The sequence below is a fragment of the Monodon monoceros genome, unplaced genomic scaffold (genome assembly GCF_005190385.1).
Source record: "Monodon monoceros isolate NGI ecotype Baffin Bay Population unplaced genomic scaffold, NGI_Narwhal_1 Super_Scaffold_21, whole genome shotgun sequence".
Classification (NCBI taxonomy): Eukaryota; Metazoa; Chordata; class Mammalia; order Artiodactyla; family Monodontidae; genus Monodon; species Monodon monoceros.
This window is the reverse complement of record NW_021703778.1, coordinates 166,067,270-166,211,448: the sequence shown is the minus strand read 5'-3', so window position 1 is coordinate 166,211,448 and position 144,179 is coordinate 166,067,270. Positions and strand designations below refer to the sequence as shown.

At 43.1% G+C, this 144,179-nt stretch overlaps 2 protein-coding genes across 20 annotated transcripts in view; both read right to left on the bottom strand.

Moving 5' to 3' along the window:
* Window positions 1-74,361: 74,361 nt before the first annotated feature.
* On the bottom strand, window positions 74,362-131,758 carry PAPOLA (poly(A) polymerase alpha). 16 transcript variants are annotated; one of them, XM_029236786.1, is made up of 23 exons: window positions 131,533-131,733; window positions 124,760-124,887; window positions 116,902-117,075; window positions 116,321-116,387; window positions 111,855-111,936; window positions 110,099-110,208; window positions 109,589-109,642; window positions 105,863-105,974; window positions 105,069-105,158; window positions 104,840-104,978; window positions 103,263-103,335; window positions 101,818-101,938; window positions 100,776-100,860; window positions 96,156-96,209; window positions 95,499-95,618; window positions 94,101-94,210; window positions 90,706-90,827; window positions 87,155-87,297; window positions 84,956-85,056; window positions 84,521-84,741; window positions 80,523-80,585; window positions 78,594-78,668; window positions 74,364-76,490 (listed from the first exon to the last, which is right to left on the bottom strand). In XM_029236786.1, the coding sequence occupies exons 10-23, from the start codon at window positions 104,923-104,925 to the stop codon at window positions 76,395-76,397; spliced, it is 1,470 nt and encodes a 489-aa protein (XP_029092619.1). In that variant the 5' UTR covers window positions 104,926-104,978; window positions 105,069-105,158; window positions 105,863-105,974; window positions 109,589-109,642; window positions 110,099-110,208; window positions 111,855-111,936; window positions 116,321-116,387; window positions 116,902-117,075; window positions 124,760-124,887; window positions 131,533-131,733; the 3' UTR covers window positions 74,364-76,394. The 16 variants fall into 16 exon arrangements, with proteins under 16 accessions (XP_029092608.1, XP_029092609.1, XP_029092622.1 ...); XM_029236787.1 differs by lacking the exon at window positions 124,760-124,887 and adding an exon at window positions 121,035-121,090; XM_029236775.1 differs by lacking the exon at window positions 124,760-124,887 and having other exon boundaries at window positions 74,362-76,490; window positions 131,533-131,758.
* Window positions 131,759-142,647: 10,889 nt separating this feature from the next.
* The window catches only part of AK7 (adenylate kinase 7), a 55,133-nt gene continuing 53,601 nt past the window's right edge, over window positions 142,648-144,179 (bottom strand). For 3 of the 4 annotated variants that reach the window (XM_029238704.1, XM_029238706.1, XM_029238705.1), the window contains 2 exons: window positions 143,183-143,341; window positions 142,722-142,879 (listed from right to left, as the gene is read on the bottom strand). In XM_029238704.1, the coding sequence (XP_029094537.1) occupies window positions 142,841-142,879; window positions 143,183-143,341 (198 nt within the window). In that variant the 3' untranslated portion in view covers window positions 142,722-142,840. Of the gene's footprint in view, window positions 142,880-143,182; window positions 143,342-144,179 lie in introns of all 4 variants that reach the window. The other variant, XM_029238703.1, reaches the window with a different exon arrangement.

The following is a 144,179-nucleotide window of genomic DNA, read 5'->3' as shown; positions in this document are numbered from 1 at the left end:
TACACATTTTTATTCACTGAATTAAAAAACACAGGGTGCTCTGGGAAATGAAGTGTACTTCACTGCAGGGGCATGAAATTCCACGCTGCCCCTTTAAGGACTGTTATTCTCTATTTGTGGTTACCAAGCAACATAAATGCTGGGCAATTAGATCATGGGTTGTCCCTGAAGACTGATGGGGTAATAAGCAGTAGTTAAGTATTAAGCTGACCCAGTGAAGGTCCCATATGAATAAACCTGGGTAGGACCACAGCTGGTGTCTTTTAAATGAAACTTTTACATTAACACCGTACAAAAGGTGATTCTGTTCTAGGAGCGCGCGTCGGCAAAACTTGCTCATCTGCAAACCCTCACAGGTTCGATATGTCATGCCTCTGACATCGTTGCACTTGCCGAGCTGTACAGGGAGTGCGCTGTCCGCTCCCAAACCGCAGCGGCTTACCTCCGTCAGGATTCAGCCTCAGCCTCCCAAAGAAGGAAAATGAACCAGTTGGGGAACTTCCAAGTAGGAAAGCTGAGTCTCTACTAGACTGAAGTTGGAGCAAAGGCCACCCTGGCAGGAAGGCCCAGTGATGGAGAGTGAAAACTCCTCCTTTGCTCATGGCCACTCACTCCTTCCTGGATTCCAGCCCCAGGTGGACCTTCCTGCCCTTGACTCCAAGGGCCAAGTCCTGATTAGTCCAGGGCTGGGCTCTGCATCTATGCACTGTCTCTCTCCTGGATGTCGCATCCCTCAGGGATCAAATTCAGGTCCTGGCCATGTCTGTTTCTTCAGAGGCTCTTACAAATGATTATTAAATAAATATTAAGGGTTTGGGACACCTTCTTTATTAGTCATGCCGTTTGGTTGTAAGGTAAACTTGGACTAATGGATCAAAGTTAGTTGTCAGTTTATAAATCTACTGACACTCTTCTTCAATGCCCCTGGGTTCTGCCAGCAGGGATGCCATATACAGTTGTATAAGATGTGCACTGCACAAAGGGCACATAGCCAAAGGGGTAAGTGGAGACTGAAACCTGGCCTGTGGTCCAATTGCTAAGTCATACACCTGTCCAGAATTTTTCTAATTCTCACAAAGGCACTGAATGGGCTGACAGCAGCCCTGGCTGCAGTCAGAATGTGGTTAGCAGGAGGGGAGAGCTGGCTGTGAGGAAGTAGAGCCAGTGGTCCTTAGAAGGAAGAAGCAGCAACCAATCTGGGCAGGCAGAGGCTGGAGCCCAGAAGGTAACAGGTATCACCAGTGAGGTTCAAGAGAGAAAGCCCTCGGGCAGAGCTTGCTTTCTGTCCTTGCACAGCCCCCGTGTATGGCTTTAGACATAAGCAGAGGCCCACAGGTTATCTTCACTGTTGACTCAGGGACAGGGAAAGGAAGTATGGGGTGTGAGCAGTGAGAACTGGCAAGATAGAAACCAGGACGTTTTTATTTGTGTGCATCTCAAAGCAACTTTACGGGGTGTGTATTTATCCCCATTTGCAGATGGGAAGACTGAGGTTTAAAGAGTTTAACAACCTGCCACTGTCACAGAACCAGAAAAGAAAGAGGGTCTTGACCCAAACAGGCCAACTCTAGAGCCTGTGCTCCTAACCAGGGCTGATATGCAAACTAGCTAACAACCAGTAGGATATCAGAACAGATACCAACCAGCCTTACGGATAGAGCTGGGTCCTAGGGGCCCCTGCCAGCCACAGCCTCTCAGCTGCTGGATTACTGGGTGCACAGGGCAGTGGAGCGGGGACGAGGGGGGAGGTGGGAGGGATGGCAACAGAGATCAAGCAGCAGCTGTGTACCACTGGAATGCAAACTTTCAGTGTTCTAACAACTGGTGCAGCCATGCAGATGCCTACCTGCCAAGTGTCAGTCTGCTTTGAACAATTTCATTTTACTGCCTCAAAGCTTCCCATGAGTCTAAAGAGAGGCATAAGGGGTTAGCCTGAAGCTGAGTCCTGAGCAGGGATCAGAGTCTGTGCTCAGGAAGTAAAGATGAGGCACCAGGGCTTCCCTGGTGGCGCAGTGGTTGGGAGTCCGCCTGCCGATGCAGGGGACGCGGGTTCGTGCCCCGGTCCGGGAGGATCCCGCGTGCCGCGGAGCGGCTGGGCCCGTGAGCCATGGCCGCTGAGCCTGCGCGTCCGGAGCCTGTGCTCCGCAACGGGAGAGGCCACAATAGTGAGAGGCCCGCGTACCACCAAAAAAAAAAAAAAATGAGGCACCAGGAGACACAGGGCAGAGCACTTCCAGCAGCCAGCTTTTCAAGCCCTGGGCTGGGGCCTTCCTGCTCAGACAGAGAACTGAGAAACTCACTGCTAAAGAATAGAAAACAAGGCTGACAGTGGAGATTCTAAGTCCTGGATCTGGCGGAGCCACTGACCAAGCATCCCTGAACACATGTCCCATCTCCCCGCTGGTAAAATAAAGGCTTTGGGCTAGAAGCTCTTTCAGGAGAATTCCAACAATAGCGTTTTATGATTCCATGTTTCTAACAAACATACACACTATTGAAGGAAAAGGAAAAATAAACTCATCTGCACTTTTTGCCATTGAGGTTTTGTGTTGTTATTTTTTTCCAAGCTCAGAATGTCCTATGGTCCCCACTGGTGACAGGAGATGACGGTTTTATTGTAGTTGTAGATCATTAATTTTGTAGACAAAAATGTGAAAACACAGCTTATCTCTGTCTGCAGACACTTTGCTATGCCAGAGCGTGAAACAGTTCTCAGCTGAAGATAAAGAACAGCTGTCTAGAGTTTTGTGATATGAAGCAGAGAAGACAGTTCCCCCCAAAGCTAAGTGGGCTCCATGTTAGACATGAGAGATAGGCTGCAGCAGTCTTTGGGTAAGGACTGAAGTTTATCAGGGAAGGAACAGAGGGTGGGGCCTGGAGAAGCTGGGAAAGGCCAGAAGAGCAACCCATTCAGCTACGCTTTCACCACAACCCACCCCTCCTGCCCTGCTTCTGTGTAGACTCAGAGCCACTGTTGGGTCACTAATTATCACCAAGACTTTCTTCCTTCCTATGTGCTTTCCTGGAGAGCAAGAACTTTATCTTAGTTGTTTTTGTTCTCTGAGAAATTAACACAGTGCCCCGGACAGAATGAACACTTAATAAATGTTTGATAAATAAAAGGATGGATGGATGGATGGATGGGTGGATGGATGGATGGATGGGTGAGTAACCCAGGGATTCTCAGTGTCTTCTCTCTCCATTCTCAAAGGGGCAGAATTTGTAAATTTAAGAACTTATTAGGTTTGTTCTTGCAAATGTCCTCCAGGTCTTCCCATGACTGCATCTTTAACTCTGAGCCCTTAAAAGTCAGTGCTAGCAGGACATTCTGGTATAGCAGAGCAAGGAGCAATGATATAACTGAACAAAATTGCCAGGAAAAACAAACATTTTAGAGATCTAGAAATCAATCAAAGCTACACGCCAAACTGAGAAGTGGTTATTCATGAAAAACTACAGTAAGTCCCCTACATACGAACCTTCAAGTTGCAAACTTTCCAAGATGCAAACGTGATCTTCAGCAACTTAGTGACCCTCAGAGAGAAGCTGGAGCTAGATCTGCAAGAGGACGACTTCATTGAACTCCTTGCTGTGCAACACGAGGAGCTTACTAATGAAGACCTGATGGAATTGGAGAAAGGACGAAGAGAGACAAGAGGAAGAAGAAGTAACTGAAGAACCAACGAGATTCACAATGCAGGAAATGGCAACGGGATTATCTTTATTTGAGGAGACACTGTTAGTTTTTGAGGCACAGGACCCAAACATAGAACAGTACACGAAGGTTGCAGCAGCCGTTCAGAATGCAATCCAGTGCTATCACATCATCTATGACAAAAAAAAAAGAACTACTACCCAGACATCACTGGATCATTTTTTCAAGGGAGTAGATAGAATTGAATCCAGCAAGGAACCAGAACCTGTGCCATCAACGTCAGGCGTGAGTGAAATCGCAGCTTGCCCTCCGTCTCCTATTGCTGAAGATCCTTCAGCTCTACCATCTCCCACCTCCTCTCCCTCCACCAGTCAGTAACTCTTCTTTCCCGTTCACTCGATGCCAGCCCCTGTGTGCCAGCTGTTGCACTGGACTAGTGTACTTTTCAAGGTACTGTGCTGGAAGATTAAAAATGTTTAGTTTTTTTGTATGCTTTTTTTATGTATTATTTGTGTGAAAAGTGTTATAAATTTACTACAGTACAGCACTGTATAGCCGATTGTGTTAGTTGGGTGCCTTTGTTGGACTAACTTTGTAGGACTTGTGAACAAATTGGACTTACGAACGCACTCTTGGAATGGAACTCGTTCATATGTAGGGGACTTACTGTCCTGCGCTTCAGAGAAGAGCAATGGAAATATCTAGCATCCTTGCCTGGGGCTGCTCCTTTCCCTCATTCCAGATCCTTCTCCCAAAGCGAGGTAAGCCACAAAAGCCAGTAGCTTTGATGGCAGAAGGGGTAGCTTGATTTGGAGTAGAGCACTGGAAACCCCAGCCCAGGGGCACAGTCAGTAAGAGTAGCGATACTCTTTGCGGTACAACAGGCCCGTGTACCGCAAAAAAAAAAAAAAAAAAAAAAATAAAAAAATATATATATATATATATATATATATATATATATATATATCGAAGCAGATGTTATAAACATGTTCAGAAAACTAAAGAGAACCATCTTTTAAAAATTAAAGAGAAAAACAAATATTGTACATTAATGCATATATGTGGAATCTAGAAAAATGGTACAGATGAACTGGTTTGCAAGGCAGAAAGAGAGACACAGATGTAGAGAACAAACGTATGGACACCAAGGGGGAAAAGGGGTGTGTGTGTGGGATGAATAGGGAGATTGGGATTGACATATATGCACTAATATGTATAAAATAGATAACTAATGAGAGCTTGCTGTATAGCTACAGGGGACTCCACTTTGCTGTATAGTAGAAACTAACACAACATTGTACAACAACTATACTCCAATAAAAAAGAATTAAATTAAAAGAAAGTATAAAAAATTAAAGAAAATATAACAATGACCCAACAATTAGAGAATATCAACAAAGATAGAAATTATTTTTTAAAAAAACAAATGAAAACTTTGGAGCTGAAATCTCCAACTAACCAAAATGAAAAATTCATAAGAAGGACTCAGCACCAGATTTGATATGGGGCTAAGAAAGAATCAACAAATTTGAAGATAGACCAATAGAAATTATCTAATCTGAAGAAAAAGGGGGAAAAAAAGAATGAATAATAATGGTATTACCTTGGACACATGTGGAACAACATAAAAAAAAACCAATATATGTATAATGGGAATCTCAGAAGGAGAAGAAAGAGTGATTGGGGCTGGGGATGGTAATAAAAAAATAATGCCCAAAATGTTTCAGTTTTGATGAAAAATGACATATTCTAGAAGCTCAATGAACCACAAGTAGAATAAACACAAAGAGATCCACCCTAAACACATCATAGTCAAATTGTTGAGTAAGAAAGAGAAAATCTTGAAAGTAGCAAGAGAAAAATGACTCATCACAAGTAGAGAAACAGCAATATAATGGTAGACTTTTCATCAGAAACAATGGAAACCAGAAGGCAGTGGAGTGACATATTCAAAATCCTGAAGGAAAAAAATATCAACGAAGAATTCTATATCCACTAAAACTATACCTCAAAACCCAAAAGTAATATGGAGACATTTTCAAACAAACAATGACTCAGATAATTTGTTGCTAGCAGACCTGCCTTAAAAGAAACACAAAAGGGACTTATTTATGCTGAAAGGAAATAACATCAGACAGTTACTTGAATCAAAGAAATGAAAAGCACCAGAAAAGGTAAATATAAGGATAATACAACATGTTGCATTTTTTTAATCTTTTCCTAAATTCTTTAAAAGACATAAGATTGCAGAAAACAGTAATTATAACTTACTGTGATGTTGGGCTTATAACATGCAAACACACACACACACACATAAGTTCTAGACATCTGTTACACAACAATGTGAATCTACTTAACACCACTGAACTATACACTTAAAAATGATTAAGATGATAAATTTTCTATTATTTTTTACCACAATTAAATATTTTAAACATTTATTGAAAGGATAGGTAATTCAATAATAGTTGTAGACTTTAATACCCCACTCTCAATAGCATAACTAGACAAATCACCAAGAATACAGAAAATAACACTGTCAACCAATATGACCTAACCAGTATCTATAGAATACTCACCCAGTGACAGCAGAATATGCGTTCATCTCAAGAACACATGGAATATTTTCAAGAATAGATCATGTTCTATGTTATAAAACAAGTCTCAATAAATTTAAGAGAATTGAAATCATACAAAGTATGCTCTGCAATCACAATGGAATTAAATGAAAATCAAAAACAGAAAGAAATTTAGGAAATCCCTGAGTATTTGGAAATTAAGCAGCATACTTCTAATTAACCCACAGGTCAAAGGAAAAAAATCAGAGGACAAATTTGGAAATATTTTAACTGGAGGAAAACAAAACATCAAAATTTATAGGATGCAACTAAAGCAGTGGTTAGAGGGAAGATATAGCTTTAACCATTTATCTTAAAAAAGAAGAAAAGTCTCAAATTAATAACTTAAGCTGGGACTTCCCTGGTGGCGCAGTGGTTAAGAATCCACCTGCTAATGCAGGGGACAGGGTTTTGAGCCCTGGTCCAGGAAGATCCCACGTGCTGCGGAGCAACTAAGCCCGTGCACCACAACTACTGAGCCTGTACTCTAGAGCCCACAAGCCACAACTACTGAGCCTGCATGCCACAACTAGTGAAGCTCACATGCCTAGAGTCCGTGCTCCGCAACAAGAGAAGCCACTGCAATGAGAGGCCCGCACACCTTGACCAAGAGCAGCCCCTGCTCGCCACAACTAGGAAAAGCCCGTGCACAGCAACAAAGACCCAACGCAGCCAAAAATAAATAAATACATAAATTTATTTTTTAAAAATTATAAAATAAATAACTTAAGTTTCCTCTTTATGAAACTAAAAAACAAAGAGAAAACCAAACCCAAAGCAAACGAAAGGAAGTAAATAATAAAGATGGAATGGGAGCCAATGAAATATAAAACATAAAAATAATAGAAAAAAAATCAATGAAACCAAAAGCTCATTCTTTCAGAAGATCAAGAAGAAAAAAGACACAAATTATCAAGAACAAGAATAAAAAAAGGGAAAATCACTGCCAACCAGAAGTTAAAAAGGGATACTATGAACAATTTTGTGTCAATAAAATAGACAACTTAAGTGAAACAAATAAATTCCTAGAAAGGCACAAATTACCCGAACTGACTCAAGAAGACAGAAAATTTGAATAAACCTATAATTCGTTTTAAATTTTTAATTAGTAGTTTTTAAATCTTCCCACAAAGAAAAACCCACTCTTCAGTGATGAATTCTATCAAATATTTAAAGAAGAAATAATATCATCCCTTTACAAACTTCCAGAAAACTAATTCAATTAAACAGTATTACCTTGATACCAAAGTCAGACAAGACATCATAAGAAAAGAAAAGTAGATCAACATACTTCATGAACATAGATGTTAACATTTTAACAAAATATTAGCAAACAAAATTCAACAATATATTGGGTTGGCCAAAAAGTTCCTTCCATTGTTAAGTAAAAATAAAAGACGCATTTTTCATTTTCACCAAGAACTTTATTGAACAACGTATTCACCCTTTTGTTCCACTACCTTGTGCCATTTTCCAGGCAACTTCATAATTCCATGTTCCCAAAACTCTTTATCTTTTTGAGCAAAGAACCATTCCAGGTGTCATTTACAGTCTTCCAGGGAACTGAAATTTTTTCCATTAAGAGAATTTTGTAAAGATCTAAATAAATGGAAATCCAAAGGTACAATGTCTGGTGAATATGGCAGATGAATCAGAACTTTCTAGCCAAGCTGTAACAGTTTTTGCCTGGTCATCAAAGAAACGTGTAGTCTTGCATTATCCTAATGGAAGGTTATGCGTTTCCTGTCGACTAATTCTGGACGCTTTTTGTTGAGTGCTGCTTTCAGCTGGTCTAATTCGGAGCAGTACTTGGAATTAAGGATTTGGTTTTCTGGAAGGAGCTCATAATAGAGGACTCCCTTCCAATACCACCATATACACAACATCACCTTCTTTGGATGAAGACTGGCCTTTGGTGTGGTTGGTGGTCGTTCACTTCACTTGCCCCACGATCCCTTCCATTCCACATTATTGTACAGTATCCACTTTTCATCACCCATCACAATTTGTTTTAAAAATGGAATGTTTTCGTTATACTTAAGTAAGGAATCTCATGCCAAAGTACAATCAAGAAGGTTTTTTTCACTTAACTTATGTGGAACCCAAACACCAAAGTAATTAACATAACCAAGCTGGTGCAAATGATTTTCAGTGCTTGATTTGGATATCTTGAGTATGTTGGCTATCTCCCGCATGGTATAACGTTGATTGTTCTCAATTAATGTCTCAATTTGATTGCTATCAACTTCAAATGGTCTACTCAACTGTGGAGCATCGTCCAGCATGAAACTTCGCAAACCACTTTTGACACACTCTCTCAGTCACAGCACCTTCTCCACACACTGCACAAATCTCTTTTTTGCATTTCAGTTGCATTTTCACCTTTCTTGAAACAATAAAGCATAATATGCTGAAAATGTTCCTTTTTTCTTCCATCTTCAATATTAAAATGGCTACACAAAAATTCACCAATTTTGATGTTTTTTTTAAATGCACGCTGATATGACAGCTGTCACAATACAATCTAACAAAATTGTTTCAAATGAAGTTAAAAACAACTAAGCGTTACTAGAGCCAGCTTACAGAAAAGACCTAATGAACTTCTTGGCCAACCCAATATAAAAACGGATTATTCATCATGACCAAGTAGGACTTGTCCCAGAAGTGCAAGGTTGGTTTAACCTCTGAAAAAAATCAATCACTGTAATACACTATATTAATAGAACAAAGGACAGAAACCATCTGAAGATACAGAAAACAATATATGACAAAATATAGCAAACATGATAAAAACTCTCTACATAGTAGGAATAGAAGGGAAATTCCTCAACCTGATAAAGAGCATCTACAGAAAACCTATTTCTAATATCCTATATAATGGTGAAAGAATGCACACTTTCCCCCTAAAATTGGGAACAAGGCAGGATGTCCCTTTTCACCTCTTCTATTCAATATTCTACTGGCAGTTCTAGCCAGTACAGTCATGCAAGGAAAATAAATAAAAGGCATCCACATTGGAAGGGAAATAAAACTGTCTTTATTCACTAATAACATAATTCTGTGTAGAAAAGCTTAAGGAACACACACACACGCAAACACACACACACACATGCAAACACACACACACACACACACAGCTAGCTGCTAGAACTAATAAATGGGTCCAGCAAGGTCACAAGATATAAGATTAATATAAAAAAACAAATTGTACTTCTATATTCTAACCACATACAAAATGAAAAGAAAATCCCATTCACAATAATATCTGAAAGAATAAAATATTTAGGACTAAATTTAACAGAAGAAATTCAAGTTTGGGACACTGAAACTATAAAACGCTTGTTAGACAATTTGAAGAAAATTTAAATCAGTGGAGAGACAGTTCATGCCCATAGATTGGAGACTCAATATCATTAGGATAATAATTCTGCCCAAATTGATCTATACATTTAACATAATCCCTACCAAAAGCACAGTAGGCTTTTTTTGTCAAAATTGATTGGCTGATTCTAAAATTCATATGGAGATGCAAATGACCCAGAATAGCCAAAACAATTTTTAAAAGGAAAAAAGTGGAAGAACTTACACTACTTGACTTTAAAACTTACTACAAAGCTATTCTAATCAAGATAATGTGGTCCTGCAGTGTTCATTGTAGCACTATTTACAATAGCCAGGACATGGATGCAACTTAAGTGTCCATCGACAGACACAGAAGATGTGGTACATATATACAATGGAATATTACTCAGCCATAAAAAGAAACGAAATTGAGTTATTTGTAGTGAGGTGGGTGGACCTAGAGTCTGTCATACAGCGTGAAGTAAGTCAGAAAGAGAAAAACAGATACCGTATGCTAACACATATATATGGAATCTAAAAAAAAAAAAAGTTCTGAAGAACCTAGGGGCAGGACAGGAATAAAGATGCAGACGTAGAGAATGAACTTGAGGACACGGGGAGGGGGAAGGGTAAGCTGGGATGAAGTGAGAGAGTGGCATGGACATATACACACTACCAAATGTAAAATAGATAGCTAGTGGGAAGCAGCCGCATAGCACAGGGAGACCAGCTTGGTGCTTTGTGACCACCTAGAGGGGTGGGATAGGGAGGGTGGGAGGGAGACGCAAGAGGGAGGGGATATGGGGATACATGTGTACATATATCAGCTGATTCACTTCGTTATACAGCAGAAACTAACACAACAATGTAAAGCAATTATACTCCAATAAAGATGTTAAAAAAAAAAAAGATAAAGTGGTCCTGGCGTAAGGATAGGATCAGTAGAACAGAACTGAGAGTTCAGATTATAAAACTATTACATTTATAATCAATTGATTTTCAACAAAGGTGCCAAAGCAGTTTAATGGGGAAAGAATCATGTTTTCAACAAGTAGTAATGTGACAATCAAATACCCATATGCAAAAGGCTGAATTTAGACCCTTATCTCACACCATACACAAAAAATCAAAGTTAACTAAAACTGTAAAACTTTTACCAGAAAACTTAGCAAAACACTTTGAATCTTGGGTTAGGCAAAGAGTTCTTAGATAATGACACCAAAAGCACACACCATATAAGAAAAAAGTGATAAATTGAGCTGCATCAAAATGAAAAGCTTTTGTGTTTCAAAAGACACCCTTAAGAAGATGAAAAGAGAAGACATGTACTGGGAGAAAATATTTGCCAATCATATATTTGATAAGGGATCTGTATCCAGAGTACGTAAAGAACTCTTACAACTCAATAATTAGAAGACAAAAACCCCAGTTTAAAAACAGACAAAATTGACTAGACATCACCAAAGAAAATATACAAATGGCTAATAAGCGCAGGAAAAATGTCAACATCATTAGTCATTAGGGAAATGCAAATCAAAACCACAATGAGATAGCATTATACACCCACTAGAATGGCTATAATCAAAAAGACAATGACAAGTTTGGCAAGAATGTGACACACTGGAACCCTCATACATTGCTGGTGGGCATGTAAAATGGGGCAGCCATCTTGAAAAACAGTGTGGCATGTGAATGCTCGTAGCAGCATCATTCGTAAGAGCCCCCAAACTCAAAACAATCCAAATGTCCATCAATTGGTGAATGGATGAACCAAGTGTATATCCTTACGATGGAATTGTATTCAGCAATGGAAAGGAAGGAACTACTCAAACACCTTGGATGAACCTCAAAAACACCGCACAAAGTGACAGAAGCCGGAAGCAAAAGACTACATATTTTACAATTTCATTTACATGAAATGTCCCCAAAAGGCAAATTTATAGAAACAGAAAGCAGATTGGTGGTTATCATGGGCTGGGGGTGGGAACAGGGACTGGCCAAAGATGGTGGAATTACCAGGGTGATTGAAATGGTTCTAAAACTGGATTAAGGTGATGATTGTACAACTCTCTATATTTAGTAAACATCTTTGAATTGTAGACTTAAATAAGCAAGTTTTATGGTATTTAAAGCTGTAAAAAAAAAAAAAAAAAGTCAATGTCCTGGCAGAGGGTTGGATTGGATACAACTCACCTTCAACCCAACCCCTTGTCAACTTGATTCCTCAGCTTCTACAAGGCCAACATACTAGACTGTGCAGGCAAATGCCCAATTTCTTTACTGAAAAGTTAGGGTAACGGCAGTTTCAGAAGGAGAATTACAAGGCTCAAGGAGAAAGGTTAAGGTTTAAAGATTTTGAAACTTCCTTCAATCTCGCAAGAGATCACAGCCACGTCTTCTGAGCACCCCCTGCTCCCAAGCGCTGTTCCTCCCTGAGCCCTCCCTGCATCCTTAAACAGCTGCCAGGCCTCACCCTCAGGGGTTTATTCCAGCTCTGGGTGGGACCAGGTCTCTGGGCTCATAGGTGAGGCTCATGCACCTTCCAACTCTCGTGCCTTTAACCTCTCATGAGAGCTGGGGCTTGCAACTTTCTTTACCAGTTGACCATTTTAGGAACCCCCGTTCCCAGAGGGGATTTCTCTTGGAGACAGGCAGAGATTCCACATGTATCCAGTCCTTCTGTCTGAGGCACCAACTGGCTTCCAGAGTCTTTGGACCACCCCCCAACCCTCACGCAAACTGAGAAGATGTTTATTTCTTTCCCACTCTTCCTGGGGACCTGCGGGTCTCACCACCTTGATTACAACTAGCATTACACCAGCAGGAGGCTGCCAGAAGAGCATGCTTCCGGGGCTGGAGTCCAAGGGTGCTGGATCGAGGAGGCCAGAGAATAAGGCTGGAAAGGGGAGATTGTCATGTTGGGTGCATTTCCCCAGAATACAGGATTTAACCTCCTTACCAGAACACCACATGATGGTACAAACTTGCTACTTCGGATGGCTCCAGAAATGTGGGAAAAAAACCAATGCCCACACTGAAGTTGAAGTGCCAGGATTGCCACAGCAGGCAGTACACAAAGGGATTGAAAGGCTCAGAGACGTCTGTTGGATTGGATGCGCTCTGTACGGTCAGAAGACACACAGGTGATTAGGTTACATAGGAAGCCCTGGAAGATAAGTCATTTATCAAGGCCATGAGCTAGTGACAGGAGCGGCAGCAATCATTATGAAGTTCCTTGGGCATCCCCCCTCTGCAGGCCAGGGCTGATGCTAGAAGATGCATTTACAGCACTTGTTTCACTGATAGCAATGGCGACGCGAGCCATCACAAGCCAGGGTGATGCAGCTGTGATAAACAACAGGGTGAGAGTGGCAGCCAAGGGGCTCAGAAGGGGTGGGCGTGCAAGCTGAAACAGATGCATCGTCATGACGGCCCCACTCAGCGGCGGCCTCAAATATCAGTGATGAGGGAAAACCCTCCCAACGGGCAGGGCTCGAGTGGTGCCTCTGGTCATTCACTTCTGCGACCTAAAGTTAGGATATATAGTCTCAGGTCAATGGCAAAGACCTTGGCAGGCTGTTGAGGGACTTGTAAAGAGGAAAATTGGAAGATCTGGGACAAGGAAGTCTGCGAAAGAAAGATGTAGGTGAGTAGACGGGAGTGGACACAAGAGGTGAAGCTCTTTTTATCACATGGCGCACCACCAAAGAAGCACTAAACAACCCAACGGCTTGGCCAGCTGACATCAGCAAGACCCCTCATCAGCTCCCTCAGTGCCGACATGAGGGACACGTGAGCCGAGGGGACGTGGGGGCCATGCACGGTCCCAAAAGCATGGGTTTCCACTCACCAAGACTGATCTAGCTACTGCCACCACTGCCCAGGCCTGGGAAGGGCAAGGTGACTAGGAGTCTAACCCCTCAGGGATGAGGGTCCTACAGCCAGATAAGTCCTTGAGACCAACAAAGGGGCTGGCTGGAGGGGCAGGGAATCTAAAGTAGACAGTAGAGGAAGGAGATGCGATTATGCGTATGAGTTAGTGGCCCTGAGACCAGCTGTAGGATCAGGTTCAGTAGCTCCACTAACCTTTCTCTTCCAAGTTTCCAGCAGGAAGAGAGTGGCCCCTGGATCCTAGAGGAGCAGCTCCCAGAACATCTATGAAGACGTAGATCCAGAGGTGCCAGGGGTGGACAGAGGTGAACACTGTGATGAGGAACTGAGGAACCCATATTCCTCAACAAGGGGGCTTTTGTCCCGACTGCTGGGAGCCCTGTTGGCAGTCAAGCTGCAGCTCTCGCTGTGGGGAGTCTCCTAAGCCAAGGTCACATGCTTTCCCGCGTGCCCCACATGCTGTGACTGCTCCCTGCGGGAGTCCAAAAGGCTAGCTGTCTCAGCCCAGCTCAGGTCGACAACAAAGGCCACTCTAGTTCCAAAGCTCACCGTGGAGCCCACCCAGGCCATCCTCGCACCCACACCTTGGCTCCTCCCTCTGCCCAGTCCTGCTTCCATCCCCTTCCATAGGTTTCTATTCCTTTATATATAAAGGTATTTCAGTGCAGTCGTTAATCACATGCCCAAACATTGTTTTATAACTACATATAATAATATAATTCTCCTTCCACTTCAAAACCCACATTTCTGTCCAAAGGTCACAGCTTTACCCATCTCCATGCCCACACCAACCAGTTCCCCTGGCAAAACTTTCTAGGTCGGGACTTCCCTGGTGGCGCAGTGGTTAAGAATCCACCTGCCAGTTCAAGGAAAACGGGTTCAAGCCCTGGTCCGGGAAGATCCCACATGCTGAGGAGCAATGAAGTGCTTGCGCCACAACTACTGAGCCTGCGTGCCACAATTACTGAAGACTACGCCCCTTCTCTGCAGCAAGAGAAGCCACTACAATGAGAAGCCCACGCACCGCAACAAAGAGTAGCCCCTGCTCGCCGCAGCTAGAGAAAGCCTGCGCACAGCAACAAAGACCCAATGCAGCCAAAAATAAATTTTAAAAATAAAAATAAATAAATTTATTTTTTAAAAAAACCTTTCTACGTCTTGGCAATTTACAACAAGATGGCTGCCATTTTTGTGAGCAATGCTTTGTACCAGGCATTTCTCACGCAACCTCTCATTTGATCCTTAGCACAGCTATGAGGTCATTCCTATGTCTTTTCCATTTCTGATGAGGGAACCGGAGCTCAGAAGGTTCAGTTGCTCACTCAAAGTCACATCTCTAGTGAGCAGTGGGACCAGTCTGATTCCCGAGCCACTGCATGCCCACACCACTTTTCCAGTTACCACACAAAAGGAGAAGACTTGCTCGGTGCTCCCAGAGGACAGGAGGAGGACCAATGGGTGGACATTTTGCAGGGAGGCATATCACAGGTAAGGAAAATGAGGAACGCTAGCAAGGGAATATTCAAAAGACAGATGGGATTTTTTGAGAAGTAGTGAGAGCCCTATCTCTGGGGATATCCAGGCTTCTACCAGGACTAAGAGAAATGTTCATTTGGGCAATAAGAAAGGCCCCAGCCAACTCTCAGAAGAATGGATTCTCTGATTCCATAAATGACACGAATCTCCTAGCACGGAGCTGACTTGAAGTTACCAACTGACGGCGATTTGAGGATCAGCAGGGTCTTGACCAGCACAGAAGTCCTTCAACTGGAGTGAGGCCTACCCTGGCTTGTGGAACACTGCCAACTGCTGGGGGTGACTCTCACTGCCCCAAAAGCAGGACGCTCAACTGAATGACAGCTGGAGGTCCCTCCACGATCCTGGTGCCCTTGACTGCATCCCGCCAGGTGTTTAATGGATGATCTAGATGTGTGTGGTGATGAATGCCAATCAGCCTCAGAGGGCAAACCTTATGGACATGCAGATGGAGATACACCAACTACAGCTCCTACTGTCTTGTGATCTCTTCCCATTCCTAAAATGTGTGTCTTGAAGCCTTGTGTGTGCGTTACCTGCACGTGCAACAGCCTCAGATTCTGAGCATGACTGCTTCCTCTGATATCCTCCTTGGTAACCCCTTGGCTTTGGGATTCCCAGACTGGAGAGTAGCATTCTTCCTCTGATGCAGTGACCTCTCTATCAGCACCCACCCCAGCCAGCAAACCTGGACATTGGAGAAATTCAGAGCAGTTCCTCATCGAGAAAAGTGCAATCCTCAACTCAGTTCACCTATCCTTCAGTCACTGCTTTAGATCCAAGTGAAGCTGAAGGAATATCAGCTATCCAACAACAAATGGGATTCTTTGAGGTTTAATATTCTTACTTAGAACTCATTCATTCATTTAACAGATATGTATTGAGCCAGGACCTATAATAGGCTTGTGTTAGTCCTTTCAGGCTGCTATAACAAAATACCAGAGACTGGGGGGCTTAGAAACAACAAAGAATTATTTCTCCCAGTTCTGGATGCAGGAAGTCCAGGATCATGGCACCAGCATGGTCAGGTTTTGCTGAAGAGACCCACTTCCTGGTTCATAGCCAGTACCTTCTCCCTGTGTTCTCACATAGGGGAAGGGACTAGTGATCTCTCTGGGGCTTCTTTTATAAGGGCACTAATCCCATGATGGGGCTCCACCCTCATGAACTAAGCACCTTCCAAAAGCCCCACCTCCCAATACCATACCATCCAGGGTTAGAATTTCAACAAGTGAATTTGGGAGGGACAAAAACATTCAGATCAGAGCAAGACTCTAAGACAGGCAAGTGTTTTCTGTTAAAGACCAGACAGTAAATATTTTAGGCTCTGCAGGCTAGCCGGTCTCTGTCACAACTACTTGACTCTGGTGGTGTAGTGCAAAAGCGGCCACAGACAATGTGGAAACAGACTGGCATGGCTACAGCCCAATAAAACTTTATTTACAAAAACACACAGCAGCCCAGCTTGGCCCACAGGCCTTAGTTTGCCAACCCCTGCTCTAAGAGTACAAAGAAGAATAGATGTTTCTACATATATGTAGGAGGAGGTGGGGTTTCTTCAAGTCTTCTGAAATTTTGTGAAACTAGAAAAACAAACCTTGATCTCAACTCACTTTGACATGCCACAGCAAACCAAGGCAAGCAGTGAAGGACTTCTGACCTCCAGCTCTTGACAGCACCAAAGAGCCCTGGGACAGGAGACCTGGGTTTGCGTCTCACCAGTGCATACATCACTTCCAGGATCCTTGGTTTCCTCTTCAATAAATTGAGAATATTGATGCTTATATGAATCAAGCAATTATGATGAGGATCAAATGAGATAATAAATGGGAAAGTGCTCCAAAAATTATAAAAAGCTACGGAAATAGAAGGTATTTTCAATATTATTTCCCAACCTGATGCAAAGGTTGAGATTTGGTCTCAGTCCTGCCACTGATTAGCTGTGACTCTCTGGGAAGGTCACCTCTCCTCTCTCCACCTTGGTTTCCTCATCACTGAGATGCTCAAAGGGTATGACTGAAGTGCTTTGTTGAAAATGTGCATTTTTATCTTGTCTTAATGTCATTATTAAATAATAATAATTATTATCATCATTTTATACCATTATCATCATCTTTGTTTTTATCTGGGAGCTCGCTGGATATTTTTGTTGCCATGGCGTATACTTGGCTGCCAAAGCCACTTTCCCCCTTTCACTTTGAAATAGGCCCTCGTTATTGCTCCAGCCCAGAACGAGGACCCTCCCCTAGGCTCCCAATAGGTCATTTGCTCACCTCTGTCACAGCTCTCAAAACTATGTGCAGTAATTGTCTGTCTGTCTCTCTGTCTGTCTATCTCTTCGCTAGACTATGAGCAACTTGCTAAGAGGCAGGGAACCATGTCTAATTCATCTCGTATCCCGGCACCTGCCACAGTGTCTTGTGCATGGTAAGCTCTGCTGGGTTCATCTTACAAGAATCTTTGGATCTGCCCGGCCACGATTTTTGGCTCAATGTTGCTGCTGACCCTCCAGGAAGATGGCCTGGCACCAACTGCATGCGTGAGGGCCACAGAGAGGAAATGCCCACCTTCCTTGCCAGTTTCATGGCAGGACCATGTTGCCAAGGTGTGCCTCCTGCTTGCCTACCTAGCCCCTGTGTGGCCTAACCCAGTTCTCCTGATCGCCCTCAAGAGCAGGCCAACATTGCCTCACCTCCCCCCTCCTGCAGCATCCCCTCCCCTCCTGCTCTTGAGCATCTCTGTTCCTGCAGATGCACCTGGAGGCACCCTCAGGGCCCACAGGTCTGCAGGCTTCAGGCTCATGCTGTGATGGCTGCTGCTGCCCTCATGACATGGATCTTCCCCAGCGACTGCTGGAGGAGCCGGGCAGTGCTTCCTGTAAGAGCAGAAGGTGGATCATCCAGGAGGCAAAATATCACCATGGGGGAAGCAGAGTCAGCGATCAGGTCTTCTCCTTCCCCAGGACAAACATGCAAGGTTGCCGTAGTTCACAGGCCTCGAGAAGTCATCCTGCAAAGACAAGCCGTCAGCTGTACGTGGTTGAAGCTCAGTGCCTCCGTCCACTCGGGTGGCTATAATAGGGCACCACAGGCCGGTGGCTTATAAACAACAGAAATGTCTTTCTTATAGCACTTGACTCTGTTGACCACCCCCTCCACCCCTACTTCCTTGTCTCCAGGACGTGCTCCCTCCCAATTCCCCTGGCCAGCCCCCCTCTACCTCTTCTCTAGATCCACTTCCTCTGCCCCAGCTCAGAACAGGTGTTCTCCAGAGCCCCACCTTCAGCCCACTGCCCCTCTTACTCTTCCCAGTCACCTGAAGGGGTGTGCTGTCTCGTTCCCATGGTGACAATCCCCATCCTTTGCTGATGACTCTCCAATCTATGCCTGTCCTCCAAGTGTCAATCTGTATCCAGCTGTCTGCCGAGTGTCCCAAAAGTCCCTCAGCATCACCACGTCTAGAAAACATGATGCTGCATGCTGCCCTTTTCCCCTCTCTATCCCAGTTGATGGCACTTCCACTGCTCAGCCCAAACCCAAGACCTGGGAGTCACCTGGAAGTCCCTCTCCCACTTCCAAACACTCAGCGGTCCTACCGACTCTTCTCCCCGCAAAATTCTTAAACCTGCCCCCTTTGTTCTACACGATGACTCACTGCCCTGGGGTGGAACCTGTCATCTCTGACCTGAATCCTTGCTGCAGGCTCCTCACTGGTATCTCCTAGATCTGTACCTCTAAGGGGCAGAGACAAACGGCTCCACACTGCAGCCACAGGGAACTTCCCGGAACTTGAATCATTTTGTCCCTTCCCTAAAACTCTTGAGGGACACCTCTTCACCCTCTGTGACCTGTCCCTTGTCAACCCAATCATCTTCCGCTCCTATCAGCCCAGATTCAGACTAGCTAGCACCAAGCATCTTCTATTTTCCCGCACACACACCCCACACAGTTTGACCTCCAGCCCTTTGCCTGTGTTGGTCCTCCTTCCTCTTATGGTTTTTCTACCGTCCTTCACCTAACTCTGCCATCTTCCAAAACTCAGACATCATCTCCTCTAGAAAGTCTTCCCCAAGCACCTGTTGGCTATGCCCTACACCGCCTTGACCTTGAGACCCTGGGCAAGTGGGGGAGACACCCATCTCACAGGACCGATGAGTAACACCAGGGTACTTGTCACAGGGCTGGCCTGAAGTCACCCTCCACAGCCGGAATCCTCCCCTGCCCTGTCCCAGCCCTCATGGCCCTGGGCTGCTTCCTTGTCAAACCAGGAGCCCCCATTGTCCGGTGCCTGAGCCTGTGCAGTGCCTGACACAGAGGACGGGCTGAGAAAACGTCTGCTGAACTGAGGGAAGAGTTGAGGAATGAAAGAAAAGGCAGGAAGCACCCGTCGGCTGACGGGGGGCTGTGGGGTAACCGTCCACGCGCTGGGCCCCGCCTGCTCTGTCACCAGTTACCTGGTGGCCTTGGTCAGATGATTCCAACTCTCTTAAGGTTCTCTTGTCTTTAAAACGGGGGTATTAATAAAAGTGCCACCTCCATGGGTAGGCTGTGCCCAGTGGGGCGCCAGGGCCCAGGGTCAGTCAGCATGAACCTGGGGCAGGTGGGCCACGGACCACCCTGTCCGGCCCCTGGCCCACTTCCTCCCGATGCTACGGGAGCCCGGGGGCACACACGTGCTGCACACTTGTTTCCTTAGAAAGCAAGCATCATTTTGTCCAGGCTGTTGCCCATGGGTCCTTGTGGACAACCTGCCACGCTGGGGGAGGCAAGTTGGAGGGAGCTGGTGTGGGGTTCCTCGCCACCCACCTGCCTGCACCAGGGGTGTATGGCCCACACCCACCCAGCTGTCTCCCCTCTCTGCTCCCTTCCATTCCTCTTTCCTTTCCTCTTTCCCCTTCTGTCTCCTCTCCCTCCTCTTGTTCCTCACCTCCTCTTCCCTCCACCCCTTTCTGCTTCCTCTCCTCTCTGACATGTCTCTTGGTCTCTCCTCTGTCTCGTTTCTGTTTTTCTTCTCTCTCTCTTTCTCTCTTGTTTCTTTTCTCTTCTTTCTCTCTCCTCTGTGGCCGTCTCTTATTCATCAGACACCCGCCTTTCTTTTTTTTTTTTTTAATTTATTTACTTATTTATTTATTTTTTGCTGTGTTTCTGTGCAAGGGCTTTCTCTAGTTGCAGCAAGCGGGGGCCACTCTTCATTGCGATGCGCGGGCCTCTCACTATCACGGCCTCTCTTGCTGCGGAGCACAGGCTCCGGACGCGCAGGCTCAGTGGCCATGGCTCACGGGCTTGGTTGCTCCGCGGCGTGTGGGATCTTCCCAGACCAGGGCCCGAACCCGTGACCCCTGCATTGGCAGGCGGACTCTCAACCACTGTGCCACCATGGAAGCCCCACCCACCTTTCTTGACTCTCTGTCCTGTGCAAAGAATTTTTCCCCTGCTGCCTCCAGGCAAAGTTGATGGAGAAGAATGAATTTTTCATTTGTTTTCCCATTATTCTGCTCCTTTACCTAAGAAAGTGGAACTCAGGTCCCTCTGTTTGTGACTAGAGATATGAGACACCTTGATCGCTGAGTTTTGTTTTGTCATTTCCCATAAAAGCAGACCCCACTCAGAAAGTCAGGTGCCAGGCCCAAGGCATCAGAGTGGCAAGCCTGTCAGCACGCCAGGAGGACTCTGCCCTGTTGGTGGTCAGGGATATTGGGGCCCCTTTGGCTTCAGTCCCTAGCAGGAGGGTAGGAACCTGTTAGAAAGCTTTCTCCGAGTTTCCAAGGATGTAGGTGCTGGAGGTTATGTTTCTAGCCAAGGGCACCAGCTGTGCACATGCGTGCTCGTGCGTGTGCGCACACACACACACACACACACACACACACACACACACACACACTGAAGGGAGATCTGTGCAGGATTCACCTGCCTCCCTGAAAAATTTATTAAATATTTACTTGATCAGGGTCTTGAGTCATTGGAACCAGGGAAAACAGACTTCGCCCAATGAGTTTTCCTTCCTCGTTCTAGTTTCAAAAGAGAAACTGAGTCAGGATCGGCTCACTTGGATTTCTTTTCTGTTTACCGTGAAGATGTCATGTCCCTCCCTGCTTCTCACTTCCCATAATGCGACCGGGTTCAGTGAGACTGGATCAACCATCCAAGGGTCAGATGGGAGCACCACAGGGATACTCAGTGCCACCCTGAAAAAAAACAAGGATTGTCCTTATCACACCCCAACTCCATTTCATCCTCCAGGTCTCAGCTGCAGTGGCCTTTCCAGTAAGAAGCTGTGCTTACCACTCTATGCAAACAATGCAGTTTTCCGTATTAGTCTCTAGCACAGTCTCTGATTTGTTTCTTTCTTACACCTCCATCGACTGGACTTGTTTTGCTTGTGTATTATTTGTTGATGGCCAGTCTTCCCCCATACAACACAAGCTCCATTAGGACATAGAACTTGCTGCTGGCTCAGCGCCTGGCACATGGTAGGTGGCCGGTTAGTATCTGTTGAATGAATGAATGGACGGATGGATGAATGAATGAATGGGATCATCTTATCCATGCTCCTGATGTCATCAGTGATGACACTGAGGCCCCAGGGGAAAAAACCGTTTGCCCAAGACTGCCCAGCCAGTGGGGCTCCAATCACTCCCAGCGCCCTCCCCCGACCCCAGGTCTCCCTTTCTAGGTTGGTCTCCCCTTAACCAAGGTCCTTCCACAGGAACTTCATACCCACCCACCTGCCATCCGCTTAAGCCAGGCCCATATTTCCTTTGGAGTAATAATTAAAATAACATATTCACCAGCTGGTTTTTTTTCCCCTAGATTTAATCTGCTCAGGCTCTGATTTGCATATTAAAAGCACTAATTAGCCCCTCCGAGTGCTTGAGCACGGAGAGTGCGGGAACTGGTCACATCGTCCCTGAAGACTCATCCCCGGTGCTCTGGGCTGGGATTCGGATGGCAGCCGAGCCCTGGGCAGGGAGGAGCCTTTGTGTCCCCGCATTTGGGGACTGGAGTGCTGCCCGGCTTCATCCTGTGGCTCTTCTTCCCTTTGAAGTGTCGTGTTTGATCTTTGATCTAGTCTGTGAGTCTCTGCTGTAGCACCTTTGGAATGTGCATTTGAGCCGCTCCTGGCCGCACCAGGTGAGGCTCAGGGCCCCCGGAAGGTGGGCGGCCTTGGAGCAGTGGTCCCCCAAGGTGAGCCCCAAGTCCATCACGGCGGGCTGTCCTCCTTCCTAGTGAGGATAAGAAGGGGCAATTCCAGCGCGCCGGGCCCTTTAAATTATTCCTTTATTGGAACGATACAAAGGAATAGCTCACTGCTGTTGTTATTATTTCCTTAAAAATAAAATCGGGGCGATGTATGTGAGGGGAGCATGAGGTGGGGCCGTCCATAAAAGCTGTCAGCCCATGAAGTGGGATTCTGAGTGTACCTCCAGCAAACTGCAGGCCCAGAGGTAGCATTCAGTGGCCCCCCAAAGACGGCTCCGAGTTTGCCCCGCTCCCCCTGGGCTGAGATGTTAGATGAGGACCCGCCTGCTCCACGCATGGCTCAGGGAAGGAAACCGAGGCCTCAGGAGCCGACAGAGGCCAGCCAGGAACCTGGCTGGGGAGCCGGTCCCTGAATTTCAGAAATTCCACCTGGCACACCACATGCTGCACCCCCAGACCCTGGGTTTTCACAGCAAACAGCCCCTCCCAGGAAGGCCCGGGAGCCTGCACGGGCTGGGCCGCAGCAGAGAGAGCCAGATGGCGGCTGTGTGAGCACCAGGGGGCAGGCCAAAAACCGTAAAAGGGAAGAACTCGTTGGCAAGAGAGTTTCTTTCATTCCCTCCCCCAGCTCGGCTCGGGGTGGGCTCCAGCTCCGAGGGATTCAGGGGAGAGTGGGCGGCCGGGCCCAGCCCTGATCAGAGCACACGGCCGGCCAGCAGGAGGCAGGCCCAGAGCCAGGCCGACCTCCCAGGCTGCCTCAAGGCCTCTGTCTGCGGGTCTTCCCCTCCCCTCCCCTCCCAGAGCCAGAACACCGGCACCTCTTCCGGGCCATCTTGAGACACAGAGCCCTCCCCGGTCCATTCCTGTACTTGCTGCAGATTTGCTGGTTGGGCATCTCGCCTGCACCAGACAGCAGGATGGATGGAAGATTGAGAAGGCGTCTGGGAGGGTGAGACATGTGGCCTTGACTCTCTCTGCAGCCAGATCTGTTGCCCGGAGGAAGCAGCCTCACTAGAGACACTGGCTTGGCTTTGAAAGGAAAGCGTCAGAAGCTCGGGGAGGAAGCTTCAAAGTCAAGTGTGTATCTTACAGTCAACAAAGACCCTGGGGAAGGGAAAGGGAGGAGACAGCGTTCGCAATGCTCTGTGGACAGAAGACTATCCCTTAAGAATCTCTCTTGACTTTGGTGGGAGGAATCACCAGAAACTTAAGGAAACGTGGAGTCAACTGAAAAGTTTTCTATCTTTCAGTCCAGACAAGAATCATGCGGACGAGAAAGGGCCAGCAAACCACGGCAGCCTGAGGTTTATGGGGCAGAAAAACGGGGGAGCTGGAGTGCTCCGAGCCAGCCGGGCCTGCATGGAAGCCACAGATGGCTGGACCTGGGGGAGACGGGCCAGGGTCGGATGGCCTGAAAGAGAGGTGACCATGCTGGGCCACTGGGGCCACCAAGGTGGTGGAGAAGTTCCCCGAGGTCTCAGGATGGAAGGCTGCAGGGAGGAGTAGGGAGTGTAAAGGGAAGGGGAAAGGATGCCCAGCAGGTGAAAGAATTTGGGGTTCTCTTTGGGCCTCGTAGAGCACAGGCTTGGCTCGGGAAAGTTGTCAGATATTTCCAGCCTTCAATAACGAGGTCCACGGGGCAGTGGGAGGAACTGTCACCCCTGCAGGCGGGAGCACAGGTCCATCTAGAATGTCAAGTAGAAGGCAGAGTGGAGGAGGGGCTTCGCAGGACCCCTGCAGGGGCTGGAGAGCTGGTCCCGCAGACTACACATCCCACTGGGACAACAGGCAGGGGGTGGTGATGGAGGGGCCGGCGGCTTGATTTAGCTCGGCCACGTGGTCCACGGGCATCCTGTTCCCAAGGAGAAGTGGCAACCCCTCCCTCCATCCAGGATCCGTGTGTCAGGAAAACAGAAGGCACAGGAGAAAGTGCCCATCAGAAAAGGTGATGGAGTGAGTGAAGACTAACATTGAATGAAGAGGACATTCAATGTCAGTCCAAGTCTGGAAACTCCGGGACCACAACTTAGAAAGTCCTAAATTCCACCACGTGTTCTGGGGGCTATTTTCCAGGAATGGTGGGTTTTCCCTCAGGGAATAGAATCTTTCCAATGGGGGAGCAGGGAACCCAAGTCAACTGGTTGCTGAGAAATTGCCCCCACTTGCATTTCAGGCCCACAGACGGGCAATCCCGGCGACTGGCATAGAAGCTGATGGCAGGGCGCTTGCTCACGTCTGTGTTCTCTGAATGTGGTTATCTCCTCCCAGGTACACCAGCTGGATAAAGCTGCTCTCTGTGACCAAAGACCTAGACTGCCACCCAAAGGGGGGTCACTATGGGGCTCTGAGGGCACTGTTTTGACTTGAGGAACATGGTCAGCAGGGGCCATCAGAGGTGGTCAGCTGCTTCTGCTGTGGGCTCCTCTGGGCTCTCGAATCTGGTTGTTAATTAATCAGTGCACAGCTGGAGGGTGTCCTGAAGAGGCCTGAAGGCCCAGGAACTGTACAGAGGTGGAGTGTCAGGTATTGCCTTCCCCTTGGACTTGCAGTTGGAGAAAGCTGAGTTGAGGAAGGAGATTCACCCCTCATTTGACCCTGAGGATGTAGATGGGGTGATGGCGGGGTTTCATCAGTTGGGATAGAAACAAGGGGACGCAGGCTCAAACAGATGCCCAGACGAGCACATTTTAGCAAGAACTGGTTAAACATGAAGACAGTGTGGACAGGAGAGAGACCTTGTATGTGTATCATGATTTTAATTTCTCCAAAATGATCTTAAAAAACAAGAGACTGGTAAACTTGTCTAACTTTTAAACAGAAGAGAGTTTTTTTGTTTTGTTTTGTTTTTGCGGTACACGGGCCCCTCACTGTTGTGGCCTCTCCCGTTGCGGAGCACAGGCTCCGGACACGCAGGCTCAGCGGCCATGGATCACAGGCCCAGCCGCTCCGCGGCATGTGGGATCTTCCCGGACCGGGGCACGAACCCGTGTCCCCTGCATCGGCAGGCGGACTCTCAACCACTGCGCCACCAGGGAAACCCACAGAAGAGAGTTTTAAATACACACTGCTATGTGTAAAATAGATAACCAACAAGGTCCTCCTGTATAGCACAGGGAACTATATTCAATATTATGTAATAACCTATAAGGGAAAAGAATCTGAAAAAGAATATATATATATATATGTATAATTGAATCGCTGTGCTGCACACTTGAAACTTATATGATAATGTAAATCAACTATATTTCAATTAAACATTTTTTAATAAATAAATTAAAATTAAAAAATTTTTAAAGAGGGTTTTAAGTGCCATATTTGTGCGTTGGGCTGCTATTTTGGTGTTCCGTGCTGTGAATTGTGTTTTGTTTGGACCCTCCTATTGGAGCAGTGACGACATCATTGCCTGCTGTAGGTAATGTGACCATGTCTGGTGGGGTTGTCTGGAGATGACACTGGACAGAGCTGAGGTGGGAAGCAGACATGGGGGGTGGTCTGAGCTGGTGTCTCGCGTGGCCATGGATCAATGTGTGATGGACACAGCCGGGTGTGTTCCAGGAGCTTCTGGGGCAGTTCATGAAAGTCCCTGAGAGGCTGAATTTCACATCTAACTTGGATCCAGGAGGGTTTTAAGGGGCTACAGGAAAGTTAGAAATTGACCTTCCAAGATGCATCTTCTCTGAGATTCCCCTAACTTCTCCCCCGCGAGGTGCCTAGTCACACTCCTGGCTGACCATGTGCCCAGCACATGCAGGCAGCATTGGTCCTTCCGAGGGAGTGCTACCAGGCATCATTAGCTCATTCTCAGAAGGGCTAAAAACTCTCTGGAGAAGAAAGGCTTAGAAATGCGTGGAACAGAGCCACACTCACGAAAACCCTCGCTCATCAGGCCTCTCCTCGCCTCGGTGGGTTGGAAGGGATGAGGGGCTATAAAAACTGCTCTGCCTTTTTCATTCTCTTCCCTGTTGGATGGTTGGTCCGTGGAGAGGCTGTCAGGCTGACAGCTGTTCTCACTAAGAAGGGACCTTGGCCCTAAGGGGAAGCTGGGATAGTAAAGAGCAGAGGAATCAAGTTGCTGGTGGCTTGTGGGGGGGCAAGCAGGTGACTTGCTCAAGGTCACAAGAGTTGATGCAGCCCCCTTCCATCAAGAGGTAGTTTGTTGGTCAAAGCAAGTCACAAGGCCAACCAAGATACAAGAAGCGAGGGGACTGCAAACTAGCTCGGCTGTGTTTTCGCACCCACCACATACACACTCCACAGCACAGCAATTCCATTTCTCAGTGTACACCCTCAAGAGACTCTTATGCAAACTGATAGATACGAGAATGTTCATTACCGCATCGTTTGTTATGGCTAAATTGAAAATGAAAACGCTAATCGTTGGGAGAATCTAGAGAAGAGAAAATAGCATGTTCATGCATTGGAAAACTATACAGCAATTTATAAGATGAACTAAGTCTCTACAACCTGGATGAATCAAAGAGTATGTGGATTCGGAAAAAAACAACTTGTAGAATTGAATGTATAGTATCATAGGATTTTAAGGAAATATTTTAAATACAAAAGTGATACCATATAATATTTATATACAGTGCATACATTTATGTAGATATAGCATGAAATTGAAGGGATATGCATTAATTAGATGAGATTTGGTGGCTATGAGGAGTAGAATGGGTGTGGAGGTGGGACTGTGACTGGACCAGTGATGATGCTGCATCTCTAACTGAGGAGAAGAATGAGTGAGTAGATAGGTCCAATTTATACACTTGGCATCCAACCCTGAGCAATTTCAGACTAAAACTATACTCTTGGCAAGAGGGAGCCATGAAGGAGGAAGATAAAGGGGGAAGTGGGCTAAGGGGGATTTGTAGAAAGTTGAAGAAATGTTAGCATCATGCATTGAGGTAGGACCGCCTTGCATGGGAACACGCCTGCACACAGAATATGAACAGTCAGCTCTTTGCTTTATCTTTCAATTGTTATCCTTTTCTGTTCATTCTTGCAATGTACACTCTTTGTCAGAAAGGCCACAGGCCATTGCTATGGTCTAGATAAAGTTGGTACTGGTCATCCATTATGGGCAAAGCAGCTAATACTGTTACCCACATGGGTGGCTATAGTTCAGTGGATCAACATTTGTTCATTGACTCCTCCAGTGAACATTTATTGAGTACCTTTTATGAGTCTGGTGCTATACAAGGCACTAGGGACACGCCAGTGACCCAACAACCATGGCTCCTGCCACCGCAGATCTTACAATGGAAGTCTCACTCAGTGAGAAGTTGCTCTTGACGTTCCGATCCTCCCCTGAATTATCCACTCTGCTGTGGTCTTATGGCTTCTTCCACCTTCCCCTCCTGAACAGAATAAATACCCCCAGGCCCTGGGCTCCCCACTGCCAGCCGTCCTCACCTCCCCCAAGGCGGGCTCTGGAGCGCTCAGTGCTTCGGTCCTGGCTCCAGACACAGCTGTGATCGGTGGTCCTAACCAGGGGCATTGGTAACCAGGGGTGCCCTGCAGCCCCACCCACAGTGCACACAGCCAGGTCTCCAGGGACCACTTACACCACACCCAAGGCTGCTGTTCAGGCCTCCCCAATCCCCGCTCCCCATCTGAACACTGCTCATTTGTCCTGAGGCACCGTCACTCACACCTGCCCTTCTCGCAGCTCTCTGGCTACACCTCCTCAGATCCTGTGCAGACTCCTCTTCCCAGGTCTCAACTGCTTACTTCCCTCATCACTGACTTCCCATCTCAGTTCTCAGCCACTCCCTGGGTGTCCTTGCCCACGCTCCTCCACGGTCACGGGTGATGGCCCATGTAATTCCAATCCAGGTACCTCCTGGAGGTCCAGACCCATAGAGCCGATGGGAATTTTCCACCTGGATGTCCCACAGGCACCCCTGCAACCTCTGCATGCCCACAGGTGAACTCCTCTCTCCCAAACGCCTGCTCCTCCCTTGCCTGTGTGCCCACCATCCACCACCCAAAACGGAAAAGGGGAGTCATCCTGGACTCCCTTCTTCTGGCGCCTCACGTGGAAAGAGTGGCCAGATCTTGTTCACTCGACTTCTTAAACACCTGCTCATACGTCACCTCCTCTCCACCTCTTCTTCTCAAGCTCAAGCCTTCTCATCTCTTATCTGGACCACTGAGGTTTTATCCATGTGGTTTCCTGGGCCCAGGTGCCCACACTGTAGCTGAGGACCTGGTTGTATTTCTCCCATCAAGCGTGGACCATTCCACCGACATCGACTCAGGGTCTAACGCATCTGCCCTGTGCTGGGTGCTGGGGAACTGTTATGAACAAACACGATTCTTCTTTCAAGAAGCTCAATACCTCATGGTAACAGCAGGGAAAGAGTGAATTACCATACACATTACAAACTATGGGAGATAGCAAATGACACAGTGGGAGAAGCCAGGGCCCCTTGACGGGGTCTTGGGGACCTTGTGAGACTTTTTGGAGGGACTGACGGCTGAGATGAGTGAGGTCCTTCTCATTGTCACAGGCTGAAGTCCAAACTCTCCAGTAGGTCTGTAAGACCCTTTGTGAGCTGGTCCCTGGCTCCCACAGCCTCATTCTCACCTCCTCCCACACGCACACACACATGCGCACACAGACACACACGTCAAGCATGCCCAACCACCACGCGGCAGTGGGTGGGGTCCGTCTCCCTGTCATCTGGCCCCGGTACAACATCTCGCATCAAGGATCGTGTCAATCTGTGAGCTTGCAAATCGGCACTTAGCTCGCGTGCCAAAGTCCACAGCCCTAAGTTTCGGTGGCAGAAAGACATTGCTGAAAATAATTGTGCCTGGCAGCACTGGGCCGTTTCCAGAAGGCGGCTGGTGCACCAGCGCACTCAGAATCTTTGGTTGCTCGACACAACAGCCAGCTGCCTCCATACCCTGCCCAATTAATCTGGAATGAGCTGGACTGTGAAGACGTGCCCTCACAGCAAACTGCTCCTGAAAGAAGGACCCCAAGGCCGTCTCCCGGCCCCGCCCCTCTCCCCGCCTCTCCCCCTGCCATCGCTCACCCGAGGGCCCTGCTGCTGCCAGCCCCCCACAGGTAGATGGGACCAGGTTGTGGCAGGAAGCGACAGCCGCACTGGCGAGCTGGCAGCAGAGACCCCTGCACTGCCAGCCATTAGCCACTGACTCCATTCCCGCTGGCTCCAGCAGGCAATGATTACAAATTCCTGCTCGCTGCCCCTCCCGGGAAGGAGTCCGTGCACCGAGCCCTTTCCTGGAAGTGGCTCTGGCCCGTTTCATGTGGTTGAAACTCCGAAGGCATTTCTGAGGCCTGGCTTCTGCCAGCAGGGACCTGTTTCCGCATCTTGGCGCTCCCCGAAGAACCAGAAAGATGGGGCCAAAAAGGGGAAAAAAACACACCTGAGTACCTGTCGGGTGCTGCCCCTATAGTTCCCTCCAGGCAACCTTCTGAGAAGGGCTCTGTCCCTCTTCACTCCTATTAACATGCAAAACGGAAGCTCAGAGAGGGTGAGGACAGTGTGGGAGGCAGCCCAGCTGGTGGGTGAGCTCAGGCGAGGGCTCCTGACTCCATCATCGCTCTGCCCACCCCCTTTTCCCATGGGCGGGGCAGGGCCATGAAGACCAGACATCCCTGTCCAACTAGGTCTACAGCGATGGCAGTGTTCAGAGGCCCATTCCTCCTTCCTCTTCTTCCCCCTTTTCTTGGCCCCATTCCTCCCGAGATCTCAAGGGTCCCCTTCCACGTCATCCCAGTTCCTGCCTCCCTCTCCCCCTCCATTTCTGGCTATTCGTGGAGCTCAGAGAACTCCTGACTCCAGAAAGGACACCCAGGCCTGGGTGGTGGCGGGAAACATCCCAGAGCTTGCAACGGAGTCATCCTTAAGAAATAAATGACCCACGAGACCGTTAACGTTGTGCTCCTCCCGGGAACTCGGAAACTTCCGTGAGCTCTCAGCCCGGCGAGCTGCCTTGAGGTGGGCTTTGGGGGGCAGGTTGCTCTTTTTCTTCTTTCTTTTTCCTTTTCCCTCCACCCTCTCCACGCAGAGTAAGCCGCCAAGGGCCTGCACCCGGTGTCGCCTCCTCTACGCCCACCGGATGCTTTAAGTTGCAACCTCGGTCCCCAGTTCTTCCTTCCAGCACCTTCTCCCCTCACTGCACCTCCCTACCCTGCGCCCAGCCCATGTACCCACCCCCGCCTCCATCACTTCCGAGAGACAGAACCTGTCTTCTGGGTCCCACCTTGACCAAGAGAGATACCCAATTTTCTCCTCCCACCAGCACCCAAAGTTCTGTTATTTTCCGGACTGTGCATGGAGCCAGGAACAGGAAATGTGCAGGAAAGGAGGCAGAGGAAGAAGGGAATGGGATACTGGCTCGTCCAGCATCAAGACATGCTGCAAGACAACCAGCATCAAAGTCAAGCACGGCTTCAAGTAGGCTTCTGGCGGCCTCGTCAGCCATCCAAGACCTTCAGGGGCTGGCCCATTTCAGGCCGCTCTGGCACGAGGTCTCTCCACTCACGCAGAAAGTCACTCCAACAATTAAGCTCGGGTCCCTTTGTTCCCTCCCCTTCCTCTCTCTCTCTCTCCCTCCCTCTCTCTCCTTCCCGCGAATGCCACGTCCCACTGTGCGGGGTACCGCAGGCACCCTCCCCATCAGGCCGTTTCGCAGTGGTACTGCGGAGCCGTGGAGAGGAGCTAATTGGATTTGTTGTCACCTCCCGAAGCTGCCAGGAGCTCACGTCTGCTCTGGTTACAGATGAAGACATCACGGTGACAGGCTCAGAGACAGCTCAGCTGGTATCCCAAGGCCACTAATAGAGCCATGTTGATTTAATGTCCGAGTGGAGAGGTGCAGACAAGCTGTTCAAGTTTTCCCTTCCAAACAAAGCAGGGATATACCATCCGTCATCTGTGGATCAGTAAATAAGCATCCATGTGCCTCCAGGAGCTCTTAACCATCGCCACAAAAGAATGACAAACTATTTTAAACGGGGAGACGGGACTTTGAAACCAAGCATCCCTCTGGTTTATGCTGCCCTCAGGGAGCCCGGCTGATTCCACCAAACATAAATTTTACTTAACTGTGTGATTATGAATGAATCCTATTAGCCTTAAAATCGCCCGCTCGGTAAAGACATGCCCCGGTGTGTGTGGTCTCTGGTGTGTGTGGGGGCAGGTGGAGAGGCACTGGTGAAGATGAGACCTACTTGTTTTCAGTGAAGTCATCTGTCTGTTCAACAGAGTGAGCACCTACTATGTGCTGGGCACTGGGTTGGGTGGGGGAATGGGATACAGTACCCGCACTGGGAGGGGTAGATGGACACATCGACAGGCACCCGCAGCCCAGAGCAATAGGTGTGTGGAGACAATAAAAGCAGGGCGGCAAGGAGAGGACTGAAGGGGAAATGTCGCTCCCTTTGAGTGTCTGGAATGAGCTCCCAGGAGAAGAGGCATTGAAGCCCAAGGTCCACTTTCAGAGGAGGTGGGGGACAGGGAGATTCACCACAGCTCTCTTCATTCTGGGCAGCTGGGGTCTAGAACAGGGTTACCTGGGGTGACCATTCCCCTCTGTCGTCAGGCTGGTCCGGTGGACCGGGGATGCGCAGTCATTTTCTCCAGCCCTCTGGTCACCCATGGTCCCCTTGGGCCTGCAGATGGATGGGGCCCACAGAGTGAGGAATGAGGGGTGATGTGACACCTGAGGTCTGAGAACTGTGGGAGGGGGGTTCTGTGAGGGGTCAGTTCTTGGAGCTCAGACAGTCCACCCAGCACATCAGCCCCGATCATGGGCTGGGGCCGGTCCCCTGCCTTCCCATAGCTTCTGAGCATCCACATGACACCCCTCAAAGGAGTTCTCCCAGACAGGGCACATGCCAGGCTACTGACCACCCATGGACCATTCTCAGTTATGCGGCCCAAGCAGGAGGGTCTTGAAAATGTAAGTCAGAGTGAATGATGGCCAGTTGGACATCACCCTCGGGCCCAGACATCCGAATGTCCAGCCCCTAGCCACTCTCCCTGTCCCTGCCCCATGCTCTCTAGGCCTTCACTCCAGGGGCCCACCTGCCACTCCCTTCTTCAGCCCTGATCCCTAATGGCCCAGCAGAGACAGGGTTAGAAGGGGGTCCCACAACTCAACAGAAGGGAGCCCTCAGGGCCACTCCAAACTGGAGAACCATCTAAAGCCCCTCATGGGAAGGGATCTACCCCAAACCAAGGAAGAAAACCCTGGCAGAGGACCTTTACATAATCGTAGACCATGGAGTACAGCGCCCCCGTCTTGACAAAGACCTCCCACTCCCTCAGCTGAATCGTCCCCCACTCCCAACCTTCCTGAAGTTATAGAAAAGTGGACAGAAATCCACACACCCCCAGCCTGCAGCTTGAAAAGAAACTGATCTGAAATATTCTGGGAAAGGAGACAGGGCATCACCTACGCACCCCCAGGTATTTCCCCAAGTGCATTCGAATGCAGCACATGAGGCCTGGGCAGAGCTGCCCCGGTGGAGGAAATCTGACAATATTAACATGGCACCCATGCAGCAATCCTCAGGGGAAAGTGATCGAAAAGGAGAGAGAGACAGAAAAACAAAGATCCTGGCCTACAAGGAAACATAATTCTGGAAAGAGAAGGAGGTTCCTCATTATTGAACAACTAATGAGCATGATAACTCAATAAAACAAAAGCACAGGAGAAAGAAGTACGGTGGAAGCATCAGTGGCAGGGAGTGGATTCATTTAAATACAGAACTAAAATTCAACAGCTGTGGTTTTAGAAGAGACTTAGTATCATGAAATAGTAGAACTAGGGACTAGGGATGGAGGAGGTGTGGTGGTCAGTCTCAGAGCTGAGAGGCCAGTGGATGGTGGCGTCTCAGAGCTGAGAGGCCAGTGGATGGTGGCTGAAATGGAAGCATAGAGGGCCTTGCCATTAAGCAAAAGAAGTGAAAGATGTGCATTTATTCTGGTTTCAGGAACCTCACCTAAATGATGGTAAGAGAACAAAACAGCTAAAAACACATAAGAACAAAGAAACCAGGGATGACTACCCAGCCAATGAGAGAGGTCAACAAAATTTTGGAAGATGGACGGTTGATGGATCAGTGGTAATTGACTTAGCACACTAGAGAACTAAGATTTAATTGATTTCAAGGGGTGGGGAGGAGGGTGGGCAACAAGAAGTAAGCAAGGTCCCTCAAAGAAGCCCAGCCAGACCCAGGAGCCAGAAGGACCAAGGACGAACTGAAGACTGGAGGCTAAGATGGGTCTAAAGACAGAGGACGGGTGGAAAGTCAGAGTGCAGACAGCAAGTCCACCAGCTGTCCCAGTCACCTGGGTCTGAGGGGTTTGCCGGATGTAGGGCTTATGATGTTAAAACCAAGATGGTCCCAGGCAAACCAGCTATCCTTCCCCACCCCCATCCTGTGCACCTATGAAATTGCCCCTCCTACCACCAGGAGAAGACTGGAATAAAGTTTACTTTGTGGTAAAAATGAACAAGGTTGTGGTTCAACAACCTCAGGCACAGTGAACACCCTACTGAAAATAGGGGGTTAAGAGAAAGTTTGCCTGGAGAATATGATGGGACACTTGGCACCCTGTCCTCACTCGGTTCAGTCCCCTGGCAGCCTGGTTTATGTCCCAGCCTGTCCTCCACACACAGCCCCAGCCCCAGCAGGAGATTTGGAGATTCCCCTTTGAGGACAGCATCCAAGAGGGAAAATCTACAGATACTGACAGTTGGGAACCTGCCAAAAAAATGACCAGATCGTCATCCAGTCATCCTCTATGAGAAACGTCAGCGCACAGGCCCTGCTCCTGCACCCAGAGCTTCCACTCAGCTTTTTAGTGCCTCACTCTTAACTACGGATGGACAGCCAAGGATCACCATGCATGATCACCGGAACTGGAGAAAAGCCTTTAATACAAAAGTTAGAAAAAGAAAAAAAAATATAAGGAAACAGCAACAGAAATCATAAAAAATACCACATCTGATAAATAAGACTGGATGCTAACAAAACAACAAAAGGAACAACCAGAGGGGAAGAAAAGGACCTAAGAAATTAAAAACATGGCTGAAAAGCAGAAACTAACACACCATGGTAAAGCAATTATACTCCAATAAAGATGTTAAAAAAAAATTTTAATTAAAAAATAATAATAAATAAAAATTTAAAAAAAGAAAATCAACTATACTTTAAAATGAAATAAAAATTAAATTGACAAAATAAATAAATAAAATAAATCAAAACATGGCCGAAGAAATTTTAACTTCGGTAGACAGTTCAGAGGGCAAAGTTGAGGAAACCTCCTCGAAAACAGAAGCAAGACAGGGAATAATATTCAATATCCTGTGATAAAGGATAATGGAAAAGAATGTGGAAAAGAATATACATGTATAACTGAGTCACTTTGCTGTAGGCAGAAATTAACACAACATTGTGAATCAACTATCCTTCAATAAAATAAAATAAACATAAGCAAGAAAAGCAAAGAGATGCAGTCACAGCACAAATTCAACATGCCAAAATGGTAACTGTAGCTATATGTTACTCTCTTCTTTGTCATTTTGTGTGTTTTCCAAATTTCCCACAATAGATACTTATCAGTTTTATAGTCAGAAAATAACATATATATAAAAAGACAGTCAAAATCCTGTGACCATACAATAGGCAGCATGCCGGGGGCTTGGGGCAGGGGTGCTGGGCTGGGCTGGGGAGGGAGGCTCCCCTCATTCTTCACGGGCACCCAGATCCCTGGGCAGCAGGGGAGGGGTTCCAGAACCCTCCCAGCCGGGCGCCCAGTGGCTCAGGGCCTGGCAGGACTGGGCCTGCAGGAGGCTGGGGAGGGGGGCGGCCAGTTGGACAGGCACGGAAAGGGGAGAAAGAGCTTGGATTTAGATGAGATGGGTCATTTTGCTTCACGTCCACAAAGGACCAAACAAGAGGAGTGCCAGAGAAACACCTGGGAGCTGCCAAAGTGGGGAGAACTAGGTAGCGGTCCCTCCGTGTAAACGAGGAGGGTGGTGGCATCTCTCCCCTTCGCTCACCAAGACCTCAGCCCGTGCTTTCACCCAGCAAGGCTGAAGCAAACAGCTTCTCTGTGCCGGGCCCTTGCTAACACCAGACATACACTCATGGACAAGGCTGGGCCCCCAAAGCAGACACGTGGGCCAGAACTCGTTCTAAGGCCCCTGGTACCCTGACTCCACAGGGACAGTGGTGGGGGGGGCGGTCCACGGTGGAAGAGGAGGGGGCTCCAGGTCCTCGAATAATCCCTTTAGGTGAGAAAGTGTTTTGGAAAAGAGCACAAAGGTAGAGGACAGCAATGACGGTGGCGATTGTGAGTCATGGTGCCTGTGAGGAAGACAGCGCAGTGACCTTCCCCCGCACCCACACTGATCACACATCATTGCCTCCACGCTCCTCAGGGGGAAACTGAGGCTAAGAGAATCAGGCAAGTTGCCCAGGGCCACCCAGCCGCACAATGCAGACTCCGCTCCCCGCCCCACCCTGGGCGGCCTCATTCCACCTGCCAGGCTCCACGCCTCCCCGACATGCTGCCCGGAGAACCTTACAAGTTACCGACAGAGGCAACGTGGCGGGGACAGCAGAGGTCAGTCTAGAGACACGTGCCCCTCTTGGCCTCTGCTCTGCACATCTCCCTCCAAGAAAGGCTGTGGACACGACATTTCAGGCTGGCCCTGGAAGGGCATGAGGCAGTTGGGTCATTGCATCCAATGTGGCTTCTGAAGTAGGACTGAGCGAGGGGCAGGGGAGGAGAAAGAGGGATCTCATTTTTAGTTCAGAGGAGGCTTTGCCCAGCACAGGGACGGGTATGTGGGCCACCTTCTGGTGGTCCTCCCGGGATCATTGACACCTGTGGAGGCACTGACCCCACCATTGCTGGTTTCAAGGCCTCAGTAAGGGAATAGAAACATCCATCCATCCATCCACCCTGCACAGGGGTATCGACCACCTCTCAGAGTCACCTGTGCCAGGTGTGAGGACAGAGGTGGACACCACGGCACTGGCCCCCGCCCCACGGAGATGACCCACGAGGAGGACAGGGCCTGAAGTGAATCGTTGCTCTTGTGATATGGGCTTTAAAGGACAAACACAAAAGAATTCTGGTCTGCGGGCGTTAGGGAAGGATGCCCAGAGGAAGTGACGATGACAGTGCAACTCACAGAATAGGGAGTGTAAGAACAGCCAGCAGGGGTGGGCAAAGAGGGGAGACTGTTCCAGGTGGAGGGAAGGGGACATGCTAAGGTCCTGGGGTGGAGAGAGGAGCTGGGGAAGAAGGAAAGGAGCTGAGCAGACATGTGGATGCAGCCGAGAGGGAAGGAGCAGGAGACTGTCCGCATCCCCACGCACCAGCCCTGGCAGCTCTGCCCAGCTTTGGGCTTTTAACAGACCGGGGTTTGGAGTCAGGAGCTGGGCTCACCAAGGGATGCTGCTAAGTCCCTTTTCGTCTCTCTGGGTCTTGATGTCCTTGTGTGTTGAACGGACAAGAGCACAATAGCTCTTTGTACCCTGCAGATGAGTCTCTGAACCCAGGAGATGAGCTGTCATTCCTGGCAGAGGAAACCCAACCTCCCTCCTGCGGGGAGGAGATGGGCCTACAGCAGGGAGGGAACACCGGAAGGTGCCAGAGGACTGCAGAGGGGCCCAAGCACAGCTCGGGTCCTGGCTCTGCCTCTACTGGTTCATTTCTCTCAGCCTCAGGCCCCTCATCTGGAAAATGGGGGCAATGACACCTACCCGCAGGGTGTCATTAGAACTGGTTCTGAAGAAGAAGAAGTATTGGCCACAGTGTCTAGCACTGCTTCCGCCAGGCCTGCAGCGTGATGAAGGTGTGAGGAGCAGTGGGGAAGTGCACGCTTTAGATCCTCGGGGGGAGGAGTGGCCACAGATGCGAGCGCTGGGCAGCGCCGTCTCCACGGCGGCCCACGGGTCCCCAGCAGCCGGAGGACCACCGCTCCTCGTGTTTTCCACCAGGAAAATGGCTACAACGACAGCACATCCCAGAACCACATCCTAGTCTATCCCTGAAAAGACAATCTCTGAGTGAGAAAGTTTGTGGGACCGAGTGACCCTTGCTCTGACCCCTGAGTCTCAGCCCTGGCCCTTGGGGATCTCTGAGGCTGCCTCCCCCTGCCCACCACAGGGGACACGGGGAGACCTAGCTCCTTCCAGAGCTTCCCCGATTGCACCCGAATTTGGCCGTAACTTCCTCCAAAGCTTAGCTAACCACTGAGGGAGGACAGCAGGGAACAAACACAGAAGCCGAGAGGCAGGAATCGGGTCCACCTGACACAGTGCAGGGTCCTGACCCCGGAAGAGCCAGCTACCCTGCCCCCTGCCCCCCAGTAGCCTCGACTGGGTGGTATTCCAGAATCCTAACTGACCTCACGCCCAGGCTGCGAGGCTCCGTGTCCCCAGGGAGCTGACAGCCTGTGGGAGGTGGGAGCCACCACAGGGGGCCTCACTATCAGAGGGCAGTGCTGTGACAGCCAGGCACAGAGAGCTTCTGGGGAGCAGACAGCATTTGGCCCAGCCCGGAGCGTCAAGGCTCCCTGGAGGAGGGCATGCTGAGCAGAGTCTTTGGAAATGGGTGAGCATGAACAATAAAGAAGAAGGTTTGGAGCAGCCTTATGGAAACAGAGCAGCCTGGACCTCAGAGACTGCTTAAAGCAGAGCTATCCGTTCATCTGACAAATATTTGTCATGTTGCTACTACGTGCCAAACACCAATTTAAATGTTGGGGAATGCATGTCCATAGGCAGATGAATGGATAAAGAAGATGTGGTATATGTATATATACAATGGAATATTACTCAGCCATAAAAAGGAATGAAATAATGCCATTTGCAGCAACACGGAGGGACCTAGAGATTATCATACTCAGTGAAGTAAGTCAGGCAGAGAAAGACAAACACCATAGGATATCGCTTATATATGGAATCTGAAAAAATGGTACAAATGAACTTATTTACGAAAGAGAAATAGACTCACAGACATAGAAGACAAACTTACAGTTACCAAAGGGGAAGGGGGGGTGATAAATTAGGAGTTTGGGATTAACAGACACACACTACTATATATAAAATAGGTAACCAACAAGGACCTACTGTATAGCACAAGGAACTATACTCAATATTTTGTAATAACCTATAAGGGAAAAGAATCTGAAAAGGAATATATATATATATATTTATATAATATATACATAGCTGAATCACTTTACCGTACACTTGAAACTAAACAACATTGCAAAGCAACTATACTTCAATTTAAAAAAGTTGGGGAGACATGGTATGTTAGGGTTCTCCAGAGAAGCAGAAGCAATAGGAGTTAGAAAGATATAGCTATAGATACAGGTATAGATGTATAAGATATAAGGAATCGGCTCATGTGATTACGAAGGCTAACAAGCCCCATGACCTGTCATCGCAGCAGGAGACCCAGGAAAGCCAGTGATGTAATTCCTAGGGCCGGGGGCCAGATGGTATACGTCCCAGTTGAGGGCAGGAGAAGACAGATGTCCCAGCTTCTCAGGGAGAGAGAGTGAATTCCCCCTCCCCGCATGGTATCTGTGTAGTAGATACAAGCACTATGGAGAACAGTATGGAGTTCTTTAGTCAAAAGTCTAAAAATAGAACTACCATGTATGACCCAGCAATCCCACTCCTGGGCATATACCCAGAGAAAACCATAATTCAAAAAGATACATGCACCCCAATGTTCACTGCAGCACTATTTACAAGAGCCAGGACATGGATGCAACCTAAATGCCCATCAACAGAGGAATGGATAGAGAAGATGTGGTACATATATGCAATGGAATATTACTCAGCCATAAGAAGGAATGAAATTGTGCCATTTGCAGAGACATGGATGGACCTGGAGACTGTCATACAGAGTGAAGTAAGTCAGACAGAGAAAGACAAATATCGTGTAATATCACTTATATGTGGAATCTTGAAAAATGGTACAGATGAACTTATCTGCAAAGCAGAAACAGAGACACAGATGTAGAGAAAAAACATATGGATACCAAGGTGGGGAAGGGGGTTGGGATGAATTGGGAGATTGGGATTGACATATATACACTACTATGTATAAAATCGGTAACTAATGAGAACAGACTGTAGAGCACAGGGAGCTCTACTCAGTGCTCTGTGGTGACCTAAATGGGAAGGAAATCTAAAAAGGGGGATATATGTATACGTGTAACTGACTCACTTTGCCGTACAGCAGAAACTAACACAGCATTATAAAGCAACTATACTCCAATAACAATTAATTTAAAAAAACAAAAACAGCCATGGTCATTTCTTTTTCTCGTGAATATGCAATTTCATGAGAAAAAGGCTTGTCCTTGCCCCACGTGGTGTCAGCTGGGGCAGCTGGACAGGGGCGCTGAAGAGTTCCCTTCCAAGATGTCTCACTCATGTGTTGGCTACAGTTCTGTGCTACAGGTCTGAGTTCCTTTCCATATGGGCCTTTCCAGAGGCTGCTCAGGCTTTCTCCCAGCGTGGTGGCTGGGTTCCAAGGATGAGTGTCCCATGAAAACCAGGTTGCATCACCTGTGATACGATCTGCCCTCAGAAAGAGTGTCTTTTCCACCATAGTCCAAAGTTCTCCCAAATTTAAGAAGAGGGGAAAAAGACCCCACCTCTCAATGACAGGAGTGTCAGGGAAGCACCATAAGAAGAACATGGGGGGCTTCCCTGGTGGCGCAGTGGTTGAGAGTCCACCTGCCGATGCAGGGGACGCGGGTTCGTGCCCCGGTCTGGGAAGATCCCACATGCCGGGAGCGGCTGGGCCCGTGAGCCATGGCCGCTGAGCCCGTGCGTCCGGAGCCTGTGCTCCGCAATGGGAGAGGCCACAACAGTGAGAGGCCCGCGTACCGCAAAAGAAGAAGAACATGGGGGATGGGATTCGGGATCATGGTCAGCTTGGGAAAATCCTCACCATGGCAAGGAGTTTGGGTTTCACTGAACACGTGACAGCTCAGTGTGGGTGGGCGACATGACATGATTACATCTGGAGAGGATCACGTGAGCGGCTGAGTGGAGAGTGGGTTGGAGGGGCTGAGCGGAACCAGTTCAGGGGTTATAGCCATAGTCCAGCTGCGGCATGATGGCGGATTTGTCCCCATGCAAGCAAAGAAAGGGGGGTTGGTTTACAGGCATGCACAGTGACTAGGCTCTGTGACAGGTCAAGGTGGGCCATGTGTGGCCTGCTCCGGGGTCAGGACTGCGGCCATGGGGACCTGCTGAGGAATTTTAAGCAAGGAAGTAATACGACCGGGACTGTGAGCTTTTTTTTTTTCTTTTTTGCGGTACGCGGGCCTCTCACTGTTGTGGCCTCTCCCGCCGCGGAGCACAGGCTCCGGACGCGCAGGCTCAGCGGCCATGGCTCACGGGCCCAGCCGCTCCACAGCATGTGGGATCTTCCCGGACCGGGGCACGAACCCATGTCCCCTGCATCGTCAGGCGGACTCTCAACCACTGCGCCACCAGGGAAGCCCCATGGGCTTTTTTTTTCTTAAATAAATTTATTTATTTATTTATTTATTATTTATTCTGGCTGCATTGGGTCTTCATTGCTGTGCACGGGCTTTCTCTAGTTGCGGCGAGCGGGGGCTACTCTTCTTTGTGGTGCACGGGCTTCTCATTGCAGTGGCTTCTCTTGTTGCGGAACACAGACTCTAGGTGTGTGGGCTTCATTAGTTGTGGCACGCGGGCTCAGTAGTTGTGGCTCGCGGGCTCTAGAGCGCAGGCTCAGTAGTTGTGGTGCACGGGCTTAGTTGCTCCACAGCTTGAGGGATCTTCCCGGACCAGGGCTTGAACCCATGTCCCCTGCACTGGCAGGCAGACTCTTAACCACTGTGCCACCAGCGAAGTCCCCCGGACTGTGTTTTAAAGGGAGCCCTTGGAGAACACTGGATCTGGGACAACACTCAGTCTGGCCTGTGTAGAAATGACCTAGAGAACCAAGTTCTGAGCCGCCTCATTCAGCAGCCTCAGTAGACTCACCAAATGCCAATGGGCCACCTGTGTTTCAAGTCCTAAGTCCGTCCTGGGGACTATGAATTCACAGAGCTTTTAGATTTTATCACCTTCTTGCCTCTCTGGGACACGTCTGCTGCTTCTGCCTGCCCAGCATCCATTCCCTCTTTGTATCAGTCAGCCTTTACTGAGTGGTGCTGTAGTAACAAATGATCCCCAGACAGATCTCAGGGACTTACAACGGCAAACGTTTATTTCTCGCCTGCATTTCACGTAGGCTTCAGGTTAACGGGAACTCTGTTCTGGCGTCTTTTTTAGTTTTGGATACAGCCTCTGTGTGTGACAGCACCTCCTAGTGGCAGAGGGAGAAGATGAAGGGGGCTGTCGGAAACCTTAATGTTAAATCTCTTAAAGCTTCCACTCAGACACCGCACACATCACATCTGCTTGCATGCCATTGACCAGAGCAAGTCCCTCGCCAAGCTCAAGGTCAGTGGGGAGGGGAAGTACACTGCAAGCCAGGTGGCTTGGGAGGGAGTGGGTGTATAATCCTCTGATAGGAAAGGAGAATGAAGACAATCTACCACCCAGCCCATCTGGTAGCCCCTTTGCCATAGATGTTGGTTCAAAGATGGGCACATGGCCCAAGCCAGGCTGAGTCAACAAGATTCATTTCTAAGCCTTTCACTGGGGCTGAAGGGAAAGGGAAGCATTTATTCTCATTGACACTTCTGAGAAGGCGGATGTGAGCCTGGAGCTTCCCACAGCCAGCCTGGTGCTACGTGGGGACAGCCTGCCTGAGGATGGAGCCCTCCAGGAGACAGCAGGAGGAAGGCCAAGTCCCAGCAACATCACTTGGGCCCCTGAAGCCAGTTGCAGAGGAGGCTACCCTTGGCCCATTTGGTCACAAGAATCTGCCCAAGCCGTTTGAGCTGGGTTTCTGTCGCTTGCCACCACGAGTCCTGACAAATACGACAACCGAATCAGACCCTCTCTGACCATCACAGCTGAACTTCCTTGAAGGTGTGCTTTGCTTTTTAAACTAGACATAAAGTCCTTAAGGAGAGAAACGCATAGCACATATTTTCAATCACCCTGAGTATCTAATACACCTCTAAGTACACATCTGGGGGAGAAGCATTTATGGAGCATTTACTCTGTACCAGGCATTGTGCTATAGGTGCTTTTACATGTCATGTATCATCCGAACTTTTGAGGAACCCCATCAGGTAAATATTACTGTCAAGATTCAAAATGATTAAACTCTCTGTGCAAGTTGCACCCAAGTCAGTAACAGAGCCGGAGCTGGAGCCCACATTTGCCCCTGCTGTTGGCAGGTTTGTCTCCCAGAGCTTCCAGACCGCCTCCCAGGGCTCCAACTCAGGGTTCTGACTGTCATTAAAGTGGATGTGTCACTCCTTTCAAGCCAACCTGCTTGTGACCAGATGCAGTGAGACGGCCAGCCAGGGCCGGGTCTGGACTCTGTGGACAGCAGGGGAGGCTCTTTGCCTTGGCTCAAAACTCCAGGGCTCCCACGCTGACGTCCAGCCCAGCCTTGTCCCTGACCACAGCCCAATGGGCCTGTAAAGAGGCACCGAAGGCCGTACCCACTCCATTCCACCACCTCCAAAACCAGCGTATCTCTGGGCCAGCCTTTCGCATCTCTTCCCATAGGCCTTGCAGGCCAAACACCACCTGCCAAAATTCCAAGCATGTGCCATGACCCCAGCTGAGCCCAAGCTGCCCCAAGCCCTCTGCCTTCCTCGAATTCCTTGTCTCCAGCACCCAGGCCTCCTACCCTGAGATTATTAAATATAACCCCCATTTGCAGGAAATATGCAAAAACTGTTTATCTTTGGAAACTAAAATATATGAAACTGAGTCATCAGGCAGATTATATGTATCAGTAAGTGATAAATGTTCAGGGCCAGCAATCCTGAAATAGCGCGTGAAAGCCCTTTTCTGCTCCTCTTTCTGCCTACAGAGCACTTTCAAGCAAAGTTCATCCCTGGCAGTACAAAATCAAGCCCCATGGAGCCTCTCCCGTCGGTCCTGCCCACTCAGGGGGTGCTGGGGGCCCCAGGGCAGGGAAACACCACGGGCCACTGTCACGGCCCCTCTCTCCGCTCCAGGGCAAGACTGTTGCGACATCTCTTCACTCCAGATACCACCCCAAGACCCCCAAGGTTTGGCAGCTTGGAGCCAAAAGGAAGTCCGGTAAACGTTACCTTCCCGAACATTCTCTCAATACGACAGCCACCAATGGCAACTCCTCAGCCAGGACAGCCAGAGAAGGGCCCTGGCAAAGCGGGAGGTCAGAGCACCCCAGTGCCCTTCTTCACGAGGCCCTCAGAGGGACCACAGCTCCTGGCGGCTCCCCCCTCTCGTAGGAGGTCCCTGCTCATCCCCAACCCCTCCCCCACCGACATGCACACCCGCTGCCTCCTTCCCCTCCCCCACCGCTCCTGACCAAGTGGGGTCCCTGCAGATAAAACATGAAGCTCTGGGCCACAATGGACTGGACGGCAGGAGATCCAAATTCTAGTCCTGCTTTCCCCCAACTCACCATGTGATCTTAGACCTCCTCTGAGCCTCTTTCTACATCTGTAATCCAAGAGTCTCTGGTCTAAAGTCCCTGTTGGCCCATCATTGATTTTCTCATTCTAAGCAGCTGTTTTGGGATAATCCAGCCACTACAGACACTCATGCATTCACTCAACAAACACCAGTGGAGCACCTCCTGTTTGCCAGGCACTGTGCTAGGCCTTGGGGTGCTGGAGCAATGGAGACAAGGTCCCTCCCAGGAGCTGCTGGCAGTCTGGGTCCTGAAGCGCTCCCTGGGTAAGATGCCTGCTGAACCCGGAATCAACACGCTGCCCTTTATCCCGCACTGGGTCTCAGCTCCATCCCATAACCTTTATGTGAGGGCCTTCTGTGTGGAGAGGTAGTAATTTCAGTTGAGCACCATGGTTAAAAGCTCCAGCAGGGAGTTCCCTGTTAGTCTAGTGGCTAGGATTCTGGGCTTTCAGTGCAGTGGCCCGGATTCAATCCCTGGTCTGGGAACTGAGATCCCAAAAGCTGCGCAGCCAAGAAAAAAAAAAGAAAGCTCCAGCAGAAATGAGTTCCACTTCAGATGCCCCCACTTACATTTTTTCACTTCAGTTTTTTAGCCTAAAATGTAAATGATATGGAACAATCTTACGGGGCACCTCGGGGATTCCAGGAGATCTAGAGTAGTAGTTGGCACAGAGTAAGCAGCTGTCATTACTAAAGGGAGTGCCCCTGCCCACACCAGCACCGGCCACGCTGAACTCCTGAAGCCGCACGATGCATGGCTTCCTCCAGCTCAGGTGCGGCTTCAATCTCACTCTCGCTGTCAGGGCCCAGGGTGATCTCTGCTGTCCCCTGCTGTCCTCCACCCCTCTCTCCTGGTTTGGGTTCTGGCCGTACCACCATGGAGCGGTCTGTCCTTGGCTTGTCATCCTCATCTGGAACATGGAGCTGATGCCACACCTCCCCTGCTCAGGGCTGCTGTGGGGACCAAATGTGACAGCGTCCATGGAACCTGTCGTTCCTGTGAAGGTTTCGTGCCTCAGAGTTAGTCTCCCATAAAAGCAGAAAGTCACTCTTCCTGTGCAGGATCCACTGGGAGGCTTTGGGCTGCAAGTAACGGAAACACGGACTCAAAGAATTTAAACAATAAAGAGGTTCATTGCGCCACATACGAAGGACCCTGAGGGGGCACCAACTTCAGATGTGCAAAGTCAGCTGCCCAGCTTCATTGTCAAGGGGAGTGGGAACCTCGTACCAATCACAACTCACAAAGCTGAGGCCAGGTGGAGGAGGATGGACCCTGAAGAAATCAGACCCCAGCCACAGGGGAGGAGGAATGGATTCACAGCAAGCTCAGGAGTGTCTGCCACACCTGCTCACACAGGAGCTTTGAGCATGAACGCTTTCATCTACGTGCAAAGCCTTCTCAGCATTTCCTAAGGAAATTGAGGAAATGAGTAACAAGAATTGGTAAAGCCTTGACTGGGAAATACACACAATCCTGTCCTTGGTGATTTCCTCCCGAGAGCCACGGGCTCACACAGCTCAGGATGAAGCAGCCTCGGGCAATTTACTGGCCGCTACGCCAAGTCTCCAGTAGAACTCTTGGTCTGGCCAGTTGTTGTTCTGGCAAATGCCTAAGCTTTATGAATCTCCCTCCTCCAGCCCGGGGATTACAAGTCACCGGGGAAGGGTAGGGAGGGCGCCGGGGAAGGCAAGTCCTGTCCCGCCAGGCCGTTCAGGACCCTCCCCACCCTCCACACTCCTGACCTGCTTCCGCTCTGATCTATCCCCAGCAACCCCCTCCTGGCCCCTTGCCCTGACTGTGGTCCACGCTCCGGCCCCTCTAAGAATGACACTTGCACAGGCCTCACTGGAATTACAGCCTCCGCTAGAGGGACTGGTTCCCCGTGGCTGGGCTCCCAGGGCCGCACTGCCTAGGCAGGTACAGGCCCTGCCTTGGCCTCAGGAAACCCAACCAGCCCCCGCCCCTGCCTCGCCCCCATTAACCAGGGCAGTCCTGGTGCCACTGCCATGGGCCCCAGCAACCTCCAGCGAAGACCCCAGTTCTGCAACCAGCACCCACCTAACACTCTGGGAGGCTCTAGGGCTAGCACCCAGCAAGGGCCTGGTGCGTGTTGGTTGTCATGGTGACAGAAGCAGCAGTATCCCCCGAGAGCAAATGGGGACCACAGTCGAGGTGTGCTCCTAAAAGGACCAGCTCAGGCATCAGTCCCGGAGGTGAACGAGAGGCTGGAAGTGAGGCCGAGTCAGGAGCGAGGAGGGAGGCTGGTGCGGGGAGGTCAGGTCCCCGGGCTGTCTTGGCTTCAGACCATCAGATGACATAAGCGCTCTATACGTGGCTGCACATTCCAGCGTCGCAGCTGTGGCCGGCTGGCACTCTGTGGTCCCCTCTCCTCCAGAAGTAGCCCCCGAAGCAGGGGCTAACCCTGCGTGGCCACATCTCTGGTGCCCACCCCACTCCCAAGCGGCTGGGCCAGAGTCTGCCCCCCAGAATTTGGAAACTGAACCATGACTGTGTGAAGACTTGGGGCGGGGGCACTGTAGTGAGTCAAGTAAGGGCCAGCTCAGGTGATGGCCACCACCTCCTGCTGGCCAGGTCCCCGGGCCGCCCTGCTTCCTGTCCTTCCTGAGCCAGCACCTCCTCCGATTCCGCAGAACTCCCCCTTCCCGCAGTAAATTCTCTTATGTTGGATAAGACAGTCAGAGCACGTGTCTGTTGGTTGTGCCCCCAAAGAATCCGAACGAATACAGTGGCGTCAGCCACATCCTCCCTCTACAGGCGTGGAAACTGAGGCCCCAGAGGTCATGTGACTTGCCGAGGTGGCCCGGGGAGTGAATGGTGGGTCTGGGAGAAGCCAGGCTGCTTGGCATCACCCCTCACTCCAGAACAGTCTGTAACACATGGGACTTGGCGCCTTACGTCAGCCCCCTTGGCCCTGGCTCCAGATGGGTCCTCACTCCAGGCCCACTGACGCTGCTGAAGGAAGGAAGGTCCTGGTCTGGCTCAGAGCCAAGCCGTGAGAGGAGATGGAAGGAGAAACTTCCCATCACCCCCCCGCCCCTCCCCACAAGCCTGCCCAAGAGCCCTGGCTCTCAGAGCTATTGCAGAAAGGCCCTCCACCTGCCAACACACCTCCAGCTCTGACAACTTCCTGAGAATGAGGAAAGTTGCAACACTCCCCAGATAAAGAATCTGCGCAGAAGCAAAGGGGAAAAAATGGCTGTGGTGTGTTTACTACTCCCGTAGCTGGAAGGAGTGATTCTGCTCTCGGTAGTACATAAACACTTGGCAAAGTTGGGTTTTCCATGGTTTGCTGAACTCCTGAACACAGATGTCCCATTTGTGTTTCATTAGTACATCCGCCGCTCTGCGGCTTTCGACCTCTGCACCAGGCAATAATTACCTGGCTCGGGCCCATCCCTTCACCAGCTGGCTGGGGACTTGCTCTGCCCGACCAGGGCTGTGTCTGCTGTCAGCCCTTTCCAGGCAACTGGACAGCTCCGTCAAGGGGATGTCTCAGCTGAGCCCGCGTTAGCATGGGGTGGGGGAGGTGCGTAGACTTGAGCAGACACTTCCAGAGGGAAAAGAGCCTTCCAGAGCCCAGCCACCCTTGGGGAGGCTGGAGGAGGGAGGGAGGGAGGGCGAGAAGCGGGAGGAGGGAAGGGTGGAGGGGAGGAAGTGGGGGGGAGAAGGCTAGATGGGGAGGAGAAAGGAGAGGGAGGGGAGGTGGGTGGGGACCGGCCCCTGGTGGGGGAAGTCTCATCCCTGAGCTGGGCGCACTCGGGAGGATCTGGCAGGGCCCAGCCTGGATCCCAGCTTCACATCGTCTGGCTCCAGCCAATGGGCTCGTGTGGCCTCTCAGTCCCAGGGCAGCGCACATGCAGGGGAGCTCCTGGCAGGGTGTCGGCTGGATTTCAAGAGCAGCCCTGGCAAAATGCAGGGCTTTCACCCACAGCTGACAAACCGGAGTGTGGGTGAAGGGGATCAGGGCAGCCCACGCCTCCCCACACGTGTCCCTACCCAGGCTGCACTCCTGGGGCTTCAGACAGCCAGTGGGGACGACTCCCAGAAGGAAGGAATCGGGTCTGGACCCTGAGGCACAAGCATGCAGTGGTCCCCAGGCCCCAGCTTGCTGCCCGTGAGATTCTGAAATTCAGCCCCCCTCCCTTGTCTAGAACCCTTCCATGGCCCTGAGCCCAAACTGGAGTTTCCAGCTTTGTGAGAAGCCCCCCAAAACCTCCATCTGCCCCTGGTATAAATTTTCAACTTCACCTTTTCATTTATCTGCACCGAGGTTTGGGGATCTGGACATTCAAATCAAGAGTAAGTCTAACATAGAGAACAGACTTGTGGTTGCCAACGCGGGGGGTGGGGGGGGAGGGGGGAGGGGAGGGATGGACTGGGAGGTTGGGATTAGCAGATGCAAACTATTATACAGAGAATGGATAAACAACAAGGTCCTACTGTATAGAACAGGGAACTATATTCAGTATCCTGTGATAAAACCATGATGGAAAAGAAATGAAATGAAAAAAAGTGTATATATGTATAACTGAATCATTTTGCTGTATAGCAGAAATGAACACAACAACGTAAATTAACTATACTTCAATAAAATAACTTTTTTTAAAAAAAGAGTAAGTCTAAGATGGGACCGGGAGGGACTCAGTCAGAAAGCTATCACCTTTTGGATGGAGGACCCTACAGGGAAGGGAGGGAAGTGAAACCAGAAGGGAGGGCCAGCATTCATTAGGTGCCTACTGCACGCACCGTGCCAAGCACTATGAATCACGAACGTATTTAATCTTCCCAACAGCCTGAGAGAAAGCTGTTCTCTCACCTGGCTGATGAGAAGACCGTGCCTCAAAGAAGTAAGTTGTCCCCAGAGTGGAGCTGGAATTCAAACTCAGGTACGGGGCAGAGTGGGCTCAAAGTTGCACAGGACCTGGGGGAAGGCAGAGTGAATGGTTACAATTTTGTGAAACTGCTGTTGTCAGTGATCCTGAAACACTTCTCAGGTGACTAGCACTTGCAGAAGTCAACTGCACAGTGCCTTTCATTACAAACTTACAACCTATAAAACGGGTCCTTAGTTAGACTGCTGGGGTTGGTTTGGGGTTGTTTTAGTGAATGTATAGAAGTGTATTTATATCCACAAATTCATGGTTGCACTTGTCATCTTGCTGGCCTTAATACAAATTTCCCCATAAGTTCTTATCCACAAACCTTCCCTCCAGGAGACTTTCAAGCACAAAAGCGTCATCGCCAAGGAGAGGGGAGAAAAGCAGTGACACAGCTAAAGATGACGAAGTTCATCTTTTGGTGCCAGTTCCCGTGTAAGTTAGCCTGGACGCCCTGAGTTAGGAGGGGGTGAGGGGGGCCTCTGGGCTTGGCGGCTGGGGTCCGTTAGCGATGCCTACCCGGGACATGCGAAGAGAGAGAGGCAGCTTTCTTGGCAGGTATTAATCCCTGGAAAAGCAGAGACGAACCGAAATGATGGCCCTCCAGCTGCAAGACTGAGCACTAGTTTGGGGGCTACGACAGACTCAAACGCCCTCAGCTGCAAAGAGCCTGCCGCCCCAAAGAGCCCTTTGGATCGGAGGTGCCCTGTTAGCTGGGGAGGCCCTTGGCCATAGACGAGCAATGACCAGGGCAGGTTAAGGCAAAGGGGTCCGCCTTGGACAGCCAGGGAGCTGGCATCACCTCTGTGACTGGAAGTCAGCCAGCCCAGCTGCCCTAGGCAAGTGAGCTCAGCCCCAAGCCCTGGCTGAGGAAGATCCACATCCACCTCTGGCCCCATCTGCCCAGTCTGAGGGTCACCTCACACGGGCTGCCTTTGCTCGTCTGGTGTCCATCAGTGCTTCCCCTGAATCTCCACGAGAAAACACTCACGAGAGGCCCCTGTGTGTGTGAGAGATTCACCTGGAGTCAGGGGGCTGCAGGGCGTCCCATGGCAGCGGTGAAACGGCTAGAGGTCCTATGGCGGCCTCACTGTGTGCTCCCTGCCCCACCGTCCTCCCAGGGCTGGATCAGCGTGAGGCAAGCCAGTCACTCACCTTGGGTGCAGAATTTAAGAGCGCACCAGAAATCAAGATAAATAATGTTTTAATGCAAAGAGTAATGGGAAAGAGTCCGTGATGAATAAAACATCAACATTTTAAAGAGACAGGATCATTCTTAATGATTTTTCCTTTTGCCTCTGTCTCTAATACGGCTCTTCTCAGTTGAAGCTGTATTTAAAATGTTGATATTTTGTTCATTGTGGGGGTTTTTTTCAGTAATTTTGAGTTTTTTAATGTGGCATTAAGACACTATTTTTCTCGATTACAGAGATTTGGGGCGCCCCCTTCCTTCTGCCCCCTGGGGCCGGGGCCTCTCCTGCCCTGGTCCCCCGGCTCCCTGCAAGTTTCTCCCTCCCAACTTAATTCGCCCCTCTGCCTCTGCTCCCCGCCTCGAAGGAACACTGACAATTTCTTCCTTTCATTTTGTTAGGGCCACTCAACTCTTTCCATCTCTAGCCCCAGACTCAGCCCTCCATCTCCCAAGACCTGAAACTTTGAAATTACTCTTAGCAAAGGACCGCCGATTCAGACAGAGGGGCAGAGAGCAATACGCAAGGATGGGGATAAATACAAGAGAGGATTTTCTGCAGACATGAGGTCCCCTCACTCACACAGAGGGCTGTTCCCCCTAGTTATTCTAATGGCAGGAGAGCCCCGCGGAAGCCAGGAGGCTGCAAAGGTAAGCTGTCCGAAGAATTGTGAGGATAAAAATCAGTGGCCACACAACATGTTAACCAACTATACTCCAATACAAAATAAAAATTAAAAAAGAAAAAATCAGTGGCCACTAGGGTAGAAAAGACGTGGAGTCCGGTTTGCATGACTATCGTGTGCGCTGGGAAGGGGAGGGCTTTTTTTTTTTTTTTTAAACACCTTTATTGGAGCATAATTGCTTTACAATGTTGGGTTAGTTTCTGCTGTACAACAAAGCGCATCAGCCACATGCACACACATGCCCCCATATCTCCTCCCTCTTGAGCCTCCCCCCCACCCTCCCCATCCCACCCCTCTAGGTGGTCACAAAGCATCGAGCTCATCGGGGAAGCCTGCCCTCTCTCAAGGACCCGACATTCAGCAGCTCTCCTTGGCATCTGAGGGGGTGCACATACCCTCTGGGCAGGACACCGCAGGGTCCAAGGCTGGTCTGGAGGAGAAGGGGGATGATTGACCCATTCTTGCCTCTCCCTCTGATGCTCGGAGAGTCCCCCATGGCTCCCACAGCCCCTCTGCCTTTCCTGCTCCATCCTCAGTGTCTGGGGCAGCCAAGAACACTAAGGAAGGGTCCCCGTGCCCATACTTCTGCAACTTGGGCTACAGAGACCAAGAGAAATCAGGAGGCCCCGCCTGGAACGGGGAGGATGCAAGCTGGGCCAGGAATGGTACGAAGGCCTGCTTGGGCCTGAAGAAGAACCAGTGGGATCAAAGCCTCAACAGAGTCAGGCCGGTGTCCTGGGAGGCATTGCCCACCAGTGCACCTGGCAAGCAAAAGTAGAGACGGTGAACACACTGCGTGTACTAGGCACACGGACGTCTCAGCCTGGGGCATCACCAGTCCTAGTTTGTAGCGGAGGGAGCTGAATGCAACGCAGCCAGAGGAACCCAGGCTCAAGAACCTTCCTGGCCAGCTACCCAGGGAGCAGGACAAGAAGCTGGGGCGGGTGGGGGGGGTCCAAGTGTGCTGTGCATGCACAGACCATACTCCAGCGAGGTGGGCAAGCAGGAGGTCAGAAGAGCCCCGAGGAGATAGGGAGGAGGGAAGAGGGAGGAGGGAGGCCACGCTCTGGGAAGGAAGGAGGGGGCCTTCTCTAGCGCTTGGGAAAGGGCTTTACAGACTGCAGGGCTGGGGTGGTGTCTTGTCCCTGCTACTTACTAGCTGTGTGACCTTGGCCAAGTCACTCTACCTGCTTGCCCCTGTTTCCTCACCTGCAAAATGAAGACTGTGGTGCTGCTCACCTCAGGTTGTGGTGACCATTCATGGTTCAAACTGTAAAGTGCTTAGGACAGTGGCCGGCACACAGTGAGGGCTCTATGTGCTGACCGTATTTAGTAGCATTATGGACACATACCAAAGGCTATTTTTATTATATTTAATTCATATTACGCATTGTTGTTTAAGCCACCCAGCCTGTGGCACTTTGTTATAGCAGCTCAAAGTAACTAAGACACACGTCTTCCAAGTCCGTGCCTGATTTTTATATCCCAGTAGTCAAAGAACCACTCCTGAGGAAGAGCTAATGGAGAGACAGAAGAGCAAGTGCCAAGTAACATTTTCTAGGAACATGTGAGTTCTGCTTCTGATCCAAATTAGTTACTATGCCTCAACAAAGGGGCTTCCCCAGCGGTCCAGTGGTTAACGCTCCACTTTCCAATACAGGGGCCACGGGTTCGATTCCTGGTCAGGGAGCTAAGGTCCCATATGCCGCAGGGTATGGCCAAAAATTTAAAAAAAAAATTCTCTTCATTATTCAGAACGGGATTAATGCAGCCCATCTTCTAGGGCTGTTGGAAGGGTTAAGGAAATGTACATGAACTGTTAGGAATTTTCAGAAACCAAATAATGTGCCCCAGGTTACACAGTGTAACCTGGGGTAGGACCAAAACCCCGGCTTCCCTGTTCCCAGCCCCGTGTCTGTCCACTAGGCCATGCTGCTCTTTGTGGTCTGACAGCCTGTCACTTCTTTAATCCACTAGGACAGAAGTCACAGACTGGTGGTCCAAGAGACAGTTCGTCTTTATAGCAGTTAAATTCTTTTTATTTTGTTGCTGGCTTATTTTTAAGATTTTTTTTTTTTTTTTTTTTTGTCTGTACGCGGGCCTCTCACTGTTGTGGCCTCTCCCATTGCGGGAGAGGCTCTGGATGCGCAGGCTCAGCGGCCATGGCTCACGGGCCCAGCCGCTCCGCGGCATGTGGGATCTTCCCAGACCGGGGCACGAACCCACGTCCCCTGCATCGGCAGGCGGACTCTCAACCACTGCGCCACCAGGGAAGCCCCCAAGATTTATTTTTATTAATTTATTTTTTTGGTCGTACCGCATGGCATGTGGCATATTAGTTCCCTGACCAGGGATCGAACCCACGTCCCCTGCAGTGGAAGCGCGGAATCTTGACCACTGCACCGCCATGGAAGTCCCCGTTTTTTTAAAAAATAGGAAATTTCACATAAAAACATGGATTTCCACCTTCCCTTGAGAAATCATTAGCTGTACAAATGCTGGGCCTGGTTCCTGCATGGTGACAATGGACCAGCCTGAGAGGTAGCTGTCCCCCCAGGGCAGGTTATGGGGCCTGTTTTGCCACGCCCCACCCCCCAACAAATACCAGACTGTTTCTTCCATTTCCTTTCCCTTCTGGTCCCTTGAGCATCAGGGCACAGGAACAGGTAGCCTTTTGGAGGGAAAGCCCCTTGCTGCCTAGAGGAAGACCTCGCAACACCACAGCCAATGAAAATTGAAAAGCATCCCTTAAAACATGTCCGCAGTGATTAGCAGGCTGGAGACATGATTTATGAAGAAGGATGAACACAGGAAATGTGCCGAGCTTGGCTAAACAGTGACGTGGGCAGAGATGCTCCGATCACGGGCCTCGGGAAGGAGCTGAGTCATTAGCGGAGACTGAGGGGGCAACTCGGGGAAGCAGAAATTGAGTCATGGAAATTTTCAGTTGAATTATCAGGAAACTACCCCGAGAATCGTGAAAGCCTGGGCAGAGGGAGGAGTCGATGTGGAGAGGGAAGGGAAATGCCTTTCCTGTTTCTGGCTTCAAAGGAAGACACCAGATAATTCAACGGACACAGAGGAAGCAGCTCTCCTGCAGAGAAGCTCTGTGGACTGGAGGAAGTGGCCCCAGGAAGGGTGATCAGCCTTCAGTCTTCAACACCCAAAGAAAGTGGCACTGGGGCCTGGCCTGTCTCAGCATCAGGGGTTGTTATCAAAGTCTGGCCATGGGATCCTCGTTTTGAAAGACTAGTCTGTAGGAGTTTTAGTCAAGACTCTTCAGGTGCAACAAAAACCCAATTCAAACTGGTTTATGTGAAAAGGAAAATTGTCGCCTCCCGTAAATGATAATTTCAGAGGTAGCACTGCTTCAGGAATGGCTGAACCCAGGGCTTCAACTGATATCATCAGGACCTGGTCTCTCTCCATCTTCTAACTCTGCTTTCTTCTACGTTGGCTTCATTCTCAGGCAGATTCTCCCCCATGGCGGTGAGATGGGGACCACCAGCTCCTGGCTCACATCCTGGAGACCTCAGGGAAAAGAAAGCACACCTCTTTCCCATGAATTCCAGCAGACATCCCCAGATCAACTCTTATGGAACCAATTTTGGATCGCGTGCCCATCCCCATTGTAACCAACCAGATTCATCTGGGGGTGTGAGGCAGTGACTGGCCATCCAGCACTCTGGGCCCACCCATGGCACTGGGGTTGGAGTGGGGTTGACACTCTGGGATCTGGAGAGACCAGCACTGAGTCTGGCCCAGGTCTCACAGTGGACCCTGCGTGCCCCGCCAGCCAATGAGGCTGGGACAGTCAACATCCTGGTCACTTGGTAAGGGCTGCCTTGGGGGCTGGGTGAAGCTGCAGCTCAAAAAACTCAGTGCCCACAGGCTACAGTGGTCTGGAGAAGGTGGGGTGCAAGGGCCCCAGGGGATCTACGTCTGGAAGGGTGAGAGGGCACATCCAGGTACCTACAGTGCCCCCTGCCCCACCCCAGGGAGCTCTCAGTCTCAGCCTCAGAAAGGATGAGCCCCCTTCTCCTGCCCAAGGACTGCCTTGGGCACTGGCATGCGGTTCTAGCCAGCAAGGTAAGGGCAGCTGGATGGGGAAACTGGCCTGGGCTTCTGGAAAAGGTTGTCCTTGCTGATTTAAAAAAAAAAAAAAAAAAAAAAATTGATACAATGGTCCCTTCTCCACCTTTGGACTTCATCACTCTTCATCATGTCTGGATGGAGTGGCTGGACCTGGGCAGCCGACGCGCCCCGTGAGGGGAGGCAGCCTGAGGTTGAGCTGTGGTGCTGAGGATCCCCGGGGAGGGAAGTCGCTGAATTAGCGAACCTGGAGCTGCCGTCTCCGGAAGTCCTGCCACGTGACACAGACAGCGTCCTCGCTTTTGAAACTCACTGAGCTGGGCTTTCTGGTACCTGCAGCTGAAAGCAGCCCACCTAGACAAGGACTAAAGGATGGCAGCTCTACTCGAGCAGGAAGGGATGCGGCATGCTGAGCGCCCGGGGCCTGGCAGTAGTTGGGGGCCCAGGCCTCGCCTTGCACCCCTCAGTTTCAGCTGCAACAAACTACTTTTTCCATCACTTCTAGGCCCCAAAGGGAAAATATTTTTCCTAAGTAATGTTCTTACTCTGGTTTAAATAAGCCCCCCTCGAAAAGGGAACCCTTCTACCCTGTCGCTGGGAATGCAAATTGGTGCTGCTACTATGGAGAACAGTACTTAAAAATCTAAAAATAGAGTTACCATCTGATCCAGCAATCCCACTCCTGGGTATACATCTGGAGAAAAACATGGTTCAAAAGGATGCATGCACCCCAATGTTCACTGCAGCACTACTTACAATAGCCAAGAAGCTATCTGTCGATGGGCGTTTAGGAAGCAACCTAAATGCCCATCGACAGAGGAATGGATAAAGAAGGTGTGGCACATATATACAATGGAACATTACACAGCCATAAAAACGAATGAAATAATGCCATTTGCAGCAACATGGATGGACCTGGAGATTATCATACTAAGTGAAGTAAGTCAGACAGAAAAAGACAAATACCACACGGTATCACTTATATGTGGAATCTTAAAAAAAATGATACAAATGAACTTATTTACAAAACAGAAACAGACTCACAGTCTTCGAAAACAAACTTATGGTTACCAAAGGGGAAAGGTGGGGGAAGGGATAAACTGAGGGTTTGGGATTAAAAGATACACACTACTGTGTTTAAAATAGATAACCAACAACGACCTACTGCATAGCACAGGGAACTCTGCTCAGTATTCTGTAGTAACCTAAATGGGAAAAGAATTTGAAAAACAATAGATACATGTATATGTATAACTGAATCACTTTGCTGTACACCTGAAACTAACGCAACATTGTAAATCAACTATACTCCAATATAAAATAAAACGTTAAAAAAAAAAAGCTACCCTTAAAAAAGCCAGGGATATTTTCTTTGTACACGATCAAAATAGAAAACTCCCCACCGTCCATCAATGAGGGTAATTAAATTCATTGAACTACAGCCATGTGATGGCTGTGTGTGCAGCCGCTAGATTGATGCTGACAAACGGTGCTTAAAGACACAAGAGATGCTTTGTATATACCATTAAAAGGGAGAAGAAATATACAAAACCATAGGTACGGTATGATCCCAATTTCATATGTATATATTGATTCGTAGTTTTTTAATATATACACACAGAGAAGAAAAGACTGGAAGAAATACAACAATTCTTAGCCCTGGGTGGTGGAATTTGGGGGAAATACTTATTTTCAACTTTATATTTCTACATAGTTTCACATTTTCTACAATGAGCCTATATTAGGATGGTAACCTGAAAACTACAGTGGATATTAAAATAAAGCACTTGACAGCACTTGAGAAAGTGCCGGAAGGAGAGACAAGAAGTTTTTTCATGTTTTCTGCAAGGTCCAGGGCTCCAAGCGCCCACAGAGGCCACGTCAGGCCAGAGCTGACCATTCGTGCATCCCAGTGAGCACAAGCCTCACCCTGCTGATGATACAGGAGAAAAAAGTCACAGGCTGAGATTCCTGGGCCCAGGAAGCCCCCCAAAGTGTGCAGAAGTAGCCTTCCCTCCCTCTGCGTCCACTCACCTCCATCAATTCCACCTCCCACCAGATCTTGGGAGTTTCCTCCCCAAGACAAAGAGGCAGCCAAGCCCCCGGAAGAGCACTGGTATTGAAGCCAACCCCACACAGGCGACTCCCTGAGAGCCCCCCAGACTCAGGGAGTTTGGCACGTGGGAGGTTAATTCTCTTATCAAAACTGTACAAAATCCTAATTTTGCAGAGTGGCAATTTGGGGGAAAAAAACCCAGCAATGGGAAAATGTTGGTTATGCAGCACTAGATGTTCAGTTCTCAGGGGATCAATTATAAAAACACTCATTCAGCTATTTCTATTCAAATGAACACCTGAAGAGGAGGCCTCAATGGTTTTAAAAGTGTGTGGATATTACTGGATAAATGTTAGTCCAATAAAAGAGATCGTCATCTGCTATTTGTGCACATTTAAGTTGACACCAAAAAGGTCTTCGTGGAGGATCGCTGCGGCTGCTTCTTTTCCTGCGTGCATCTTTTAATCTCCTACTCCCTTAACACTTTAGGGACTGAAGAAAACAGACCAAATGCGGCTGGGTCATGGGTTTGGGTTTTTTTTTTTTCCTCCTTCTTCTTCCTCCAAGATTAAAGGGACCAGGGTGCTGCGACGGCCATACCTGAAGTGGGGAGCTGAGGTCCGTCACACTGATGAATATGCAATGTCCTGCTCGGAGGCACAGTCACCACCTCTAATGAGAATTCACGAGCCTGTGTTTGAAAACAGATATTTGCATTTGCCCTGCGGTCACAGTACATGGACCATTTTTATTCAAAAATTTATTTTTCTTCTTTTTTTAAGGCCTGGAAATATTCCTTGCCCTCACTCCCCACCAACACACGCATCCTTCGTTCTGTGTTCCCTTTAAACAGAAATTAAGAGAAGGGAGCCCAGAGACCCCGCAGCCCCTTCCCCTGAAGCTGCCGGACCTGGGGGAGGGCTCCAGCTCCCAGGAAGGGACCCCCTAAAGCCTGATTGCAGCAGATATACATACATTTTTCACGTCCAGCACGTTTCTCAGGCCGGAATGAAATGCAGAATGAAAAGGAAGGGGAGCAAAACAAATGGGGAGGGATTTTGGGGTTCAACCAACCCCCCTATGAGAAGTCAGAGTGGGATTCTCTGGCCGCGCCTGGGTACCCGACCGTGTCCAGTGGTGGCCGGTATTTCACAGCCACTGCAGGAGAGGATGACCAGGGCGCTGTGGTTTCTGAGTTAAAAGTCCCTGGAAAAACAGCACCCAGCGGGTTGTTTTTGAAAGCCGGACTTTTAAAAGGGGGTCTTTTTCATCCAGATCCATTAACTTGTTGGCAGCATCTGACAGGGGGCGGATGCCACCACTTGGGCACAAGGAGCCAGCCTGAACACCCCGTCGCTCTCTGGGTCTCTCCTCCCTTGCTGCTTCCTCGGCGAAGGGAAAGGCGCTTGGCCTCCAAGGCGACCCCGGCCCCGTCCGCGCCGGTCGCGTGGCTGCGACCCCCGAGGCGACCCCGACCATCCGCGCCGACCGCATGGACGCGGCAGCGTGCGGCCACCCGCGGACCGAGCGCTGGTCCCGCCCGGCACCCCCTCTCGAATCAGCGTCCCGGCCGGTCCTCGGCGGACCCCCGCCGCGCCCCGCTCCTTCCTGCGATGTCGGCAGAGGTCAAGGGCTGGGCCCAGGAACACCGAGCTTTGCGCCTTCCCCCTCACTGCGGGCGCTCGGAGCCGTGGGCTCGCCGTGTGAGCACGGCGCCTCCGCGGGGCCCGGACTGTGCGGGATCATCGGTCCCGTCTCCGCTCCACCCAGGGGCGCGGCCGGGGACAGGGCGGCGGGGGAGGATGGGCGGCGCGCGGTTCTGGGCCGAGCCCGCTGGCCGGAGAGGGCAGGTTCCTTTGTGGGCCGGCCTGGGGCCCGCGAGCCGAGCCCCCATTTCAGGGCTAACAGTGACACCTGCAGTTTAACCCGCCACATGTCACGCCGCGGGACAGACGCCCGGGAGAGGCTGGGCCTCCGGGCTCCACCCCATCGCCCACCTGGGGCCAAAGGGGCCAGGGTGGCCAGGGATCCCCAGGGAGGGGGCCAGGCGACTCAGCCCTCTGGGCCCGATGAAGGATCCAGAGAGGCGGGGGCCCCACCTGCTGCCCCCGGTCTGCAGCTGGGAGCCTCCAGAATCAAGGACCTGGCTGGGCTGCTCTGCCCCTGACCAGGGCCCCATGCAGCAGCCCTCCGGCCACCAGCTTGGGCCAGACGAGCCCAGGGGTCCTTACTGGGAGGAGGAGGGGCTGTGCAGCACTTCCTCACCCGCTCCCTGGTCCTCCCGGACCCCACTCAGCGAGGGAGACGACCAAGTCCAATGCCCTCATTTTACAGATCAGGAGACAGGACCACAGAGCGGAAGCAGCTTGCTCACGGTCACCCAGGACTGCCACGGGCCCCTTCCTGGAATGGCCATCATGGGGAAGTGCAACTCAACTTTTCCACAGAGGGTCCCCTCTCCGCCACAGTCCACCCTCACACCCGCATGCGCGCGCGCGTGCGCGCACACACACACACACACACACACACACACACACGCGCGCGGTGTGAGGGCAGCAGGTCAAAGCTGAGCTCTTCTCTGAATTCAGTGCCAGGTCCTGAGGCTGGTTTCAACAGCACCAGGCCTGCTTCCTCCCGTTAGCTAGTTCACAAAAGCCTGAGCGCCAGGGCTCAGGGAAGTGGGAATGAAGATGCACCGACCAGATTTCTTTATAACTTTGCTCAGTGTTCTGCTGATTGCTAGCTCAGTAGCAGATGTGGTATGCCTAATGACGCATAGACAAGAAGCAGCCCCTAATCCCTAAATGAACTTATCTCTAAATATATACAGGGGAAGCTATATAAACTCCATTGAGCCCCTCTGCTGTCCCTTCCGGCTACCCGAATTGAGGAGTGACAGGAGGGAGAGGGCGCCCAGGAAAGAGCTGGCAGGGGCGCGAGAAGGGCAGGGAGGGGAGGGTGGCCACCCACCACGCGCACCCCTTGGTCGCGTGACCAAGCCGGCCTGTCCTCCCCATTCCCGCAGCGGGATCTGAGGGCCTTCCTATCCAGGAGCCTACAGTGCCAACCCTGCACCAACCAGCACTCTCTCCATGTAGCTGCTTCCCATTAAAGGTACTGAAACAATCCCCTCAGATTGGCTTTTCTTCCCAGTCTTGGTCTCTGCAAAATACTTCTGTGGCAAAAATCAGCAAGGTTTTCAAACTGCATTTTTGATAAAGGAGGCTAAAAGGGCATCAGCCCTGGGCCTTCTGTACTGTGTGCAGGCTCTGGGCCGGGGCCAAGGAGGGCCCAGCGGCCAGCGGGGACAGATATGAGTCCCAAGTGCAGGTGTGTGCCAGAGGTAGACCACTGGGCTCTGGGGACACGGACCGGATGGACTCTGCATCCTGCTCTCTGCCCCGGGCCCGGCAGGAGTGCCAGGGAGAGGGCAGAAGAAAGAGCCAGTGCAAGGGCTCCAAGGCAAGAGAAGGCCTGGCCTGGTTCAGAGCTGGCAGGTTAGTCTGGAGAATGGAGGGCAGGGGTGACAGGGAGAGGGCAGAAGAAAGAGCCAGTGCAAGGGCTCCAAGGCAAGAGAAGGCCTGGCCTGGTTCAGAGCTGGCAGGTTAGTCTGGAGAATGGAGGGCAGGAGTGCCAGGGAGAGGGCAGAAGAAAGAGCCAGTGCAAGGGCTCCAAGGCAAGAGAAGGCCTGGCCTGGTTCAGAGCTGGCAGGTTAGTCTGGAGAATGGAGGGCAGGGGTGACAGGGAGCCTGGGAACAGCCGGGGTAGGGCCTCCAATGCCAGGAAAGGAGCTTGACCTTTATCCTGCAGGAGGTGAAGGGGACCCTCGGTTCCCTCAGGTTGCTGCTGACAAATAAAGGCTCTTGCTGCCATGCTGAGTGGGTGGGCAGGAGGGTGGGTCCCAGTTCAAGACTCAAGTCTCAGAGATCTCAAGACCCCAGTCAAGCCACTTCAAATAGCTATTTAGCCCAGATGGCCTGCTCATCTTGAAGGAAACCCAAAGAAGCACAAAGACACACAGTGGAACAGAGAGTGAAATCACACTCCGCCCAGCCCCTAGCCAAAGGAGAGCTTATGCATATGCGATGTGGGCCCACTCGGAAAGCTTTCCATTAGCCGCGTGGAGAAGCCGAGGCCGGGCCAGGGAATCCATATTTCACCTTACGTTGCACACAGCTGGGTTCAGACTGGCACCAGTGCTAATATGCAAAAAAGGCAGTATCTGTATTCATCAGGACTCTCCCTGAGAAGCCAGGAGGGGCTGGGCTTCTCTTGCAGAGCCAGCAAACAAAGAGAAGTGGGTGGGGCATGCCAGGGGGGGTCAGGCTGGCAGGCTAGAGCCAGGAGGGTCAGAGGCCACTGGAACGGCAGGAGAGACCAAGTCTTTGTCAAATCACAGATTTCAGGGGGGAAAAACATTCTTGATCAAACTGGAGACTTAGAACCCAAAGGAGCTTGGAGCTGGAAGCACCTCCAGGAACCCCCTGTCAACTGGCCTCATTTTATTGATGGAAAAATTGAGGCCCAGAGAGAAGAAATAATTTTCTGAGAGACACACAGCCAGTTGTGATGTTTCTTTTTTTGGTTAATATGCAAATACTGTTGTGTTTAATTCTTGTTCATATAGACAAAGAAGATCCAGGAGATGCTTCGAAGGTCAGTCCTATCCAGGCCATGCTAATATTCTGCTAAGCACTGTGCAGAGAAAGAAAGAGCTGAAGGTATGATCCTTGCCTTCAAGATGCGTACATACTGTTGAGAATAAAAAGCCCAGCTCCTACGCAGAACACTTAGCAAACAAGAAAAAGCAAACTGTAATAAGAACTTAAAGTATGGGGCTGTCTGCGGCCTCGGAAAACGTCGTACGAGGTACACACAGACGATCTATGGACGACCAGCCTGCTCGCAGGAGTCCCCTGGGTCGGCATCGCATCAGAGGGTGCGGTTCGAACGTATCCTCCAACTTGTACGTTTTTTTCACTTCACTCTGAGCCCACTCTTGACTCCCCTTCCCAAAACCCCTTCTTTAGGGTTTTCTGGGAGAAATGTAAAAACCTCACCAGTCTGTATAGAGGGAGAGAATGCGTCTCAGTTTGGATTTCTTGATGAAATATTAATTATCTGTGGTGTTAATCTTCAAAGTCAGATTCAAATTGCACACCTTCCAGGAATCCTTCCTTAACTCCATACCTGTCAGCATTTATATATGTATTTACAAGAAAGATTAAGTCAGGTACGGTCTCGTGACTTGACATTTTTCAGTGTATATTGGGTTGATCCGGTAGAACTAAAATGTTTTCCAAAGGTAAAACCTTGTCTTTCATTGTCATACCTTCTTGATCTCAAGGAGTTGAATGGGAGAGGAATAAGGTAAGATAAAGGTATGTCCCTCAAAACACTAAGAAAAGACGCAGCCCCAATGGTTCAAAGTGTGCATTTCTTAAAAAGTCGGTGCTTTGTGACCACCAAGAGGGGTGGGATAGGGAGGGTGGGGGGGAGAGAGATGCAAGAGGGAAGAGATATGGGGACATATGTGTATGTTTAACTGATTCACTTTGTTATAAAGCAGAAACTAACACACCATTGTAAAGCAATTATACTACAATAAAGAAGTTAAAAAAAAAAAAAGTCAACTGAGGCTAAAAGGCAGCCTTCCTTCCCTCCCCCCGGCACAATTAGCAAATCGATTAGCAAAGCAGCTGTCTATGCCAGACTCAGGCATCTTACAAGCTGGACACCTCTTATCTGAACTAGTTTCCCAATCTGTAAAATGCAGTTAACAGGGCCTACTTCACAAGCTCTTTGTGAGGAGTACAGGGGATCAGGTAGGTGACATTTAACCGGGGATACATGAAGCCTGCCGAAGTTAAAGGCATCTAGGATAATCTGGTTCGAGCTGCGAAAACAGATACACAAGCATGTCCACAAATTCGTACCCACGAATGATCCGCGAGGTAGCCACGAAGAGCCTTGCTAGGCACCTGAAGAGGCAGGGCGCAGCCCCGGTGATGGGTGTGTGACGTTCTTCCCAGAGCTCGGAAGCCTTTTCCGCGCGCTGCTTGGTTCAGAGATTCAGGGCTGAGTTCCAGAGGAACAGTGTCAGCTAGCCAGACGACCAGATAAATAGGCTTTCACTTGTAGCCTAGATCGCCTGCCCTCCTTCCTGAGCCTTCCCTTTTTTTATGCCAACTCCTTTTGTGATGATCGCAGGGATTACTCTAAAATCAGCCTGTGCTCCTCAGAAGGACAGACAGTTAAGGCTGAATGTGAATCTGGCCTTGCTCTCTCTTGAATGCTCTTAGCATCCATTTAAAGAAATGGAAATTAGGGCAGTGATATAATATCCATTTTTTTATTACAATGACTCATAAGCCAAGATTGGGGTTTTTGGAAATCACTTAAGTTACAGCTTGAGTTCCTTTACCAGCACTGGTCCAGAGCTATGCCACATTTTCTCTGGCCATTCTCAGGAATCTGCTTAGCCCCTGTCATTTTACTCTGCAAAACCTGCCATAGCCAGGGAGGTGATGACCTAGAAGACTTTGGGTAACCAGCAATTAGTCCTAATCCAAGGAAAGGGTTTGACAGTGACCCCTGAGATCTATAAGGACCTTCTAGTTCCAACCCACATCCCCATTAGCTGGGCTCCCTGTCATGGTTTATTCAGTAAATGACGACAAGATTTGTCATGTCAGAGTCTCTTCCCAGTAAGGGGGAGAGACCACAGGCAGAAACAGCTCCTGCCTTGAGGAACCCCCTTGGCCATCAGGGTCCTCTCTTCAGTGTCTGTCTGCTTAGGGCTGGTCAGAGGGTCTGAATTCCCACGTGACTGCTTTCTGGCTGGTGCCCTTGAACAAGTCACTGAATCTCTCTGAATTCTTAGGTTCCAGGCAACAACTCTACTCCCACAGCTGTTTTGAGAACTGAGTGAGAGATGCGGAGAGTGCCAAACAGGACGTGGTGCACAGTCAGGGGCCCCTGTCCTCCAATCCATCGCCCTAAACATTCCTATCATAGCGATTGGTTCCATTATCTAGAAGCCGTGGGACCCTGGACAAGCAGGTAACTGCTCTGGGCCTCAGTTTCATCAGCTATAAAATGGGAACCATAACATTTATCTGCTTAAAGGGTTGTTGATTCAATGCGATAATCCATGTAGGGCATTTAGCACAGCACCTACTACATCAAGTCTTAATAAATGTTAGCCGGTGTGCGCTCCCTCACCCCACCCCCGGGACATCAGAGCTCCTCGGAGCAGGAATTGGTCAGTCCTTCATTCCCTGAACTTATACTGGCAAGAATCTACCACATGTCGTGGGCTGTGGCTCTAGGTGTGTATCAAGACACGGCCCCAGCTTTCAAAGAGCTCAGCTCCCAGGAGGGGTGAAAAGGCAATAAGGCAGATGCTAAGAGATGGAGCCACAGATTGCTTCAGGAGTGGAGGGGTCTAACCCAGCCTGAGGGATCCAAAGACTTCTCAGAGAAGACGATATCTAAGCCACAACCTGCAGGAGTGAAAGCCAGCCAAGCCCAAAGGGGATGGAGAGTGGCCAGTCAGGAGGGGGCCTGCTCTACCGCCCTCACCTGACCCACCCAGAGCTCGCGCCAGCACCTGGGGCTTGGGAAGTGCTGACAGAGTGATGCCCCAGCCTGCCGCACAGTCAATGCCCTCCTCACATCTGGCTCACGGCCTCTCCCCACGAGGAGCAAGTGGGTAGCTGTGGTCCTGCACCGCTGGGTGTGCCAGGCCGGGCTGCTCCAGAAAAGCCTCACAGACCCCTGGGGAGCTGCTCACACACCCAGGTCCTCAGGTCCCCAGTCAGAGATGCGGGTCAGGGCCTCAAGCTGTGCTGCGGAGTGGCTTGGGTTTTGGAACCAAGGTTCAGGGCGAGGCTGTCCAGGGGTCAAGCAGCAGGGGCCGTGAGGTGTGTGTCACGCCTCGGGCCACACGCCCCTGGCCTCTTTCTAGCAAAGGTCCCCAAAGATCTGTCCTCATTTCTCCTCTCCGTGCCTCCCCCTCGGCGCCCCCCACCCTCAGATCTCCCCTCCCAGCTGAGAGATGTTTATTGCTGGCTACTACCCTACGCTCCAGCCTTCAGTGGAGGCTGCAATTAGTAGCAGCAGACAGACAGCCACGTCACGAGGACGGCACTGCCCCAAATCCTGTTGGGCTGTCTTTGCCAGTGTCTCCCACTTGGGTCACAAGGTGCCTTGGGACTGGAGTGCCCTTTGGTCAAACTGTAGCATCTCCCATCAGTGGTGGTAGCAATGCCTCCCACCTCCCCTCCACGACTTGGGGGCACCGAGAGCGATCCAGCCTTGACCGCTGACTGCTGGGTGGATGGGCGCTGGAGTCCTGAGGTCAGCCGGCAGCGCAGCAGGAAGCGGGGGGGAGCAGCGAGCCCGGGCCGCACCCGGCCGTGGGCTGTGACTGGGAGGTGGCAGTGAAGGCAAGTAGGGGTGGCTGCGTTATCAACGAACATACGCAGAGCCGTTTCTAGCCTTAATGAAGACTCACAGATATTCGGCTTAGCAAAGCTGAGCCCCCACAGTGACGGATGTCAGGGACTAAAAGGCTTTCTGGGGGAGGACCCTGCAGAGACGTGGGCCGCTGTCTTCCTAGGTCCCGTCACGGCACCCACACAAGTGTCGGAAGGAAAAGGGCACACTGCTCACGGCCTCGGCTGGCCTCAGTGACGTACCTCAAGCCCCGTGAACTTGCTTCAGGGACCACAGCAGCCATGAGAAAAGTGCTACTAGCACAGACCTGGGTGTCGTAGCCAAGTGGCCAAGGCAAGGGGCAGGATGGCCGCGCTGGAGGGGGTGACCCAGCACATGGAACGAACCAGTGTCCAGCTGCAGGTGCCATGGCTCCGTGCTGAGCCCCAGCGCACGGAATGAACCACGTTTTCAGTCAGGACCACGGGATTTGGAAGATCTCCTTCGTGGGGTTGGAAGGATCGTGTGAGGTGGGGTCGACAGAGCACCTACTGCAAGCCTGGCACTCAAAAAGGTTGGTGTTATTCCATCTTGCAGGGCAGGGTGGTCTGTCCCCAAACCCCCAGATCAGGGAGGAAGAGAGGGCAGGGGAAACCTGAGAGTACTAAGTAGTTGTCACAGACTATGGGTGAACGAGAGCGAGATGAAGGGCTCCAACGTGGATCTGGAACGAACTGAGGAGCAAGGGCAAGGGCATGAGAGCAAGAGGGTCTGAGATGTCCCAGTGCGGGCTGGGCACTGGCAAAGGACGGTTTCTCCTGGCCTCCCGCTGACCCTAAGCGCAACACAAGCACAGAGCGAGTGCCTGGAAGCAGGGTCTGATGCAAGGTTGAGAGGGGCTGAACCCCGCCTTTTTCATTCGGTTTGTGCTCCACGCACCCCCCCCCCACCCCGCCCATCCCCACTGTAACCCACCAAGATCTTGGGCCACGTCATGGTCATGTTCACAACACAGGTGCGACATCTCTTTCTGGTTACCCTACCATGACTGCTTCCCAGCCACGCCACACACAAACCCCGCCGTGCCTTCCCGTCAGTGCCTCCGCCTGGAATGCTGTCCCCTGCCCCTGCCAACCCCTTCTGGCCCTCTGTTATCACGCCGTGACACATCTGGGCACTTCTCTCTCAGCCCCAGCTCCGGTGCATCCAACTTCACAAAACTCTGCCACCTTCCTGTTCCACTGAAGTCACCAAACTCCTTGCTGCTTCAGAGAAGTGTTGCCCCCTCTCACCGTGCACCTGGCTGCTGCTGCCCCACGGGAAGCCTGTCTGCTATAAAAGAGAGCTCCTGCCCTTTTGGAAGCACTGGGTTCTTTTTCTCCAGAGCCTTCTAGTGGTCTGTAATTCATCTGTTTTGTGGGCCATCCTTACTCCCTGTGAACTATGAGCTTTCCTAAGGACAGTGGCTATTGCCAGTTGCGTTGACCGTGGCCACCCAGGGCCTCTACACAACTGCTGAATGAATGAGCCAGTGTCTCAAAACAGAAAGGGACTGGGCTTTGGAAACAGACAGGTTCAACCCATTACTGACTCCATTGCTTGTTAACTACCACATAGAGCTGTCACTGCGGCTAAGGGTGGTGACACCGAGTGCCCAGCACAATGCTAACACTCAGTGTCAGCTCCCGGGCCCTGCTTGCCTGATTCGCTCTCACTGCGACAGCACCCAGCAGGTAGGATCGGTGACCACGGTTAAGTGAATGAACATTCTCAGGCACGACGGTACCCATCGGAATTACACCACTGCACCAGAAAAATAAGAGGGGGGAGAATCGGGGGCAAAGACCTGGCTAAATTAGGACTTTCTGAACTTGTTTGTTCTAACCATCTGATGGGGTGTTCATTTCAACATAAAGCCAATCATCACAGCGAACCACCAGAATTCTATCCTCTCCCTAAGAATTTCAGGGAGGACTTCCCTGGTGGTGCAGTGGTTAAGAGTCTGCCTGCCAATGCAGGGGACATGGGTTCCAGCCCTGGTCTGGGAAGACCCCACATGCCGCGGAGCAACTAAGCTCGTGCGCCACAACTACTGAGCCTGTGCTCTAGAACCCACGAGCCACAACTACTGAGCCCACGCGCCTAGAGCCCGTGCTCCACAAGAGAAGACACCGCAACGAGAAGCCCGCGCACCGCAACAGAGTAGCCCCCGCTCGCCGCGACTAGAGAAAGTCTGCACGCAGCAATGAAGACCCAACGCAGCCAAACATACATACATACATACATATATACATAAATTTATTTTTTAAAAAAAGAATTTCAGGAAATCTTTGACCACCACACAGCCTGTTCCCCTCTCATCTACCCCTCCTGGGTCCAGACACCACCACGTTTCTCCAAGGCCACACTCCAAAGGGTGGTTCATTAGGACACAAGGTATTCTTGGGTTCTTCACTACACCTACCCAACAGCCATGACAATTTGTAGGGAAAAATGCTTATGACATAAAATTGCTTAGCTAGTATCGTGTTAAAAAAAACCAAAAAGGGCATGAGAGACAACATATATGAAGAGATCTTAAAAACTAACTTTAAGAGGCAGGATTATGGATAATTTTTATTTTCTTCTTTATAGTTTTTTGCATTTTTCAAGTATTACAGTGAATATGTATTCCTATTATAACCAGAAAAAAATCAACAAATTCTAGGTAGCATCAAATGTGCCTAAAATCAATTCACCTAATAACGAATTTGCCAAATGACATATTCACCCACAATCCACATTGTAAACAATAACGAATGACAGTCATGGCATTTTATATACAATATAACGGACAAAGCCCTCCCTACAAAAAATTTGTTTTCAGATACCAATTTGTATTTTTACCTCTTTTTTTTTTAACATTAAGTATGGTTTTAATTTAATTCCTCTAAGGGCACGTCTGCCTTATTTTTATGTTTTTAATAACAACTTATCAAACGAGTATCTTCAGACATGATACAATAGTTACAGCACCTCCTGAGCAAGCTCTAAGGTCACTGTTGATGTTTTTATTCTACTCTGAAGCAGTTTAAAAACTTTTAGCACTTCTTGTAGGTACTATTCTGTCTTAATTGGCTAAAAAAGAAAAATATTTATAAGAAATCATCTTAATATGGAAAATTAACATTTTTTAAAAAAAATCCTAATTTTAGACAAACCAATTGTTGAGAATTGGGTGTGAATAGATCAGTTCACCCAAACTAGCCAGAGCCTGGTCCTCCCCAGCACTAATAAACACACATTCACTTCCTCTAGAGTCTTTGAAGTTCATCTCCCACTGCAGCCTGTCTTTGCATCACTTGTCTTTGCAGATTTCCATCCCTCTCACCTTCAGTAGGCCAGCTGCAGGGGCATCCAAATAGCAGAAATGCACTTGAGCTGTTCTGAAACTAGAAGCTTATGCAAAAAAAGAGCTAATAACCCTGGCCTTCCCTAATGATACCCAAATAAATACACTAAAAAGCAACACTGTCGAGTGGGAAAACACGAGGTCATGTTTCAGGATTAAGTCCTTAGAATAAAGCAGGTTCGAATCCCAACTGACTGACCACGGGCAAGGTGTTTCACAGACTAAGCCTGTTCTCCTCATCTGTAAATGGTGGCGCCATTAGCTATGTCAGGAACAACCTCATAGGTTGCTCTAACAATTAGACCTACTGCTTTGACACCATTCACTGTCAGAAATTTTTCCCAGGTCCATTTGCTGTGTCTGAACCCTCAGCCAGGAGCAGGCAGGCATGCTCTGTGTCCTCTGAAGCTGTGTGCTGCATCTCTCTTGGCACTAAGGCAGAGGAAAGTCTTCCGATGAAGAGGCCAATCTGCCCCCACCCCACAAAAATCTAAAAAAAGAAAAGAAAAAGGGCTTTACCTGACTCAACTTTTTTCTCCCTACCTTGGTCCTGCCCAAATTTCACATCAGGAAAACAACTCTGGGAATTAGGAGCGGTGGTTTTCCAGATATTCCTTTGCGGACTACAACTGGCCTTTGTGCCTGCCCTCTAACAAATTCAAATTAGGTTTAACAAAACACTTAAAAATCTGTGATTCTCTAAACGTGTTATTTACTTGTTAATCCACATTGAATTCCAAAAAGAAATAAAAGACATAAAGAGTTATGTTTTACTCAGAAACTGAAAGGGAAGCTTTAAACAACTTGCACAGGGTCACCAGGCTCTGGTGGACAGGATAGGATTAGTACTTCCTGAAGGCCTGGGCTCTTTGTTAACTGGTGACAGTATTTGGCTGAAATAATACTTTACAAAAAAAATCCAGCATCAGGTTGATCTGACACAAAGTTTAAACTTTAATAGAATCTCAAATATTCAACCTCTTTCCAGTGTTAGATTCCCTAAGTGCTACCTTGGATCAAAGCTCAAACTGCCAGAGACCATTTTGGCTATAACCCAACGAAGAACTAAAACTGTCAAAACTTTAAGGCCAGTGAGTGTTCAGAGTGAAAGTCTCATGTTAAAGGAAGTACAGATTGGTCAGAATCTGCTTCTAAAGGTAACGGTAAGATGACTGCAGATCAAGGAAATCACTATGAGCCCAATCTAAAATTTTAAATACTGCCCAGCAATGGAGATGATGAAATATGGACTCCTCCATCAACAGAAATGGATAGGCCTGTCACAGATACAATGAACTAGATGTCTCATTAGGTTCCTTCTAGTTTTGAGATTCTATGAGCATGTTTTTTAAAAATTTTAAGCCTTATGATAGATACATACACATACTTCCAGTCCAACCATGTTTGCAGAGGCAAAGACCATACTTGCAAAATTAACTTTTTCAAAAATTTTCATTGTCAAGAAACTAAAGTGTCCACATTTGGGTCATTTATTTAACAAGACAAAGGCCACAATAATACAGTAGTTTCCTTAAAAGAGAAAGCTGTCCAAGACAGTCTCATATTCAAGAAAAATAAAGTAGAATACATGTAACCTAGAATGGTTTAAAACAATCATAGGCAGAATCTCTATCTTTAAAGCAGTGTTTATTAGAGAGTGCCAAAAATTCTTGTGGACTATCAGGGAGACCACACAAAACAGAGAACAGCTTAAACAAATGCCAGTCACCCAAGCTTACTAGCAGTGATAGATGAAAAATATATACAATGATAATCATTATGACCAAGATACGTACGTTAACACCCCATGACCAGTACTTACTGCAGCCAATGCTTATTCTCGAGGCCGTCAGACTTGACTCCCGTAAGACTCTAAGGAGACTGCTCAACTTAGGCTTTCTATAAGAACTGTAATATTTTCTAAATAAAACTTAACTGTACTAAACCAAATCAGAATGAATTATGAGTGCTTTTAAGAACCTGCAAAAATAATTATTTTACAGTTGGGAAATGTGTCATACTCGCAAATGTATTTGTCCTGAGCATTCCACAAACTAGATAAAAACGGCAACGTGAGACCAAGCTTAAATTGCAGAGCTGTAGCGGCCTAGCAGTAAAATAGCGCTCCTTCTAACAGTCCTGGCACAGGGTCCAGGCACGGCCGGCTCTCTGCTGGGGGCGGCTTTCTCGACTGTGAAGGCAGATCGTGCCCTCTGTCACTCACGGGGAGCAGTTCTGCCCAACTGTCTCCTTTCCACAACTTTATCATCAATCTCTTTATTAACAGCTCCGCTGCAGTCAGAAAACGCAAACAAGGAGCAATTTTCATGCCAGACTTCTGGAAAGCGCACAGCGCCAGGTCCCACACAGTGTGAAAGCGTGTAGGGGCTGTTCTGCCGAGGGAGAGACAGCCTCCACGAGGAACAAGCACAAGGCTGGGACATTTTACATTCTTATACTAAAACACATCTACCCACTTTCTTACGCCTAAAACCTGAAAAGAACCCAAATATTCACACGTGTGTGTGCGTGGCGACTGGAGAGGGGCACAGCAGTGGAACAAGATCATTTTACTCTCCAGAGATGACTGTATTATTTTACATTTCCATAAAATGTATCATATCCCTTATATCCTTATATCTTTAAGGACTATATGACATTAGAAAACATACAAGGCTGAGATAAATGTCTGCAATGACCTGAAACCCGTAAAACTGAAATTTTGAATTATTCAAAATACATATTTTCGGATTGAAATCTGTTGGTCAAAAAATAGCATCTTACAAAATAATGAAAGGAAATGCTTCTAAAAAGCTTGCAAAGAATTTGTAAGGGACTTAAATATTTTTTTAATTGGGTCATAATCACACGACTAATATGAAATTTAAAACATCCAAGTGAAGTAAAAACTGAGTATACTGTCTAGATAGTTCCAAATACTGAGATGCACGGTACTTAGTGATACTTTATCATTGCAACTGTTAATTACATTACACTCAGCCCAAGACTTAAACCCACCATAGGGCAGAATTTACCTTTAATGGGTTTCCCTTTAATCTGTTTTGTATTTCAATCTATTGATGTGATTGTTTGAAAAATATTCCGTATCTATAAGTAAAACAAATTTTTATGTTTTTCAAGATTCTGATACTATACAACTGAATTTACACTGTTCTAAATAATGCATTTTGCTGTAGTGTGTCTTAGGTAAACTATCTTAGGGCTGTGATACCTGTGCTCAGGTGGAAAAGGACCTGCTATGATCAAAGTGGTAGTGTTAAGTTGAAGGCCAGGGTCAATCAGCTCTGGGGCTTCTAGACCTCAGTTTATTCTACAATGTGAAACAAAACCAACACACCCTTAGGCTTTCCCTGGTCAATGCTGGAACCCATAAGATGGACTGTGGAGGGTTTAGCATAAATCCATTCTCCCCACTAAAAAACAAAAACAACACTTAAACAAAAACTCTAAGCTGGGTGGCAAGGAGGAGACTATTTTTGATTAAAGGCATTATCCTGTACCTTAGAAATATCATAGCAAAAACTATAAAGCTTTGATTGGAGCACACACACAGACTGTTCTGTTCTTCATTTCACCTACTAGTGAAATTTAAAGATACCCAAAACAGGAAAAAAGTGTCTTATTTACATTATGTTAAAGTAAGAATATTTTCAACATTAACATTTTAAATATTAGGTGGTTAAACTCTATAAACCCTAACCAATACTATGCCCTTTGTAGATATGATTTTTAGCTATCTGAAAACGTGAAGTATTTAAAAAGGTGATAACTGGAGAATAAAGTACAATTACAGTCACAACCCTTCACGAAACAATGTGAGCTTTCTGAAATGTGAACTTCAGTACAGCCTCAATTCTACTCTTTCAAGGAAAGTCCTGTGAATTGGGAGGCGGTGAGGAAAGGAACAATGCACTTAAAGTTCAATCCTTTTCAACAAATATGTGTATGGTTTGATCAGCTGCAATGATGTTCCCAGAACATTAAGACAAAAGCATGTCTCTAAGGAAGAAAAGCAGAAGTTTAAATGACTTCCCAAGTATACGAAATCACTTCTAGAATTAAGTACATACGATCACTTCCAAAATACATGGCTCAGAAATATTGATGCCATCTTTCTTGGCGCCAATAAAGCTATATAAAATGTCACAAGAATTTTTAAACTGACGAGTACGGAGAAAGGATGAATAAACTGATTCTACAAATGAGAAACATATCACACAGAATTAAACAGACCACTTCTCTCTGTATGACTGAAGGTCATGTTTATTACAGAACACGCTTAGTATTTCACTTGCCAAGTTCAGGTCTGCACTGAGACAGCATCCATTTGTGAGTTTGGTTTGAAGAAAAGCTAACAGAAAAGAAACAGAGTGGAGAATTTTTTAAAAAAAGCAAAACATACAATTCAGGCTAAAAGGTAACTAATTTTCCTTGTACTATTCTTTTATTAGAATTAAAATAGGCAAAAGTATAACCAAAGGATTGTTCAATGCCTTTTTAGGTAAACAGTTTATCTTTTTGTTTGAATGCACTGAAGTGCACTAACAGTTAATATTTCCAGGGCTTGGTCTACGAGTTTGTGTGTGTTAATAATTTATCCTTTCATATATCAATTACTATTTGGAGCTGCTGATCATTTATCGCCACCTTGAGTGCAGCCAGAATTAATACTACGCAGAGCTCTAAAACATTGTCTGTGTGGAGAAAAAAAGAGGTGTTAATTAGAAAAATACAAACTTTATTCCAGAATATACCCAAAGCCACAAAACACAACTTTCAATTATCATTTTACTAATTCAGCAAGAACCATGAAATGCCAGAAGTCTATGTGGGTGATAGAACTCAGAAAGTTGTGATATTCATCCCCATGTTTAGGTGTCTGTCAAAGTAGAGGAAGTATGGCAAGCTCTATTCTGTAGGTGTTAACAATGGCATCGAGGGTAATTTTTACAGTATTTTCCCTTTTACTGAATAGTCCCAAAAGTTAAGTGTTATTTTAATAAAAGGTTATTCTGCATTGCTGTCATATATTTTTACATATACTACAGGTATTAGAATTTGGAATTTCAGGAATGAAAATATGCACAATTGCATGTCCCTTGAAATAACCTAACATAAGGAGGTCCATCCCTCCATTCAAAGCATTTAAGATAACCATACTCAAAAGCTGGCCATCACATGCATACAGAGCAGTTCATTCCTAACCCTGCTAACCCATAGTTAAGTATGTTGACCACTTAAGGGTTTAAGAAATGCAGAATCTGATTTGCGTTTAGTAAAATGAGAAACATAAGATCCTAAATTCACTGAAAAACAACAGTGCCACCTGCTGACATTGGAGATAAAGCACCAACTGCTTTGAAAACCACCAGCTCTGAAAAGGAAGCATATCAACAGTAAGTACACTGTCTACATGCATGGAATAAATACAAAGAAAAGATACAGTGTCTATATAAACAGAATAAATATTTTGAAGAGTGGGTCAGTTAAAAGTTAATTATTAAGTACTACATTCATGTTTTCCTCCCTAATGATCAATTATATGAAAAACAAATACCTGATTATGTGAGATATGAATTAACACTAGACTGCTGCTAATGGCACAATTAACCAGATATAGATCTTTTCTAAATGTAACCAAAGTAAATTCTTTCCCAAATCTTCACTTAGAGCTATAACTTACAAGTAGAAATAATAATATCACTGAAAAAACCAAAAACAGTCAAAAGAAACCAGCCAACTGTGGGATTGTGCTGTTTTTTTTTTTTATTGTGTTTTCAATGGAGAAATACATCATCTGTTTACAAAATAGCTCTTGAAAAATACAAGGAGTACAGATACTATAAAACAAAGCAAACTCCAGTCATGAGACACTACGTACATCATGCGAAAGCAACAGTCTGATCTCCAAGTTATGAAAACTAGAATTAAAAAGTCACTACACAGAAAAGGTCCAAGTTCCCAGCTTGGCAAAACTTGGGTGCAGTTACATGAAACATTTAATAAACTGAATTCTTTTTCCCCAATGTGTAAACAAAATGACAAGACTAAATCTGTGCCTGGCAATTTCAATCTAACTCTGAAGCTACACAGAACACACAGACACCTTGTAGACTTCACCTGTTAGTCTGACCATCTTTTCTTCTTAGGTGGTAGGAGGAAGGGCAAGGTGACTGTGCAGAGCAAAGATGTGGGAAGTAGAAATACTGTATACTAGACATTACAAAGTATGGTGAAAAGAAAGCCTCAATTAATGCATAGCCTAAGGGGGAAAAGACTACACTCCAACTTCGGAAAATTAATTTAGAAGGATAGGGGAAGAGTTTAAGTAACTGCAGTTTAACATGAAAAATGCACGTGTGATAGAATGGAGCACAATGGAGGATTCATAAAACATGCTCATCAGAAAAATCTGTTAGGTTTGCTTTGTCCAGATTAAGAAAGAATAACTAAGCTTATCAACATCTGGCATCCCTCATATTCTGTAAAGATGAATGCTCTGCTGCTTAATTATGTGGAATTATTTATTGATAGGATAAAACAAAACGAAAAAAGGAGTACAGAGCTGACTAGATGTCAAGTGCTTGCTAGAAATGATTTTTAAATGTTTCTACATGTAAAATTTACTGACAAATTTTGGTCAACCATTTAAAAATAAAAATTTGTTTAAAATTCTTGGAGAAAATGCCTTTTTGCCCACATGTTTAAAATTGAAAATCAACTTTACTATAGTCAGGAGTTCTGTGGAGTGTACAAAATTCCTCATATTTAGAGATCAAATGGCCGTCCAAGATAGATATCATGTTTCACAGGCATTATTTTTAGTCACCCTAAAATTTCAGCCACGGGACCAAAATTTAGTGTTCTGTGTGCCATGTGGCCACAGGGTCACTGGTTTCACACCACGGCTTAAGAAAATACTGGCATTTTGTTTTTTATGAAAGAAGTCCTACGTTATGCATACAAGCAAAATGGGGAAAAGAAAAAGAATGGGGAGGGAGCGAAACCTTTGTTTCAAAGACAAGATATTGAAGGCAAAAGAATATGGAGCTTTAACAAGCTCAAAGAAAAATATTCGTTGGTTGATCGCTGATTTGTATGCACTCTAAACAATTCTATAAATAAAACCAATATAGCATTTCTTAATCGTGACCCCCATCAAAACGAAGCATCTCCTAATTATTCTTTCAATGTCAAATATATACCCTAGAGTCGGCATTTCATTTTTAAAGGTTACAGCTACCTCATAGATGTGCTCTTACCCTTTCTCTGAAGTACAACAGTACGCCACTGCACAGTGGCATCCAATTTGAAGACTAATGGCAAAGGAAATTCTTCAGGAAAAAGTGAAAATCCATCAAGCTGAAAATCTAAAATTAGTTCTACTTTCTAATTAAAAAAAATACATAAAAGTGCATCATCACAATAAGGAATTCTTATGCCAGTTTGTATTGCAAATTTTCCAAACAATGCAGCAAACATAAACCCAGTCCAGATGTCAATTATGAATACAAATATAGCTTGAGGTTTTTTTTAAAGGCAGTAGTTTTTTGAAATCGTTAATGTAACTGTCGCTAACACAATGATCGCAGGGCTCCCGGCTTCACACACTAGCCTGGACTCTTCCCACCAAGTGCTGATCAGCCCAGTAGGGAGGCCACAAAAACCTAAATCCGCTTTCAGTCGTGTCTAGTCTGGTACCCTCCATTCTCCTTTCTTAGCATTTGAAGACAACAGGTTGAGTTGGCAGATATTGTTTATGGACCCCTGAGGTTGTTTTTACCGATTCAATCTCAGTTTTATTGAATTCTTGATAACAGGAATAGGATTTGCAGGGAGAGCAGGGATATCAGAAAGGTCTGTACTGGATGTTTTCTGAGAATAAAAGCAAAGAACACAACATTGTTCAAAGTACTATAACTTAACAATGAGACTTACTTCCCACTGCTTTACTTCCTAAGAAATAGACAGGACCTTAACATAACTATTAAAAATTTAAAGAAAAACGCTCCAAAATGTTTTCGAAATGAAGTGTAAATAAACATGCCTATTACTATGAAATTGTTTGTTCTAACACTTGTAGAAATTTTCAAATAAGTAGCAATATTTCAGTAATATTTTAGCAACATACAAAAACTAATTTCAAATACAGCTTTAATAAACACACTCCTCCAACGCCACCTATAACATACTTATTAAGTTCATGTTAAGTTATGTTTACTTGTAAAAACACTAACAGCTGTAATATTAACTGGCATTGGAGCGCCCCCATGTGGGAGAACACTTAAAGTTCACCTTACACACAGGAGCAGCAGTAGCAGTTAACAGTAGTGAATGTATTATTTTCTGACCCTGTAAATTAAAAATTAAATCTACACAACTGAGCAATAATTTGATTATCCAAAGTTTAGGGAGGTTTTATTATGTTAAAAACAATTAAATCACAAAGCCTTCTTTAACATCCAAAAACATAGAGATGGCATTTTTAAGTGTTTTATTATGGAAAATTCCAAACATACACAAAAATAAGAGCATTATATAATGAACGTCTATGTATTCATCATCCAACTTCATCAACTGTCAGATCAAAGCCAATCCACAGTCCTCACACCTTCACTCCCAGATTATTCTGAAGCAAATCCCAGAGATCCTATTATTTCATCTGTAAATATTTCAAGTTTATCTCAAAACAAGGATTCACTGTTAGACACAGTCACAATATTATAATCACCTCCCCAGAAATAAATATGCCCCTTATATCACCAAATATAGGGATGTATTTTTTAAAAACTTTTTAAATCAATATAATCATTCCTTTTATATTATATAACTGGGTGATTTTTCTCTCAATGGCTCTAGGGATCTTTTCATTAGAAAGAAAATTCTAATTCCTTATAAAAATATCTAAAAGGCAAACACCCACGGGTACGAATCATGATAGTGATGAAGTCAATAAGACAAACTATGAAAATAGTTCCCTAGAGATTAATGTGGCAAACCAAAAGGCATGCAATTATAACCACAGAACTTAAGTCTGACAAGCAAGTTTGTCCGTGTATCAGTATCAAGCACAACACTTCCTAATGTTGTTGGGAGTTACTCCACCCCACAAAATTTTTATTAGGTAAAGGCTATGAAAATAAAAGACATTTCAGAAAGTAGTCATAATATTTATATCACTAGGGACTATGAATGTTAACAGCCAGCAAAAACATGTTGTAAAATGATCACATTAAAGTAACTCTGAACCACAAAGCAGCACAGTATCACTGTCTCATCAGTTCAGCAGCATCACTGGGCGGCAGTTGTCACCCCAGTTATTTTGTAGAGGTTAACCAGTCTAATGTCTACTTAAAGAAAATATTTCCTTTATGTCAGAGTTTGACCTAGACTTTGGAGTGTATTTAATTTGAAAGGATTCAAGAAGAAAACAATTATTTCACAAACAAAATGAAGGTTCACAAATCAATGAAAAGAGTCCAGGTGCCTACTCTATGCAAGGGACTGTCACAAGTAGAATTTCTAGGACAAATGAAAAAATAATTTTAAAGAACTATGGATTACACTAAATTAATAATTGAAAATCGGAGGTGAAAAGTGAGGCAGAAGCACATTTTGAAAATTAAAAGGTATTTTTTAAAAAATCCATGAAGAATGGTTTTAAGTTCTAATTTAAATTTCACTCTCTGACCTATGAACAAAACCTCTACGTGAAGACTACACATTGTGCAGTGACGGTTTAAATGATCTGCAATATCAAACAGCATGTAAGGGGAGGAGTCAGCATCCTGACAGTGCGGAAGAACGGTTCCATCATATCCAGTGCTACCTCCGAATACAATAAATACATCTGCAGGCTGGCAATTACTTTCACAAAGATAACTTTATTCAACTTCTGGATGTGCTCATTTTAATTCATTACACAACACTAATCTTAACAACATTTATAAAATTCTCCTTGCTTTTTGCACTTAGTACCTGAGAGGCCAACAGGGAAGCCGCTGTCTGAATGGTTTCTGATTGAGTTGTACTTGTCTCTGTATCAAGTTGTTCCTGTGAGACAAAGAGGACGGGGGAGGAAAGAGACTTAAAAAAGGATAAAAGAACATAACTGGGTTTGGTGGCTAATAAAAAAGACAAATTGGAAGACAGGAGGGATCAAGAGAAAGATGTGACTACATTACAAAATCATCTATCATCATCAAAAAAAGCCTCGTAGGTTACTTAACCATTTCAGATACACATAAATGTCTATCTGCCTACTTAAACCCTATAAGGCACGGTCAAAATATCTCATGACTTTCCAACCAACTCCAACTTGGACATTGTAAACAAGCACTAATTAAAGACACGTACATGCATATTACAAAACGTTGCCCAGACAATAATTAACAGAATGTAAACCCAAGCTCAGCTTCAGCTATGTGAAAAAAATAAAACTCATTCAGTATTATTAAATAAAATTACCCAGAAGCACAAAAACTGCTCCCAGGCCTTTAATTAAAAGTAGAAAATGTCTCTAAAACATTCCTCCTTCCTTTTGGTTTCTCTTGCCCTTCTCAATAACCAATGCACTGATTCTACTCTAAGAATCATCAGAAAATACAGGGTGAACTGTTGTCATTCCACTGCTCTAATCTTTTTTAAAGCAGTGGCCAAAAATAATACATACACACACACACAAATGAAAATAAACATACAAAAATTTGAATTTCTATAAAACTATATAATAATAATACAATGAAATACCAAATTTCTCCTATGAAATTGAAAAAGGTAAACAGTGTACTAGAAATGGAAGACTGCAGTCTCTCTGAAGCACAACTTAGCAATACCTATTAAGTTTTAAAAGCATCTATTTGTCCCAGTAGTTCCTCTTTCATTAATTTATCCTAATAAAATAAACATAAATGGATGGCAGGTATTTAGCTACAGCCAACATTACAGTAGAAAAGGGCAACTTCCTTTTTTAACAGAAACAACTGCTAACAATAGGGAACTGGTTGAATAAAATATGGTAACAGCCTTAAGACAGCATTCTATGCAGCTGTTAGTAATATTTGTCGATTATTCAATGGCATGAACAATTTTTCTTGGTTTACAGAGTGAATAAAGATTTGAAAGCAAAACACACTGGTATATATGCACACACAAAATCTATAAAGACACCAAAAAGAATACTTGCTAAAATATCTATCATGGAAATCAGGATAATTTGGGGAAAGGAGGAAGATTTCCAGTTTTTCTACAACAAGGACAAAAAAGTTAGAAGTCTTCAGTACATTTCAGTTTCTGAAAAAATGACGTTCAAAGTCTAATACGTTGGCTAAACCAATCTTTCCTACCCCATTTACCTTGATTCAAGCCCCTTGCGCCACAGCTTCTAGCCAGAACTGTGTGCCAAAAACTGGTTCTCTAAACATACCACACTCTCACCCCAATAGTGAGATGAACTTCTCATCCTGTCCTACCCCAAATCCTCTGTATCCTTCAAGGACTACCCCAAACCCTATGTCTTCCTTCTATGAAGCCTTTACTAATTCTGCAGTCTTGCCTCTCACCACCCCCACCATCCTCAATTACTTTTTCTCTGATAACGTAATTAACCACTTCTACCCCTTATCTTCTCTACTTAAATATAAGTTCCATTGAAAACAGGAACATCTCACTCATCACTCTATTCCATTTGGTATCCACCAGATAACCCCGCATCTAGTAGGACCTCATACACTTGAGGAATTAAATTTCAGTGCTACAAATTAACACTAAAAAGGGACAAACACTTCTCTAAAAACAATACTGAAAACCTAAAACCTATACAACGAAATACAGTGCAATATTATAGACATTTCTATCACATCTCTGTACTCTTAATTGTGTATGTATTCCAAGGCTAAATTAGTATACCTTTGTTTCTGTTTTATCATGTCCACTCAAAGCAAGACAGTTAGCATCTTCACTTGTTTCATCCTGTTTTTAAAAAAAAAAGCTTTATTCTCTAAAATGAAAATTTAGATTATTTGCCAATCAATGCTTTAATTTATAAAATTTTTTAAAGTATAAAAATAATTAACCTGTAAGATCGATCAAGTATGTCCTTAAAATAGGTTACTGGTTCACTTAAATTTTTTTTTTTCATTTTAACCAATTTGGCTTCAGTTTCTACCAAAATTTTAAAAAAGAACACGAGGAAAACTGTTATTGCTGATCATCACCACCTGAAGTATATTCCCCAAACCACTAAGTTCATAAAATATTTTTTGTAAGGAAGAGGAAAAAAAGAGTTCCTTGATCAAACAACTTAGGAACTTGGAATACTATCACCCCCTTTCTGGGAGATTCACACACATTAGCACATAAAAGGTTCTGAGAAGTTCTAGAAAGAATCTTTTCTTTAACTTTCCTAAACTTAACCACAGAATCCCCCTGGCTTAGTATGTCTTATTAACATCCTGAAGGAGGTCTGAAAAATGTTCTCCTCAGGTCTTATTTTTTTGATTTATTATAATGCTATTTAAAACAAACAACATATTTTTTTGGTAAAGAGGGAAAATGGGAAACCAAAAATGGTTATACTTTCCCATTCCTGCAGTGACTTGCAATAAACATCACTTTCTTAAGAAAAACAATTTCGGCACTAATTTCTCTGCTCTCTTTACTAGGTAGAACTAAAATTTAATTTTAAATGTGGCTTTAAAACAAGACATAGAAACCACGGCTAACCTACAGAGTAGAAAAGATTTAACACCAATATCAACCAATTCCCATAAGAACTTTATTTGTATCCTGCAAACATACAAACATAAAAAATAGTAACGTAAGTTACAACTGGGCAAATTTCAATACCGACTGGATATGTGACACATCACTATTAATATCGGTACATATACTGATCGCTGTATACATACACCGATCAGTATATGTACCAATATATATATCACACAAAATATATATGGTGATAATATACTGTAGATGTGTTTTTGAAATATTTATGGTTGAAATGACATGCCTGGGATTTGCTTCATAACAATGGGAAAGGGAGTAGATTTATAGATGAAAGAAGACTGGCCTTGAGTTGTTAACCATTAAAGCTAAGTGATGTAAATATAACTTGTTCATTACAATTTTGTACATGTTTGAAATATTCCATAACTTTAAATATATATATACATATAACATCATTTAGCCATATAATTCAGGTGACAAGGCAAACTTTTTTTCTATTTTTATTTTACATTTCTACCATCTATATGTATTTGAAAAGCTTTAGTATGTGATAAAAATTAAGTAGAACTAAAGTACTTGACAATACCTGAAACTGTCCTATCTGTATACATGTTAGTATATTATTAATTGAGTAGGACCAGTGTTTCTTTCTAGTTTACTAGAATTTCTAATACCAAATACTCATTAACGGAGAATGAATGACCCAGTAGGAGACCTTCAAAATCAGAATATTTGTAATAATCTTCTTCAACTTTAGCACCATGAGATTTAGGCCTGGGTTCTAATCCTGGCTCTGACTTTAATTAGCTTTGTAAACAGGAAAGCTATTGAACCTCCAGTTCTTCTGGGAAAGGAGATTAGTCTATGAGATAACCTAAAATCCTAAGATCCCTTACATATCTTAAAATGCTATTTTTGTTAGTCAACTCCATGGAGCTGCCATAAGCAGGACTCAAACTGTGAGAAAATACATAGCACAGAAGATTGCTGGGGGCAGGGGGCGGGGAGTGATGAACCTATATTTTTAAAGATACTTAAGAAACATGAATCAAGGATCTTAATTTACTTACAGATTTGAACAAATAAAAACTATTAAAAAAAAAAAGCAATGACATAATCAGGGACATATGAGCCCTGACTAGATATTTGATATTAATGAATTGTTCACTTTTTTAGGTGGGTTTACTTTGTTTATACTTTCCTCTTTGTAATTATTATCTTTTAGATACACGATTTTAAAAATACTAAGGAAATGATATGACTGAAGTCTGGATTTTGCATCTAAATAATGCAAGTACAGGGGAAATGGAAAGGAAAAATAATTAAGGGTATAGTGGCTGAATTCACTATACCTGAAATTGCATGATGGGTACATGAAATGATTCTCTTGTGTATATTTAAATTTTTCTGTACTAAGTTAAAAAATCCTATATTCCTATTGCCTCTCTAAACTAGACATGAAACATGAGTGTTTTCTACCAAGGTAAGTGCAAACGAAATTATAAGCATTGTACTGATATATATTTTGGAGCTCTCACAGGGTAAGGAATGAAGCCATTAACATTAAGGAAACAGAATGACAGGTATCTAGAGTTATGCTTACATATACCTTACTAAAGCAAAAAGAAATGTGAATTCTGAAATGCTCTGACAACTCCCAACAAATATCAATAAACAGAAAGTGGCATTACACCAAAACTACATTCTTAGGTTGCTGTACAACACAATCATGTAGAATGGGGGCTTTTAATAAAAGATTACTAGGCCTGGAGAGTCAGATTCAGTGTATCTGGAGGAGGCCCTAAAATCTGTATTTTATAAAACAAAAACAAGGGCTTCCCTGGTGGCGCAGTGGTTGAGAGTCCGCCTGCCAATGCAGGGGACACGGGTTCGTGCCCTGGTCGGGGAAGATCCCACATGCCGCGGAGTGGCTGGGCCCGTGAGCCACGGCCGCTGGGCCTGCGCGTCCGGAGCCTGTGCTCCGCGACGGGAGAGGCCGCGACAGTGAGAGGCCCGCATACCGCAAAAAACAAAAAGCAAAAACAAAAACAAAAGAAAAACAAAACAACAAACCCTGAAAAACTAATTCTGATGTACAACTGAGGTTGAAAATCACTGCCTTAAGAGATAATTACAGAGACAAATGTATTTCAGAATACACGGTGTAAGATATGATATACTATGCCCATTTTTCATTCGCATTTAGCATCATGAGAGTGACAAAATTCATTAAATTATTCATGTGTAGTTAACAGTGACTGTTTCCAAAAAATCTAAAACAACAGGATTCAGAATAAGCTAGGAATAATACTTATAAAGACAATAATCTTTCACTATTAAAAATCAAAACACTGCATAAGATACCTAGTTTTTTCCACCATTCTAAAGAAACCTTCATGTAATGCATTAAGTTCCTAAATAAAAAATTATCAACCAAAAATCACAACAAAATTGGTGTTTTTTGGGCTATCATCTCTTGGACAATGGTGGAAGTTTAATTAATAGAAAAACACGAGAGTGACTCCAGGGAACAATGAAAGTGTGTTATAAGCCTACTTCTATTTTAACACAAACATCAAAATCAGTGTACACTTTTAACGGTTTTCCTAAAACTATCTGAGACTTTGACAAGATAAACCAGCCACTATGAAAAGTGGAAGTATTGTTAGAAAATTTCCTGAAGGGCTGGAGGATACAATCATTCAAGGTACCAAAACTAATCTGACTTCGCAGCTTATGGCCAGTCATTCAATAAGAATTCCCTGAGAACCTCTCATATTCAGTGACCCCGTAATACCAAGTACAGTGTAGAGGCTCCAAAACTCCACCTGGATCAAAGCAAAAAACTGTGTCCAAAGGGGCCACCAAAGAATTGGTACACATGAAACATACAGTTATAAGAGAATAATAAATTAAGATGAGATGTAAATCCATGCTAAGTTGTGTTACAGCCTAGACATGCTACAGAAATTTAAACAAGAAACACAGCTTTATGAAAGAGTTAGACAGTGAAAAGAGTAGAAAAGGGTGAAAAGAACTCTGGCACTAAAGCACTACCTAAAAATAATCTAAAAGCTTTCCTCCATGCTGCCTCTCAACTTGGGCTCACAAAGGTTTTCTTCCACTGGATTTTAAAACAGGTAAGGTGGTATTCCCATGGCTAACTAACATATAGATACCTCTTCTGTTTTGGTTTTCTTGGGACTCTCCTCTTTATGAGGTGAGGATGTCCTCTTGACTCCTACTATAGGATTAGGTGTCTTTGTTGCTGCATTTCCTGAAGGTCTTGGTGGTGGGTTTACCAGACGTGTTGAAGAAACAACTCTGGAGACCGTAGGCTTTGGTGGTGACGAAATGGCTGGTTGTGTGGCAGTTTGAGGAATGCTTTCACTCGATGTACCTAAGTAGTAAGTACATAAATACATAAAAGTTAAATCATATCAACATCAAGTTACAAGTAAAGCTTTTTTATTTTATTCATAAGTTTACAGGTAAATAATAAAATGGTATTAAAAAAACTGAATTCAAGCTACTTAACTAACGAAGCCATCTTTCAAAATGAAGGCTACAACCAAATATAATGCAAGTATTTTCAAATCTGTCAACCTCCTTACCCCCTGAGCTTTCACTGGAATTTACTTGTGGCACAGAAACTTCAGTAGCCTGTATGTTGGTCACAGATGCTGCTGTTACAGCTGGAGCAGGACTGTTTCTGCTAAAAATGGGGAAAAAATTAAAAAGTGAAAAAAGCAAAGAGAGATGTATAAAATTCAATAATAAAATGTAGTATGTGCAGAAGTTATTCTCTAAAGTAAATGATCCTTCAGTTTTACTTCTCATACGTATATATACATCAGTAACTAACTTTATTTCATAAAATATAATCAACAATCAAAAGCACAGAAACATTCTAAAGCAGTGCTAGTCAACAGAACTTCCTATAACTATGACCTATACCTACGCTACCCAATATGGTGGCCACTATACAGATGTAGCTACTCTACACTTGAAACAGAACTAGTGGGAAATGGAATGTTCAATTTCATTTAATATTAATTAAGTTTAAACTGCCACATGTGGCTAGTGACTAACATATTTGACAGAACAGCTAAAAAAAATCTGTTCTTATTTGACTTGGGGTAACTGACTTAAATGATTTGGGGTGTAAGAAAATATGATCAAAATCTGTAAAGAAGAAAATGGTCTGAGAATTAGAAATAAGTTTCTGCATACAAAACGTAAAGGTTCATGAAACCCTAAAAGCCCATCCAGTGGCCCATATAAACAACAAAGGATCTCAAAACCCAATCCCTCCTTCAATGTTCTGGATCCCACTCACTCCTGTCATCTCAGGAAACTCAAATCACCTCTCCTTCACTGTCCTATCTATTCAACTTTTCTGTCTCAAATAAATCCTATACATTAGCGTTTAAATAATCTCATTTTTATTATCTCCTGAAAGAAAAAAGCAAAAAGTCCTCTGTGGTTATTCAGTCTCCTTCAACTACAGCTTATTCAACTCCCAACTGTTGAATGATGATGCCATGAAAAGGTGGGCAAAGCTAGAGGACTTAGATTTTTGGTGCATACATGACATTCACAAAGCTCCACAGAGCTTTGGAGCTCACTGGTATATGGAAGTAAATGAGGTCAAGAGAGTGGGTGATGCCACACCCCCAATAAAACAAAGAAGGCATAAAGGACTAACGAGAGAGCCCCGAAAGGCACAAACATCTAACGATTAAACAGAAAAGAAGAACTGGTCAGAGAACAACCACAGATTCAGGAGAAAACCTGAAATAGCAAAGCGGCTAGTACATAATAAATACTCAGCATTTGTTGAGCAAATACACATCTATTTTACATTCATGTGCACAAACTCAAAAGTACAGAAAGGCTTTTATATAAATCCCAAAATTCTTGTTAAAATTTTTGCTTCTTCACTCAAAAAAAAGATGATGAAACCATTAAAAATAAAAATCTGGAAGCTAATGCTGTACAAATGAAGAATTGTTTTAAAACTACAAGATTTAGGGGCCACGTTGATGCCTAAAGTCTCCAGGTTACGTATGACTGGTCTAAAAACACATCACACATTCAAAGTCCAAGAGAATAAAACTAAATTCATCATCTACTGCACCTCGGCATGTTCTATTTCATACGAATCCAAAGATTCATCCCAACCTTCATCTTTGCCATTGGTTATACTTTAACAATCCAATTTTTAAAACTGCTTTTTTCAAAACATTAAAATATAACATGCATTCATAAAAGTGTTCATGGTTTAAGTATCAACTCATTGAACAAAGGGATGGGCATAACCGTCACAATTTAAAATAACAGCAGTACCACCAGAATCTATAATAAACAGCTCCCTTTGAAAATACAGTAGTATATCCATTAAAAAATAAATCTGCAATGATAACACTATAAGGATTTATGGAAGTTAAAGATAAATATGGCTTTTTGTGTTTTAATTTTTGCCAACATAAGCCATGCTTTTCTTTCGAAATAAAAATGTTTAGCCGCTTTAAATGTTCCTAAAAAGACACTTAATTCTTCAAAAGAAATTTCCACTAAAACCAGCCCACATAAATCTCACCTTCTTTAGAAGATCCCTAATATTTTTCATAGATATTTTCCCCCTGCTACACAGGTAATAAGCATCTCCAGGACAGAAACGTGATCTTGTCCCTCTTGTCTGGTTCTCCTTAGCACACCATACAGTTCACCACAGGCAGTAGGTATTTCAACATATGAAACTGGAGGGGTTATTCAAACAGCCACTCCACTTCCTTTCCCTTTTTCCTTACCCCTGAGAGCTGCCAGAACTGTTCAATGGACTGGTCTTCATAGCACTGGTAGGTGAAGGCACAGACATGCTGTTATCACTGTCCATAGACAAGTCGAGGCTGCTGTCATTCAGAGGTGTCAACCTGACACCTTCTGTTGAATGCTGCAATTAATAAAATATTTAATCAAATATACCTTTATTTTATCTAGACCTTTTAAACATAAACATCTTTTACTTAACTGATAAATGATTTCTACTAAAGAGCACAAATCAATATGTTTATGATAATCAGAAGTGTCATGCTGACTATAAAAGGTGAAGAGTTGGGACACACATACTTCCTGACTTCTAAGGATGCTCAACTTAACTACAGTTCTTCAGTGGGAGAAAAAGCGAGAAAAAAAACGCTATAATAAACCTACACACTGAATGTAAAATACACTGCAAATTAAAAAGCACTTTAATATGAAAACACATGTATCTTAAATCAGAGGACTATTAATACATACACACACTCATATATTAGAAAAAAAGTCAATGGTAAAACACGATAGTAACAATGAGTATCTCTGGCCAGTCGGATTAGAAGTAATTTTTTGTTTATAGATTTCAAATTGTTTTACAATGAAGATAAAAATGTATAATTTCTAAAAAAACTATCATGTAGGTACAATTTAGTGCCACTCCTAGCTATTTGTATGAGTCTCTCAAAAGCAAGAGATTTCCAGTGCTCTACCTGCAACTTAGGATTTTAACATGGTACATTTAATAGTGTTAACTATCTGTTAGAATAAAAGCAAAACTAATTTTCTGAAAACTAAACTTCATGACCACATATAAATCCTAATGTTGGTCCTGCTTCTTAAAAATCAAAGCACTCAAAAACAGCTACATAGTGCAGGAAAAACCAAAAGCTAAAAAACTATAAATGGTGCTATGGGATAAAAGTTGATTTCTAAATTGACCAAAGTTTCTGTTTTTGCAATCAATGCTATTATAACATCAAATTGATCACTTCAGCTTTTTTTTTCAGAACACTATTAGTTTCAAGTGTTCGCTTACCTACAAAAACATTTTAATGGAAATAATTTGCATTATTAATAAAAACCCATACCCCATATGTGTGTGTGTGCGTGCATGTGTACACCCACACTCCAATTCCCCAAATGACAAGATAATCTAAATCTTTGAGTTAGCACTACAGAGCCACCACCTGTGTACATAAATCAGTATTAATCAAATGGGGAAGATGAGATTTGGGAAAAGGGAGAGGAGAGAAAGGAATGCCTTTCGCCTATGAAGTCAGCTGTAAAACCAGTTTTTTTAATATTGTAAAATAAGCATCTTTCCTATGCAAAAATGCTACCACTCTCACTCTCCACCAGACAAAAAATTTGTTCAGTAAGTAAATTATACTCCATTTCACACAGTTACCTGCCTGACCAGGTGATCAAAAAATAACCTGTGAAGTAACAGGCCAGTGTTGGGGATGATCAGTGAACATGAAGGTTTTAACTGGTTGGTCTGAACACATAACCTTCAAGCTGCTTTGCTTTGCCTCTGTGTCTATATCAAGTTTGGCACAAGAGACTTCAATGCCACAAAATCATAAATATTCTATCAAACTTTCTAATGAAGACAAATAAAGACAGAACATACTACAGAGAAATAAACACACATTCTTTGCATGCAGACTTAGGTCCAATTCACATCTCATAGTACATGACCCTGGGCAAATGTTTGAATCACTCTGTTTCTTCTATAATAGAGACAATAGCTCCAGGTTACTGTATCATTAAATATAGAATACACATCTTCTTTACTGGTACAGTGCTTTGCAAATAGCACTTAATAAAAGGAAACTATTTTAATAAGAGTGCAAAGAAAAGATAAGAGTGCAAAGAAAAGAGCATTTAGTGTGTGCCAGGCACCCATCTAAACTACCTCTTACAGGCACTGGCTCATTTTAACCTCACAAAATACATAACGAGGTACGTAAAATTAGAATTGTGATTTTAAGGCAAATCAAGAACATGATATTTGTAATACAACTTGCCAAAGTCTCACAGCTAGGATGCAATGGAACCTGAACCTGAACCAGGTAGTCTACTGCAAAATCCTTGCCCTTGATTTAGCTACTTTTGTATCATAATATATTCTATGTTTTAAGAAACAAAACATTATGAAGTTATATTAACTTCATTCCTCTCCTCCCAATCCCAGCCCGATAATGAACCATCATCATAGAATGCAGTTTTCATGCTCTAATGCATACTTGTATTTCATATTCTATCTTAAAAGATATATTGTAAACTTTATATAAAAGTATCAAATGATATATATTTATCTGTACTTTTTTTTTTTTTTTTGCGGTACGCGGGCCTCCCACTGTTGTGGCCTCTCCCGTTGCGGAGCACAGGCTCCGGATGCGCAGGCTCAGCGGCCATGGCTCACGGGCCCAGCCGCTCCACGGCATGCGGGAACTTCCCGGACCGGGGCACAAACCCGTGTCCCCTGCATCGGCAGGCGGACTCTCAGCCACTGCGCCACCAGGGAAGCCCTATCTGTACTTTTTAACCCAATCATATGTGTATCTCTAACTCATGTATTTTCACTGATCTAAGTATTCCATTTTAAGAATAAGCCATTTTTTCGGGTTCAAGCCCTGGTCCGGGAAGATCCCACATGCCACGGAGCAACTAAGCCCATACGCCACAACTGAGCCTGCACTCCAGAGCCCGTGAGCCACAACTCCTGAAGCCCGGGCTCCTAGAGCCCGTGCTCTGCAACAAGAGAAGCCACAGCAATGAGAAGCCCGTGCACCGCAACGAAGAGCAGCCCCTGCTCACCGCAACTAGAGAAAGCCCACGCAGAGCAACAAAGACCCAATGCAGCCAAAAATAAATAAATAAAAGAAATAATTTTTTTAAAGTTATAAAGAATAAGCCACTTTTGAAACCACTTAAAGTAAAAATATTATTTATATTATTTATTTCTGCACTAAAATTTCAATACAATTTCAAATTTAAAAGTCCAAATAAGAAAATCATGGCTAATAAGTTATACAACAGGAAGCATCAACACCAGAACATCATACTTGAGGTTACCACTGTCAGTGATCTTATATCCAATAACTTTTAATTTTTAAATAATATACGTGTATAATCCTTATGAAACTAAAATGATTTTCATTTAAAAAGTCACACAACTTACTTGATCCACATATTACCTAATTTAACTTTCTTTACCTTTAAAAGGAAAGGAAATTACATACTGATGTGGGCTATTAAATGGATACCAATAAGAGACATTGAAAAGAGAATATAAATATATAAAAAATAAGGATATGAAGCATTGCCACTAATCTGAAGTCTGAAGGAAGTGTGTGCAAGAAACCTGATTAGGAGCAAGGTTTCACATAATGGAATTTCTCCATGTAATAGGTTTTCAAAATGCTGTGATCTATTTCAAATATGACTTATTAACTCAGCCTAAATTCTGGAATATTGATAGGCTGGATACATAAAGCATCATGTTAGTAATGCTCTTTAACGTACTTTCTAAATTTACCTTTTTCTTTTTCTGAAGCACATGATTAGGCAGTAGTTGATGGAGTTGCTTTCTTCTTACATGCATTGCAGCAATTTTCATGTCAACCTCAAACATCTTGCTGTTTATTGCTTGCCTATAAACTATACAATTAGGAAATTGTTACAAGAAATAGAAACATCTTCATAAAGGCAATTAAACTAACCCAGGAGAAGCTATTCTAAAGTACGGATCCGTTTTCCATCAATATTGCCTATCTATAAAATTATCAGGTCAAAACCTATCTCACAAGTGTCTCTTACCACAAGGTGTACATAACGAATAAGAACACATAGTATATTAATTCTTCCAGTGTAAAAACTCTTAAAGTAATAAAAGAGTTAACTCCTTAAGAAATGACAGAACTGGAGGGCTTCCCTGGTGGCGCAGTGGTTGAGAGTCCGCCTGCCGATGCAGGGGACAAGGGTTCGTGCCCCGGTCTGGGAAGATCCCACATGCCGCGGAACGGCTGGGCCCGTGAGCCATGGCCGCTGAGCCTGCGCTCCGCAACGGGAGAGGCCACAACAGTGAGAGGCCCGCGTACCAAAAAAAAAAAAAAAAAGAAAGAAATGACAGAACTGGACAAAAGGGGTTTCTTAAATTCATACTTATTTATGCTACCAGTATAATTTAAAATTCTAGCTCGAGTATGTAACAACCACAGCAAAACAACAAAGTGGAAAATTTCATTCACTCAGTCATAAAACGATTTACTGGGCACCTATACTGTATCACATGTTCTAGACATGGGGGATATAGCAGGAAATAAGAGATCAAAAACTTCAGAGTCCACATTCTAGGGGAGAAACACAACAGAAAAAAAGGTAAAATATATTTCATATCAGATCGGTGATAAGACCTATGGAGAAAAAATTTGAGTAGGGAAGACAACAGGAAGCTCAGCCTGGAAACTGAGATTACAATTGAGTGAAGACTCAAATGAAAGTGAGTAAATAAACTGTGAGTACCTGGTGGAATCTACTCTAGGAAGAGCAAACATCAAGGACAAAAGGTCCCAAGCACGCCTGGGATGTTTGAGGAGTAACAAAAAGGCCACGGGGAGAAGGGAAAGTAGAAGATCCATAATCCCTTATCTGCAATTGTAAAATCCCAAAAGCTCCCCAAAATAGAAGTTTTTCCTAAGACTGGCACCAAACCTCAACTGGCAACAAACCCTGATTTGAACTATTTGTAGCTATTTAATCTCTCTACCTATACCTTATGTAAATATCTTACAGAAATGTTACGGCCTTTGACTACCAAATGTCACTCCAGACCCCACTGGGAATATTATTTACTAACTTTGTTACCTTACTGGCCTCAAGACATATGGATAAAGGATTCTGAACTTATTAAGTTTTATATATGTCTATATATTTCTTATTATCAATATAAGAAATGAGGTCAGAGACATAATAAGACGACTAGATCACATAAAGGCTTGCAAACCACAGTAAAGATCTGGACTGATTCAGAGTGAGATGAGTAGCCATTATAGGTTTTAAGCAGGTGAGACATGATTTGGCTTAATGTCATTTTGGATGCTGACTAAGAATAGCTGAAGGCAGAACAAGAAAACTACAGAAATGACAGTAATCCAAAAGACCAATAAGTGGCTTGGACTAGGGGTATAAACAGCAACTGGTAGCAGAAATCTCAACATACTCTGAAAGTAGGGACAGGAGGATTTTTTAATAGATTAATACCAAGTATGGGGAAAACAGGATTCAAGGAAGACTGCAAGACTTCTAGCTTGAGCAACTACAAGGACACAGCTGTCACTGCCTGAGATCAAAAAGATCTGAAGAGAAGCTAGAGGAGACCGGGAGTAAGAACTTTGAGTTTTCAACATGTTAAATATGCTTTATTAGAAAATCCCACAAAGTATTCCATTAAAATGTTTCAAGATACAGGACAACTGAATATTTCCTTCCCCAAATATCTGAAAGTTGCTTTAAAATCTTGATGGTTCATTAGCACAATCTTTGATAAGCAGTTCAATTAGGTATAATGTCCAAAACAAATTTTCTAGTCTAAGTATCTCTACATGATTTGTTAGTTCATAAATAGTTTAAGTTGACATCAGAATTTTTACTTTGGAAAAAACCGCTACTCTGGTGTTCAGCAAGTGGAGTTTTCACACTCCAAATCACATCCTATAAAATCTGTGTAAGTGCTTTTGTTGTCATAATGATTAAGGGCTACTACATGATAGGGACACTAAATATCCTTGAACGTGGACAGTTCTTTGCAATGCACTGTACCACGTCCTACTTTCATTCCTAAAGATGAAAAACCTACTTTATCAATTATTTGAATAAGAACTCAACTCAATTTTACATAAAAACAAAGTATTTTTAAGCTGAATTTTCTAGGAAAATTCATGTCACCAATGGCAATGCTGCTGATGGTCTCTGAATCACAACAGGTAACACCTGTATCATAGGAATTCAGCTACCACACTGCTAGTGATTCTAAATATAGCTGCAATTACCTACTTAGGTATGTCTTCTAGTCACTGTACCTAAGCATTTACATACTGAAATACATTCTTTTCCTTTTAGTTCTCCTTTACATTTAGTGTATGATACTGACATTTTTAAAAAATGTACCGATTTTTGTCTCTCCTTCTCCAAGGAGGTAAAAAACTTTTACTGTTACGTCTGAATGTCCTTAGGTGAAGACAACTTATTGTGGACAGGTGAGAAAAACACACACTAAAATTTTTTTAAATGGAAAGGAGAGATGTATGAAAGAAAAAATTATTAGTCCCTAAAGAAGACACACATTCATCATTGTCGCTAAGTACATTCACCATTCCCTTGAAAATTTGCGTATCTACATAGAGTCTTAGCTTCTGTCAACTATATCCACCATCTGGTCTTTAGCTAAACCATACTACCTTGTATCTCAGGGTACAGGTCAATCCAAAATGAAGCCTTCATCATTGTATTTCCCACCCATGAATTAACATTTGAGTCTATAAATGACATAGAGGATAAATTTTCTCATGTCACCAGAAGTTTAGCTTCATAAATTTCTAAGGTTCAAGGTTATTAAGGCAATCAGACACAGATTCAGTCTTTTAAGACAATCAATATTCAGGTGGTTTCTAATTTCATAAGTAATCGTGGGCAAATTAAATTTAAAGTGGTTCAACCATTTAACTTTAGGTCTACCATAAGAGAAAAAAAATCATTTATATATTAGACATGACTGAAACTAATAACTAATCCAAAAATATTAAGGTAATTTTGATGACCATTGTAAAATATTCCCAAGTAATTTTAACAGTTATTGCAAATTCCACTATGGTACACATGAAGACAAATTCATATATGCAAGTACATGTTTTGATTATCTAAGTAGAGCTATACCTGTATCTGTGAAAGACTGAATATCGTAGGTGAGATCAACACTGAGATTTTCAGAGTTTTCTGTTTTTTTAAACACTAACCCAATCACCCACATCGTGCGAAATTCTTCCCTGTAAAATAAGAAGCGTATTACTATAGTTTATCAGGATTTCATGAAAACAGTTATCAATGTGGTTGCCAACCTGAGATACATGGAAATACTCAGAATACAAATATATAAACAAACTAAGTTCTAAACCAAACTGCATCAAAACTCAAATTCCTCCTCCATATCTGCCCTCTATATTCCTATTGCTATATAAAAAACTGGAGTCCTAGGACAAATATACTCTTCATTATCCATGTACTGACAGCCAATATTCTTAATGATAATCTTAAGTACCAAAGGCACTGCAAAGAAAAATTATATTCATACTAATGAATGACATGTTTTACAAAAATTTGAAACAAAGAAAAATAGTGTAGATATAAAAATTTAACTAGACCTTAACATACATTCCTTAAACTTTTAAACTCAAATGAAAAGCCCACATGTACAGAAATCTGACCGCAGCATAATAATAATGGGTGTTTCAGCTACTTTTCAACATTTAATGATGTATCTACTGAATGGATCAGTCTTTTAATAATTAAGATCGCAGCAACAAAAAAATTTATAAAAAGCTCAAATGCCAACTCTTTTACATGAATGCAAAAGGAAATAATCTGCAGAATCAGAGAAATAGCTATTCTATTACAGCACAATCTTAAATGATCCATTCACTAATATTGTTCAACCTTTAATGCTACTGCATTTTTTTGAAAAAGCTCACTATTAAAACTCCCCTCACCCTCTAAATAAAACAAAGTGATTATAGGCAAAGTAGAATTTCATATAGGTAATAACACAGCAACAATCAAACCAGAAATTGACCTACAAAAAGATCCTTAAAAGAATAAGGCAAGGCAGCTTTTAATAACATATCTTCTCAATGTTCCAGAACCTATCACAAATCAAATTTTTGCAAGGTCATATCAAAGCATGTTTTCTTTTTCAAAAAATTAAGATAAAAAGCAAAGATCGATGTTTGATATAGCAGCTATCCTGAAAACCACTCTACAAAAAAGGGGAGGTGTGTTCAGAGATGCTAAAGTGCAGACCTACAGAATCTGAACTCAAATTAGTTAATAGGCACCTCGTCATTACAACTTATTTCAGGGGTGATTTTTTGCAAAAAAACAGTGTTTCTCTTCAGTGTTTCTGATCAGGAAACCCTAAACCATAAATTTCAACTTGGCCTGACCCATATGTAATCAACAGAATAGTAACTCGAGTTAATAAAAATTGCCTATAAAACTTCCATGAGCAAAAGTTGAAAAGGGGATGAGGAAACTGGATTAAATTAGAGGACTGCTTACTTGTCAGGATTTTCTTTGGGTGCTGGAAATGACTGGGGATTCACATGAGCCAGTGTAATAAATTCATTCTTCTCCAAACTTCCAACCAGGATTCGGATTTTTGATTCCACCAAGCCCACCCTGAACAAATGTCACTCATTATTAATGAAAATTCTGGTTAATTTTAAAAATAAAATAAAATGCAGAAAATCAAGTATGTTTGTATAAAGCTGTAATATGAAGATCATAAAACACACATATGAGGGCAGTTCAACTGTCTAAACTCCCACAGATAAAACGAAAGCCTTATGTTCTACCCCAAAAATGAAGTGAAAACTGCAGGAAGAAGAGAATCAAGCCACATTTCAAGCCAGGAAGGTTATAAAAGACAACCCCACAAATATTTAAAGAAAAAAAATCAGTAAACTAAAACAAAGCACTTTAAATATACAGTTAATAATACATGGATCTCTACAAGGCAAATAAAAAAAATTGTACACACGGATCTCCAAATTCCTATACTTCCATTACAAGTAGTAAAGCTCCATTTATGAACAAAAACAAACTTGATGTTTTAAGGACTTCCACCTCCTACTGTGTTCTGTGGCTATCTGATTCATTTTGAAGTTTTGTTTTTGTTGTTGTTTTTTGTTTTGTAAAATCTAATCTTATACTCACCATTCTAGGCGTTGTTTTTCAGTTGGTGCACTTGCTAGAAGTACAATATAATGCCTTTGAAGATAAAGACAACATGCTATTTATTTCATTTAAGTGCTTTGTGCTGGATATTAACACCATAATGTAATAAGCTTTTTGACAGTTATAGATCAATTTAGCAAGAGAGAACTGCAATCTCAGTTTGCACATAAAATCATAAATGCTAAATTCCACAAGTTTCTAACTACTGGCAAGTTTAATTCTTCTGAAAAAGATAGTAATTTTATGAATAATTACCCAAAAAGAAGCTTAATTCAAAAACGATGACTAAATATCAACTGATAACTTGGTTCAATGATTCTGGTGGAGTGCTTTTTCTATAAAGAGCTACCTCACTAAAATATAACCTATTAAAGCAAAATTGCTTTGATGGAAATAAAGCACCAAGGCTTTAGCCACAAAAACAGGGTCACTAAATATACATACATCAGTAACTTAGAAAATAGTATCAAACACATCATGCTTTTTAATTCAAAGGTAGCAAAAATTAAACTGAATACTTAAGTTAGGCCTCATGATTTTTTTCAAGCAACAGTATGAATTTCTATAACAAAGATGCAGACATCATTAATGTGAGAGCAACAAAGAAATGTGATTTCTATGCAGAATCCAATTCCATTCAAATTAGAGCAAAATCAAGTTTTCATTTCAGAAAAACACCATCATGACCGACTATTTTAAATCTTTTTAAAACAAACTATTTACAACTAAAGAATTTCGTAAGACTAAAAAAAAAAAGTCCAATCCAACATACTTTTCTACAAAATCCATTTTAGAAGTGATAGAAATCAAACTTCTCACCAGAAACTTTACCTCAAAAAGCAAACTGATAGTAGGTGGAAAAGTCAGAATTATGACTAAGAATTTTAAATTAACTTCAAGTATTTATAAACTTAAGGTAACAGAGGTAATATACATAAATATGAAAACATGTAGACAGAAAAGTAAATGTGCAGTCCAAATCCATACAGACCAACCAATACTTCGTTTCCTTTACCAGTTTAATCTGTTCAGCAATTATTTAGAGCAAACCAAATATACAGAACAAACACAGCCCAAATAAATAAAAGTTAATAAAAGCACTAAAAGCTCATGCATTTTACACATACAGAAAACCCTCCTGGGGCCCTAAACTCTCTTATAAATCAAACAAAATCCTAATAAGCTCAGTAACCTGATTTCCAGTTCCCTGGGAGTTTGAAAATGGACAACAGATTTTAAAAGGGGGGGGCGGAGAGGGGATGGAGAAAAAACTCTGACTAAAGTATAACAACTTATAAGAGGATAAGACAAAGTATAAAAAGCAGGCATGCACACAAAAACTCAAAACAGCAAAGCTGTCTGGGTTCACCTAATATGAGGACAAAACTCAAGTCTCTAAATCACTCTTTTAGAGAAATGGATACTCTTAATGACCACCTGAGTCTTGAACAAAAACTTAAATAATATATAATGTTCTCTACTTATGCAAAATATAAAATCCATTTGAACATAATCTTGTTGGTAATTCAAAGTTTAAAGTTTTAAAGCTTAGAGTTCAACTTTGGTTCTTACTGAAATCCAGTGGAAAGGGGGGGGGTCTACTCTGCACATCGTTTATGATAAAGGCACCTGTTCAAATAAAGCTCAAAGTTTTAAACAGCTTAGCAAGTATGTATGCGAAGTCAAATGTCCTTCACTCAGCCAAATTTAAGCAAATGTGAAAAAATACAGTAATCATGTTTAATAGAAATAACCTGTCATTAATTCTTAAGTTACCTATCAGAGCACAGAGACCAAGCAGAAATAGGTCTAAATTTAGACTATTTTGTTGCTGCTCCAAAAAACGCCATCCCCTACTTTACAGTGCCACTATCATGCTTCAGGTACTCAAATGACTTCATGAAACACTGAAGCCAATGAAATAATGATTAACTTTCCCCAAGATTTAAAGATTATCAGTTTCCAATAAAAAAAATTTAACTATAAAAATGTACCACAGTTGAATTAAAACCTCTTTAAGAGCTTCTAAAAACACTTAATTTAGTTGCTATTATTACCTCACAAATATTTACTCCAAAAAAGCATTTTGTAAGTAGGTTTCCTGGCCATTTCATCACATTAATATTTTTCCCTGGGTAGGTAACAGCTCAGATATGTGCACCGAAAATCTAATTATCTTAGACAAAAATCCTTGCAATTCCATCTTCAAGTAACTCAGGTCCAAGAATTACAGTTCACTATTTTTAAAGCCTTTAAAACATTATGAGGCTAAATTATTCTATACATACATACTCCTTGAAATTATAAATTATTAACCCTATTCCTGAGAACATTTGGCTTTTTTCCCTAATACCTTTGCTTCCTCGTTTCCTAAGGAAATGGAACATCTGAAATAAGTATTCGCATTTCCTATGTCAATAATGATTTATTTTACTGCTGGTTACTTACTTATGTGAGCTTGAATATATTAAGTGTAAAACATGAAAAATATTTTCTTAGAACTATAAAATTTCACAAGGCAGTGTTCTCCCTTTTTCACAAGAACACTGATATCTTCTGAAACATGGTCTGCTTTCTAAGACAACTGAAATTTCCTTCATGGCTTCTTCCCTTCCAAGAAGGGCAGGCAGGTATACTATATGACTTAAAATATTTCACATAACAAACACAATACTTTCAGGATATACTTGAAATAAGCTTAACCAACTCTGACTCAAGGCAAAACTAAGGATTTCAGTTCAGTTGTACAGCTAATCTTTGGGGTAATTCATATAATATGTTAAAAGAAAAATTCAAATCTGGGAATACTTGAGTATAATGATAGCAATCACTAATTCTTTAACAGGAAAAATTTTTGAAATAAGTTAAAAACATAAGTAGAATTTGGTATAGGTAAAGTTAGCTCATTGTTGTCACGTTTTCAAATCCTTTTTCGCAGGAGTCACAGCTGAAATTTAAATTTTCCTGATATAATTTCCTCTATTTGTTGCTACATCCTCATATCTAATTATGTTTAAAGCTGTTTTTAATAACCTAAAATAATTTGATTGTTTCAAGAGAATTCAGTAAAGACAGTAATCTATAAATCTTTTCATCAGTCAACTGAAGACCTTATATGTACTATTTGGCATAGACTGAAGGACAGCCTAAAAGTTTTAAAAGAAAGATTTAAGCAAGCTTTAAAAAAAAAAAACAAAACTTCAAAGTTCTAGTTAATACAAATTTATTCAAATAGATGACATTATCAAGGTTTCTTCAATTTCAACACTAGTCTTTCTTAAAGTGAAAGAAACCAGTTAAGTGGGTACTTAGAAGAACTTCATTCTACCCACCTCTTACTCCTACAAGGAAGTGAGACAGGAAAAATTATCTAGCTTCATCTTGGATTCTCGGGGATTAAGAGATGCTGGCAATTTTCTATGAGACCAATTTCTTTATTCTCCTTACAAGTAATCATGTACTCTTTCATGATGTAGTTTTTAAAGCATCAGAATATGTATTTATTAGTTTAAATGTTCAAAGGTACTTCCTCAACAGTGGTTAAAATAAAAAACAATGGAAAATTATCTGCCAAATGGAAAAGCACAACTTATGGGGAATAAGTAATAAACAAGAACATTCAATGTTATGCTATTTAAATTTTTACTGACAATGCAGTGCTCCCAGAACACAACAATTAAGCTGGCTCCATTATTGCTTTTTCATGCAAAAGATACAGAAACAAAACACAGAGACATCATGAAGGTCATCATTCTTGTTTTTAATTGGGGAAATAGCATAGAGCAATCTTGCTTAGATTATTACAAAACACAATCCAACACAAGATCAAATGGTCAGGAAAATTTCAAGCATTAAAGAAAAAAAATTTTTTTAAGTGGGACTTTGGCAAGTTTTCAGCTCAGGGCAAATAAAAGTGCAAGTCCATTTTTTTAAAAGTAAGATTTATTATAACTTACAGTTTTCATCAAAACCAACACAATCAGGCTATTAACCTGTACTACGGTATTAAACCATTATACTAAAACCATTAGTAAAAAAATATTACACCCACTGAGATTCCATGAAAATTATCTGTAGAAATATCTGAAGGGGATTTATTAACATTAGGGGGAAATGGTAGGCCAATCATGTGCTATAACTACTGAAAACATTTTACTGACTACATACACTGACATTTTATTAGCTTTGCCTATGTTATAGAGAATCTTAATGATAAATAAGTTTCCAGAACTGGCTGAAAATACTTACTTAACAGACACTATTAACTACAGATTTTAACAGTTCACTCCTTTGCCAAGGTATACAGATTTAGAGTTTTGGGGATGACTAACAAGCCTTCAGAACTGATGTTGCTACAAGTGTAGAAATTCGGTTACATCAGGCAGCAAAACTGTATGGACTACACTTTACCTTGATAAAGAAATAATAAGGGGTTTACTAAAAACAGTATGCCCTTTGTGACAGGAAGAAAACTTGTATAGAAGATGTTTAAAGGAAAATTCAAGACTACATTAGTCTAGCAAAAAGAGATGTCACGTATGCTACCATTAAACCATTACTTAAGAGAGCAACATGTCCGACATGCCTTAAAATACATACTTGTACTTTTGAAAGAAGTTTGGAGCTTCAAAAAGTTTGGACCACTCTGCCTTACTCAGCAAAATTTCATCTGTGATAGCAAGACCTAAATTAAAAACATATTAAAATGTTTGCATGCTTCAGTCTAAGAATCTATAATTTTAAAGATCTTAAATATACCACATGCATTCACTATATTCCTAAAATCATAATTTTAACATAGCAAGTTTAGTCTATGACTCTAGAGCATACAGATTCTTACATACACTCTTTTCAAAAAAGCTGGAGGGTTACTTTCAGATCCAGTTTTCTGGCAAATTGCCATTACTCTAAAATGCCACGCTCACAGAATGACTCTCTCCTAAAACTGAAGCACTGGAGTTACCCAAGAAAGAAAACTTTCCCATAAGCTTTGCTTCCTGCCTTTCTAAAAAACAAGTTTCCCATAAAAGGATAGCGACATCTTCCCATGAAGAGCCCCTGTAGACTACAGAAAAGAACTTTACACTTCTGAGTTTGACGCTGGCAGTCATACAGCTGATTCTATTTCCTTGACTTGTGTCAAATTAAACAATCCAGTTCTAGCTACTTCCCTTAAAGACCATTTAGCAATAGCTACTCCTTCAAATTAGCAGTACTACTGGGATTCAGAAGTTTAGAGGTTATTCCAAAACAGTGGGCAGTTTGGTCAAAATCCTGCTCAAAGCTCTTTTCAAGTATACTGCCTGCTAAAAGCCTCTCATGTCACCCAGTAGAGAGAAACTATGACATCATTTAAAATTTCACATGGCAATAGTATGGAACTAAACCATAAAGGCCCAGCTAAGGATACAATTTTCAATTTTGCTTAATCTTCCAATATATAATCAAAAATAAATTGCTTAAGAGAAATTAAACTGAGTTTTCCAAGTTAATTCTCAAATATAATCTGTAATCAATAAATAAACACCAAAATCCACTTCGGTGAATGCTTTCTCCAATTTAATTGAATACCCAACTACGGGGTGTACAATGGTATGTAAATCCTTCGTGTATAAAGGAGAGCATAAGGATAAACACTTACCTTGTTTAAACTCCTCAACCATGACCATCCGTGTTGAAACGGACACATTGTACGTGGAGTTCTGTTGTGGGTATGCTGGTGTAATTATAGGCATAAGATGGTACCTATCACTGGGGTTTACCTACATACAACAACAGCCAATCAGTTTCTTCAAGTACATATGCAACAGATACTTGGACTTTTTACCCCTTGTTAAACTGAACCAATGATTAAATTTTATTTCATTTCACAGCTGGAGTTGAGAAAGAAAAACCACGTAAAGAGACACTGTTTTTACAGGAATTCTTTACAGAATCTGTGATTTGGTCTAATGTTTTGTTTCAATCATTTGGGCATGACTGCTTTGGCAATCTTACTAGAAATAGTGTGCCTGTCAAGCAAAAAAAGGTTCTAATTGGGCATCTACTGATGTTTAGTTTTTCTTTTTTCTACAACAGAAATAGGGATGTACACACAATTACACTTTTGAGAAATGTCATAGTATGTTCTGTGTAAAATGAATTTTAAACTTAGTTTTTAATATACCCTTAATTTATCAGGAGTAGAAGCTTATTAACACATGGTAAAACTACTTTATCCATGTTGGTATCATTTTAAGATATAATGAAATGATTTAATAACTATTAATTTTAATCTGTATACTAATGATAAAAGTGGCATATTTCCACAGAGGAAATTGTAAATTCACATCCCTCCAAAATTAAATGTCTTGAGGTTCGGAAAACTTAAAAATTCACAGCTTGATGTCATTAACAAAGCTTAAAACTGACAAAATTTTTGATGTTGTAATAAAATAGCAAATTAATGTAGAAAAATAGAATTTTATAAACCTAGAAAGCCTTATTCAAACCTAAATTTATTTTATCAATTAATAAAGTGCATGTTAAACATTTAAACTGAGTAAGCAGTAAAGGTCGTAACTTCCAAAGAAGCAGAATGGAAGCTCCTCTTCAGCCCAACCATGCTTTTGTAATCTGAATTAACCAAACCAATTTTTACAATTACATCACAGTAATTAAAGTGATATTGCTTAGAAGTTATCTGCCACGGTTAAACATTAAGCAACAGTTTTCCTACAATAACCCAATTTTAACAGAATATTTAGATCAAACAAAAAAAAATACAGGGATTTTTAGTATCCTTTTATTTTTTCTTTTAAGCACAAATGCCCACACAACTTTGACTTACAAGGTAGTTCTATATAGAATAAATTAAAATTAGTGATCTTGATATTATAAACTATGTACAATTAAATGTAGTTTACAGGGTACATAATTATGCTTCTCACATCAGAGGAAAATTATAGTTGAGATTAAAAAGAAAGTGTAGTACGAACATGTCCACTCAAACGTAACAGGATGGGAAGTCTCCCTGAAGGTTACGCAGATGATTTTTACTTGTTATTGCACAGGGTGAATTTGTAGGGGAAAAAATAATACACTAACCCTTGGGTCCCATACAGGCAAATTAAGATTGCATTCTTCAGGCTGTTTCAATAGGACTGGATTTGGCCATTCCCTGTTTAAAAAGATTGTAGCACTTGATAAGACTATTGGATATTACCATCTACACGTATTTTGTTAAACATACAGCATTTGTGAATGTGATCCTTCTTCATTCATTTTGCACTCTTGGTATATATAATCTTTTATTCCCTTTATTCCTTTCTGTCGACGTTAGACTACTTGAATTACATTTCCTCTATGAAAGTAACTTAAACCATTTGGTAGTTTTCTCAGACTGAAGTCAAATATCTTCTCTGCCTCGCAGAGAAGAACTGATAAAGCACTATTCAAATTTAAAAGTACTATTCCGAGACATCTGATGTGTTCACCGCAAACTTGAACAGGATAAAATCTCCCTTGAAAAGACAAAGATCCTGTCTTTAATTCATTATAGGCAAAGGAGCATGAATAATTATAAAAATTGATTAGGAAAATTTTTCTCTATCTCATGACAAAGGTTATTAATGTGAATATGTGTAATGATGTGAACACACTGTTTTCAAGATATGTTTTGTGAGTTAGCTACTTCAGTCCTTTATAGAAGAGATTAAAAACTGGAAAACATTTGCGATCTTTAGTATCAAGGTTAGCTTCTTAAATATATTATTTGCCATGTATGTGTAGCATTAAGAGAAATTCTGACATTTTTCTCATCAAACCTGGTTATATATAATTAAGTGCTATCAAATCCATAATTACAGAATGTGTATTGAAAAGTGTGGCACAGTTCTAAATTATAAATTGTCTCCAATAACTCTAATTTTTATAAAATAACTAAAACTCTTTTTTCAGAGGGAGGAGGTACAGAGGTTGGCACAAATAGGGAAGACAAATCTTTCAGATCAATTTGATTAAAAACCAAGAACTCTAACCTTCTGGGCCAAAGCAACTAATGTGAAATAGCAATCTTTTATATTACTTAAAAGAAATAATGGTTGACAAATGTGACCAGGCTGAAATGAAGGAGAGCATTAAAAAAAAATCTCTCCTGGGTTAATGACTAATCTCAAAGGGATGCTCAATTGCTTTTCAAGCACTTACAGTTATCCTTAAAAGCTTTATATACATTTACATCCTTAACATTCTACCAAAGATAAATGGGCAGCTGAAAGCAAAAAACAACCACAGGAAACTAATGGCCTATAGATCTAGAAGAATTCAAAGAGTAAATTAAAAGAGGTGGTATATATAAAGCTTTATCCAAAGTAACTGATATCCCAACCTACCAACTCATTGGATTTTAGCAGACATTATAGCTAAAATTCAGTTTACTTAGAGAGTAAGTTTACGCATGGAAGTACAAACAGCACCTGCCTTGCTATCCTGGGAAAGCTAGGGAAAAGGAATGGAATTTAGGTTTGCCATTTTATACACAACATGATCTCCCCAAGGCTACCTATACTGCTACATCATGAACTAAAATTTGAATCTGAGACCAGCTGCAGAAATGTCATAGAAATAAGACTAAACTTCAGTGTCTACAATCAATTTTATTTTAATATAATCTAAACACATACCATTTAGAAAATACCAAGAAAAATTTATGTACAAGAGTTGATGCTATTGCATTTGGATAAAGCTGGCAAGTTCTTGCTACTAGCATAGCCCAGGAAACACCACCGAGGAAACCTAATATATTGGAATAGATGTTGTGGCCTGTTGATAAGGGAAAAGCAAAAAGAAAAGTTAGTGCTGAACAAAAGCTTAAACATTTTTAATAAGCTAGCCAACAAATTCGGAACTCACGTTTGGCCCACAGTTTGATAGCTCTCAGGGTTAACCTGAAGTTGTCAATGTTTGGTACTAGATGTAAAATTTCATCGGTTACCCTGCAACCTGATTAACAGGAGTAAAGAAAAAAAAAAACAGAACATTAAATTATCAAAGGGTTAATGATAATATTTCTTTTAAATTTTCTGAGACTAAGGTCAAATTATATAAAAATTTACTTTGTAAAATCAGTAATGTTAATAAAGAGGCAAATAAAAAATATAAAACTTTTACCTTCTATCACAAACACTACCCTAAAACCAAATAATCTGAACTGTAATCTGCTTTATTTCAAAAACTTTCAACCCATAATTAAAATGTGCTCCAGTTCAGAGATGGTGAATAGGGCTTGATCCATTTAAGTTTCCAGGAATTGTTCTTCAAGAGCATATTAACAAAACAATGCTAAAATAAGTGTTCAAATGTAACCCTTTTAAAAGCACAACAGTTGAAAATGTTACAAAGGTTATCAGGATCAAAATTAATAGAGTTACAAGGTGAAACCTGAGCCACTAGCAATAGAGTACAAACGACAGACAGTATTTAAACATCCCAGGAAGAAAAGAAATAATAATGCAAGATACCAATGATTTAACAAATTACTAAATGCTCCACTGTAGTCTAACTATTAAGCAAAAAGTTCATTTTATTTGACTCACTATGGATAAACAATATGGCCATTAAAAGCTTCATTATGAAACTTGAGTTAAAAATTATTTCATATTTGACCAAAACTGCTACTATGCAAAAGGAAGTAGGTTTTTACATACCGTTAAGACTTCTTATGCATCTTATATCTAAATTTTTAAGCAGACTGTCATCTCTTAAGTCCAAGTCTTCTGGAATAGTCTGCAGTGCTAATCTTGCAAACAAAATATCAATCTAAAACAAAAACAAACAAAACATTCCATGTCTGCCTATTTTTAAGGCATTTCTTTAAAAAAGAAAACACTATTAACTCCTTAAGACCAGGATCTTCTCATCAGCTGTTAACATGACAACACCTCCAAAAGTTCAAACAAAATTCTTACCACAGGTATTTTAACCAGATGTTAAAACATGGTAATACTAAATAAACAGAACTTGTATAAATAGCTACTTGTCATTTTAATCATACTAAGTTTAATATACTAAGTTTGCTAAATGCAGATATACTGGATTACTTAAAACTAACTGCTTCGTTCTCCACCTATATGAACTGTGAATTATATCCTAAAAGGTGCTCAAATATAAGGCCAATATGGTTATATGTAGCCCAAATATACCTGTCAGTAAAAAGGGAACTTCTTACATTTAAGAACTTATGTATCTATAATATTCCAGTCTGTTTCTCCAACTTAGTTTTGACTAAATAGAAACAAAACAAAAACTGGCTAATTTTGAAGACTCATAGAATGCAACTGACAAAATTGTTTTTTTCCTTTTTTTCAAGGAAAGGTTGGGGGCAAAAGAAATTTGGCACAGATTCGGTAATTATTCCTGAGGGTCTGATTTCATGGTTCCAACCTTTGAATGCTGCTAGAGAAACAAGCCTTTTATAAGATCACTTTAAAAATCAGTATTTTATATTTGCAAACGAAGCAACTGACAAAGGATTAATAAAATATAAATAAAATATACAAGCAGCTCATGCAGCTCAATATCAAAAAAACTGTACAGCTACATGTAAAAGAATGAAATTAGAACACTCCCTAACACCATACACAAAAATAAACTCAAAAGGGATTAAAGACCTAAATGTAAGGCCAGACACTATCAAACTCTTAGAGGAAAACATAGGCAGAACACTCTATGACATAAATCACAGCAAGGTCCTTTCTGACCCACCTCCTAAAGCAATGGAAACAAAAACAAAAATAAACAAATGGGACCTAATGAGACTTAAAGGCTTTTTTGCACAGCAAAGGAAACCATAAACAAGAGGAAAAGACAACCCTCAGAATGGGAGAAAATATTTGCAAATGAAGCAACTGACAAAGGATTAATCTCCAAAATATACAAGCAGCTCATGCAGCTCAATATCAAAAAAACAAACAACCCAATCCAAAAATGGGCAGAAGACCTAAACAGACATTTCTCCAAAGAAGATATACAGATCACTAATCATTAGAAAAAGGGAAATCAAAACTACAATGAGGTATCACCTCACACTGGTCAGAATGGCCATCATCAACAAATCTACAAACAATAAATGCTGGAGAGGGTGTGGAGAAAAGGGAACCCTCTTGCACTGTTGGTGGGAATGTAAACTGATACAGCCACTATGGAGAACAGTATGGAGGTTCCTTAAAAAACTAAAAATAGAACTACCATACGACCCAGCAATCCCACTACTGGGCATATACCCTGAGAAAACCATAATTCAAAAAGAGTCATGTACCACAATGTTCACTGCAGCACTATTCACAACAGCCAGGACATGGAAGCAACCTAAGTGTCCATCAACGGATGAATGGATAAAGAAGATGTGGCACATATGTACAATGGAATATTACTCAGCCATAAAAAGAAATGAAATTGAGTTATTTGTAGCGAGGCGGATGGACCTAGAGTCTGTCATACAGAGTGAAGTAAGTCAGAAAGAGAAAAACACTGTACGCTAACACATATATATGGGAAAAAAAAGGTTCTGAAGAACTTAGGGGCAGGACAGGAACAAAGACACAGACGTAGAGAATGAACCTGAGGATACCTGGAGGGGGAAGGGTAACCTGAGAAGAAGTGAGAGAGTGGCATGGACATATATACATTACCAAATGTAAAACAGATATCTAGTGGGAAGGAGCCGCATAGCACAGGGAGATCAACTGGGTGCTTTGTGACCACCTAGAGGGGTGGGATAGGGAGGGTGGGAGGGAGACACAAGAGGGAGGAGATAGGGGGATATATGTATATGTATAGCTGACTCACTTTGTTATACAGCAGAAACACACCATTGTAAAGCAATTATACTCCAATAAAGATGTTTTAAAAAATCTGTATTTTAAGAGCTTGCTGTGAAAAATCATTTAAACATGCACCTACAAGACAGGAAAAGATTGTACATTTACACAAATAAGTACCTGTGGTATAGCCTAAATTTTCCAATGATACACATTCCAAAATCCAGCACTGCCCCTAATTTAGACAGAAATAAAGACTATATGCTCACAGAAAAAAAAAAACAAAAAACCCAGGTAACTCAAAAAGCAACTCAGTAATAACAAGCACATTAAATATTTCTAGTAACCATTTGACTTTTATCTCCATCCTGAAAAGTTTACACAATTGAGTTGGTTCTCCACCCCAAAAAATCTCCCCTTTGTTGGTTAATGTTCTTTTTGGGGAAAAAAGGCATCACCTACATTATGGTAGTTTTATATTTATTTAAACACTGACAATAAATCAAAGCTGCCTGAACTTGATAATCCTTTACTAAATTTAACATCTTATGTCTACTTATTAAGATTACTCATATTTCACAGAAGATAGAGTTGGGCACCTTATGCAACAATTATAGAAACCACTTTTTTTGCAGAACAAAGAAGTATTATTCTTCCATTTCTGAAATTTTATAACCGTCATTATTACTATGAGTGACTTTCCAGCACCATTATGTATGGCAGAAGTAACATAAATAACTAAAGTTGCTTCAGGGTCAGCTTTGTTACAACTACTTTCATTACACACATTGAAAACATCAAAGAGAACTGCACATCATCTCAAGAACCTGAACTCAGAGCTTCCCTGGTGGTGGCATGGTGGTTAAGAATCCACCTGCCAAAAAAAAGAATCCACCTGCCAATGCAGGGGACACGGGTTCAAGCCCCTCGTCCGGGAAGATGCCACATGCCGCAGAGCAACTAAGTCCGTGTGCCACAACTACTGAGCGCATGCCCCAACTACTGAGCCTGTATGCCACAACTACTAAAGCCTGCATGTGGAGCCCGTGCTCCACAACAAGAGAAGCCACCACACCGCAACGAAGAGTAGCCCCTGCTTGCCACAACTAGAGAAAGCCCGCGCGCAGCAACGAAGACCCAAAGCAGCCAAAAATAAAAACAAATAAAATAAATTTAAAAAAAAGAATCTGAGCTCATATATCCTTCCCTATCAGAAAATACTTCAGCATACATGACATCAGGTCACAATTTTCTCTCAACTCTTAAATATTTAATTTAAATGAAGCCAAAGTTCCACTTGCAAAAATATAGTTATATTACCTTAAGGAGACTAAAAGCATATAAAATCTGCATATGGAAAAACTATCAATTAAGCTGTTCTGTAGCAGCCATTTCACAGTCAGTACATTTCTGTCTATATTTTAACTCCTGGTTTCACTAGGCTCTTTTTTAAAAGAGACTACAAAGAATAGGCTGTCACTTCCATTTCAAAAAAAACTTCATTCGTATTAATATCATACCAACTCACCAATTATAAACCTTTGAAATAAATCTAGTTTTTAACCTACACCTATCAAAATAACACACAGTAAGAACTGTCTATTTGAACCTTACCTCTATCCCATCAAAACACAGTTTGATAACTGGTACAAATGCCTCTTCAACAGCCTGTGGGAAAATTTAAAAATCAGTGTCTCTGAAAGTATACCTTAGGGCTACACTAGCTTTAGTGCTCTTATATGAATGCAGTACTGACATTGCTTAAACATAATTTACCACAGCACCTGACACAGACTAGGTTCTCAGTAAACAGGTTTAAGACTCGAGAATCCTAAGTCGCACAAGCCTAGGTTCAAATTCTTGATCTCTGCCACTCGGATATGTGATGGTGGCCAAGTTGCTTAATATTTACTTTGTTTGCCTCATTTCCTACTCTGTACATGAGATTACAGATTTATGATTTTAGACTGCTGTAAAGAATAAAATGCAAGCATACACATTAAGCTTAAAAGGGTCTGGCAAATTGCAAGAGTTCAATAAATTAATGGCTATACCATAAAACTCACTCAATTGACTAAACTGATTTTTATAACTCCTCCCCTTTCACTCTGAACATTTACGCACTCTTAAATCTTTTACTTCTTCCTGTAATTTCAACTTATCATAGAACGAGGTGAAAAAGTCACTTCGATCAACATGTCTTGGTGCAACACACAACGCATCAATATCGGCACCTAAAAAAAAAATTAAGCCCATCAACCACTAGTTACCATTACAAGAAAATTATTTTGCATCTTATCATGGCAGTATTTGATGTTGAAAACCTGTTAATGTTACACTGATGAGCCTCTAAATGCACCCCTCACCTTAAAAAAAAAATTACCTGTCAGTATAAGAAAAACATGACCCTAATCAATGGGATATATTTTTTCCTGCAGCATCTTCTATTTGTAGTGGCCCAGGTGAACTAGGAGTCAAAGAAAGGTGACTCAGATAGGAACTCTTATGGTAAGAGAGGCAATTATGCAAGAATACACCCAACCTCTTGGTGTCCTTAGTCATAGCCATGTTCATTAGTGAAACAAAAAAATACAGTTATCATCTATACATTGTGACTGGTGCTTCCAGGCTCCTACCTGCACCTAAATGGGACCTATGCACTTCAAGAAGGACCAATGGCAAGAATCCAAAGAGGCAGACCATGGTAAGAACAGCTGTTATTAATTTAGTGCTTGATAGGAGGCCAGCACTGAGTACATAGGAGAGCACAAAAAAGATGATTAAAATCAATAACTGGGATCATAAAAAGAAGAGATCAATATGGAATCTGGTCAACATAATCATTTTCCTAAAAGACTCAATACCTGAGGCACTAACTCTGAAGGCTGTTTATCTGGCATATTCATGAAGGGGGAGAAGGGCATACAGTTCACAGGACACATCAAAAGCAAATGTACTACTTCCAGCACACAGTAGTGGGAGATGGGGAGAAGGAATAATGCCACAACAGAGAGAACCAGAGACTGGCAGATACTTTTAACAGAGGCTAGTGGCTAATGGTTGAAGAGTACAGCCTCAGACTGCCAGAGTTAGAATCCTAGCTCTGCCAGGAGATGGCTGGGAGCAACTGTTCAAGCTGTATTGCCTTTTTAAGTCTCAGACTCCTCTATTTGTTACATAAGAATAAATAAGATTATGAAGACCAAAAGATTACTAACTATGCACAGTAAAAAAAAAAAAAAAGAGTTCAATAATATTCTCTGCCATGATAACATTCTTATTGTATATTTATTTACACAGGGGAAAAAAACTACAAATGTAACTAAGAAAGTATTATTAGTGATTGTTACTGTGTTGCAGATACACATTTTTTTTGGTTTGTTTTTTCCTTAACTATATTTCACGACTATAATACAGATTTTTTTCAAGCTTTACTTCATTTTTCTTCTGATTTCCAGAAAAAGATATCATTATTTTAACATCATTTTCTTCTGACATTCTTCAGGTAGAGGAAATGATATACAGAGCAGCACTGTCCAAAATAACTCCCCAAGGGGAAAAGTGTACTTCATGCGCACTTTCCAGTACGGTAGCCACTAACCATATGTGATTATTTAACAATGAAAATGTGGCTACTACTACTGAGAAACTGAATTTTTTATTTTACTTAATACTGCATTGGAGGGCACAGGTATGAAAGGTATCATTTTATATCTTTCTTCTTTTACCAAATTTAAGCTCCCTGAAGTCATCTCTTCCATGCAAACCTAAGCTGTATAATACACTGCAAGCAACTGAGATGGATGTGTCATTATAATATTTAAAAAATTAAAGAAGTATTCCTTCTCAAGATAATTAAAACAATATAAACAATATTTACCTTTTGTATGTACTCCTAATCTATAAGATCCAAATGTAAATATTTTTCCACCAACATTTTCAATTACAGATTGTGGAAGATTCTGTTGAAGCAAACAAAAAATAGTTATTTTGCCAGTGGAGCACAAAGGTAACTATTTCAAATAACACATTTAAAAAAAAACAAAAACCAAGTAAGATTTCTATGCAAATTTATATAGAGGGTAAACAAACTATAAGCCCTACAAAATACCAGGCCTTCACAGATCAACCTAACTTGAAATTTAAGCAATTTTCAACTTTCAATTAGTGTTAGAATTTTGCCACATTTTTGGAAACTGCTACAAAGACTGTGGTAGAGGAGATCATGTGATTCCACAGAAGCAATGTTAGAATCAGAAATTTTATTCATGATAAGGTGCTGCATAAATCATGAATGTTAGAATATAACAAAAACATTGATTGCTTAAAAGATTGTATTCAGTGATTATACCAAATATGTCGCAGTACATTAGACTATAATTTTACTGTATCAAAAGTGACTTTAAGGCCAATAAGGCTACATTTAGTAGTTTAGTAGGCTTTAGTGGGATGATTTTGAGCAGAACTAAACTTATTGATGATTTCTTAGAGTAAAAACACCAGGAATGAGGAGAAAGGAAAGCACTTAAAAATCATCTTTCTGACCCTGGTATGACTATAAAGGACTATGGAGAATACGTTTAACCACGCTTGGTGGTAAGGATAATGTCTGTCCACAAAAAAAACCACCAAATCTTAATGTGTGCTAGATCAATGTCTCTCTTTACTTTCTAATTCCTCAGTAAAGTCTTACTCAGTAGCAGAACATAAAAGAGACCACTCTTCCCCACCACCCTCCCAAAGTGACATAAATTGTTACTTCATATTCCAACAACCCTAAAAATAAATTGTAAAAGGCTCAGGGGATTCCCTTGTTTTTTAAGGGCACACTTAATCATCACTTATAGAAAACAGGCAATCTAAATGTGTAGTATTACATTTTTTAAAAGGAGACACCACCATCTCTTCCTATGTTTAGATATTTTAAAAACCACTTGTACAGTTGGCTTGGTTATTTAAGTTAAGCCAGCAAGGTGTGTACAGAAATATGCCTACAAAGGAAGATAGGAAAAAACTACCTGAGAACGATGTTCTGTGGACATCTCTAGTAAAATACAAATCTTTCGGATAAGCGCTCTCCAGGAGAACTGTCCAATACAGTAGGCACTAGCTATATTTCACTACCACTTGAAATGTAGCTAGGGTGGCTGAGGAGCCGAATGTTTAATTTTAGTTAATTTAAACTGAAATAGCCAAGTGTGGCTGGTGGCTACTGTATTAGACATTAGTATGTTTATAGCTATTACAGTTGTAACCCAGAAATTAAGATTTCTTAATTAACATCACAGAAGAACTTTTCAATTGCAAATCTTTTTTAAGTCTCAGGATATTAGATGGCAAACAAATCAAACAACTTAAATAAAATTCATATTTTATATAAATTTTCCCCAAAATATTATAAATTAATTGTAACTATACATCAAAAATCAGTGGTTCTTGGGACTTCCCTGGTGGTGCAGTGGTTAAGATTCCATGCTTCCACTGTAGGGGGCACGGGTTCAATCCCTGGTCAGGGAACTAAGATCCCACATGCCACCCCCAAAAAAATCAGTGGTTTGCTACTGATTTAACTGGAGATATTTTTGGTTGTCACATCTGGGGAGACCAGACAGGCAGTGCATCTAGTTGGAAGAGTGCTGCTTAACAGCTTCCAGGACAGTCCCTGAAAAAGAAATATGTGAGGAATTCCCTGGTGGTCCAGTGGTTAGGACTCCACACTTTCACTGCCGAGGACGCGGGTTCAATTCCCTGGTCAGGGAACTTAAGATCCCACAAGCCGCGCGGCGTGGGCAGAAATGAAAAAAATACGTGGTCCCAAAATATCAATAGCGTCAACATCAAGACATCCTGTATCAGGTCTTAAAACCAAGCAGCTGAGGAAGAAATTCTCCCTAGGAAAACAGATATGAAAGATCAAACTTGTAGGGCTTCCCTGGGGGCGCAGTGGTTGAGAGTCCGCCTGCCGATTCAGGGGACACGGGTTCGTGCCCCAGTCCGGGAGGATCCCGCATGCCGCGGAGCGGCTGGACCCGTGAGCCATGGCTGCTGAGCCTGCGCGTCCGGAGCCTGTTGCTCCGCAACGGGAGAGGCCACAGCAGTGAGAGGCCCGCGTACCGCAAAAAAAAAAAAAGATCAAACTTGTAAAGCCCCTAAAGTCCCACTCTCTAACCAATTTACTACCTACAGAGTTAGGCTACAGAGAAAAGAACACTGACAAATTTGATTAGGAATGAGCATTAATTTCATTAATCCAAATAATTTTTCTTACCCTCAAGAAAACCAGCAGGAAGAACTGTATCAAGAGTTACCAGACAGGGCTTCCTTGGTGGCGCAGAGGTTACGAATCCGCCTGCCAATGCAGGGGACACGGGTTCGAGCCCTGGTCCAGGAAGATTCCACATGCCGCGGAGCAACTAAGCCCGTGTACCACAACTACTGAGCCTGCGCTCTAGAGTCCACGAGCCACAACTGCTGAAGCCCGCACACCTAGAGCCCGTGCTCCGCAACAAGAGAAGCCACCGCAATGAGAAGCCCACGCACCGCAAGGAAGAGAAGCCCCCGCTCGCCGCAACTACAGAAAACCCACACGCAGCAACGAAGACCCAACACAGGCAATTAATTAATTAATTATTAAAAATAGAATTACCGGTTAAAGAAACTAACCAGGCACTTAATTACTGAAACAAAACTATCAGTGAGACAGTACTCGTTTCACATTAAATAAATCCAAGTTCTGGCCTTATAACAGTTTTCAACTTAAATGTCTAAGAAAAAGCCATTAAAAACAAAGCTGTGTTTCCTATGCAAGATTAAAGAATCACTAAGTTCAATAAATGAGTAAAAATACTTAAACCTGGACATCCTTTGCTCAGCTCAAAAAGAAATCCTTTTCAAAATATCATTTTTATCAAAATTCTATGAATGACAAACATGTAGTATACATGGAGTCCCCAGTTTAGAATATTCTGGCTGCTGAAGTTTTAATCAGTTGCTTTGAAATATATATACACTGCTTTAAGAAATTTCACTAAAGCCAGAAGACTTTAACTTACTTTTCTTCTACCTTGATACCTTCTCTCAGGTTTTCTTCTACCTTTGGTTTTCTCCTACCCTGATACCTTCTCTCAGGTTTTCTTCTACCTTTGGTTCTCTTACCATCAATTTTTCAGCTGTATTATAGACTAAATACGCATTTTGTACTACCCTGGAAAAATGACCACTACTTACAGAGTTTTTAAAAAATGGCTTCTAAACACAACTTGACGAATACATTTCCAGAGAACAAACATATGGACACCAAGGGGAGAAAGTGGCTGGGGTGGGGGTGAATTGGGAGATTGGGATTGACATATATACACTAATAAGTATAAAATACATAACTAATAAGAACCTGCTGTATAAAAAAATAAATAAAATAAAACTCAAAAAAAACTACATTTCCTTTACCAGAAGCCTATTCATGGACTCAACAGTTGTATGATTTTCTTTTAAAAAGTTATTAGAAGCTCAAAGAATGTTATTATAAAAAACTAAATAGATAATTCAGTTTGAGTCTAACATCTGAAGGCCTAAAAAATGCTCATCGTTGCAGAATTCCTTAAAAGGTAACAAGATTCTCAAATACTTAATAAACATGTTTAATACATTTTTTTTCCTAAGTGAAGCAAACGTTTTATCGAAATCAATTGTCAAACCACAATTTATCCAAATGACGTTACATTGTTCTTAAAAGAGTGGGCACAAATATGGCACAGACACAATCCAGCATCTATCAAAATACCATCTGTAAAGAACCTGACTTATTTCGTGCTGTGTGTGAATGTGGTCCAGCATATAAGGTAGACTCAAAACCAGTCAATTTTTTTTCTTGATAACATGAAAAACATTTCACTACTTGGCCTCAAAATTAAGCACACTCATCTGTCTGTAACAACCGTGTTTAATACATTTTTTAAAGCACCTTTTGAGGGAAACATTATTTCTGTAAAGCGTGTAAGTAATTACTGAGCTTTGAAGTGTTACAACCAAAAGTATTTATAAAATCACTGAATTCAGTTCAGTTTTTCCTGCTTTCAAAATAGCTAGGTACCGGGACCTTCCTGGCGGTCCAGTGGTTAAGACTCTGCCCAATGCAGAGGACTCGAGTTTGATCCCTGGCTGGGGGACTAAGATCCCACATGCTGCACGGTATGCCCAAAAAAACCCCCCCAAAAAGCTAGATACCAAATACAAATTCTGCTGTCAACAGTCTAAAACACATTCCGCATTCAAGACTCCAAATAGTTATATAAGACAACTGCTGTGTTCAGCTGGCAAATTACTTCCTATACAATTAAGTCACCTTACCTTGATTTCACTGATTTCTCGTATCCACTCTTTTACCAGGTTATTTAATTTTCCCAAAATTAAAATCCTGTTGATAGAGCAAATATCAATCAAGTATCAAGTTGTTTGTTATTCTAGATCACTACTAATTAAAATGAAAAAGCTTTCAATAGGTGGCTTCCTAAATTTTAACCAGTCTTTAAGTTATCAGAAAGGAAGTTTATAGTATTAGCTATGTAGGCACTGTTACACTGGGTGAGGCATTCCTCTAGCTTAGCAAGGCATTCCCCCTTCTCCTGACAATGCTGTAATACTATACTAATCAAAAGTATCACAAATCAAAATTAAGGGAATAGAACTTTATATAGACGAAAAGTTTTTTCTAGGTATCGCTCTTGTTTGAAACAGACATATATTGGGGAGAATAATTCTGACTTGCTGAGTTCCTCAAAACTAGTTTATTATGTTAATAAAAAATTGTAACTTAAAAAAAGATATACGTATACACTAATATGTATAAAATGAATAACTAATAAGAACCTGCTGTATAAAAAAATAAAATAAAATAAAATTCAAAAAAAGAAAGATATATACACACTGACCTGCGCTGCAGTTCCTCTTCCTCTTCAAAAACGCCAAAAGGCTTCAGAGTCTCAATTAGTTTCTGGGTAAGTAGGCAGTCAGTCTCCTTGGGGGCTGCTAAGCTGATGGGAGAGGTAATGCCATAGTGCTTCTGTGGCGGCTGTGTTTGCTGTGATCCCTGCGTTGTAACTGGACTGCAAACAGAACTGGATAAAATTACTGTCAAAAAATTTCTACAATTTAAAACTAATCAGATGACTAGAAAAAAATGCTTTAGTAAAATGCATTTCTAAACATAGTTGGTTCCCTGCCTTACCCCAAAAAACTTTCAATACATTTTGTTCGTTTTAAAACAAAAAGTAACACAAAAATTAAGTGATGAAAACATTAGTTCTCCTCCCACTCCAAGGATTTTAACTTTGTCACTATCTAAATATCTAAATAAACTATAAATAAGAATCCAGATCAGGGAATTCCCTGGTGGCGAAGTGGTTAAGAATCCGCCTGCCAACGCAGGGGACACAGGTTCAAGCCCTGGTCCGGGAAGATCCCACATGCTGAGAAGCAATTAAGGCCGTGCGCCACAACTACTGAAGCCCACATGCCTAGAGCCTGTGCTCCGCAGCAAGAGAAGCCACTGCAATGAGAAGCCTGCGCACCGCAACGAAGAGTAGCCCCCGCTTGCCACAACTAGAGAAAACCCACACGCAGCAACAAAGACCCAAAAAAAAAAAAAAAAAAAATCCAGATCAAATAAATTGCTAGAGAAAATGCAATCTAGGATATAGTGGACTTCTGAGAAATTTTACTTACTCCTTACTTCTTGAAAAGAAGCCAAAGTCTATTAAATTGTTATTTCTGAAGAGATGAGGATATATATAAAAACGCTATTTTACCAATAAAACAGACTCCCCAAATGGAATTTCACATCTGACGTGCAATGAATAAAACTCTAGATAATGAGGCAAATAACATAAACATAACTTGGAGGGGAGGAACTGTAGTCACACTAAGCCTGTTACAGAATTTCTGGTAAGAGGTTTACACTTCAACGATGACTAGTCAAAAGTTTTCCTGTTTTAAGAGTAATTTCTGATTTTTACAACCAATAGGGTTTTAATATAACTGGTGAAAAGGTATGGCATGCTCTAAAGAAAGGTTTTAGGAAATTAATCTGACTCAATTATTTTTTGGTGAAACCAATTCTTGTTTTCTTTTTCTCCCTTTTTATATCAATGGACAGGGACTCTAAAGATAAGCAGCACAATTATTAACTAAGAACTACCTGGTCAAATAACATACAGAACCAGGTAAGGACTAAGGAAGAAGCTAACATCTGAATCAGTTATTTGCCCCAAATTCTGTTCCTTAAGAAATAATTTGTACACACACACCCCTACTTTTTTTCAAGTTCTAAATATATATATATACACTTTTAATTAAAGTGCAATAATCTACTAAAGCAATAAGATGCCAGAATCCCATGGCAGGTAAGTCCCATTATGTATTTACTACCTATCCCTGGGTTCTGGTTTATACTATGACTGCAGGACTACGTTTTATATTGTCTTCTGATATCAACAGAAAACCTAAGAATGCCAGAAGCCCATAGTGTTTGTTACTAATTAGTCACTAGGCTGTATAGCATTTAATCAATGCTTCCTAAACTAGTTATACATTGTCTCAATTTTAATTCAGATTTTATAGTAACATTTGCTGAATAAATATGAGTCAGATTTATTATCTCTTACAGCAATTAACTTACGTCTCATCACTTCCTCCTACTACTTTAAATTGCACAGCTATATAAGGCTATGGTGTTAATTCAGAGCTGTGGATCCACATGAGCACCAAGCATCCTCAAAAGACTAAATATCTTAATGTTCTATTTTTCAAATTTATGCAGCATCTCCCATGATTAAAATATACAAATTAACATTAAGTGTAAATGCACTCATAATATCTTGGTTAATACATATTTTCATCAATCAACAAATAGTTATCATCAGGTTCCACAAAGCGGACACCAAAAAGGTGGCCCTCAAAACTGCCTACCATTTCTTCACACCATGCTCTAATAGATTCCAGATAAATTATGTATTAAGTTTAAAAAAATACACTTAACACATATCTTAGTATAATTATATTTTCTTGCATTGTTCATTGCTTCATGTGAGTTTCTCCAAGTAAACTATAGCCCTTCATGACCCCAGGATTATGAATACTTTTTATAAATGATTTTAACATAAGTAGAGCCAGATATGAAAACAAGTGTAAAATCCTTTCTAGCTAGACTTGGTTCATGCAAGGAGAGCTTTCAAGTCAAATGTAAATTGAATTCATGTTTTCCTACCTTAAAATAATAAACCTCTATTGGATTGTTTTGTTTTGAGCAAACATCTGCATTCTTTTCCTTTCTGAAGGGGCTACATTCATTACCAGTTGAGTTTGGATGATCACCAAAATGACTGCCCATTCTCTGTGGGGTTAAGCTTTCTTGCAGATTCCCATTTTTTCTTTCTCAAATATTCAGGTTCTTCATTGTCATACAAAAATCAATGCTTGGAAAGATCCTTGTCTACTTCAACTGTATTACCAGAATATTGGATATAGACTCAGATTTCTTTCTTTTTTTAAAAAATCAATTTATTTATTTATTTTTGGCTGCATTGGGTCTTTGTTGCTGTGTGTGGGCTTTCTCTAGCTGCGGTAAGCAGGGTTTACTCTTCGTTGTGGTGCGCGGGCTTCTCATTGCAGTGGTTTCTCTTGTTGCAGAGCACAGGCTCTAGGCGCACGGGCTTCAGCAGTTGTGGCACAAGGGCTCAGTAGTTGTGGCTCACAGGCTCTAGAGCGCAGGCTCAGTAGTTGTGGCGCACGGGCTTAGTTGCTCCACGGCATGTAGGGTCTTCCCGGACCAGGGCTCGAACCCGTGTCCCCTGCACTGGCCACCAGGGAAGTCCTAGACTCAGATTTCTAAATTCACACCAAGTTTGTCTACTTTAATTTGAAAAAAAAAATTTGATGTCTACATTAGTTTCCACATGAACATTTTGATGGGGAAACAAATCATACTCCAATTGTAAATGTTTATTCAAAATGTAGTCACATCATATAAAACCACATTTACTTGTCCCATCTAATTCAAAACAGAACATTATAGGGGGACGTTCCTGGTGGTCCAGTGGTTGAGAATCCGTCTTGCAATGCAGGGGACGCCAGTTCGATCCCTGGTGGGGGAACTAAGATCCCACATGCCTCAGGGCAACTAAGCCTGCACACCGCAACTACTGAGCACACGTGCCACAACTAATGAGCCCACATGCCACGACTACAGAGAAGCCCATGAGCTGCAAGGAAAGATCCCGCCTGCCGCAACTAAAAAAAAAAAAAGAGAGAGAACATATGTATCACATATCTCTGTATGTATACATATCTAATACAAATTACATATAGAACATATACTAATTCAAGAACACATATGAAAAGAAATAAAAGTAAATCACAACCAAATAAAAGGAAAGAAACAAATACATGTTTTGAAAGGTACAAGATACCTGTGTCTCCAATAGAAATGGCTTAATCTTACTCTAAGTGGCTAGACTAGGAATTCTAGGCTGCCAGATGCTTCTGAATGTCCAAAATGTAGAAATATTAGCTATGATTGAGCTTTAAATGGACGAAGTCAAAATTTTCCATTTAATTTTTAATATTAGAAATTAAGTAGAGTGATAAAACAATTTAAGGATCTTTCTGTTGCTGTTCTGTTTCTAACAAAACAAATACACACACTCCAATATCAGGTAATGTGAAGGACTCTGCTTTACAGACTTTCTCTTGGAACTATACACCAGACAGCTAGCTATCAATCCCAAGAATGCAAAGCTCTCCCTCAAATTTTTGAACACATGAGACACCTGCCCATGTCCGTCACTTTCTAGAGACATTTTTACCAGTATTTAGTTTTCTTCAGACATGATTTTAAAAATAACTTCTACAATTATATAAAACAATGAGAAAAAAAAACTAGATACGGAGCCACAGTATTTGTGATCCACCGAAATTTCTTTCTGGTTTTCAATTTAAATATCAAGAAAGGCTGTGCTTTTCCTGAGTAACTGGCTCATTTTCATCTCATGAACATATCTGTACTTACCTTTAGGCTACTGCCTGAATTCTTAGAGCAAAACTGGTGGCCATCCAGCAAGTTCTCTACAAAAATCCAAAAATCACTGTACTTCTGTAAGAACTGTTTTAGTACCCTAATTTCTTGCTGTTTTATATCTCTATCCTGATTCTCCCTTGTCATCCACCTTTAATGCAAACACCGTGGTAGTTTTAAAATGCGACTAAAGCATTCTTAAAAGTCTCAGTCCTTTCTGGGTCAGAGCAAGATGTAAATACCTACACATACAGTACATATACAAATCTTGCCCCCCTCCAAAATTACAAAAGACAGCCAAACACTCCTCCCCCCACCCCACTTTTTTGGGAGTAAGGAGGGAGAAACGAAGAGGGCACAATACTAAATATTTTCAGAATTCTTCTCTCTCTTAGAACATAAGGCATTTTCTTTATAATATTTAAAATAATTTTCATCAAGGCAAAGCTTACCCAGGACATATACCCACCTTTCCTTTTTTATTATTTTTAATTTCAGCAACATTCTATATAACAATTCCATTCCAACTACACTTGTTCTGCCTCTTGGCATCTTGGTCCCACTCTTTCTACTCCCCTGCTATGCCAGACTACCATTCATACTGCTACCAAGTGTTACCTTCCTAACACACAGCTTCCTTAAAAACCCACATGACTTCTGGTACTGGCATTCAAAACTCTGTCCACAAAAACTGCTCTCAACCCAGAAGCAATCTGAAAAGAGACAAAGCAGGCCTGATTTCACTTCTACTAGTTATACCACTCTGGTTTCACTTCTGCCACTAGGTATGTGATTCTTGTTAAGTTGTAACTCTATGGATTTACCTTAGAATTTATTATTTCTCTTCTCTACTTTGGACGGCAAACTAGAAATTTAAATACTATAACATGTTTATGACATGAAAGTCCAGTTCCCAAACACAGAAAGTTTTTAAACCAATACTCAAAAGAAAGGTCCATCCTTTCCTCATGCTAGGCTAAGACCTAACTCTAATTAGTATAAATATTTTGGTACTCAGAAATGGCAACATTTTTGTGAAACTGGCATATGACTGTAGGCTGCTTATTTTGGCCAGATACTTGTTTCAAAAGTTTAGGCATCCAATTTAACCAATACATGTGCTCTGAAATATCAAGAACCACTTTGATTACAGTAACTATAAAGCTAACTCAAATAGTGCAAGTTCCTATGATTTGTAAACTATAGCTTAGTAGCCCTATATTCAAATAGTCGAAGTATGATCAATCTTTGGATGTATCATATTGACGACCACTTCAAGTCAGTGAGGAAAGTTAAGGAATACTCAAATGAAAGACCTATATTAGTACCTGTTTTCACTAAGTGAATGAAATCCAAAGAGGACTTTCACTTTTACGAAAAAAAGTCAAAAAGCAAAAGCACTCTTCGTTTGTTTTGCAAGCGGTTTCAGAGGCAGCGTGCGCCCTGAGTAGCAAGAGCGACACTAACAAGCTTCTTCCCCAGGATATACGTATATTCAGCATCAAACTACCATAGCCTGGAACTGTGTCTGTGAGCAGCAATGCTTTATCTCAATTTATTCTATGCATCTGTTAGCAAGATGTGTATAAGGTAGTTGCTTCTTCATTTTATGCCGTTTTGGCTTACAAAAGCTTTCACAGGACCTTTCTACTTTTGGATAGGGAGGGAAACCTGTATTCTTAATATGTTCTTAAATCAACTTTTAAAAGTTTCACTGCAAATCAAGGAAGCACATTAAGACGATCACTTTTTCTGTCAGACTGGAGAAAAACAAAGCTGATATACATATGGTGAAAAATGAAAGACTTATTATAAACCTCCAACGTTGGCAATGGTGTAAGAAAATGAGCACTCTTAGCCATCACAAAGGATGTGAACATGGTATATCATTTTAAAAAGCAATCTGGCAATATTCATCAAATTTTTTTTAAAGCTTATGTCTAGCAACTTCATCTCTAGCAATCTTACAGAAATACTAGGACACAAAGACTCAAACTGAAGGTCCTGATGTTGGAAGACATATCCTCTTTAATTTACAACACATTTTTAGTATGTTAAATGTGTACATTAAAGCACAAATTTCTACTGCTCCTGGGGTACGAATACAATGGCTTAGAAGACAGGCCAAATACGGGCCCAAAATCCTGTTCAGCAACAATAAGCTTGAAATGAACAATGTCTACCCCAGCATTATACTTTATAGGGGGAGCATGCTTGGTATTTGTAAATAAATACCTCTCTTGACCCTACAGATTCTGGAATTTGACCCTTCTTATAGGAATAATACAAAAGATACCCAAGGTTGTTCACTGGAGCACTGTATACAATGCACCAACAAACTGGAAACCACCTAAATATCCATTAATATGATATAGGACTGGCGAATTACAGTACATTCTTACAACTTAATACTATGCTACATAAAAAGAATGAGGTGGTTATCCCATGTAGTAGCATGGAAACATGCCCACAATATGTCAGGTGAAAGAAGTTGTAGAATATAATTATGATAATAGCTAATATTTACTGAAACCTCAACATATTCCAGTTAGTGTGGCAAGCACTTTACATTATTCCTGACTATTCCAACGACTCTATTCACTGGGACAGGATATGATCTCAGGCATCTGACTATAATCACAAGCCTCTATACATCTTTCACAACATACAGTCTTGTACCTTTAAAAGTTATTTGTGTATTATGTCTATACATGCATAGGAACACACGAAGCAAAACTGATTGTTGGAAGAATTCCATCTTCTAGGATTTTGTTTCCATTTGTTAAAGTACTTTTAAAGATAAATATTAATGAAGTCATACAAAAGTTGAAAATCATCTAATTCTACTATTCACCATTAAGCTTGTGATAGTAAAGAGGCTAAAACCACCCCCTAAAATCATTCCCCAACAGCAAGGGACAGCAAACAAATGTTCAATTTAAATCAATAATTAGCTTTTTGATTATTAGCTTTGTAGTTTATGCTAATCAAAATGTTATTTTAAAGAACTGAAAAACCTTAAAATGGATTTTTCAGTGTAACACTTTGTGATTAGAAAATTAAATACAAAGCAAATCATGATTTACAGCTCTAGAAAACTGGTAAAGCACCAAAGCTATCTATCAAACTTCATCAATCCAATTTTCCTAAAAGCACCTTTTCCTCATTTAAGTTATTTTTCCCAGAAAGTATTTTATTAGGCTGAAATTTACTGAACTAGGATCCTAAATATGTATGAAAGACAATGCTAAAATCAGGAATACAAAAATAGTCTCTAACCTCAGTGACAATCTCAAATTTGGTCTGGGATTCAGATCTTTAAACAACAGATCAGTGCAAAGTAAAAGCTTAAAATAAACATTACAGAAACAAAGAATCAAGGATATACCAAAGGAAAAGGTTAATGAGGTATGCACTCTAAATGACTTGGAGAAGGGGAAAGGAGCAGTCTCTGCAGATGACTAACACACAAAGGAAAGGACAACAGATCACCAATGGTGTTTTCTGAAATAGTTAATATTTAACGACTTTCTTCCCAATTTAAACAAAGCTCATGCTACTGATGAATCTCTGCCTCCTCACATTGGGCATATGGAATTGGTGGCACGTAGTACTAAAAGGGTCAATTGCCTCAATATATATAGATCCTAGCCAACAGAAAACACTGTCATTTCTTGCTAGTTTTAGTCAGTGAAGTTAAAACTGAAAGCTTAACTTACTTGATATTCTTCTTTAGAAGTAATCAGATAAATCACAGTAACACTTAATGGGTACATCCCAGGTGGTCCAGTAGTTAAGAATCCGTCTTGCAATGCAGGGGATGCCGGTTCAATCCCTGGTCCGGGAACTAAGAACCCACATGCCACAGAGCAGCCAAGCCCACGCTCAGCAACTACTGAGCCCATGCACTGCAACTACTGAGCCCGCACGCCACAACTACAGAGCCCACGCGCCACAACTAGAGAGAAGCCTGCGTACCGCAACAAAGAGACGGCGCACAGCAACAAAAGATCCCACATGCCACAACTAAGACCCAACATAGCCAAAAAATAAATATTTTTTAAAAAACCACAGTATGTAATTTGCTGTTTAAAGGCCTTAACCTTAAACGTAATGTGCCCATTCAAATTAAGCAGGAAAAAAGGACATTGAACAGAATAGGAATATGGGATCTCTCTAAAGTATTTGAATACACATTAAATATTAATTCTTAGCAGAAATAATACAATCTCCTCTTTCACAAGAAGTTTAACACATATTTAAATTTTACCTGTAGCTTAGAAGTCAAGCATATAGTCAAGACAACGTATTTGCTCACTAAGACATTATTCTAAGGATGGCTAATTCACCTGCCATCCTGTGTAACTGGTACTAAACATAGTTAGAACCTAACTATAGTCTTAAAATAAGTATTCCAGGTGGATCATCCAGCCAATGTTTAGTAAGCAGCAGCAGAGGCTCAAATATAGATGAAGCAATAGTTTACGCTCAAGGGGAATAAATTATGATGAATCCCAACGCCAAACTTTGGAAATAAAAGGTTGATTATACAGAGAAAGGGTACTTGTTACTGAATTGTAACAATGGCCAGGTTATTTTTCCTTCCTTCCTAAGGGCACTTCCAACTGTCCCTCTGCCCTCTCTCCAAGAGGGGCTAGAAGCAAAAACAAAAAACAAAAAACAGCCAAACCACAGCATTCCTGCATCAGTATTTGTCAAGCACAATTTGAAAATGAAAGAAATGTAACTAGAGAATCTAAGTATAAAAATGTATCAGAAAATAATAGTCAAAAATATATTAAATCATAGTATTATAAAGAGGAAATGCAATTTAGATGTTTCTGATAACCAAAATGACAGGAACACTATTCTTAAATAAAAACTTATTTAAAACTATAAAGACTACTGTAAAATGCAAGAAGCTGGTTTCTGAACGAAATATAGAGGGAACAGAAATGTGAGACAATTCTGTGACAGAAGAGGAATAAAAATATCAAATGTAAACTCCTACATTTTTTTCTTCTGCAAATCCTTAAATTTTCAAGTGAGAATGCTATAAAATTCTGCAGACCTGCAATCCAACGACTAAAAACCAACTATCTTCCACACAACTTGATCTTGAAAATTAAGTATACTTAAGACATACAAACAGACTCCCACTGAGCTGATGAAACATAGTTCTCAACAAGATACACAGTAAATGGCACAGTACTAGAATGAGAATGAAACATGGAACCCAGAGTTGAATTCGGCTGCAGTCTATAACTTAGCACCCTTAAGACCTTAGAGGAGTGACGACTTTGAGCCTCACTTTACAAGAACTAATATCTCCTGCAATGGTGCTATTTTATGAATCATAGACTCAGATTGTACACTTATTTAAAAGCTGCTGAATAATCAGAACGATGAACATACCAAATAAAAGACATGCCTCTTCCACCAACCAAAAATGAAAAATAGCTGGGACTCCAACTGGCCTCATTTTGCCTGAGAGTAGCTTTTATAAACCTGCCTAGATGCAACTCAAGGTGAAATTTAATTGTAATGTTAACTTGGAGTAGCTTAGTTACCAAGAAATGGAATATTCTGATGAATCAAAAGTTATATGTTTTCAAGCCAGAAGGCTTTGGGGGGTTGAGGGAGGGGGTGTCAGGGAGTGGGAACTGACTTACAAATTCACTCAAATCCAATTATCTTCCCTCCCAACTTCTCCATCAAAAAGCATGAACCGACAACATGCTTAAAGTAAAATACCACATTTCAAAACCATAACTTTTATTAAGCAACAAGAAATTCATTACAAAATCTCTACATCTTAAAATCTGAGAATCAAAATCTCTCAGTTAGAAGTTAGCTTTCGAAGGTTATCTAATACATTGCTTTTCATTGACAACAAAAAATATCTTTAAATCATGTGTGTGCCCATTCCTCCAGACCATTCAAAAACCACCAGAGATGCTGCACAGACGCCACCACTGGAAACAGCGCAGCTTGGGGCAGCTGTCAGTTGTTACTACACATCAGTTTCTCGAACTTTTGGGTCTTAGGACCCTTTCACAACTCTTAAAATTTATTGAGGACTCCAATGACCTTTTGTTTATATGGATTATGTCTGCCATTATTTACTACATTAGAAATTACAACAGGGAAATTTTTGTACAGTAACAAGAAATCCATTACATGTTAACATAAATGACTTTTTAAAAAATAACTGGTTTCCAAAACAAAAAACTTAGTGAGAAGAACAGCACTATTTTACATTTTTGCAGATCTCTAACTCTGGCTTAATCAAAAATAGCTGGTTCCCGGGCTTCCCTGGTGGCGCAGTGGTTGAGAGTCCGCCTGCCGATGCAGGGGACGCGGGTTCGTGCCCTGGTCCGGGAAGATCCCACATGCCGCGGAACGGCTGGGCCCGTGAGCCATGGCCGCTGAGCCTGCGCGTCCGGAGCCTGTGCTCCGCAACGGGAGAGGCCACAACAGTGAGAGGCCCGTGTACCGCAAAAAAAAAAAAAAAAAAGAAGCTGGTTCCCATATCTGCTTCTGCATGCAATCCCTTTTGGTAAGTTGTTTTGGTAGATGCACAGGAATAAAACCTGGCATTACACCATTATAACTAGAAAACAGTGTTCTAATAGCCTTTTCAAATAACTTTGGATATTCTTCTTTGATATTACACCAAAATGCCGCAAGTGGTAATTTCTTAGAGACTAGTTACAGTATGAAAGCAGAAACTACAGCAATAAACCCTTTGTACTCTTGCATTAAAATCGACTGGTCCACCTTGCACTTTAAATGTACCTTTACCCATGCATGATTTTATTACATCATGATTGTTGGTTTGGAAAATGTGGGTTCACTTAAGATACGCATATCTTCCAAATGTTGGCACATTATTATACAAAATCAAAAAAAAGTTCACTAATATCACCATCGATCAAATCAGAAACATTTTTAATTACTGGGAGGCTGTCAAGCTCACAATGACAGAAACAAGCATTCTAAAATTCTAATTTTCGCTTGAAAGCTCAAATTTTATCACTGGCCACAAACACTGTCAGTTGTTCTCCTTAAAGAGACAGGCTCCATTTTTCAAGTAAATGCTAAGTAGTCAAGTATGAACATCATAGTTCATCAATTGTTCTTTCAGGTAAAAACAGAGCTCAATGAGAAAAGCACTAGCTTAGCTCACAAATCAATCATACATGTGCTCTTCGCAAAACAACCATCCTACTTCTTAGCATACAGCTTTAAGTGTACTTCCCATTTTATCACAACATACTCAAAGAACTCAAGGGTCAAGACTTAATAAAATTAACATTTTTTACTGCTTCATCAAGGACTTTTTTTTCAAACTGTGTGTGTTTGTGTGCATGTGTGTAGTGAAGTAATACAATGACAACTAGTAGAATACAGTGCCTCTGCCTTGATTCTTCCTAAAGCATCATTACCCACCACTGCTTTTGCACCACTGGTGCAAATGTCAACAGACTAAAAAGACGTAACATCTCAATATTATGAAAAGTTTGGATTTTATGTACTCCCTAAAAGGATCTCAAGGACCCCCAACATCCAGGCTTCTACAAATCACACTCTGAGAACCACTGCTACACGATATTACTACCCATCAAAACGTCTCAGTTCTACCTCTTATCACTACATGAAACTACTCCAATTCCCTCTTTTTTTGTGACAACCCCAAAAATATGGAAGAAAAGCTATTGTCTCCCCCAAGTCTTGCTAAATATCTCTTCCAATAACATTCTACAAATGTGCCATGAATGCTAAGTCACTGATAATGTTTACTCCCCTTAAAGTCTTTTTTATTACCAGTGTGATAGCTAGAACTGAGCTGATGCAAATAATGATCTGACCAGCACAGAGTAAGGCAGAAACTGGAATATAGTTCTCATACAGGTCTTATACGCTGTATTAATGCAGTAGTTCTCAACAAGATGTTGGCCCCCAAGGTACATCTGGCAATATCTGGACACATTTTTGGTTGTCATTACCAGGACATGGGGGGTGGGACTCCCACAATCTAGTACGTAGAAGTCAGGCATGCTGTTAAACACCCTGCAATACACAGGACAGAATTATCAGCCTAAAATGTGAATAGTACCACCATGAGAAATCTGGTATTAAGGGATCCTAAGACTACCAAAATTTTGGAAGCTTAATCACCATGGCTCTTAAACCATACCAGCTTTTCAAAACTATATATGCAATTACATATGCTTTTGGACAATATATGGAGACCTGCTCACAATGTTTTCTAACGACGTAACTCAGTAATCTGTTTTGATTTCATCCATTCTGACAATTTACCTATACCTTAACCCCCCCACCCACACACAAAGGCTTAACAGCCACACCAAACAGGAAGGTGGAAGTCAAACACAGTACAGTCTGGAAATCACAATTCAAAACATCAAAGAAATAAAATTAATGACACCAGAACATGAAAAACAAAGAAAGCAAACTAATGAGAAAAAAGGCCTACTTAACTAGGCAGTCTATGGTCTTTTAGTTTACTTTAAAAGGACTATAGTACACATAGGGTTAACAATAAGAGAAAAGCTAATGAAAAACTGGCCATATTGTTCACACTTCAAGAAACACACTAGAAAGACAATATCCGTGTGTGAGAATCTGCTGCCTTCACTTTGTCTTCCATTTTAAACATCTGCACTAACTTCCAAAGAATGTGAAGCACTTAGGTCCTTAAAGGAAAGGTATACCTCCCTTCCTCAAAGCATGCTGGGAAAAAGCAGGTATAAAAGAACTTTTAATTTCTAAAAAGACATAAATTGTTTCTTCATTAAAGCCCTTTAAAGCATACATTTCCTATTACTGATCAATTTTTAATACTGACATGATTATCAGAAAGAGAAGTCCTTTTTCCAAAAGAGCAATAAAATGTGAGCTAACACAAAGAAGTCACATGGCATTACTGCAAACATTTAGGTTTACTTTAATTGCTGCTGAATTGAAAAATGCCACAAAAATCTTGCTTAGACTCGGTTCTCCTAGTAACCCTTTTCATTGTTCCATAAAAGTATGATTCAATTAACAGGGACCTTGCACCTTATAAGATTTTAGGTCTGCTATATTTAATTAAAATTAACAAATATCCTCATTACAGAAATCATACGTTGATAGGCCTCTTAACAAAATGACTAGAGTGGGTGAGAAGGAAGGAGCGTGAAATTCCTTTTTAAAATATCGTGTAAAATGGGACAGATGTCTTTAAAGCCTGTTTCAAACTTAGAGCCTCACCTGTAAACAGAGACATACACACATATACACATACATAAACAAAACCGAAAAACTATAATCAGTGATATTTGCAGAAAAGAAGGTGTTTTTACTTAAAAAAAATAAAATAAGCGTAAGGTGACCGTTAGGTGTCTAGAAACCCCAAAATCTTTATTCTGCGTTCAAGTAAAACTTCAAGGGTCAATTACATGCTTCGGGGCTACAAAGAGAACTCGGCCCCCCATCTCTCACCCTTGAATCTTCAAAAATGGAAGAAATGCAGTCTCACGATTTAGGCCTCTACTCTGCTGTATACACGCAGAAAAAAAGGCTGTAATCTTTCGATCAACAATGAGTTCTCAAATTACATCCCATTCTTTGAGAGAGAAAAGAAAAGGAAAACTTATTTAAAAAACCCAACAAGGGGAAAAAAGTATAAGATACAGGCCTAGTGAGATTAGAAGGCATAGATGGACTACAATAAGAAAAAGTCTACCATCAGAAGAACAGAAAGTATCACTGCACATGGAAAGACGGAAGCAAGATGAAATCCGGCGACCCTATCGAAACAAAACCGGGAGAGCAACACGTAACGCAGCGCCTTTCGACGGGGGGCACCCGGGAAAGTGCCCCTCTCCTGGCAGCCGAAAGGCTGGAGGGAACGGAGGCGGGGGGAGGGGATGTTCGAACAGCTAGACTCGACGCTCAAAACTGGGCTTTTAACTCGCGCTCAGGCAGGCTGGGACGCGGAAGTGGGTTAACACTGGCACACGAAGTGGGCATCTAGGAAACGTGAGGGAGAGCTAGGCCGGGAACAGAAGCAGCGAAAGGCGAGAGGCGCCGGGGGACGAGCCCGAACCCCGTGTGCAGACCCCGCGAGGAGCAGGGCCTTCCTCCCCGGCAGCTGGGCACCGGGTTCCCCCCCCCCCCGCCTTTTCTTTTATCGGACAAGGCGGAGGAGCGGGAGAAGTAAGGTTAGAAGCTCCTCCGGCCCTTCCGGAAGGGGAAGGCCCCCGGCCCGACAGCCGCCGAAGCCAGGAAGGGGTGGGGGGAAGCGGGAACCGAACACAAGGGGAAGTGCGGCGGCGAGTCGGAGAGGAAACAGGAAGAGCCCCAGTCCCGCCCGCCTCCCCTCGGGGCTAGGGCCCGGCTCGCGCGCCCCCCTCCCCCCTCCCCTCCCCCGACGCCCCCAAGGCCCCGCCGGCGTGCGAGAGAGAACAGAATACAAATCACTTACAACGGCATCGTCTCCGGCGCCGGCACCGCCCAGTCACTTCCCCCCCGCAACCGCCGCCGCTGCCGCCCTGGGCATGATCCACTGAGGCGGGAGGGAGGGGGGGGGCCTGCCTCAGCCCTGGGTCCAACCCCACTCCCGCACCCGCTCCCGCCGCTTTAAGCGCTTCTCCTCCTTCCCCTTCGTCCTAACATGGCGCCCGAGCGCTACCACAGCAACGTTCTAGAACCGCTGACGCCGCTACACACGCTATGCGTGCGCCTGCGCAGCAGCCGCCCGGCCCGCCGCGAAGCCTCACGGAAAGGGTAGTTCGTGCGCCGGCAGGCGCTCCGGCGGCTTCCGCCGCAGTTGTGTCCGGCTTCCGCGGCACACGTAGCGGGTATGGGAGGTATCCGATTGGGAGGCTCTGGGCTCGGGGGTGTCCCTCCTGCCGGGCTGCTCTTGTCGCCGATGGGGGCGATGCAGCCTGGACGGCGCAAGGAAGGCCCCGGAGAGGCGCCGCTTCCGGTGCATTGTGAGGTCCCGCCGTTCTCTCCGCCCGAGGTCGGGGCGGCTGCGCTTCCACTTGGACTGCGTCGGTGGAGGCGCTTGGAGGGAGCCTGGGCGCCCACGCGTGTCCCGGGCTCTGGGCTCAGCACTGGGACACTGGGTTGTAACAGGTTACTCAACCTCTTATTTTTTGCAAAGTGAGAGTAATGCCTGCTTCCTAGGGTAGTGGCGCCTATTTAATGTGATCATGCAATAAGCGTGCTTGGCACTGCGGGGGACAGAGGGCGCAGAGACGTCACTAGGATTCCCGCCTTACCCGCTAGACTCGGTTCCCCCGGCACGGAGCTTTGGAGTTGTTCTGTCCACTAAGGTGTACACAGGCGCTCAGGAAATATCTGTTGAATGAATTGCTGGATAGGATCGTGATGACAGCAGATTCGAGAACAGGAGCTAAATTTATTTCTAACAGTTGGTGCACTGGAACTCACTGTAAAACTGTCATTCAGTAGAAACGTAGGTGGCAGTAAGCCTTGGGACATTAGCAATGGCCGTTTCGCCCATAGTTTCCCTGAGGCTGTGTTTTGCAACCCCTTCTCTCCGTGGGGTGGGACCTGGGAGTTACCTGTACACTTCCAGCAAAAGTTGTATAAAGAATACCTGAGACTGACTTGACTCTGATATTCTTTCCCTCTTCGAATATAGAACGCGTTCCAAAGTGTCACACAGAAGATTAATGGAGGGAAAGGGGGGCATCACATATGGGAAAGTTAAAGTTCTAAATTCTTTAAATATGCACTTGTAACTCCTCAGGAAATTTGACAAAAGATTTCCATTTTTTCTCAGAAAGTCTAGTGGGACTAGCGTTCTAGGACTAATGAGGGGCTCAGTGGGAGAAGCACAGGATCCAAACCCGCATTGTCCAATAAGGTAGCCATTTGTCACATGCGGCTTGCCGGCACTTGAAATGAGGCTCGTTCATTTAAGATGTAAGTTCAAATCACGGGCAGATTTCAGAGATCTTACTATGAACAAAAGAATGAAATACCTCACTGACAATTTTTTTTATATTGTGTTTTGGATATAGTGCATTAAAGAAAATATGAAAATTTCAACTGTTGCTTTTTACTTTTTAAAATGTGGCTACTAGAAAAATTTTAATTATGTATGTGCCCATCATTTCTATGGAACAGCAATGATCTGGAGACAGACTTGTATTTGATTCTCAATTCTACTTATTCCCTTACCCTCTTGTGGCTTTAGGTGGGGGCCCAGCAGTAGACCTGTCAAAATTTTTGAAAATCTGAGGTCCAGTGGAATCAATAAAATATTAAAGCTGTGGGCTTAAAAACTGCTCATAAAGATAGGCACTGACGATTGTCAAATACTAACACTGTCCCACTTAGATTCTGTGGGGTGGGAGCAGATAAACACTTGAAGAGGTAAGGGAATTATAGATTGTAATAAGAACCACGAACGAAATAAATCAGATGATAAAATTACGGGGCAGTTCAACTTTAGATAGGATGGTCAAACTAGGCCTCTCAGAGGAGCTGATCTTTGACCTGAGACCTGAAGCCTTTCTGAGAGATTTGGATTTTATCTTTTTGTGAATGGGGAAGACATTGGAAGTTTTAAAACGGGAAGATTACATTGATATTTGTGGGAAGATAAAAGGGTAGGGAATCAATTTGAACTTCCCAGACGGGAACTTCCCTGGTGGCGCAGTGGTTAAGAATCCGACTGCCAATGCAGGGGACACGGTTTGAGTCCTGATCCAGGAAGATTCCCACATGCCGCGGAGCAACTATACCCTTACGCCACAACTACTACAGCCGGCGCACTCTTGAGTCCGTGCTCTGCAACACGAGAAGCCACCGCAACGAAGGATAGCCCACACACCGCAACGAAGAGTAGCCCCCGCTCTCCACAACTAGAGAAAGCCCGCATGCAACAACGAAGACCCAACGCAGCCAAAAATAAATAAAATAAAAGATAATTTTTTTTAAAATATGCTGTGAACTGCCAGACGTATTGAAGTTGGAGGAAAGATGAGGTGGCTCTTGCCATATTCAGGTAAGAGATGATGAAGCTTGAAATAAAAAAGAAGGGACCAATTTGAGAGAGATTTAGGCAATGTGGTTAATCCTAGTTTCAAGAGGGGAGGGGAGGAAGAAGACAAAGATGATTACGAAGGTTCTGGCCGGGGTGGTGGGGGGGATTAAATGAAATAGGAAACGAGGATAACGGGGCACAGGGATGAGGTTGTGAGAGTGGTTTGATATGGGTTGATTCTGAAGTGCTTGTGGGACCTTCCGAAAAGTCTCTGAGGCTATTGAAAACATACTCCAGGAGCTGAGAAGCCAGGGCTGGAAACAGAGATTCTAAACTCTGAAAGCAACTTGCTCATATTTCGGAATCCTGTTTCAGTTCTGGAAGGGCCTTACATACACCTGGCCACTACAATCTGACCCATCTCCTGTTTCACAAATAAGTAACGAGCTAGGTGGTCACAAATCCCCAACGTTTAGAACCCAATTAAGGATATCATTTGAGCCAAGGAAAGTGGAGAGTGAAATAAAGCCAGTTACCAGTGTTTTGGTTAAGACAATATCCACGTTGTGGTAGCCTTGCTGTACATGTTCTTAGAGTCCCTGCCCGAGGCTGCTTTATAGCTGCAGACTTTGCCCTGCCCCAGGGCCTGCTTTCCACCAGCAGCTAAGAGAAGGGGCAGATGTTTTCTACCCATATCTGAAGTATTCAGATTGCATTTTCCACACAACAATGTCATAAATAGTGGGAAGATTTCTAGACTGGTTCTCTTAGGACCACAGTGCATGCAAATCACAAAAATGCACAAAAAATATTTTTGAATCTCTTCACATATTGGGAACTACCTGGATTGTTTCAGTGTCATTTAGGAGGTGATTGTTGGAGATACTGTATGATATGGAGATTTTTATCCGAATAATAAACTATAATGACTCATTTGGCTACTAATGGTGCATACTTTTTAAAAATTTCAATCAGGGACTTCCCTCGTGGTCCAGTGGTTAAGATTCTGTGCGTCCACTGCAGCGGGGGCGGGTTTGATCCCTGGTGGGGGAACTAAGATCCTGCATGCTGTCTGGTGTGGCCAAAAAAAAAGGAAAAAAAATTCCAATCAAAAAGCAGACTTATGAGTCATTAAAGTCAAAATAATAACATAAGCACTTCCATCTAATAGTTCTGTACTCATGAGCTGTCTTTTTATTAGATTCTCATTCCTCTTTTAGATGTTGATGTTTTGAAGAACGTGTCTTCTATCATTTGCATAAAAGGAAGTGTTACCAAAAGCTTGGCCTCTCTGTATACCGGTGCCAATCAAATCCTGGAGACAGTTTTGGGTGAAGTAGAAAAGAATAGCTTTATTGCTTTGCCAGGCAAAGGGGGACACACCAGGCTTCTGCCTCGAAAAACTATGTGTCCCAACCCCAGAGGGTTTGATAAAGGGTTTATCTGACAAGATTAGAGCGTGAGCAAGGCTTGCACTCCCTTAATCTCGTGTCAGGTGGTCTTCTCTTAATCTTTTGTGGTTTTTTTTTTTTGGCTGCATTGGGTCTTCGTTGCTATGTGCAGACTTTCTCTAGTTGTGGTGCGCAGGCTTCTCGTTGCAGTGGCTTCTCTTGTTGCGGAGGATGGGCTCTAGGCACGCTGGCTTCAGTAGCTGCAGCACACGGGCTCAGCAGTTGTGGCTCGCGGGCTCTAGAGCGCAGGCTCAGCAGTTGTGGCTCGCGGGCTCTAGAGCTCAGGCTCAGCAGTTGTGGCGCAAGGGCTTAGTTGCTCCGCAGCATGTGGGATCTTCCCGGACCAGGGCTCGAACCCGTGTCCCTTGCCTTGGCAGGCAGATTCTTACCACTGCGCCACGAGGGAAGTCCCTTGTCTCTTAATCTTGATGAGCTTCTCTGGTCCCTTTAATCTTGCCTCAGGTGGTTTCTCGGCTGCTCCTTCCTTGATTAGCAACTGTTCAAATCTGCGCTTTGGAAGAATTCAGGGAAGGTCACGGAGGCTGGAGTCTTGCCTATAAGAAATGGTGGACAAAAGGAGGCCTCCGTGCCCAGGCCTCACTCGCTTTCAGTACCTGGGGGCCCTCTCTGCCTGCAGGCAGAGAGCACTGGGGGATGTCTTGCCTGCCATACCAACTAAACTGACTTTGTGCCACTCCCAAATACACTCTAAATAAAGAATTTGAATGGTGTTTTGATTAACTTACTTTTTTTTTTAATATAAAGTACTCCAAAAAAATTTTATGGGTATTCAAATGGTATTTTTCTTTCCTGAAGTGGATCTAAGGAACTCTATGAACAAATCCATATTTTAAGGAAGAGTTTCTGGGTTTGTTATTTTTTTAACTTTAAGGAAACATAGTATACTTTAGTATTTTTTAAGGTAGAGTACCAACTCCTTTTTAAAAGATTATTAAAGTACGACTTATACAGTAAAGTTTACAAATACTAAGGCATCTGTGCTTGTTCCCCATCTCTGTAGCACTCCCTACTTAGTGGAATGAAGTTTTATCCATGTACACGCCAATGTAATTATCACTTAAATCAAGATGTAGAAAATGTCCAGTCTCCCAGCAGGCTTCCTCCCAGCGGATAACCCTCTATTGCCACCAACACCACCATTACCTGGTAATCACTCTTCTGACTAGTCCACTATGGACTAGTTGTATCTGTTTTTCAACTTCAGATACAGTATTTACCCTTGTATCTAACTTCTTTCACTCAACATTTCATCTGTAAGATTCTTCATGTTGTCAGAGGTAAGAGTCACTCTTTTTCATTTCAATGTGGTATTCTATACTACGATGATATATCTTTCTCCTATTGTAGATACCACAGCATATCTTTCTCCTATTCATGGACATTTTGGTTGTTTCTAGTTTGGGGCTTTTGTGAGTAATGTTGCTCTGAACATTTTTGTACGTGTCTTTTTGAAGATATAAGCAGTCTTGGGTATATACCCAGGAATGGAATTGCTGGGTCATGTGTATACCTATATTTGACTTTATTAAGTCCTCCCAAATGTTTTTCAAAGTGAGAGCACCAATCTATATTCCACTCTACAGGTGGGTTCCAGTTGCTCCACATCCTCATCAACACTTGGTGTTATCAGTTCATTTAATTTTGGCCAAAGAGTAGTATCATAACGGAATCTTATTGTAGTTTTCATTTGTATTTCTCTGATGATTAATGACTTTCAGCCTTTTTCAATATGCTGATTGATCATTTGGATATTCCCTTTCATGGAGTGGATACTCAAGTCTTCTACCTACCTTTAAATTGAGTTTTCAGTCTTATTGACTTGTAGGAGTTTTTAACATATTCTGAGTACAAGACCTCTGTCATTTGTATGTATTGCAAATATCTTCCCCATTCTGAGGCTTGTCTTTTCACTCTTAATGTTGTCTTGAGAAATCTTTGCCCACTCCAGGGTTACGAAGAATTCCTCTTATGTTTTATTCTATTCTAGAGGCTTTATTTTTCTGACTTTCACATTTTGGTCTAAGATCCATCTCAAAGTAATTTTGTATATACTGTGAGGTAGAGGTCAAGGTGTTTTTATTTGGGGGGGGTTGTTTGTTTATTTGTTTTTAATATATAGATCTCCTAATGACCTGCAGAACTTATTGACAAGACCGTACTTTCCCCATTGAATTGCAATAGGGCCTTTGTTGTAAATCAAGTGATTGTAAATATGTGGATCTGTTTCTGGACTCCTTATTCTGTTCCATTGATCTATGTGTCTGTCTTAATTACTGTAGCTTTATAATAAATCTTAATATTTAGAGTGAAGTCTTCCAGGTTTGCTGTTCCTCAAAACTGTCTAGACTATTCTATATTCTAGGTCCTTTGCGTTACCATATATATTTCAGAAACAGATGATCAATTTCTACCAAAAAGAGAGAGAGAGGGAGGGAGGGAGGGAGGGAGGAAGGAAGGATGGAAGGAAGGAACACACTGGGATTTTGATTGGGACTGCATTGACTCTACAGATCATTTTGGAGAAAAATTGAAGTATTAAAAATATTGAGCTTTGGGGGCTTCCCTGGTGGTGCAGTGGTTGAGAGTCCGCCTGCCGATGCAGGGGACACGGGTTCGTGCCCCGGTCCGGGAAGATCCCACATGCTGCGGAGCGGCTGGGCCCTTGTGAGCCATGGCCGCTGAGCCTGTGCGTCCAGAGCCTGTGCTCCGCAACGGGAGAGGCCACAACAGTGAGAGGCCCACGTACCGCAAAAAAATATATATATATTGAGCTTTACAAGCCATTAACAGTATATCTTGGGACTTCCCTGGTGGTCCAGTGGTTAAGAATCCGCCTTCCAATGCAGGGGACGCAGGTTTGATCCCTGGTTGGGGAACTAAGATCCCACATGCTGTGGGGCAACTAAGGCCCAGCACCACAACTACTAAGCCCTTGCATTCTGGAGCCCGTGCACCACTAGAGAGAAGCCCACGTACTGCAACAAAAGACCCTGCATGCCACAACGAAGATCCCACGTGCTGCAATTAAGACCTGACGCAGCCACATAAATAAATAAATATTTTTAAAAAAACAGTGTATCACTCCATTTATTTCATTTTTAATTACTATCAGCAGTGTTTTTAAATTTTCAATCTAGAGGACTTATACATCTTTCTTAGCTTGTCCCTAGCTATGTTATTGTAAATGATACCAGCTCTTTATAAGTAATATAGGAATATGCTTATCCAAAATGTAGGTATATATAATAATGTCTATCAAAATTACAGGTATATAGGACATACTGTACAGCACAGGGAATTATACTCAGTATTCTGTAATAACCTATAGGGAAAAGAATCTGAAAAAAAATAGATATATATGTATGTATAACTGAATCACTTTACTGTACACCCGAAACTAACACAACATTGTAAATAAACTATACTTCAATTTAAAAAAATTACAGGTATATACAGAGGAGGCTTAGCAGTGACAAGCTGGCCTACTCAGATTTGGTGGGGGGGACAGGAATTGACTTCAGAGAGCCTAATTATAAAATGACACAATGGATCAAACCAGAAATATGAAAAGTCACCTTAAAGAAAGTAAATGCCTCCTAACCTACAAAGACCTGGGAGAGTGAATATATTAATATATCTGAAACAAGAACATGTCAAGGGGAGTCACAGGGGTAAACATCATCGCTGCCCATCCAAACGACGTCTGGGAAAGCGCATCTTGTCGGCAAGGACTAGAGCAGCTTGGCCGGCACGGCAGGCATGGATCTATCAAGCCAGCCTGCACTCGTGCCTTGTCTTGGTTTTGCATTCACCAAGCACTTCTGATCATTTGGCTTCTCCTATAACCTGCTTCCAAGAAGAGAATGTACTGCTGAAGTGGGTGCCAGTCTCAGCTCATTCAACTATGTTTCTCATTGTAAATAAATTGGTACTCTGTCTTCTCTGCTGGTCTCTTAGATTTGTTAAGACATGTCAGCGTCTCAGGGTCCTATCTATCCTTAAACGCTACTCTTCTAAACTTGCATGGCTGAGGGCCAGACTCCATAGCGAATTCACCAAAATTGATGCCACTTAGTGAAGCATCTTGGTGACCCTCAGAGTTACTGAAGTGTTCTGTCACAGCCATATAGAAATGTAAATAGACTACGGACTTTGTTGAATAACTAGAGATTTGATTTAGTTATAGAAAACATGGCTGTGTAGCAAAGTTTCAGCTAAACATCTTCATACACTGATATTTATCGTACCTCTACCATGTGCTACGCAATTCTTTAGTCTGTAGAGAGACAGAAAAACAAAACAAAATCCCTGCCTCCGTGGAGGCTACATTTTAGTGAGGGATATAGACAATAAGTACATGGGCATATAAAATGATGTCAAGTGTCAGCAGAGAAAAGGAACAGCGTGGGATGTCATTGGGAGGACAATCTGGGGGGCCTCTCTGAGGAGGTGATATTTGAGCTGAGCCACGGATGAAGTGAGGGTGAGCCATGTGGATATGTGGGAGCCAAGTTTTCCAGGCCAAGGCCCCAACACGGAGTGCACTTGGCAATGAGAATTTTAGTGAGGGGGCAGTGAGGTCACGAGGGTTCACACTGTATCAGGCCTCGAAGGCCCAGGTCAAGACTTCACCTCCCCGTCCGTGTGAGATCGGAAGGCACTGGGGGGCTTTAAGCAGATCTGACTTGTGTTTTAACAAGATTCCCCTGATGGGATGTTGAAAGAAGTCACAGAAAGGAGCAGGCCAGGACAGTAATGTTGGAGAGGTAAGAAGCAGACAGACTTTGGATATGTTTTGAAAGTTGGGCCAATGTGATGCACTGATGCATGGAATATGGGGTAAGAGAATAAGAAAAGGACCAGGGATGCCTCCACAGTTTAGGGCCTGAGCGGCTGGAAGGATAGAGTTGCCAATACCTGAGATCGGAAATTGTGGGAACAGCAGGTGAGGGGAAGGAAGACAGGGATCTGCAGCTAGACTGGCTATGCTAAAGTTCGAGGGGCTGTTAGACGTTCAGGTGAGGGGAAGAGAGGGTTTCAGGAGGAAATGATCAAATGTGTCAGATGATCGGAGAGGGCCAGGAAGATGAGGACTGAGAACTAACGATTAGGTTTGGAAGTGTGGACGTCGCTGGTAACCTGGCTGTAAGGAGGACAGGAATTTTGGGCCCGTGGTTGGAGGAAGATGTGGAAGTCTAGGAGGGTTTTTTCATTTGAATTGGGTTTTTGTCTTGTCTTGTTTTGACGTATGGGAGTTAGTAGGAGAATAAGTTTGAAGCTAAGCGTGATGATCCAGAGGAGAGGGAAAAATCAAGCTGTGAGAGAGAAGGGATGATTATAGGAGCAGAATCGGATTATGTGAGAAGAGCTGGGATTCAGGGCACAGGCTGACCTTAGGTGGGAGCACAGGCCATTCTCTGCAGCAGAAGGGAAGGCAGGGGTAGGTTTGCAGGGGGAGGAGGTAGAAGTTCTCTTTCGGTTGCTTGGGTTTTCTCAGTGAACTAAGAAGCAAGGTCACCAGATGTAACCATCCTGAAGGCCTGGAAATGTAACTATTGTAAAGACCAGTGATTTCAAGCTGTCCAAAAGGTATTCTCTTTAGTTACTTAGTGTTTTCGATTAAAATAAGGATCAAAAATAGTGCAGTGGAGTAAAGGAAAAATAGGTAAGTTGACTTCATCAAAATTAAAAGTGTTTGTGTATTAAAGGGCATTATCAAGAGAGTGAAAAGACAAGCCACAGAACGGGAGAAAATATTTGCCAATCACATATCTGATAAGGGTCTTCTATCCAGAATATATAAAGAACTCTTACAGTGCAGTAACAAAAAGGCAACCCAAATAAAAAGTGAGCAAAGGACTCGAATATAGATTTCTCCAAAGAAGATACACAAATGGTCAGCAAGCACATGAAAAGATGCTTAGTTACAACGTGGTACTACTACACACCCACGAGTCTGGTGGTTCCCCATACAGAATTACCGTATGACGATATTTCCACTCCTAGGTTTCTACCGAAAATTGACAACAGGGGTTCAAACAGGAAGCTGTACTCAAATGTTCATAGCCGCTCTATTCACAACAGCCAAAAGGTGGAAACAACTTAACTGTCCATCAACACATGAATGATTAAACAAAATATGGTCTATCTGTACAGTGGAATACTTTTTAGCCATAAAAAGGAATGAAGTATTGATAGATGCTACAACATGAAGGAACTCTGAAAACATGCTAAGTGAAAGAAGCCAGGCACAGAAGGCCACGTATTGCATGATTCCATTGATATAAAATGTCCAGGATAGACAAATCCATAGAGACAGGAAGCGGATTAGTGCCTGCTAGGAGCTTGAGGGGAGCGGATAATGGGGCGTGACTGATTAATGGGTACAGGGCTTCCAACTGGGGTGATGGAAAAGTTCTGGAGCTAGATTGTGGTGATGAGTGGACAGTATCATGAACGTACTTAGTGCCACTGAACTGTACACCTTAACATGGTTGCCATGGTAAATTTATGTTGTGTGTATTTTGCCACACAAAAAAAGAGTGCAGTTATATTCAGATTTCATTATTTAAAGAAATGAAATATATATGCCATTAAGATAAACCTAAACTGATTTCTCATCCAGTGTAATTCTGGGAATTATAGGATTTTTAGAGCTGAAAAGGCCATAGTGGTAAAGTTAGCTTGTTAAAAATATTTAGCAACTTTCTAATTATCACAGATATTAAAAATCATTCATCTTTTTACATGAATTTTTCTACCAAGAGGTTTAGAATTCTCTCTGACTCATAGGTTGGGTGCTGACCTTGAACTCAAAAAGCAACCTTGCAGAAAACAAACATGTCTGACTTACTGTGACTCAAAAAGCATAAACTGTTCTAATTTATTTCCATTTCTAACACCACTAGTATTGGGGACATAACAAATCACATAAATTCATTAGCTTACATGTTAGAATAACACATAGTCTGATTTTCTTCATGCTATAAATTAAATTACTATAAACATTAGTGTACAGAATACTCAGACAAAGAATGAAATATTAAATCAATATTTATCCCATGAGCTATGCACAGATACTTTAACAATTTACCTCTCAAAATATGGTTTTAATGAAGTAGTGACTCGTTGCCATAGAGCTTTTTATAATGAATCTACTTAATAAAATATTTGTTTGCAGGGAGAAAAAAAGAATTTCCCCAAAACCAGAAAATCATTTTTTAAAGCAATTTTTCAAATTACAATGTTAAAGTCATCTCCAGCTCTGTAAAAGTATATGACATGAGATCTTTAAAATTTCACTGCATTTCAGGATTGTTCTTGAAAAGATACTCTGCCTGTAATTGAGAAAAAAGAAAAAAAAAGTCAACAATTTAGAATGTACTATAAATTTAGAATTTAGAATTAATAGTACATTAATTTGTACTATTAATGTTTACAATTTAAAAATGAAAGTGCACAAATTTTTCCTTTGAAATGAGTAACAAAAATCTTATTATAAAATGTGATGAAGGTTTTAGAGGCTATTTCCCAAATAACCAGACACACAATTTCTCTGTCTCAACTGGCTTTTCATTTAGATTTGGGTATATTTTATTTTCAAATTGATATTAAAAAAAAAAAAGCCTTCAATCTCTTACCAGAAAATCAACAGGATCATCGGGTCTGATCTTACAACACTCATTCAGACCTTGCATAAGCGTTGGCATAACGTGGGTCATTAAATAGTTTCTCAAGGGAATAGACTGGGCCTCCAGTAATTCTTTTTCTTCTCTTTTAACTTCCTCTAGTCGTTTACTCTACAAATAGAACATTCGGGGGTGCAATAAATAGATGGAAAAAGAAGAACGGTTTCATACGACTCACCCCAGAGTGCACTAGAAGTAGATGCTGCTATAAATGTTCATCATGTTATGATAAAGATGGTATTTCCAATTGACAGGGAAAATATGTAAACGGTGTTTTAACAACTGCCTAGTCATATAGAAAATAACAAACTGGACCCCTACTTCACTTCTTTTTTTCCAGCATGATTTATCTTTATTAATCACCCCTTTTGATCACTTTCTTTTCTTTTTTAACATCTTTATTGGAGTATAATTGCTTTACAATGGTGTGTTAGTTTCTGCTTTATAACAAAGTGAATCAGTTATACATATACATATGTTCCCATATCTCTTCCCTCTTGCGTCTCCCTCCCTCCCACCCTCCCTATCCCACCCCTCTAGGTGGTCACAAAGCACCAAGCTGATCTCCCTGTGCTATCCGGCTGCTTCCCACTAGCTATCTATTTTACCTTTGGTAGTGTATATACGTTCATGCCACTCTCTCACTTTGTCACAGCTTACCCTTCCCCCTCCCCATATCCTCAAGTCCATTCTCTAGTATGTTCACTTTCTTAATTACTTAGGCAATCCAGATCCCTCTAGGACAGGCAAAAAGATGACGATGATGATATGATGGTGATGATGGTGATGGTGATGATGATCCTACCTCACTTCTTAAACCAAAATAATTTCTAGCTGCCCAGATGAAGCAAAGTGAGAGAAAGAAAGAGAGAAAGAGAGAAAGAAAGAAAGGGAGGATGGAAGAAAGAAAGAAGGAAAGAAAGAGGAAGGAAGGAAGGAAGGAAGGATC

What these genes read in the sequence shown, in the direction of transcription:
- PAPOLA (XM_029236773.1), bottom strand. An exon ending in TATCAAACTGTGGGCCAAAC is followed by an intron (nt 104,979 to 105,068) that starts GTGAGTTCCGAA and finishes CCTTATCAACAG; the next exon opens with GCCACAACATCTATTCCAAT. An exon ending in TCAGTCTTTCACAGATACAG is followed by an intron (nt 90,828 to 94,100) that starts GTATAGCTCTAC and finishes CTAATTGTATAG; the next exon opens with TTTATAGGCAAGCAATAAAC.